This window comes from Monodon monoceros, unplaced genomic scaffold, assembly GCF_005190385.1.
Source record: "Monodon monoceros isolate NGI ecotype Baffin Bay Population unplaced genomic scaffold, NGI_Narwhal_1 Super_Scaffold_18, whole genome shotgun sequence".
NCBI classification, from domain to species: domain Eukaryota; kingdom Metazoa; phylum Chordata; class Mammalia; order Artiodactyla; family Monodontidae; genus Monodon; species Monodon monoceros.
In genome coordinates, this window is record NW_021703774.1 from 124,939,342 (window position 1) to 125,083,520 (window position 144,179).

The 144,179-nt window shown below is 37.0% G+C and overlaps 1 protein-coding gene across 6 annotated transcripts; it reads right to left on the minus strand.

Moving 5' to 3' along the window:
* Positions 1–33,368: 33,368 nt before the first annotated feature.
* LEPR (leptin receptor) lies at positions 33,369–108,644 on the minus strand. 6 transcript variants are annotated; one of them, XM_029228444.1, is made up of 18 exons: positions 107,965–108,644; positions 103,142–103,471; positions 100,656–100,779; positions 85,511–85,719; positions 81,466–81,611; positions 79,522–79,666; positions 75,289–75,579; positions 75,012–75,129; positions 70,784–70,983; positions 68,227–68,375; positions 67,041–67,200; positions 66,841–66,923; positions 63,554–63,770; positions 62,559–62,741; positions 61,076–61,171; positions 59,589–59,691; positions 58,624–58,699; positions 33,369–34,716 (listed from the first exon to the last, which is right to left on the minus strand). In XM_029228444.1, the coding sequence occupies exons 1-18, from the start codon at positions 108,002–108,004 to the stop codon at positions 33,889–33,891; spliced, it is 3,498 nt and encodes a 1,165-aa protein (XP_029084277.1). In that variant the 5' UTR covers positions 108,005–108,644; the 3' UTR covers positions 33,369–33,888. The 6 variants fall into 6 exon arrangements, with proteins under 6 accessions (XP_029084277.1, XP_029084276.1, XP_029084278.1 ...); XM_029228443.1 differs by lacking the exon at positions 107,965–108,644 and adding an exon at positions 103,925–104,170 and having other exon boundaries at positions 33,889–34,716; XM_029228449.1 differs by lacking the exon at positions 33,369–34,716 and adding an exon at positions 35,483–37,746 and having other exon boundaries at positions 107,965–108,642.
* Positions 108,645–144,179: the final 35,535 nt, after the last annotated feature.

Consider the following 144,179-nt stretch of genomic DNA (forward strand, 5'->3'; position numbering starts at 1 on the left):
GGGTTACAACCCAGCAGCTGCTGGCACCCAAGGGGCCTTGGAAAGGCTGGAGCCAACTGTCCATGACTCTCGAGAAACATGGACAACAGGAGAAGTCAACTTTCTCCTTCTTTCACTCTCCAGCGCTTTCTAGTGCCTCCTATTGGCAAAACTGAATAGAGAAGCAGCTGGCATCCTAAACTGTTTTAGTCATGCTAAACCTGCCATGTACTTGCCATGTACTCTTCCAATTCCACTCATCTGTGCGTCTGTTGCCTCTGCCTGAAATGTCCACCGATTCCCCAGCCCCTTTATCTACTCCAAGTCGGTGAGCTAATTCCCATTCCTTACCTGTCCCCAGCCTGACACTCTCCAGCTTGGACTCCTGAAGAGCCTTGGGCATCCCTTATTACACTGTGGCTTCTTCTCTAACAGGACTTGGGGCTGCTGGTGGACATGCACTGTGTCTCACTTGTGTCCACAGCCCCAGGGGCCATTAGCGTGCCCGGAACATAATCGTCAAATCTGGCTGTTGACTAAGAAGTTACAAGGAGGGGAGTAGAGATGATAAGCCTGAGATTGGATTGTGGAGGGGCTTATATGCCCAGCTTTGGAATTCAGACTTTATTTGGTCAGTACTGGGTGTCGACTGAAAAAAAATACACAACCTAAAAGTTGAGAATTATATTTTCTTTGGCGGACTTGCTGAGGACTTAAGCCTGGAAGCTTCTCAGATAGTTCTGAGGGACTGCTCTAAAGAGGTAAGAGAGGAGCCAGGATATATAGGAGTTTCTGCCAAAAAAAAAGGAACATAAAAGACTACTGGTGGGTGTGTGGTGGTGGTGGTGGTATGAACTGGGAGACTGGGATTGACATGTATACACTAATATGTATAAACTAGATAACTAATGAGAAGCTGCTGTATAAAAAAAATAATAAGATTCAAAAAAAAATGACTACCGATAATTAAATAAAACATGTCAAGTTAATGAATTTAGCGCTTTTCTATGTATGGGAGGATGCAGGAGCCTGGGCTCACTGCTTTTCTTCATCCTGAATCCCCTCAGAGTGCACAGTCTGGGGCAGCTGCCATGGCTGATGGCTTGATGGCCGCAACATCCTTTTCTTCACTGATAAGGCAGGCGACATTCTTAGTCCACACTGGGTAACTTGAGAATGTTTTTGACAGCATGGCGAAAACTGACCCTCCTCGTAGTTAGACGGACTGGACCAAGGCAGACTGGGAGCGTGAAACCTCTTAGGAAACCAGTGGTATGGGGTGAGCAAGGACAATGGAATGGAGGAAGGAAAGCACAGTGGGAAGGAGAGAAGATACAAATATCCTGGAGAAAGAATCTTCAACGCTGAATACTTGTTTACATGGGGAGAAGAGGCAAACTCCCAGACTTTATGCGTAGGTTTCTTGAAGGGTGATGGCCCCATTTTCAGAAAGGCGAAGAGGAGAAAAAACGAGTTCATTGGGAGTGAGGAGAAGCTGGGTCCAATTTCACTCATGTGGTATTTCGGTTGCTAATGGGGATAGCCTCGATTTTAGCCTCTCTCAGCTCATGCTAAATTGTATAGGTTCATAAGTCTTAGACTTTGATATTCACAAACATCTCCAATGGTAAAAAAGTCCTTGTGGTTCCCTCCCTCTCTCCCTTGACTTAATACTGAATGATCAATGTCTGTCTCTAGCCACTTGTTTGTGAACATTTCCCCAGGCGATGGAAAGAGATGTCATAGTGAGGATGGGACGATTACCATTAGCAGGGAGGGTTAGGGACAGAGGAAGTCGCAGGAGATCATGGGTGAAGCAGGAATGAAAACAGGTGGGGACACAAGGCAGTGCCAGGTCTCTGGACTCCAGGGCCAGCAGCATGCCATCCAAGCCAAGCTAGTGGTGGCATAAAAGAGGCTGCATAACTGTCTACCATCTTCAAATTGCTGATGTGAGTGAGCTGCAATAGAATTGCCTTTTCTTTTCTTTTCTTTTTTTCTTTTGGCCTCCGTGCAGCTTGTGGCATCTCAGTTCCTGGACCAGGAATTGAACCCAGGCCACAGCAGTGTAAGCCTGGAATCCTAACCACTAGGCCACCAGGGAACTCCCCAGAATTCCCTTTTCTTTTCTGCTTTCCCTTCTCCAGCCTGGGAGACCTCTATCCATCCTATCCACAGCAAAAATTCCCAAGTGCCAGGTCTCTGATTAAGAAATATTGGGGGGGTTTTTTAGGTTAAAAAATATTTCACCAGTAATAAATATTCACTTTAGGGGGGAAAAAAAACACCTAGAAAATGCAGTAAGGGAAAATAATAATCTCATCACCTTGTCTTCTCAGATAAGTACTGTTGATATTTTGTCTTTTATCGGAAATTTATATTATTTGTATATATGTGAATATATGCATTCACACATTATTTCTTAATGTTTCCCCCAGATTTTAGGTGGAAAAAAATAATGGTCAGTCTTCTGAAGTCACTAATGGATGTTTTTCAGTCCTACTGCACAATCTGGAGTCTGAGTCCCCTGCTGACCTCAAAAGTCCACCTAGCTAAAGCCCTGGCATAACCAGGTCAGCTGCCTGCCAACTCTGCAGTGGTGCACACACCCCAAATGAGGAGGGTCTCTCTTGCATAAGTCCATAACAGATTTTTTCAGCTAGGGAATCCTAAATGCCAGCAAGAAGTCTCCAAATTCTTGGGACTATTTCAGGCTTTAAGTGTGCTCCAAATGGGAGGACTACAAGGGCCAAGCATTTCCTTTGGGGCGGGGGATAGTTGGGGAGGACGGAGAGAAGAATGAAGAACTCTCATTTGGAAAACGCCCACTATGCGCCAGTCAGGCACTGCTGAGTGAACCATTATTTATATGAAAGGTTCAGGGGACGCAGGGGAGAGGCCTCTGTCGGCATCCTGTTTTTGAAGGCCGGCCGGAACGTCAGACTCTGGGGAGAAGTCCTTCACTCTGAATTTTTCAGAAACACCTGAAAAATAGAGACAAGCCAAGGATTTCAAAACCAGCCCCTTAAGAACAACTGCAGGTGACGCTGTAGTCACTCTGTAGGGCTGGACTGGTAATGACAGCTTCACATGCGAAGCTTCCCATAGATGACCAGAAGGTGGTAGCAGAGCACAACTCAAATCAGGAGGGCTGTGGGCAAGATCTGGGAAAGAGAAGTTGGAACCATTATGCTTTTTTAAAAATTTATTTATTGATGGATGCTCTTTTCACCTCATGTATAACTTTTTTTTTTTTTTTTTTTTTGCGGTACGCGGGCCTCTCACTGTTGTGGCCTCTCCCGTTGCGGAGCACAGGCTCCGGACGCACAGGCTCAGCGGCCATGGCTCATGGGCCCAGCCGCTCCACGGCATGTGGGATCCTCCCGGACCGGGGCACGAACCCGTGTTCCCTGCATTGGCAGGCGGACTCTCAACCACTGCGCCACCAGGGAAGCCCTGTGGGAAAATTTTTTACAACAAATTCAATGTCTTTAATATATAGAACTGGTCAGGTTAACTATTCCTTTTCGACTAAGCTTTAGTAGTTTGTGTTTTTCAAGGAATTGGTAAAATTTATGTAAGTTGTTGTACTCTCTAAATTTTTATTGAGTTGTGCCACTCTGAGCTATTAAACGGAGAGCACAATGGGCAGAAAATAACACCTAGAAAAAGACTGACTTTGAAAAGCGCCTGGCTTGAAATGTGGTGAGGAGCCTGGTGACGCTGAGATTATGGTTGGGCTTCTAGCAACTCAATATGTATTTACTCGGGAGAAAAACAAATGATGGGTGTACTTTATTTCAGGCACTGTTCTAGGCATTAAGGGTATAAAATTGAAAAAACAATTCCATGCCCTTTGAAACTTATAAGATTATATTTTAATGAAATATATAGGCTATAAAAAATAAGTTATTAATATAACTTTAAAGAATGGTTTTATTTTTTTAAAAAAAGAGAAGAATGACTTGAAAAGGCACACCTTAGCTAGTTTGGTTTTGGATGGTCTCTCTAAGGTGAGGCAATCAATTTGAGCAGAGATCTGCCTGAAGTGAGGCAGTGACCCACAAACAGACTGGAGCATTTCAGGTTCACAGGTCCTAAGTGAGAACCAGGGTGTCAGTGTTCTGACAGTCTGACTCTCAATATGTTCTTATCCAGGTTAATTTATCTGACCTCTTGACAAGGATCTTTGTGGGTCCTCCTTATTTGTGTTTTTCTTTAGCTTTCTTTAGGAAGAGCAGAAAAATACACATGCAGCCCATTTTAACATATATTACTGCCATGTTGGAAGAAATGTAACGTTTGTTTCTACAAAGACACTAACTTATGAATTTCCATTTCTTTTCTGCTGAGAGGATACAAACATTTCTCTGCCTTTCCTCTGCCTTGCGCCCCTCTTTTCCACACTTCTCTTTGCCGCAGAAGGCTGACCTGTATGAACTGCGGCAACAGGGCTCCAAGCCCTCTTTCTCAGGTTGGGTTTGGCTGGTTGAAGCTCTGAGAGGAAACTGGAGGGAGGTGAGGAGAGCAGTGTTGACGTGGTTATTCCCTGGATCTCTCACTGAGGGGAGTTGCAAGGCCTCCAGTTTTCTGTGTCCCTCAGCCAACCCCACTGCTCCTCTCAATGTGGCTGGTTCTTTCTCTCTCTGTCTCTCTCTCTCATGTTCTCGGGTGGGAGCTCCATGCCCTCATCTCTTGGGACCCAGGACAGTAACAGTTTTGTTATTTTCATAGCATCCTTTTGAAAAAGGAGACCAAAGTCTTAGAGAAATAGGTGGGTTGGAATGGATATGTGATGGGCGACCTGCTCAGGATCTCTTATCACACCCTCCTCAGAGGACTTGAGGACCCACCCTTCACTAACCAAGTCCTTGTGAAGAGGCACCTGCATCTTGAAGAGCTTGGTGGTGACTCCTCTGGGACTGGAAATGACCATGCAGTATGATGCTGTGGAATTGGGTTCCTGGCTTCAATGGGAAAAATAGATATGGGTGTGGTAGAGGCCAGGAGATGGCACTTAAGAAAAGCAAGTCTTCCCTGGTGGCGCAGTGGTTGAGAGTCCACCTGCCCGATGCAAGGGAGATGGGTTCGTGCCCCAGTCTGGGAAGATCCCACATGCCGCGAAGCAGCTGGGCCCGTGAGCCATGGCCACTGAGCCTGCGTGTCCGGAGCCTGTGCTCCTCAACGGGAGAGGCCACAACAGTGAGAGGCCCGCGTAACGCAAAAAAAAAAGAAAAGCAATAAAGTGGCACAAATGCTACTGTAAGCCACCGGACAGAGAGTTAATCTGAGTATTTAACAGTAGCCTTAAACTAGAAAATGAAGAAAGAAGATAGCTAGGAAAATAAAGAACAAAAGAATGAAGATTTAAGCATGACAATCTATGTCTTGTTCATTGAATCTGGAGAAAAAGATTTATATATTTCATGCAGTCATCTGCATGTTTGAAGGTTTGAGGGTCTAGGGTGAGACCTGTCATCTTAAAGGAGACCATAGGTTTCCAGAAGATTCCCAAGAATCCCCAGCTTGAGGTCTGGTAGGAAGCACCACAGTTGCAGCTGTCATGGTGGCAGTTAGCTCTACAATTGTCCTCCTGAGTGGAGCAGCTCCAAGGCCTTCCACTTGGCCTTTCCCACCATAATAGCTCTCACTCCTTGGGTCGGAGAACAAACATGGTGATTCTGACAGTTACAAAGAAAGTCTAGGCCCACTCCATAATCTGAGACTGGGAAAAGAAATAACGTAAATATGAGGCTCAGGCCAAGACTCCCCCATCACTGATCTCCATAAACTCTAATCCGTGGAACACTGTGATGTTTCTGATCTCTGGGAATCAGTGTAAATTCACAGAGAGTATCTAATAACATTTGGAAGATCTGGGTATTTACCTGTCTGCAGTGTACCGTTAACTTAGTAAATGGCTGCAGCTTCTCTTTGTCAAGGGTCTTTGGTTCTATAAACTGGCTTAATTCTGGTAAAAGGCCGTGAATCTCCACTATGGGTCCCCATGTCTTCTCAGCAAACCCCCAAAGTTTCATCCTATATATGTCAAGCAACATCTTACTAGGCTGCCCATCCATTTCATTTCTAGAGACTGTTATCAGTTAGCCATCACCACAGATCCTTGTGGTTAAAACAATCCTGCAATTCTGCTTTCCCTATCAAATTAGTAGGTCTGACATCACAGAAGAGGAAAGAATGTTCTTTGGTTAAAAGTCTGAAGGTAAACCCAGTCATGGTCTTGAACATGAGAAATATCTGAGGTTTGTTAGGGATACCCACCATTTGAGTTTGTTCATTTCAAGGGAGAGCTTGGGAATTTGTGGTAAGGTTTAAGGTTTACATTGTAGTGCCTATGGATATAAAAAATTTGCAAGGTAATGCTTTAATATTATATGCAGAAATTTCTCCTTGTGAGTTAGTCAGCATTTGTATTATTGTTTAATTCAGTCAGTTTACCCATATGCTTACCAATTTGTTTGCTGAAGAATACATCTTGTATCTCACTCTGTCCTTCTGAATTCCATTTCTTTCTCTTTTTTTTATATACATTTATTTATTTATTTACTTTTAGCTGCGTTGGGTGTTCATTGGTGCGCACAGGCTTTCTCCAGTTGCCGCGAGCGGGGGGTGCTCTTGGTTGCGGTGCACGGGCTTCTCATTGCGGTGGCTTCCCCCGTTGAGGAGCACAGGCTCTAGTCACACGGGCTTCAGTAATTGTGGCTTGCGGGTTCAGTAGTTGTGGCTTGCGAGCTCTAGACCACAGGCTCAGCAGTTGTGGCACACGGGCTTAGTTGCTCCACGGCATGTGGGATCTTCCCGGACCAGGGCTCGAACTCACTGCGCCACCAGGGAAGCCCCATTTCTTTCTTATCAATGTTATTGGGTGGCTCTTTTAGCAAAGATCTGTCAGTGGTAAACTCTAGGTGCTCTGTTCTTTTCTCTCATGACTTCACAGATATTATTCTATTTTGGTTCCCACTGTTGCTTTTGAGAAGTCTATTTAAAGTTTAATTGTTCTTCCTTCATAGATTGTCATTTTTTTCTCTGGTTTCTTTTAGTATCTTTTCTTTGTGTTCATGGTTTGGAAGTTTCATCATATGTCTGGGTATGGATATAGTTTTATTTACAATTTGGCCCTGTGATTCCTGGGTTTTAAGATTCATGTTTTTCTCTAATTCTGAGCCATTGTCTGTCAGACAACTCTGAATAGTACTGTTCTTTTATTCTCTTCATTATCTCTTCCTAGAATTCCTATTACACACCTTTTCTCTTCACCCCCATATCTTTTAACTTCTCTTTCCTATATTCTTTTTCTTTATTTTTAGAGGCAGCATTCTGGGTAAAGGCATGAGCGTTATCTCCTAGCTCACTAAATCTCTCTTTGATTGTGTTTATTCTGTTGTTGAATTTTCCCTTACTTTTAAAATTGTAATGACTATTGTTTTACTTTCTGGAAGTTAATTTGGTTCTTTTTAGAATCCACATGTTTGATTAGTAATAATGATTTTCTGTGTCACTTTCCATTTTTTATTTTATATCTTTAGCTATTATCAGCACGCTAATTTTAAAGTTCTTATGTATCTAACCTGGTTTTCATTGGGTATGATAACTTATTCCCATAGTGCATGGTTTATTCTTTTGATTGTGAGCTTCTCTTTAGTGAAAGTTATCTGTGGGAATCAGGTGTAGCTCAGTTGAAGGCAATTGCTCCTGCTGTGTACCTTAGATTTACCAGTGGCAGTCACTACTTTTTAATTTCAATAACTATATATTTTATTTCTGTAAGTTGTACTTGTGTGTTCTTCAGATCTGCCTGATCTTTGTTAATATCTCTTTCTTATCTCATATATTTTATTCCTTTGTTACTTCAATTAAGTTACTCTCATCCATCTTAGAGTCTGATAATTCCAATTTCTTAAATTCTTGAAGGGTCTTATTGTGATGTTTTTCTTCTCTCTCTTATTCATGGATGGTTGTGTCCTCATGTGTTTCATATTTTTGGACTGTGAGTTCATGTTTGGCTGATTTAAATCTATGTAATCCTGTGGAGTCTGGATTGAAGATGTATCCCTCTAGAGTAGTTTTGAATTTGCTTTTGGCAAAAGCTGTAAGGATATTACACAGGACCACATGTATATTAACATCTTGACTTGTTAGTTATAGACGTTGCAAAGGGTGTAAATTTATTTCCCAAACTTTTGCCAGGACAGAACTCTGGTTATAAATTCTCAGGGAAGATTTTCTTCCTACTCATATCCCAGGACAAAATAGACAAGGTTACTGTTATTCCCCCTTGCTAATAGCAAAATGTTATCTAATATTTTCACTGGTGGTGAAGTTCTTCAAGGAACCTGATCTTAGTTCTAAATCTGTGTCTCCCCAAGACTTGACATCTCATTTGCCCCTAAGATGCTACTAAAACATCAAACTCCTGTGTTAGACCAGCAAACAGTGCAGAGAATCAGCAGCAGCAGTTCAGGTGCTTACGGTTCAGTTCCTATTTGTTTTAAGCCCACAAAATTATGTCTTCATTTTTGTGGGATTATCTAAGCATTTAAAAAGATTTTATCATAATTAATGAGTATTTCTAGTTTTTTTTAATAAGAAGAATGTTTAACTTATTTAACTTACTCTAATGCTGGGAGAAGAGACCTCCTTCTGCATTATTTAGAATATAATTCTAATATTAACCCTCTAAGCTACGGCTCTTTGTACACAGCACTTTATCACCACCAGCAAAGCATGGCTCTTTTAAATGAAGTTCTGGCTTTCCAGACTCTTGTTTTGTCCATAGTCTTAAAAGAGTATTATTTTGGCCACAGTCTTAAAAATTTTATTTGGAAAGTCAAAGCTGAAAAGTGACCTCTTTGAGCTGTATATATCTTCCCCATTCCCTGGACTAATGAACTTTAGCCCATGACTTAGTGTTAATAGGAACATGGCTGTGGAATAAGGAAGTCAGGAAATTACTGGGAAGAAAAAGTATGTCAGGTAATAGTTCACAATATACTGGCTAATAAGGCTTATCTTTTCCAGTATCTTCTTTTTTAAATATGGTTCTCTTTCTTTCAACATTTTATTATAAAAATTTCAAATAGAAAGTTAAAAGAATGATATAATGCACACCTACAAATCTATACAATCATTTGAAAGTAAGTTGTAGACATTTTGTACCTCACCTAAGAGTAAAGACATTTTCCTACATAACCTAAGAACGTTGAACAATAATTTCCAGATACCATCTAATTTCCAGTCCATTTGTAAATGTCCAAGTGTGTATTATAGCTTTCCCCACACCCTTAGCAGTTTTAGATAAAGAGAACACTCTTGGTTGATATTGGATGTTTTTAGTATGCCAAAGCTTTGGAAGAAGGGGATGCTTATTTCATTATTTGTACAAAAAGCCCTTGAAAAGAAGGATATAATCTAAATAAATATTCTTCATTTTCCAGTATGTGAGGATATTGGAGCTGCAAGAGTCACTTTATCAACCTCAGTTTTTCAGATCTAATATAAATCTCCCAAACTCAACAAATTTTTATATGCTATAATGTTTCCTATTTAGAATGTTAGTTGGTTCCAACTACACATAAACTTTTTAATCCTTGCAGAACAGATATTATTACAGAAGATGAATAGTTATACTTTCTATTTAGGCTTTCAAAAACTACCTGTGATAGTCACCTTAGGACTGAGGGCGTGAGCACTGAGTCTACCTCTCTTTGTTTCCCAGCCATGATTCATGAATATGCACCTAGCTAGCCAGCTCCTAAGGTAGCCACAAGGGGTATAAGTGAGTTGGTCTAGAAAGCTGATGCATACCCTAGCTGTAATAAAGCAGACAACACAAATATACAAAAACACCATCTTGGCCTGATTCACATCAAGCCATTCAGAGCTACAGTTTAGCTCCAGCTAACATTTTGCCATTACTATAAAGCCAATGGCTTCATTTTTCAATTTGTAAATTCCCTGGCATATGCCTCCCAGTGCTTAAGATGCTAGTCTTTAACTGGGTAAGATTTCAAAGGTAATGATCATAATATGTTAGCTATTTAATATAGGATTAACATTACATGTCTGTAAGGAATTTTTATTTTTAGCTGTTAAGTGTGCATATTTCTGATGAAGTTAAGGCTGATATGGCTGACCTGCATTTCTATACTTCCAGGTACTACACAGCATGAATCTCCTCCTTCCCAGCCTGATTTTTCTCTCTAAATATTCTCTCTCTTGTGCTATGCTATACTCTCCATGGCCAAAACACCTGCTAATCCCCTTACTCTCCAGCAGGCTTGGCCTACACATCTGGTGGAGCTATTGAATCTATCTGCAAATCTCAGCTGGGAGAAGTTTCTCTGCTCAGTCTTCATGACCAGAGCACGCAGGGCATATAGGCTTGTACCAGAAAATGCTGAGAACATATTGCTGAAGTTACTGAAAGGGGAATTTGAGGCAGTCAATTTGATACAAGGACTCTAATGGGTCAGTTGCCCTGGAGAAAATGATGAACACTTCTCACTTCAAGTGCCCTCTACTGCAGATCCAGTACCTCAGAGCTGAGAAAGTATAGCTGCCTCCTGTGCACCTCTCATCCACTTCACCAGGCTTTCATTTCCTTTCGTCATTTTCCTATTTAAATGACCTCATTTGTTAGATACAATCATCCTTTCCTCTGATGTTTCGATGATATTAAGAAGCATAAAAATGTGATAATTCTATGTGGCACAGAGGGCTTTAGAGCACACAGCACTCAAAGTGACCTTCTACTTTTAAGCTTCCTCCCAACTCTACCCCAGGGAAGAAACAACAGGTAATTCTTTCCACACTGATACCCAACAACTGTATCAGCGGTGGGTGCATGACTAAAGGCGACATGCATCCAAGCAGATAGAACTGCCTAATAGGAGTGCTGGAAATTAGTGAAACAAATCAAACTATCTCCCTCTGTTATTCAGAGAGTAGAATACAGAGAAGACCTTGAATCTACACATATTCAGAAAAAGAGATGCCTGAAAGACAACCTGCCCTGGAGTTGGGACAGAGATCATGAAATTAGCACCTCCTGGAGCTGCCTCGGTCGCTGACAAGCTTCCGGTTCCGGTTCCAGTGCCAGCTCCAATCTTAATCTGAAGTAGTTGGCCGGATAGGTGGGGGCTCATGGATCATCACAGGGAAATCAAAAGGGGCAGACTAAGAGCCCAGGGGCTCAGTACTAAGGTAACTAAGAATGTAATTTTTCAAAATTAAATCTAAAGTATCTCCATTCATTCAAATAATATCAGTTCTGCAAAGATGAAAGATTTTACATACAGTTGGAGCCAACCAAAGTAGTAAGTAGGAAAGATTCTTGCATATAAAAACTTCTTGAGTTTGGGAGATTTACATTAGGTCTGAAATAGTAAGGTTGATAAAGTGATTCTTTTGTAGCTCCATTATTCCCAGAATAATTGGGAAACATACCATAGAAGATCTATCTGGCTAAGGTTATTTCCTAAAAATAAACACTTATTTCCTTAAATTCTCCTAACTATTCTTTTAAATCAAAGAGCTTATCTCACTCAGAGATATATAACACCTTTAAGTAATTAGATAAGGTCCAAGACTAAATAAAGTATTACATAAAGCAGAAGTGGGGATTCTGCTTTAAACAGGAGGGTAGACTAGAGATTCTCAAACAAATAGACATCCCACCGCAAAACACTTAATGCTGGACAAAAAGTTAATGAAATCCTCAAGGTCTAAAAACTTGACAAGGGAGCTGAAACAAGAAAGATAAAATCAAAATTCAGATATTAAATTTAGCAAATAAAAATATAGAACATCCAGTTAAATTTGAATTTTAGGTGAAAAAAAATTATTTCATGGGACATGCTTGTACTAAAAAATTATCCATTGTTCATCCTAAATTCATATATAACCGAGTGACCTGTATTTTATCTGACAACACTGTCCCAGGATCAAATGGTTACTGCTTATATGCTACTGGGCTGAGGCTTTGTATTTGCAAACAGTGGGGGCTAAACCTGGGAGCTTCACACAAAGCTAGGACCCTCTTTCTGTCCAAGGGAAACAATAGGGAAATATGTCTGTCTCTCCTATATCTCTGATTAGAAAAAAAAAAACATAGCCCTAGTAAGCCTCCCCATGAGAACATGGACTGGAATTCAATTTGTATTTACAGTTTGGTGGGTGAAATTAAAGTTCTAAAAGCTTGGTAGAGCCCCTGACTCAGAAGACGATGCAAATTCACTCTGAGGGAAAGCATATTTAACTCAGATCTCTTATCGTTTCCAAAAATGAAGTTCAATCAAAAATGATTCCACAGGGCTTCCCTGGTGGCGTAGTGGTTGAGAGTCCACCTGCCGATGCAGGGGACACAGGTTCGTGCCCCGGTCCGGGAGGATCCCACGTGCCACGGAGCGGCTGGGCCCGTGAGCCATGGCCACTGGGCCTGTGCGTCCGGAGCCTGTGCTCCGCAATGGGAGAGGCCACAGCAGTGAGAGGCCCGTGTACCGCAAAAAAAAAAAAAAAAAAGATTCCACAATTTTAAAAAACATGCAACAGTAAACAAGCCACTATGAGTTAGAGTTAACAGAAATAACAATAGATTTAGATGACCTAGGACTCCAAATATTGACATTATCAGCTACCGAATATAAGGTAATTACTAATAAGCTATGTTAAAAATAGATATTGAGATTTTTAAAATAAGCATAAAACAAGATACAATAAAAATGCCTAGAAGATTTGAAGAAGGATTCCTCAAGTTAAAAACTAATGTCATTGAAATTTAAAATTCAATAAATATTTGATACAATAAGGCTAGGCTACTCTAACAAAAAGATGCAACAATAATTCAGTGCCATAAAGGAGACTAAAGTTTACTTTCCTCCCACATAATAGTCTGAGGGAATATTCAAGGTAAATGTTGAGCCTCTATTTCATTTGGCCATTCAGGGATACACTATCCTCCAGGTCCCTGTTTTCATCTATAGTTGGGGTAGTGAGTTGTAATGGGTTCCAGATAGCTAGAATGGAGAAGAGAGAATGGAGGAGTTATGAATAGGCCTTACATTTCCATCCTGGAAGTGGTATACTTCTATTCTGTTCATGTTTTATTGACAAGAACTTAGACCTAAGTGTGCTCCTTGGTAATTCCTCCTCTCACCCCTCCCCAACCCACTGACCCCAGGCATACGTTGTCCTACTTTCTGTAACCATAATTTACTTTGAATTTTCCAGAATTTTAAATAAATAAAATTATATGGTATATACCCTTTTTTGTTTTGGTGGTGGTGGTGGTGGTGTTGGGGTCTGGTTTTTTTCACTCAATAAAAGTATGTTAAGATTCATCCATGTTAGGATGCGAATAGAGATCATCATACAAAGTGAAGTAAGTCAGAAAGAGAAGACAAATACCATATGATACACTTATATGTGGAACCTAAAACATGACACAAAAGAACCTATCTACAAAACAGAAATAGAATCACAGACATAGAGAACAGACTTATGGTTGCAAAGGGGGAGGGAGTTGGGGGAGGGATGGAATGATATGTTGGGGTTAGCAGATATAAGCTGTTATGTATGGAATGGATAAACAGCAAGGTCCTACTGTATAGCACAGGGAACTATATTCAGTATCCTATGACAAACCATAATGGAAAAGAATATTTTTAAAAAGAATGTATATATATATATATATATATATATATATATATATATATATATAACTGAATCACTTTGCTGTACAGCAGAAATTAACACAATAGTAAATCAACTATACTTCAATAAAAAAAGATATATCCATGTTACTGTATATATTACAGACATTGGTATATATTAAAAACGTTGGTGCACAAATCTTTGTATGAACATGTGCTTTTATTTCTCTGGGTGAAATGGCTGGATCATATGTGAGGTGTATATAACATTTTAAGAATGTTAAAGCAACCTTGCAGGTTTGGAATAAATCTCACTTGGATATGGTATATAATTCCTTTATATATTGTTGAAATAACTAGGTAAAATTTTATTAGAAATTTTTGAATTTACATTCAGGAAGGATGTTATTCTGTAGTTTTATTTAGTCATAAGGTCTTTTTCTTGATTTTGACATCAGGAAAAACTGGTTTTATTTCTTGTGTGAGTAGGGAAAAAAGTCCCTCTACTTTCATTTTTCCTGAAGAATTTCTGTAGAATTAGTATTATTTATTCCTTAAATATTTAGTAGGATTTACTGGTGAAGTTAAGTGGGCCAGGAATTCTCTTTGTGTGAAGATTTTTAACTACAAATTTAATTTCTTTAATAGTTATTACGATGTTTAAATTATCTACTTCTACTTGAGGGATCTTTGGTAGTTTGGGTCATTCAAGGAATTTGTCCATATCATCTAAGTATTGATTTTACTAAGAAAAGAATGTTTATAATCATTGTTTTCTGCTTAGGTCTTTATTACTTTTTTGCCTTAAAATCTACTGTATCTGATATTATTATAGGCACTTCAGCTTTCTTCTAATTAGTGTTAGCATCATATAACTTGTTTCATCATTTTACTTTTAGCTTATTTGTGTCTTTATGTTTAAAATAGGTTGCTATGATCAGGGTAGCTCTTACATATTTCATCTTGATAAAAGAAACTACCAGAAGAAACCTACTGAAAATATTATATTTAACAGTAAATTGTTGAAAGATCCCCCAGGTATTGGTAATGAGATAAAGATGCTTCTTCTCACCACTTCTATTCAACATTATAACGGAGGAGCTAGCCAGTGAAATAAAACAAGAAAAAGAAATAAATGGATTAAGAATGTATGAGAACAGGGCTTCGCTGGTGGTGCAGTGGTTAAGAATCCACCTGCCAATGCAGGAGACATAGGTTCAAGCCCTGGTCCAGGAAGATCCCACATGCTGCAGAGCAACTAAGCCTGTGCTCCACAACTACTGAGCCTGCACTCTAGAGCCCACAAACCACAACTGCAGAGCCTACATGCCACATCTACTGAAGCCAACACACCTAGAGCCCATGATCCACAACAAGAGAAGCCACTGCAATGAGAAGCCTCTGCACCACAACAAAGAGTAGCTCCCACTCACTGCAAATAGGGAAAGCCCACATGCAGCAATGAAGACCCAACACAGCCAAAAATAAATAAATAAAATTTAAAAAAAGAATGTATGAGAACAAATAAAACTGTCACTATTCACAAATTAAGTCATTGTGGATGTAGAAAACCCAAAAGGATCTACAGACCTTTTATTAATTATAATTAATCAATATATTTATAAACACTATAAGGTTTGTATACAAAACCAAATGTATTCCTATATACTGACAATACTAATAGGAAATAAATATTTTAAAATTATATCACTTATAATAGCATCAAAAAACCATCCAATATCTAGTAATAAATCTAAGAAAATTATATATGAACCTCCACACTGAAAAAAAAAACATTATTTAGTCAAATTAAAGAAAATCTATATGAATGAAGAGCTATACCATGTTCATGCATTGGAATATCTGATACTTTTTCTTTTTTTTTTTTTTTTTGCAGTACGCGGGCCTCTCACTGTTGTGGCCTCTCCCATTGCGGAGCACAGGCTCCAGACACGCAGGCTCAGCGGCCATGGCTCACGGGCCCAGCCGCTCCGCAGCATGTGGAATCTTCCCAGACCGGGGCATGAACACATGTCCCTTGCATCGGCAGGCAGACTCTCAACCACTGCACCACCAGGGAAGCCCTGAATATCTGATACTTTTGAAATATAAAGTCAAGGAAATTCCCCTCAAAATTTTTGACCCACTGATTTGGGAAATTAACCAGTTGATTACAGTAAGTCCCCTACATACGAACAAGTTCCATAGTGAGAGCACGTTTGTAGTCCAATTTGTTTGTTAAGTCCAACAAAGTTAGCCTAGGTACCCAACTAACACAATCAGCTATATAGTACCATACTATAATAGGTTTATAATACTTTTCACACAAATAATACATTAAAAAAACAAACACAAAAAATAAAGAAAACAGTTTTAATCTTACAGTACAGTACCTTGAAAAGTACAGTAGTGCAGTACAACAGCCGGCATACAGGGGCTGCCATCGAGTGAACAGGCAAGAAGAGTTACTGACTGGAGGAGGAAGAGGAGGTGGGAGATGGTGGAGCTGAAGGATCATCAGCAATAGGAGACGGAGGGCAAGCTTCAAGTTCACTCACGCCTGATGTTGATGGAACGCATGTTTGCATCTTTGAAAGTTCACAACTTGAATATTCGTAGGTAGGGGACCTACTGTATAGGATTTGTATGGAAATATAAAGGACCAAGATCAGTCAATGCAATCTGAGAAAGAACAAAGCTGAGGGACTTATATTATCAGATATCAAGATTTATGGTAAAGCTACAGTCATGAAACAATATGGATACTGGCACAAGGGCAGACAGAAAATAATGGAACAGAATGGTGTCCAGATACAAGCCCACACATAATATGTTTAAGACAAAGTGATACTATAATTCAGTGAGGGAGATGATAGTTTCTTCAATAAATGGACCTGAGTCTATTATACCATGGGAAAAAAATAGAGAATTGTGGTAAGCAGAGTACTAAGAATGGTCTCCCATGATTTCTACCCCCTGGTATCCATGCCTTTGTAAATTCCCTTCCCCTTGACTGTTGGCAGGACCTGTAACTTGCTTTTAATCAATAGAATATGGCAAAGGTTAAGGGATTTTTTTTTAGAGGTTATTGAGTTCTCTAATCAGTGGACTTTAAATTAACCAAAGGGCAGATAATCCTGAGTGGGCCTCACCTAACCAAGAGAGCCCTTTACAATAGGATCTAGGGGTGAGCAACCCAAACAAGCCAAATATCCCCCTCTCCCTAGCTGACTTTGAAGAAACAAGCTGCCATGATTCAAAGCTGCAAGAAAATTAATGCTGCTGTCATATTAGCTTGGAAGAGGACATTGAACCTCAGATGAGCCCCTAGCCGAGTTTACACCTTGATTGTAGCTTTCTGAGTGGAAGACCCAGCTAAGCAATTTCAAGGACTGCTGACTCATGGAAACTATGAGATAATAAAATATGTGTTGTTTTAAGCTACTATATTTATGGTGATTTGTACACAGCAATAAAAAACTAATACAGAGGATCTTAACTGATACCATACAAAAAAAACAAACAAGAAAAACCAAAAAAAAAAAAAACTAACTCTAGATGGATTGTGAAAATAAGTAGAAGAATATATTGATGATCCTAGGATAGGTTAAAAGTTCTTAAACAGAACTCCAAAAATGCTAACTATTGAGAAAAATAATAAATTGTACTATATTACAATTATGTTTGCAAATTCACATATGTGACAAAAGATTCACATCCAGAATATATTTTAAAAATTTTACAAATCAATTGAAAACAAAAGCAAATGACCAAGTAAAAGAAATAGGAAGAAGACTTAGTCAAATACTTTTAAAAAGCAGATTATCTGAATGACCAAAACATAAGAAACGATGCTTAATCTCATTTCTCAACAGAGAAATGCAAAACATTGGTCTACCATACTATTACACATTCACCCAGATGCCTGAAATAAACAGACAATTGCCATCATCTAATGAGATATCATAGAAGCCTGGATTAGAATGGTGGTAGAGGGACTTGAAAACCATTACAGATTCAAAAATATTCCCTGATAGCCTTCCCATGAATTCACAGTGCCTTGAAATATCAGACTTTGAGGCTGTAGACAAAATATTTAGTAAAGAGATTTTCATAAAGATAGGCCATCAATATTCATTTAATGTACTCTGGTGTCTTGTTTTATAAGTATATCATTTTGCTTTAAAATATATACATACAAAACTACCTCTATTTATACACACACACACACACACACACACACACTTCTCTCTGTCATGTACCCCAGTGTGTTGTCAAAATAGTCTGTGTGAAATTGCAAGCAATTCTCAACCCATCTGAGACTCTTAAGACTAAATATTCTGCTTATGTTTTGCTGGGCCACACAAGTAGTATGAATTTTGACCCCAAATCCACGTGATGGGAAATCTGAGGACAGAAATCTGAGGGGGACGGAAACCTGAGGTAGGAACACTCAGAGCAGCTTTTCTTTTTCCTTTTCTTTTTTCGACTCAGTCCTGAGCAATGGCTGAGATAAAAACGTAAACCCCACCATTTTTCTCTGCTGAGCACGATTTTATCCTGTTCACCTCTGAGGTCCTCAACTCATGGGAAGGTCTCCCCACTCTTTCTCTCCCTAGATGTCGCCCTCTCAAAACTAGGTTAAAGGTCATGGAAATCAGTTGACTCCAAAGTTAGCATACTCCTGGGATTTTCTTACTTTCTCTTCAGTGTAACCATACATTAAAATGATGGGGTTTTTTGTTTGTTTGTTTTGTTTGTTCGTTTGTTTTGTTTTGTTTTGTTTTGCTTTGTTGCGGTACGCAGGCCTCTCACTGTTGTGGCCTCTCCCGTTGCGGAGCACAGGCTCCGGACGCGCAGGCTCAGCGGCCATGGCTTACGGGCCTAGCCGCTCCGCAGCACGTGGGATCTTCCCGGACCGGGGCACGAACCCGTGTCCCCTGCATCGGCAGGCAGACTCTCAACCACTGCACCACCAGGGAAGCCCTAAAATGATGTTTTAATCTAGCATTTTTTTTTAGCTATGCTATATTGGGAGAGATTTCTCTGGACATCTAGTTTACTGTATTGATGAATAAAGAGAGCTTTTATGTCATTTTTGAGAAGGAGATACATATATACAAATAATAGTAATTTGCTAATAGACAGTTGTTTCCAGGTGATAAAACAAGAAAATTAAAGCAATATCTTGATGTTCTTTAAAGTGTTCCATGATTTCCAAATATTCTACACCTGAAAAAATTTGATAAAAACTGAGATAAAAGAGAAAAAAGCAATGGTAACAATTATTGTCAACAAGGTTAGTTCTTTACAGTATGAACATATACTCTGTTGTTGAAACTGATACATGTATAAGATTGAAAGGCGTCTCATATATACATAAAGGGAGAGTAGGCCAGGAACAGTGAGATGGATAATCACCTTATTTATGACTCCACATCTAAAGCACAAAGTTTAGAGCACCTATCACATTTCTATTCTCTAGTATCAAAGGTGAATTTGGGGAAGAGTTTAATATTATAGATATGAATTATTTGTCTTTATTATTTAGGAAGATAAAAGTAATATTTTGCTCTCAACATTTAAAAATTGACAGATAATCTTGGGCAACTAAATACTGTAGTGATGACATTTTTCAGTATTTTTATCTTAACTCTGAATGAAATACCAAAAGAATTTTTTTTTATAAAAATTTAATTAAACTACAATTGGTCTAGAAAGATATCAGTGAGGTATAATGAGCAGAGCTGAGGGATCCAACCATCCAGATATTAAAATATTGAGTAACTGGTGATAATTAATAAACTTAGTAGTAGAGGAAAATAGATTGAATAATCAATAAAAAAGAATAGAGAGCCCGGAAATAAAAATATACTTGAGGATTAGTAGGTGATAAATGTGGCATTTTATGTGAGTGAAAAAAAGTTTTTTTTCCCAGAAACAAATTGTGTTGGGACAACTGATTAGCCACTTGGAAAACATAAAAGCTAAATCATTATTCCACTCCTTATTATTCCACTCCTTATGTCAAAATTAATTCCAAATAAATGAAAAATATTAACCCCAAAATAACAGCATAAATATAAGAAAAATTAATTATCAATGAAGTGTTAGAATTTGGTATACTTTTCTAAGTATGATGCAAAACCCAGAAGGAATGAAGGAAAAGTTGAAAAATGTAAGGATGCAAAATGTATGAATGGAATAATACTATAAAGTCAAAATATAAGTGAAAAACTGTAACAAATGTTTCAATATATGAGAGAAAAGGAACAGCTTTTTAATAAAAGAATTATTGCATACTTCTAGTAGTAGCCATGGCAGAGTCTTATCAGATTTACTCTCCCATAAACAACTATAAAACTTAACACAACTGCTTTCTGGCATTAGACAGAAGCTATCACAAGGAGATGAGGGAAGGAAGCACATGGAGAAACCCCATATTTAACATAGCTTTCTCCCTTGTTCTCTAAGCACAAGAAAATTAGGCCCAGAAGAGAGCATCAGTGTTTCTGGGAGTGTCAAAGTTTGAGTGGTAAGGCAGTTGGTATTTAGAGGGCAAGATACTCAGTAGGAACAAGTTGTTAAGAATCTTCAAAACTCCACATAAGGTGCAGTTCCTTGGGTCCTTGGCCAGATTCTAAGCTGTGTATTTACTGGGTGAAACTCTAATATCCCTAGTAGAAAAGAGCTGCTTGTGAATTAAGAGCTGATTACTAATAATTGCACAATATTGGGGAAAGTTTAGAATTTCATCCCAGCCATAATGAAAAGACATTGAACAACACCCAGGAGATTTAGTTGTAACTCTAGAAAGGTCATACCTAGGAATAATAGTAAAGACTAAAACCTAGGATGGGACAAAACTGAAATAGACCCTCCTCAAGTAGCCTAAAACAAATGTAAATAGGATCCAAGTGATCCATAAATTCTTTAACTGCCAAAAAGAATGAAACTCAACATTTGGAGGGAAAAGATAACACAATCCAGAGCCCCTACAGCATATTATTCATAATATCCAGCATACAAACAAAAATTACTACATATGTGAAAAAAAAACAGGAAATCAGGAGATAAACCAATTAATGGAAGCAGGCTCAGAAATTCACACATTGAAGTTAGAGAAACATGTCAAAATAATTATAATTAACAAAAAGGAAATAGAAGAAAATATGGATAAAGTAGAGGAAAAGTGTAACATTTCAAGAGACTATTAAAAGCTATAAGAAAGAATTAAAAGAACTAGAACACATTGGATAGTTTTAACTACACAGTGTTCATAGAAATGACATTAAGTAGTGACCTCAAAGACAGATCAAGAAAAAATAAACAAAACCAAGAATAAGGACAAAAAAAGATTGGGAAAGAAATAGACATGTGGACCTAGACCAGAATAACTAACATGTGACTCAAGAGTTTCAGAAGGGGGCACAACTAAGGCACCTACCAGGCACCAGTGGGGGGACCACAGACACCTAATGGGACGGGAGGAACCCCCAGTGACCAGGTAGGACGTGGGGCATGGGGGGAGTGAAGGGAGCGGAGAAGTGGAGGGGGGATGGGGCTGGTGCCCCTGAGGGGCGGCGGGGGGGGGGGAAGGGATCCCACAGAAGGGGGAAATTGGGGAACCATTGGGAGGGTAGAGGATCAAAAGAGAGTGTGGCCAAGTTTCCCCTGCCCACTTGGGCCCCCAGGAACCTGCTGAGATGCCAGGCCTGATCCTCTGCCCACCAAGACCCGCTCCAGCCACGTGCATCCTGAGGGAGTGGGAGGGAGGGAAGGGGGAGCAAAAGTAAAGGCCAGACCTCTGGGACTGACACCCCTGAGGGGTGGCTGGGGGCGGGGAGGAGTTCCTACACCCAGTGGGATGCACCCACAGTTTGGGGTCCAGCGGCGATGAGGGAGACCCTGGGGGAGACGGTGGGGGAGTGGTGCGAAGGGAACACGGCCAGTGCTTTCCCTGTCCACTTAAGCACTGGGGAGGCTGTTGGGCTCCTGGGCCTAATCCTCTGCCCTCGGAGTCTCCCTCCTGCTGCGCAGAACCCAAGCCTCACCCCTACACCCCCACCCAGAGCCCTACCTCTACACTCGGAGACCCCCTTCAATGTGCTGGGCCTAAATCCCAACCACACACCCTCACTCAGGGCCTTACCTCCAAACTCAGGAACTCCACACTCCAGAGGCCCTCCTTTCTACATGCTGCATCTCCCCTTCCGTGCAGGTCCTAAGTAGAGGCCCCACCCCACACTTGAACATCACCCTGCCTAGGCCCCGCCTCAAGCTCAAATGTCACCCTTCCACCCACCTAGGCCCCTTCCCACCCTAAACCGTGCCCCACCTAAGTCCCACACCTGCCTAAACTCTGCTACCATAGACAAGGCTTTTTTTTCTTTCTTTCTTCCTCTTTTAGATTGGGGTTCTGTTTTACCTTGTTGATTCATTGTTGTTGATTCTTTTATATGGTTATTTTTCCTAATAAATCTTTATTTTTCTAATTTTATTTTATTCTTAATACTTTGTTATTGTTCTCTCCTTTTGGCTTGTTACCCTCCCTCCTTTTATTTTTTTCCTTTTTTCTTTTTTCTGTTGTGGTTTTATTTGACCTTGTTGCAGTTGTTTCAATTATAGTTTTATTTTACCTAATATTTTTTTATCTTTCTAATTTTATTTTGTTTTTTATTCTTTGATATTGTACTGCTCCTTTTTTTCTTTCTTTCTTTTTTACCGTGCCATGAAGCTTGTGGGATATTGGTTCCCAGGCTGGAGGTTGGGCCCGAGCTCCTGTGGTGGGAGCTCCAAATCTAAACCGCCTGACTAACAGAGAACCTCAGACCCCAGGGAATATTAATTGAAGTTAGGCCTCCTGGAGGTCCTCACCTGGCTGTATGCAACTGCATTCAAACTCCAGTGCTGGACGTCTCAGCCCAAACAACCACTAAGATAAGAATATAGCACCACCCATCAAAATAAATAAATAAATAAATGGCAAAAAATATGTTACAGATGAAGGAGCAACATAAAAACCTACAAGACCAAATAAATGAAGACAAAATAGGCAACCTACCTGAAAAAGAATTCAGAGTAATGACAGTAAAGATGATCCAAAATCTCAGAAACAGAACGGAGAAAATACAAGCAACATTTAACAAGTATCTAGAAGAACTAAAGAGCAAACAAACAGGGATGAACAACACAATTACTGAAATTAAAAATACTCTAGAAGGAATGAGTAGCAGAATAACTGAGGCAGAAGAATGGATAAGTGAGTTGGAAGATAAAATGGTGGAAATAACTACTGCAGAGCAGAACAAAGAAAACAGAATGAAAAGAATTGAGGACAGTCTTAGAGACATCTGGGACAACATTAAATGCACCAATATTTGAATTATAGGGGTCCCAGGAGAAGAAGAGAAAAAGAAAGGGTGTGAGAAAATATTTGAAGAGATTATAGTCAAAAACTTCCCTAACATGGGAAAGGATATAGTCAATCAAGTCCAGGAAGCACAGAGAGTACCATTCAGGAAAAACCTAAAGAGAAACAGGCCAAGACACATATTAATCAAGCTATCAAAAATTAAATACAAAGAAAAAATATTAAAAGCAGCAAGGAAAAGCAACAAATAACATACAAGGGAATCCCCTTAAGGTTAGCAGCTGATCTTTCAGTAGAAACTCTGCAAGCCAGAGGGGAGTAGCAGGACATATTTAAAGTGATGAAAGGGAAAAATCTACAACCAAGATTGCTCTACCCAGCAAGGATCTCATACAGATTCAATGGAGAAATTAAAACCTTTACAGACAAGCAAAAGTTAAGAGAATTCAGCACCACCAGCTTTACAACAAATGCTAAAGGAACTTCTCTAGACAGGAAACACAAGAGAAGGAAAAGACCTACAAAAACAAACCCCAAACAATTAAGAAAATGGTAATAGGAGCATAAAAATTGATAATTACCTTAAATGTAAATGGATTAAATGCTCCAACCAAAAGACATAGACTGCCTGAATGGATACAAAAACAAGACCCATATATATGCTATCTACAAGAGACCCACTTGAGACTTAGGGACACATACAGACTGAAAGTGAGGGGATGGAAAAAGATATTCCATGCAAATGGAAACCAAAAGAAAGCTGGAGTAGCAATTCTCATATCAGACAAAATAGACTACAAAACAAAGAGTATTACAAGAGACAGAGAAGGACACTACATAACAATCAAGGGATCAATCCAAGAAGAAGATATAACAATTGTAAATATTTATGCACCCCACATAGGAGCACCTCAATACATAAGGCAAATGCTGACAGCCACAAAAGGGGAAATCAACAGTAACACAATAATACTAAGGGACTTTAACACACAACTTTCACCAATGGACAGATCACCCAAAATGAAAATAAATAAGAAACACAAGCTTTAAATGATATATTAAACAAGATGGATTTGAATGATATTTATAGGACATTTCATCCAAAAATAACAGAATACACTTTCTGCTCAAGTGCTCATGTAACATTCTCTGGGATAGACCATATCTGGGTCAGAAATCAAGCTTTGGTAAATTTAAGAAAATTGAAATCATATCAAATATCTTTTCTGACCACAATGCTATGAGACTAGATATCAATTACAGGAAAAGAACTGTAAAAAATACAAACACGTGGCAGCTAAACAATACATTACTAAATAACCAAGATCATGGAAGAAATCAAAGAGGAAATAAAAAAATACCTGGAAAAAAATGACAATGAAAACATGACGACTCAAAACCTATGGGATGCAGCAAAAGCAGTTCTAAGACAGGAGTTTATAGCAATACAATCCTACCTCAAGAAAAAAGAAAAATCTCAAACAACCTAACCTTACACCTAAAGCAATTATAAAAAGAAGAAAAAAAAAACCCAAAGATAGCAGAAGGAAAGAAATCATAAAGTTCTGATCAGAAATAAATGAAAAAGAAACGAAGGAAACAACAGAAAAGATCAATAAAACTAAAAGCTGCTCCTTTGAGAAGATAAACAAAATTGATAAACCACTAGCCAGACTCATCAAGAAAAATAGGGAGAAGACTCAAATCAACAGAACTAAAAATGAAAAAGGAGTAACAATTGACACTGCAGAAATACAAAGGATCATGAGAGATTACTACAAGCAACTATATGCCAATAAAATGGACATCCTAGAAGAAATGGACAAATTCTTAGAAAAGGACAAGCTTCCAAGCCTGAATCAGGAAGAAATAGAAAATATAAACAAACCAATCACAGGCACTGAAATTGAACCTGTGATTAAAAATCTTCCAAAAAACAAAAGCCCAGGACCAGATGTCTTCACAGGCGAATTCGATCAAGCATTTAGAGAAGGGCTAACTTCTCACACTCTTCCAAAATATAGCAGAGGGAGGAACACTCCCAAAGTCATTCTGCGAGGCCACCATCTAAAACCAAACAAAGATGTCACAAAAAAAGAAAACTATAGGCCAATATCTCTGATGAACATAGATGCAAAAATCCTCAAGAAAATACTAGCAAACAGAATCCAACAGCACATTAAAAGGATCATACACCATGATCAAGTGGGGTTTATCCCAGGAATGCAAGGATTCTTCAATACATGCAAAGGAATCAATGTGATACACCATATTAACAAATTGAAGGAGAAAAACCATATGATCATCTCAATAGATGTAGAAAAAGCTTTTGACAAAATTCAACACCCATTTATGATAAAAACTTTCCAGAAAGTAGGCAGAGAGGGAACCTACCTCAGCATAATAAAGGCCATATATGACAAACCCACAGCCAACATCATCCTTAAAGGTGAAAAACTGAAACCATTTCCTCTAAGATCAGGAACAAGAAAAGGTTACCCACTCTCACCACTATCATTCAACATAGTTTTGGAAGTTTTGGCCATAGCAATCGGACAAGTAAAAGAAATCAAAGGAATCCAAATCAGAAAAGAAGTAAAGCTGTCACTGTTTGCAGATGACAAGATACTATACATAGAGAACCCTAACAATGCTACCAGAAAACTACTAGAGCTAATCAGTGAATTTGGTAGACTAGCAGGATATAAAATTAATGCACAGAAATCTCTTGCATTCCTATACACTAATTATGAAAAATCTGAAAGAGAAATTAAGGAAACACTCACATTTGCCATTGCAACAAAAGAATAAAATACCTAGGAATAAACCTACCTACGGAGAAAAAAAACCTGTATGCATAAAACTATAGGACACCGATGAAAGAAATTAAAGATGATACAAACAGATGGGGAGATATACCATGTTCTTGGATTGGAAAAATCAACATTGTGCAAATGACTATACTACCTAAAGCAATCTACAGATTCAGTGCAATCCCTATCAAACTACCAATGGCATTTTTCACAGAACTAGAACAAAAAATTGCACAATTTGTATGGAAACCCCAAAGACCCCGAACAGCCAAAACAATCTTGCGAAGTAAAAATGGAGCTGGACGAATCAGGCTCCCTGGCTTCAGACTATACTACAATACTACAGTAATCAGGACAGTAAGGTCCTGGCACAAAACCAGAAATATAGATCAATGGAACAGGATAGAAAGTCCAGAGATAAACCCATGCACATACAGTCACCTTATTTTTTGATAAAGGAGGCGAAAAGTATACAATGGAGAAAAGACACCCTCTTCAATAAGTGGTGCTGGGAAAACGGGACAGCTATACGTAAAAGAATGAAATCAGAACACTTCCTAACACCATACACAGAAATAAACTCAAAATGGATTAAAGACCTAAATGTAAGGCCAGACAGTATGAAACTCTTAGAGGAAAACATAGGCAGAACGCTCTATGACATAAATAACAGCAAGATCCTTTTTGACCCACCTCCTAGAGAAATGGAAATAAAAACAAAAATACACAAATGGGACCTAGTGAAACTTAAAAGCTTTTGCACAGCAAAGGAAACCATAAGCAAGATGAAAAGACAACCCTCAGAATGGGAGAAAATGTTTGCAAATGAAGACACTGACAAAGGATTAATCACCAACATATACAAGCAGCTCATGAAGCTCGATGTCAAAAAAACAAATAACCCAATCCAAAAATAGGCAGAAGACCTAAATAGACATTTCTCCTAAGAAGCTATACAGACTGCCAACAAACACGTGAAAAGTTGCTCAACATCACTAATCATGAGAGAAATGCAAATCAAAATTACAATGAGGTATCATCCCACACCAGTCAGAAGGGCTATCATCAAAAAATCTACAAACGATAAATGCTGGCGAGGGTGTGGAGAAAAGGGAACCCTCTTGCACTGTTGGTGGGAATGTAAATTGATACAGCCACTATGAAGAACAGCATGGAGGTTCCTTAAAAACTAAAAATAGAACTACCATACAACCCAGCAATCCCACTACTGGGCATATACCCTGAGAAAACCATAATTCAAAAAGAGTCATGTACCACAGTATTCACTGCAGCACTATTTACAATCGCCAGGACATGGAAGCAACCTAAGTGTCTGTCAATAGATGAATGGATAAAGAAGATGTGGCACATATATACAATGGAATATTACTCAGCCATAAAAAGAAACGAAATTGAGTTATTTGTAGTGAGGTGGATGGACCTAGAGTCTGTCTTACAGAGTGAAGTAAGTCAGAAAGAGAAAAACAAATACTGTATGTTAACACATATATATGGAATCTAAAAACAAAATTGTTCTGATGAACCTAGGGGCACGACAGGAATAAAGCCGCAGACATAGAGAATGGACTTGAGGATGCAGGGAGTTGGAAGGGTAAACTGGGACAAAGTGAGAGAGTAACATTGACATATATATACTATGAAATGTAAAATAGATAACTAGTGGGTGGCAGCTGCATAGCACAGGGAGATCAGCTCGGAGCCTTGCGACCACCTAGAGGGGTGGGATTAGGAGTGTTGGAGGGAGACTCAAGAGGGAGGGGATATGGGGATATACATATGCATATAGCTGATTCACTTTGTTATACAGAAACTAACACAACATTATAAAGCAATTATACTCCAATAAAGATGTTAAAAAACAAGTTTCACAAGGGAAGGGTAAATAAAATGGGACAACATTGACATGTGAAGAAATAATGGCTGAGAATTTTCAAGTCTAATAAAACCTATTGGTGGTCAAATAAAAGAAGCTCAATGAATACCAATCTGGACAAGTAAAAAAGAAAGCACACCTAGACTTATAATAGTCAAACAACTAAAAACAAAAGATAAAGGGGAAAATCTTAAAAACAAATAAACAACGAGAAATTACCTTAAGGAAACAACAATTAAAATGACGGCTAACTTCTCAACAGTAACCATGGATACCAGACACTGGAAGACAATAAAAAGACAACTTACAAAGATGGAAAATAACTGCAAACTTAGAGTTCAATATTGAGCAAAAATATCTATCAAAATTGAAGATAAAATATAGATGTTCCCAAACAAAGCCTGAAAGAATTTGTCACGGTTGATCCACAGTACAAGAAAGTTCTTTAGGATGAAGGGAAATTATACCAGATGGAAGCACAAAGATGCAAGAAGTAATAAACAAACAGTACAAAAGGGAAATTTGAAAGACTCGGTACTGCCTAAAGCAGCAATGTAACAATATTTTAGATGTTTATGAAATACACAGAAATAGGAGAGGGATTCGTTAAATGTCTCTCAAAATTATTACATATTAGAGAAGTGCAAAATAAACTCTAAGAAACCCTTACACAACCATCAGACTGACTAAAATTCAAAAGGCTGACAGTATCAATGTTGATTAGGAATTGGTATATAAAGCAACAGAACTCTTCTACCTTACTGACAGCAGTGTAAATTAGTATGTATTTACATATGTATTTGGCAGTATGTATCTATTAAAGCTAAACTAAAACCTATCCGGTGATTCAGTGATTTTACTCAGATATGAAGTATGTAAAAATTCATTAAGCTTACACTGAAGACTTGTGTACTTTACAGTACATAAGTCATATCTTAATTAAGAAAACTTAGATCACATATATGAAAAATAATGATAAGAAAGCAATAAAATTATAATAGCCCAGTAGAAAATTAGGCAAAGAATAGGAAGGTAGAGAAAAACAAATGGCTTATAAACATGAAAATATGCTCAACTTCATTCATCAAGTTAAAATTAAAATAGCAAAAAGATACTTTAGACAATTTCAGTTGGTTTCTTACACTTGTAAGTTTCTTACACTTTCTTACACAAGAGTCCTGACAAGTAGATTTGTACAAGTATGCCAAGACATAATTATGTATGAGAATGCTCACTTCAGTATTGTCCATAAAAATAAAAGATTAGAAACAACCTAAATGTTCACCAAGTTTGAATCATTTACATAAATCATTGTACTTTGATATAGTGGAATAACTATGTAACCATTAAAATAATAAAGTAGGTATATTTGAGTTTCTATGGAAATATCACTAAGATATATTAAGGGAAAAGGGTAATATTATAACAGCAAGCAGAATATGATCCCAACTATATAAAAACTTTAAATGTATGTGGTATAATAATAACAGGTTATTTTTAGGGAATAGGAACTAAAGATTGAGAGTGGAGGGAGACAACAATTTTTATTTTGTATTTCCATGTACTATCTGAAATTTTTTATGTTCATTTCATTTACATTTTAAAACTAAGCAAGGAGAACATATCTGAATCCTAGCCCAAATACTAGCCCCCAAACTCAAATTGCTAGAAAACTAAGTGATGAAACAAATGTTCACAAATGACTGTAAATCAAGATTTCCAAAGGAAGTGAAGAATCGAACTACAGAGCTCTTGATGTTTAAAATGAATAATTTTTCATTGCAAGTGGCTGTAATGCCAGCAAGTATTTGGTGTGGGTGATATATTGAGAATACAGAGAGAATAACAGTAAAGAGAGACAGCTGGATCTAAAATGTTTACAAATCCCTTCCAAAGGCAAGGCATGTTTGTAACAATTTTAAAAACACAAATGCTAACAATGGGTAAAAATAATATGGTAACTATTCACATAAAATACAAGGATTATTTCATATTTTCCAAATCTTTGCTGAAAGCAGTAATCATACAAACATAAAATAATCCTGAAATAACTTAAATTCATAAAAATTTTACTTGGACTTTCCATTTCTCATATTTGATCTCATATCAATTCCAACATTGCTTATGATTTATAATGATAAAAATTTCACAGTCATAATTTACACATCTTTCTTTATGACTTTAGGGACAAAAAAGGAGAATTAGGATAATTAAACTTTATAAAACAATTAGTGATGCATGTCTCAGCACTTATGTTTATAACGTTTATTAACATACCAGTTGTGACTAAAGAGAAAGTGTTATCTGCATGCCAAATACTTAATGACAAGTTTAAAAAGTACAGTATCTACAATATAAGTATTTCACTACAAAATTAAATATCTTCCAATTTTATTCTCAGTTCAGACTTTTTGAGTGGACATGTTGTTTAAAATATCCTGTCAAAGATCCTTACAAAATTGAATTTTGCCATACATTTTACGTATAATTAATTTTGAAAAATAGACAGCAATTTTCCACAATAAATATTGATTAACTTTGTATAAAAATATTTCATTCAATATAAAAACCCATGAAAACAATTTCTTAATGTTCATACAAATGCAAGTAACAATATTTCAGTTCTAAAGCAGTCTGTTGTATTCTAAGCTGCTCTCCCAACATCATGATGAGGTACAGGAACACTTTCCAGCTTTAAACAATTGTTCAAGAAGGAGTAAAACTACTCACTTACCCAGTTTCTTTTTATAAACAGTTCTTCACATTTTTGGCAACTATGTTTAAATTTTTTTCTCAAATGTGGCTTCTTTTAATCATAATAGAGTGGACAATTTTAATTTTGTGTTTTAAAATTGAGAATGTGTTTTCTCAATAGTAAATACTTTAGAAGAGTCTGTAACTATCAAGATGACCCTTGGAAGATGAAAAGTAGAACACATTTCTTTTAAAAACTACAGGAAATAATTTAGAGAGAGGTTTTTTTTCAGCCAAGTCTACGTGACATATGGTTGCAGTATGTCTTGATTCATTTAGCACGTCGTCCAAGCCCACGGGAGACCCGTGGGCACAACTCTTACAGCCTAATCTTTATATTGTGCCAATGAAAGTAGCTTTGGAATCTGGTATCAATTTGTGGAGGAAGTTTATCTTCTCTCAACTTATGAGTAGTTAAAATGGATATTCCTAAGAGAATATGACCATATGTTTGATATATGGAAAATGGGAGTCGGTTTTATTGGAAATGGATGAGAGGAGGTAGAAGAATGTCATGCTTAGGGTCATAAAACCTTATTATAGGTCCAGGATCACCCACTGGTTTGGGACTTTCATCCAGGTCTTTTTACTACTCGAGACTAGGTTTAAAAATAAAAGACTATCTGTTCCTATTCCTCTTGTCACTATGTAACTCATCTCTAAATGGGAACACAGGGCTCCAATAGGAGGCCCCTCGTCTTCTTTCTTCTTCTTTGTTCTTGGGGGCTTTAACATAGGACATCTATAATCTCATTAACCCTGACAAATGATTTATCTTCAAACAATCTGTTTAAACTTGAAGCCATAGCTCAAATTATTAATTTCTGAGTTTATTTTCATGAAGCTCAGATTTAGAGAGACTGATTCACAGCTTGTGTTGCAATTTTAGGCCTTTAAATGAAATACTCAAAATTCCAGATTTATCCTAAGTTTAAAAGTCCAAACCTATATTTCAGCTCCCCTCTCCCTTAAAATTTTTTTTTACAGAATCTCTGCAGAGAAATGGAGAATATCTAACCAAACTGAAGTACAAAACATTCTAAATTTTCATCTAAATGGTAATTTTCATAAAGACCCAATAATATACAGTAATACATACAGTGAAATGAACTTTTGAAAGTGAAAATCAGAGCCCTAGCACACTGACAGTAAATATGATCTAAATTTATATATACCAATAGGCCAGACTGCACCACTTCAACCTGCTCTATGAAAAGAAAGTCCCTTGGAATTTCAATTTCTGAAATGTTTTTGTTTGTTTTGGTAACTGAAGCTGCACCAGAATGGTATCAGTGATCTCAGGTTTAAGGTGCTGTCACAAAATTCCTTTAACTCAGACCTGCAACACTACGGTGGTCCTGGGATGTCTGAATTCACTACAGAGTACACACAGCATGGCAAAACCTTGGGCTGACTGGAACATTTATCAGTTTCTCTTCCCTGTTGTTCTGGGTCCCACACCACAGGAGAATGGGAGGATGTCATATCTCAGAGGACTTGCTGAGTGTTTAATCTCTAATTATATGCAGAATGGGGCAAAATGTAATTTTCTATCTATGTATATTCTGTGAGCAGTATTAAAAACAATGGTTAATTTTACTAAAATTTCAATACATGTAATAATTCTGTTTCTGAAACTATAAATCACTGAAAAATCATTGAAAAAATTTTTTTCTCTCTTTATCTTTGTATAGAACTAATTATTCAGTGAGTTGATATGGGTCCTCTACCTTTCTCTTGTAAGAGAGTCACTGGTTGAGTGTGTGAGATCCTGAGATATCTCAACAATACTTGTGTCATGAAACAGCTTTATTGATTTCTAGTTGGCAAATGATCATGAAAGGTGTGAAAAAATATCTATCAATTGGGGTCTGAACAGCTCATTTCATATGGTCACAACTGGAATAGAGAAAGGGGGAGGATTTTATTTATGGTAATAGTAAATCAGTGGAATCCTCTCTCAGTCTGTTTAACAACTCATAGGAATATTTTTGAGGACTGAAGTATTTATTTTGACGATACTGATAATCTTGAAATTCTTATTGCCATTGAGCAACTATCTCTGCAGGTTTCTTAATTTAGTTTGTTGTTCAATGTGATGTCTGGGTTTTCTTGCCGTACCAAGAACTGAAATAAACAATAAACATTAAAGTCTCTAAAGGCAAAGACAACATCTGTGTAATTCTCACTTAATTTTCAGCCAGTGTTATATTTCTACTTAATAAATTTTATTTGATTACAAGTCAGTTTTTTTTAATGGATGATAATGTAAGGTATGGGTTAAAAACATAATCACTAGCATTCAAAAGATCCAGGTTTATATATGGATTCCACTAACTCTGTGACCTTGGGCAAATTACTTAATCTTCTAATCTTTAAAAGGAATGTAATAGTAGTACATGTCTCATACAATTATTTCAATAATTAATTGAGCTAAAGTATGGAAAATATTAGCACAGTGGTTGATTTATATACAGGAAGAATGCTCGGTAAGTGAGGAAAAAAACAACGTACATGCAAGTGGGAATGGGGAAGATGATTCCAGAGTGATACACAGTAACATTTAGCAATCTAACTGTAGCAGCAAGTGAGCATTTCAACATCCTTTATAGAGAAGAGGTGAAGCAGACATTATGTTTTCACAAGGGCTTGTGTTCTCATCAAAATACTTGTTGTGGGATTCACCATTCTAACAGGTAGTTTCATTCTATGGTACAGATCTTAGATTTGATACATGAACATTTGTTTCTTGTATATCTTCACAAGTATACCCCCTAGACCAGGGCTAAATCATCTATCTGCAACATTCAGTTGAGTGCCTACCACAGAGTAAGTACTCAGGGAAAGTATGTTAAATCGAAACATCTTCAAATCACACAGTCTAGTAGCACAAAATACAAATACATTGCACACTTTTTAAAATGCACAAGGATGCCTATTAGGTATAATTGTGTGTATGTGTAAATTAGTGCACAGAAAAGACAACTCAAGGTAAAATAACCACACCCTTGAAAATAGTTACATTTCACAAGTGTTAGTGTGAAGTGTTCTTTCAGATGTGAGTGTAATTCAGATGACTAGCTCTTTCCACATGGGTTCGATGTTCAAAGAAAATAGTACTGTTGGGTTTATGGCTAGCTAGACACAAGCCACTGGAGACCTTCCCAAGGTGCTGATTAATCATTAGAAGAGTTGGTCTACACTGCTAGGCTCTTGAAGGCTTTCTCACATTTTTTGTCTATATTATTGAGTGAGGACAAACAGATACCATTAGTTTTGAAACAATCATTTTCAAATTTGCCTCTGACAGTTTTCTTTTCTCTCCCCTAACCAACACTAGAGTGGAATATATTACCCTTCATATGACTCATTACATCATAAATCTGAGATGTGTCTGGAATGAAATTAGACAGTTAGGTCACACACCTTGTTTTCCACTATTTTCTGAGTCTGAGTAGAACAAGTCTGAAATTGAGGTATGTAAGATACAAAAGTCTTCTGATCAGAAGTTCCTAAATTGAAGTTATTTTCTACAAGGTGTGAGCAACTGTCCTGGAGGATTCTGATGTCGGTGAATAAACAGTGGGATGGGAATGGGGACAACACTCTCGACTCATCAGTCAAAAGCACATCACTCTCTCTCTTTTTGATTGAAGTGACTCCTAAATAATAGACAGACCTTTCGTCATTATTTTCTTCAGGGAAATTTCCCTCGAGTTTCAAAAGTTCATCCAATCCTCCTGAGAATGGAAGGTGTGGTGAAATTATATTGGGATGCTGATCTGATAATATAAAAAATGCCTGGGTTTCTATCTCCCATGAGTTATTAGAGAAAGAATCCTTAGGTAGAGAATTGTTGCTAGAGAAGCATTTGCTGACTGCGCTATTTACAAGCCTTTGCTCTTCCTCAGTTTCACCTGATTTAGAGTTGCTGAGCAGGGTGGCATATTTAACAGAGGGTTGTCGCCTACTTTCCTCCTCACAGGTTATCTCTGTGCTCTCAACCTCAGAGAAGTGAGCACTGTTGCATTGGTCACTAATACAAATAGAACCCTTTTCAAGATCCCGAGTCATCAAAAGTAGAGAGACTGTAGTTGGTGGTACCATCTCATCTTTATTTTTCCATGATGTATCAACACTGATATCTTCTGAAATGGTTTCAGGCTCCAAAAGAAGAGGACCAAATGTCACTGATTCTGTATGCTTGATAAAAAGATGCTCAAATGTTTCTGGCTAAAAGAAAAGACACATTTTAATACTCAATTGTATTAATTTTTTTTCTTTTTGCTTCACTGTGATATCATGGAAGAAATAGAAGTGTGCAAGGTTAATACTAAAGGACATAAGTCAAGCACAAATTAACTGGTTTTGGTCTGAAATAAACAGACCAAAAATCATAAGGGAGAGGCAGTATAAGATAGTGTTTAAAAGTGGGATGAGACAGGTGTGAGTCATTCTGTTTCTATGACCACGGACAAGTACATCAACCTCTCTGCCTTTCAGTTTCCTCATCTGTAAAATTGTGTTCAATATTTACTTCATGGTGTTGTGCAAGGAATAAATTAGATAGTGTCTGAAAGTGCTTAGCTCTCAATAAAGATTGGTTACTGTAATTAGAAAGTGCTATCTTCAGAAGAATTCCTAATATTTTATAGCAAATTACACTTCCATGAACTAAAAAATTTAACCCAAGTTTAAAAAGTAAATTGATATAAAATTGAATGAGCAAAACAACTTGTCCAAAGATAGCTAAAATAAGTACTCCATGACATAAGATATGATATGAAGGTAAACTATATGTGGCCTTATCTGCCTTACATCATACTAAAAATCTGTTTATGACTATCAGAAAGTAAGAACTAAGAATATCTGTTTGTGAAAACAATGAAGGTGAAAGAGATGATCACAGCCTTTTAAATTACCATTCCTTATAAATAACTTCATATAAAAATACAAACTATAGGACATGTGGAATGAAGACAAAGATGCAAAACAAATGCACATCATATTTTTTATAAGAACAGTGGTTACATCACAACAAAAAATTCTGCCAAGCAGCTACAAGTGAGAATCTGTGCGTAAAAAAAGCTCAACTCATACAATGTAAACACGTTGGAAAAATAAATGCAAAATAAAAAATACTGTAGACACATCACATTAAAAAATTAACACAACTAAATGAAGTGCTACAGAAAATGTGCTCAATTTTTGTTACACATATAATTAAACTTTTGAATTTTACAATTTTTAAACTAATAGAATGAATTCAGATTTATTGCTTGAAATAACAATATAACCAACTATTCTTCATAATGGCAAATATATTCCATATAAAAACACAATTCATTTAACATAGTTTTGAACTCTTAAATGAAATATATTGGTGATTATAGCCATAAAAGAATAAATATATGAAACACCAAATATAATGGAACAGACTTATACAGATATTAAAATACTGCATAATAACAAATACTATATTAACACAACCTTTTCTCTTATTCTATGAACATAGTATGTGAAGAGAAAACTGTTCCTGTGCCTATTTTCTTTCTGACAGAAATCTATTAGATTTATAATTTCCTTCAAATATTTTCTTGCTTATTTTGTGTTTCCTAATGTTATGACTATATATGTATAGAATTTCTTAAAATTTAAAGTAACCTAGAAATTAAGATCTCCAAATAAAGGAATGTCATGCTATCAACATGAAAACAAAAAATACAAATAGCACATAGCATACAGTCAAACTCACAGCTGTTCTTCAAATGACGTGTTTGGCATATTTCATGCCCTCTAAAACTTCATAATTGGTAACTAATTATTATGTCAAATAATCTACATGTCTTCAAATGCATTTGATGAAAGATTTCACTAATAATTAAGAAATCACATATCCATATATTATTAAAGTATATTTTATAAATGGGTCACAAACATTTATTAAAAGTATGTTTATTAAAAAATCATTTCAATCACCATATGCATCTAACTTTTCAAGATTTTAGAACAGTCTGGAAGCACATTGAATATGTATTCAGCTGGTAAGAATTAAAGAATATCCTTTCATATTTTCACACTTCAATTTTACATTACAATGATGTCTATTAAAAGTCAGTGAAGGGGGAAAGGACACATTCTTCCTGATTGTTTGGGGTTTTTTTTAGATTCAAATCAAACTATGAATGAAATCTAAATGTAAGTAATATATATGTAGCCTAAATCTGAGTTATTTGGGTTCATCAAACAGAGGCTTTGGTTTATTCTGAATGTGAGCAATATACCACACAAGTTAAATTCATAGAAATAGCAGGTGGTCTTTTTTTCAGGTAGAAAAGTCCTATGTTTGCCTTGGACTAGTTCTAAAAACTCCAGAGAGTCTCCTTTTTTGCATCACTGCCCACTTACCTGACTGCCAGAAGCTTTGGGTGGTTCAGTGCAAATAAATTAAATTTAGTAAAGAATTTCATGAGGAGGTTGAATTGGAGGCTGATGTGTTTTCTGATCTGGTCAATCTGACCTGGATATGTCAGGTCATCCTGGTACAAACTGTAACTTCTACTGGCCTTTGACCAGAACAAACTGTCTTTCTTTGAACTGAAATGGAAGTTAGCACTTAAGCCATTTTTAAGGCTATTGAAAATGAAAATTCCCATATTGATCAAAGTTAGATATACATAAAAGCTATCAATATAAGACATTCAAAAGAATACCCAAATGGGTCAGTTTATAGGCTGAAGTGTCTAAAAGAATATAAAATGGAAAATTTTGGACATAAAATATGAACTAAATATTTTGACTGCATTCTATATTTAGAGCCATTGTATTTGCAAAGCTATGTGTCAGAAGTTGCAGTTTTCACCTAGTCACAGCATAGTCTACTATATATTTGATGATGTCTAATAAATCTGTGGTAAGAGCAACAGTCATAATTCTTTAATGTTTTATGACCAAATGACAAATCAAAAGCTAGATATCATAAATATTACTTTTTAAACTTTAGATGACTTGAAAAGTAATCATACATCCAAACTGAATTAGACTCAGACGTATACCTTGACCCCAAATTTACCCAACTATTTTAAGTTCTAAATCAACATAATCCACCATATTTCAGTTCTCAATAGTTCCACCAAAATTTTTTAGATTGTCTCCCCTTCTTCAAAATGTAAAAATCTTCTAATACTCTATAGAATGTTGGGAAGTTGGTAGATTGGGTTCATCTGTAGTGATCATGATTAGACTTCAAAGAATGTCCATTCTCTGTTCAGATAAAATAAAACAAAATAAGAAAGAAAAATAAAAAAATCACTCAGAAAGCAAAAGATAAAAGATTTCAAAAAGATGTTCTGTCAAGCATGAGTTCTGGATTATAAATTCTTGTGTTATACTACAGTAATGCATGTTTTTAGGAAAAGATAAAATTCTGAATTAAGGTGGCCTCTTGCATTTTCTTAATGCATGCCCTAATATCACACTCTAAGGACAGCCTTAATGATCCCAGAAAAGGAAAAACTATAGAGGAATAACAGAATAAGTAGAATGAGGAAAAACAAAGAGCTGCAAAAATAAAAAGGAAGTAGAGGAACAGCACTATTAAAGAGTTTGGAAGAAGAAAGAGTAAAAGAGTGTATCTCTGAAAACAAATATTTAAAAATTAAAAGAAAGAAGAGTTGAAATAGTGAAGAATAGAATGACAGAATCATTATCATGATTTTTTTAATCTAGAGAAATGTTCTAAGAAATCATCTGGTCCACATTTCTCCCTTTTTATAGACAAAGCAATCAAGGCTTAAAGTTGCACAGCTAATTACAGCAGAGTGAGGCCCCTGACTTTTTTTCTACTCCAACAAGCTTTCTATAATACAATGGAAGATGAAAAGATATTCCAAACACAAGTAGGGAGGAAAACATGTTGTTTTGTTTTTTCTATTTGTTGTCATAGATTTGAGCTGATTAAATTCATCCTCTCTTCTGGTTCCTTATAACCCAAGGGCATATATATAGATATTAAGAAGAACAAGAAAACTGAAGTCATATTTTAGGGAAGTGAAATATATACTTCTAAGCCCAGTCATGTGCCCTTCTAGAAAGAACTTTTTACTCAAAGCTGCACCAGCTCTTCTACACTTCTATAAAGCCATTCTAGCAATTTCAGGGATGCTCTGCCTCAGATCCATGAGAATGGTGTTCTGGGAGCTTGTGGGTTGCTGAGCTTCTTATTTGGAGAGCTAGAACAGGCTGAGGAATCTAGGATGGTCTTTGAACCACAAGAAAAAAATCCATTTGTTTTTAGATTTAACACTCTAAAGTAGGGTGTTAAGTGGAGTACACTCTTATGGAAATAGTCATAAATGTAGACAACAAAGGAGCAGGGATAGACTCTCCCCACCTCAAATATAGATGGCTTGGATTTAGAGGAAGAAAGTAATATTTTAGGCAAAAATGCTAAAGAAAAAGGTAAAACAAAAACAAATTGGCTACAGTCTTTTAAACACTGTGAAATATGAATTAGAAGAAAAGCAAGGTTATTGACTCACTGCAATACATTTTCCTACAATAAGAATTCAACCTTTGTTTAAAATTTTTATTTTTATCCTCTTTAAGAACTTTTTAAGAGATTCTGATTTTTTCATTTATTTTATTGAAGTATAATTGATTTACAAGGTTGTTAAAGATTCTGATTTCTAAAGTATCATGAGAAATGGTGTAGAGAAGTATTCTGGTTCAAGCTGGCAGTTTGAGCATGTATATTTCTCTCTTATCTCTGTAGAGACTCTGTTAGGATGAAAGTACATGAATAAATCAAATATATACCCACAACAAAGAAGATAGTCTGAGAAGGTTAAGAGGTTATGAGATTTTGAATTTCTAAAAGATGGAAAACCGAAGGAGATGAACAAAGGAAGCTGCGGACCAGAATACCTCCAGAGTGGGCTATAGCTGAAAAAAGACAGTTTGCCCTGTTGAATACAGTGGAGATGGGAGGGAGGGCAGTGGGGGGGGGGTGAAAAAATGGAAGGTAAAAACACAGGAAGAAATTAGACCTTTGGCTGAAAACTGGAAACTCTGCATATGAATGGGGCTCTTCTAACTCTGCTGCACATGGAAGAGCCTTCATACTCTCCACACCCAAATTGAGGTTTTATTCTCAAAAGTAATTAAGAAATTATCTGGGGAGGAGACCTTCAAGATGGCAGAAGAGTAAGATGTGGAGATCACCTTCCTCCCCACAAATACATCAGAAATACATCTACATGTGGAACAACTCCTACAGAACACCTATTGAGTGCTGGCAGAAGACCTCAGACTTCCCAAAAGGCAAGAAACTCCCCACGTACCGGGGTAGGGCAAAAGAAAAAAGAAAAAAGCAGACAAAAGGATAGGGACGGGACCTGCACCAGTGGGAGGGAGCTGTGAAGGGGGAAAGTTTTCCACACACTAGAAGCCCCTTCACTGGCGGAGACAGGGGCGGGGGTGGCAGGGGGAAGCTTCAGAGCCATGGAGGAGAGTGCAGCAACAGGGATGCGGAGGGCAAAGCAGAGAGATTCCCGCACAGAGGATCGGTGCCGACCAGCACTCACCAGCCCGAGAGGCTTGTCTGCTCACCCGCCGGGGCAGATGGGGGCTGGAAGGTTAGGCTCGAGCTTCGGAGGTCGGATACCAGGGAAAGGACTGGGGTTGGCGGCGTGAACACAGCCTGAAGGGGGCTAGTGCGCCACAGCTAGCTGGGAGGAAGTACAGGAAAAAGTCTGGACCTGCCGAAGAGGCAAGAGACCATAGTTTCAGGGTGCACGAGGAGAGGGGATTCAGAGGACCGCCTAAACGAGCTCCAGAGACGGGCTCGAGCTGCGGCTATCAGCGCAGACTCCAGAGACGGGCATGAGACGATAAGACTGCTGCTGCAGCCACCAAGAAGCCTGTGTGCAAGCACAGGTCACTATCCACACCTCCCCTCCGGGGAGCCTGTGCAGCCCGCTACTGCCAGGGTCCCGTGATCCAGGGACAACTTCCCCGCCAGAACACACGGCACGCCTCAGGCTAGGGCAATGCCATGTCAGTCTCTGTGGCCGCAGGCTTGCCCCCCATTCCGTACCTCTCCCTCCCCCAATCCTGAGTGAGCCAGAGCCCCCGAATCAGCTGCTCCTTTAACCCGGTCCTGTCTGAGCGAAGAACACACGCCCTCAGGCGACCTACATGCAGGGGCGAGGCCAAATCCAAAGCTGAACCCCAGGAGCTGTGCGAACAAAAAACAGAAAGGGAAATCTCTCCCCAGCCTCAGGAGTAGTAGATTAAATCTCCACAATCAACTTGATGTACCCTGCATCTGTGGAATACCTGAATAGACAATGAATCACCCCAAAATTGAGGCAGTGGATTTTGGGAGCAACTGTAGATTTGGGGTTTGCTTTCTGCATCTAATTTGTTTCTGCTTTTATATTTAACTTTGTGTAGTATTTCGAATTTATTATCATTGGTAGATTTCTTTATTGATTTGGTTGCTCTCTCCCTCCTTTTTTTTTATATAGTTTATATATATTTTTTCCTTTTTCTCTGTTTGTGACTGTGTATGTGTATGCTTCTTTGTGTGATTTTGTCTGTATATCTTTGCTTTTACCATTTGTCCTAGGGTTCGGCCCGTTTTTGGTTTTTTTTTTTTTTTTAAGTATAGATTTTAGCACTTGTTATAATTGGTGGATTGGTTTTTTGGTTTGGTTGCTCTCTTCTCTTTTTTTTTCTCTTTTTTAAATTATTTTTTAATTTTTTTATTTTAATAATTATTTTTTATTTTAATAACTTTATTTTCTTTCTTTCTTTTTTTCTCCCTTTTCTTCTGAGCCATGAGGCTGACAGGGTCTTGGTGCTCTGGCCGGGTGACAGGCCTGTGCCTCTGAGGTGGGAGAGACGAGTTCAGGACATTGGTCCACCAGAGACCTCCTGGCTCCACGTAATATCAAATGACGAAAGCTCTCCCAGAGATCTCTATCTAAACGTTAAGACCCAGCCCCACTCAACGACCAGCAAGCTACAGTGCTGCACACCATATGCCAAACAACTAGCAAGACAGGAACACAATCCCACCCATTATCAGAGAGGCTGCCTAAAATCATAATAAGGGCACAGACACCCCAAAACACAGCACTAGACACGGAACTGCCCACCAGAAAGACAAGATCCAGCCTCATCCACCAGAACACAGGCACTAGTTCCCTCCACCAGGAAGCCTACACAACCCACTGAACCAACCTTAGCCACTGGGGGCAGACACCAAAAACAACGGGAACTACGAACCTGCAGCCTGTGAAAAGGAGATGCCAAACATAGTAAGTTAAGCAAAATGAGAAGACAGAGAAATACACAGCAGATGAAGGAGCAACGTAAAAACCCACCAGACCAAAGAAGTGTAGAGGAAATAGGTAGTCTACCTGAAAAATAATTCAGAGTAATGATAGTAAAGATGAACCAAAATCTTGGATATAGAATAAAGAAAATACAAGAAACATTTAACAAGGACCTAGAAGAACTAAAGAGCAAACAAACAATGATGACCAACACAATAAATGAAAATAAAATTCTCTAGAAGGAATCAATAGCACAATAACTGAGGCAAAAGAACAGATAAGTGACCTGGAAGATAAAATAGTGGAAATAGCTACTGCAGAGCAGAATAAAGAAAACAGAATGAAATGAATTGAGGACAGTCTTAGAGACCTCTGGGACAACACTAAATGCACCAATATTCAAATTATAGGGGTGCCAGAAGAAGAAGAGAAAAAGAAAGGAACTGAGAAAATATTTGAAGAAATTATAGTTGAAAACTTCCCTAATATGGGAAAAGAAATAGTTAATCCAGTCCAGGAAGCACAGAGAATCCCATAAAGGATAAATGCAAGGAGAAAAACACCAAGACACTTATTAATCAAACTATCAAAAATTAAATACAAAGAAAAAATATTAAAAGCAACAAGGGAAAAACAACAAATAACATACAAGGGAATCCCCATAAGGCTAACAACTGAACTTTCAGCAGAAACTCTGCAAGCCAGAAGGGAGTGGCAGGACATATTTAAAATGATGAAAGGGAAAAACCTACAACCAAGATTACTCTACCCAGCAAGGATCTCATTCAGATACAGCAGAGAAATTAAAACCTTTACAGACAAGCAAAAGCTAAGAGAATTCAGCACCACCAAACCAGCTTTACAACAAATGCTAAAGGAACTTCTCTAGACAGGAAACACAAGAGAAGGAAAAGACCTACAAAAACAAACCCCAAACAATTAAGAAAATGGTAATAGGAACATACATATTGATAATTACCTTAAATGTAAATGGATTAAATGCTCCAACCAAAAGACATAGACTGGCTGAATGGATACAGAAACAGGACCCATATATATGCTGTCTAAAAGAGACCCACTGCAGGCCTAAGGACACATACAGACTGAAAGTGAGGGGATGGAAAAAGATATTCCATGCAAATGGAAATCAAAAGAAAGCTGGAGTAGCAATTCGCATATCAAACAAATAGACTTTAAAAGAAAGACTATTACAAGAGACAAAGAAGGACACCACATAATGATCAAGGGATCGATCCAAGAAGAAGATATAAAAATTGTAAATATTTATGCACCCCACATAGGAGCACCTCAATACATAAGGCAAATACTAACAGCCATAAAAGGGGAAATCAACAGTAACACATTCATAGTAGGGGACTTTAACACCCCACTTTCACCAATGGACAGATCATCCAAAATGAAAATAAATAAGGAAACATGAGCTTTAAATGATACATTAAACAAGATGGACTTAATTGATATTTATAGGACATTCCATCCCAAAACAACAGAATACACTTTCTTCTCAAGTGCTCATGGAACATTCTCCAGGATAGATGATATCTTGGGTCACAAATCAAGCCTTGGTAAATTTAAGAAAATTGAAATCATATCAAGTATCTTTTCCAACCACAATGCTATGAGACTAGATATCAATTACAGGAAAAAAATCCATACAAAATACAAAAACATGGAGGGGAAACAATACACTTCTAAATAACCAAGAGATCACTGAAGAAATCAAAGAGAAAATCAAAAAATACCTAGAAACAGATGACAATGAAAACAGGATGACCCAAAACCTATGTGATGCAGCAAAAACAGTTCTAACAGGGAAGTTTGTAGCAATACAACCCTACCTCAAGAAACAACAAACATCTCAAATAAACAACCTAACCTTACACCTAAGAGAAAGAAGAACAAAAAACCCCCAAAGTTAGCAGAAGGAAAGAAATCATAAACATCAGATCTGAAATAAATGAAAAAGAAATGAAGGAAACAATAGCAAAGATCAATGAAACTAAAAGCTGGTTCTTTGAGAAGATAAACAAAATTGATAAACCATTAGCCAGACGCATCGAGAAAAAAAGGGAGAAGACTCAAGTCAACAGAATTAGAAATGAAAAAGGAGAAATAACAACCAACACTGCAGAAACACAAAGGATTATGAGAGATTACTACAAGCAACTATATGCCAATAAAATGGACAACCTGGAAGAAATGGACAAATTCTTAGAAATGCACAACCTGCCAAGACTGAATCAGGAAGAAATCGAAAACATAAACAGACCAATCACAAGCACTGAAATTGAGACTGTGATTAAAAATCTTCCAACAAACAAAAGCCCAGGACCAGATGGCTTCACAGGCGAATTCTATCAAACATTTAGAGAAGAGCTAACACTAAACCTTCTCAAATTCTTCCGAAATAGAGCAGAGGAAGGAACAATCCAAAACTCATTCGACGAGGCCACCATCACCCTGATACCAAAACCAGACAAAGATGTCACAAAGAAAGAAAACTATAGGTCAATATCACTGATGAACATAGATGCAAAATCCTCAACAAAATACTAGTAAAGAGAATCCAACAGCACATTAAAAGGATCATACACCATGATCAAGTGGGGTTTATCCCAGGAATGCAAGGTTTCTTCAATATATGCAAATCAATCAATGTGATAAACCATATTAACAAATTGAAGGAGAAAAACCATATGATCATCTCAATAGATGCAGAGAAAGCTTTTGACAAAATTCAACACCGATTTATGATAAAAACTCTCCAGAAAGTAGGCATGCAGGGAACTTACCTCAACATAATAAAGGCCATATATGACAAACCCACAGCCAACATCATTCTCAATGGTGAAAAACTGAAACCATTTCCTCTAAGATCAGGAACAAGACAAGGCTGTCCACTCTCACCACTATTATTCAACATAGTTTTGGAAGTTTTAGCTACAGCAATCAGACAAGAAAAAGAAATAAAGGAATCCAAATCGGAAAAGAAGAAGTGAAACAGTCACTGTTTGCAGATAACATGATACTATACATAGAGAATCCTAAAGATGTTACTAGAAAACTACCAGATCTAATCAATGAATTTGGTAAAGTAGCAGGATACAAAATTAATGCACAGAAATCTCTTGCATTCCTATACACTAATTATGAAAAATCTGAAACAGAAATTAAGCAAACACTCACATTTACCATTGCTACAAAAAGAACAAAATATCTAGGAATAAACTTACCTAAGGAGACAAAAGATCAGTATGCAGAAAACTCTAAGACACTGATGAAAGAAATTAAAGATGATACAAACAGATGGAGAGATATACCATGTTCTTGGATTGGAAGAATCAACATTGTGAAAACGACTCTACTATCCAAAGCAATCTACAGATTCAATGCAATCCCTATCAAACTACCAATGGCATTTTTCAATGAACTAGAACAAAAAATTTCACAATTTGTTTGGAAACACAAAAGACCCCGAATAGCCAAAGCAATCTTGAGAAAGAAAAACGGAGCTGGAGGAATCAGGCTCCCTGACTTCAGACTGTACTACAAAGCTACACTAATCAAGACAGTATGGTACTGGCACAAAGACATAAAGATAGATCAGTGGAACAGGATAGAAAGCCCATAGATAAACCCACGCACATATGGTCACCTTATCTTTGATAAAGGAGGCAGGAATGTACAGTGGAGAAAGGACAGCCTCTTCAATAAGTGGTGCTGGGAAAACTGGACAGCTACATGTAAAAGAATGAAATTAGAACACTCCCTAACACCATACACAAAATCAACACAAAATGGATTAAAGACCTAAATGTAAGGCCAGACACTATCAAACTCTTAGAGGAAAACACAGGCAGAACACTCTATGACATAAATCATAGCAAGATCCAATGGACTAAATGCTCCCACCAAAAGACACAGATTGGCTGAATGGATACAAAAACAAGACCGATATATATGCTGTCTAAAAGAGACCCACTTCAGAACTAAGGACACATACACACTGAAAATAAGGGGATGGAAAAAGATATTCCATGCAAATGGAAACCAAAAGAAAGCTGGAGTAGCAATTCTCATATCATACAAAACAGACTTTAAAATAAAGACTATTAGAAGAGACAAAGAAGGACACCACATAATGATCAAGGGATTGATCCAAGAAGAAGATATAACGATTGTAAATATTTATGTACCCAACATAGGAGCACCTCAATACATAAGGCAAATACTAACAGCCATAAAAGGGGAAATCGACAGTAACACATTCATAGTAGGGGACTTTAACACCCCACTTTCACCAATGCACAGATCATCCAAAATGAAAATAAATAAGGAAACATGAGCTTTAAATGATACATTAAACAAGATGGACTTAATTGATATTTATACGACATTCCATCCAAAAACAGCAGAATACACTTTCTTCTCAAGTGCTCATGGAACACTCTCCAGGATAGATGATATCTTGGGTCACAAATCAAGCCTTGGCAAATTTAAGAAAACTGAAATTGTACCAAGTATCTTTTCTGACCACAATGCCATAAGACTAGATATCAATTACAGGAAAAGATGTGTAAAATATACAAACACATGGAGGCTAAACAATACACTACTTAATAACGAAGTGATCACTGCAGAAATCAAAGAGGAAATTAAAAAAATACCTAGAAACAAATGACAATGGAGACACAATGACCCAAAACCTATGGGATGCAGCAAAAGCAGTTCTAAGAGGGAAGTTTATAGCAATACAAGCCCACCTTAAGAAACAGGAAACATCTCGAATAAACAACCTAACCTTGCACCTCAAGCAATTAGAGAAAGAAGAACAAAAAAACCCCAAACTTAGAAGAAGGAAAGAAATCATAAAAATCAGATCAGAAATAAATGAAAAAGAAATGAAGGAAACAACAGCAAAGATCAATAAAGCTAAAAGCTGGTTCTTTGAGAAGATAAACAAAATAGATAAACCATTAGCCAGACTCATCAAGAAAAAAAGGGAGAAAACTCAAATCAACAGAATTAGAAATGAAAAAGGAGAAGTAACAACTGACACTGCAGAAATACAAAAGATCATGAGAGATTACTACAAGCAACTCTATGTCAATAAAATGGACAACCTGGAAGAAATGGACAAATTCTTAGAAATGCACAACCTGCCAAGACTGAATCAGGAAGAAATAGAAAATATGAACAGACCAATCACAAGCACTGAAATTGAAACTGTGATTAAAAATCTTCCAACAAACAAAAGCACAGGACCAGATGGCTTTACAGGCGAATTCTATCAAACATTTAGAGAAGAGCTAACACCTAGCCTTCTCAAACTCTTCCAAAATATAGCAGAGGGAGTAACACTCCCAAATTCATTCTATGAGGCCACCATCACCTAGATACCAAAACCAGACAAGGCTGTCACAAAGAAAGAAAACTACAGGCCAATATCACTGATGAACATAGATGCAAAAATCCTCAACAAAATATTAGCAAACAGAATCCAACAGCACATTAAAAGGATCATACACCATGATCAAGTGGGGTTTATGCCAGGAATGCAAGGATTCTTCAATATACACAAATCAATCAATGTGATAAACTATATTAACAAATTGAAGGAGAAAAACCATATGATCATCTCAATAGATGCAGAGAAAGCTTTTGACAAAATTCAACACCCATTTATGATAAAAACCCTCCAGAAAGTAGGCATAGAGGGAGCTTTCCTCAACATAATAAAGGCCATATATGACAAGCCCACAGCCAACATCATCCTCAATGGTGAAAAACTGAAAGCATTTCCACTAAGATCAGTAACAAGACAAGGTTGCCCACTCTCACCACTCTTATTCAATATAGTTTTGGAAGTTTTAGTCACAGCAATCAGAGAAGAAAAGGAAATAAAAGGAATCCAAATTGGAAAAGAAGAAGTAAAGCTGTCACTGTTTGCAGATAACATGATACTATACATAGAGAATCCTAAATATGCTACCAGAAAACTACTAGAGCTAATCAATGAATTTGGTTAATTTGCAGGATACAAAATTAATGCACAGAAATCTCTTGCATTCCTATACACTAATGATGAAAAATCTGAAAGTGAAAACAAGAAAAGACTCCCATTTACCACTGCAACAAAAAGAATAAAATATCTAGGAATAAACCTACCTAAGGAGACAAAAGACCTGTATGCAGAAAGTTATAAGACACTGATGAAAGAAATTAAAGATGATACAAATAGATGGAGAGATATACCATGTTCTTGGATTGGAAGAATCAACAATGTGAAAATGACTCTACTACCCAAAGCAATCTACAGATTCAATGCAATCCCTATCAAACTACCAATGGCATTTTTCAATGAACTAGAACAAAAAATTTCACAATTTGTATGGAAACACAAAAGACCCCGAATAGCCAAAGCAATCTTGGGAAAGAAAAACGGGGCTGGAGGAATCAGGCTCCCTGACTTCAGACTATACTACAAAGCTACAGTAATCAAGACAATATGGTACTGGCACAAAAACAGAAAGATCAATGGAACAGGATAGAAATTCCAGAGATAAACCCATGCACGTATGGTCACCTTATCTTTGATAAAGGAGGCAGGAATGTACAGTGGAGAAAGGACAGCCTCTTTAATAACTGGTGCCTGGAAAACTGGATAGGTACATGTAAAAGTATGAGATTAGATCACTCCCTAACACCATACACAAAAATAAGCTCAAAATGGATTAAAGACCTAAATGTAGGGCCAGAAACTATCAAACTCTTAGAAGAAAACATAGGCAGAACACTCTATGACAAATCACAGCAAGATCCTTTTTGACCAGCCTCCTCGAGAAATGGAAATAAAAACAAAAACAAATGGGACCTAATGAAACTTCAAAGCTTTTGCACAACAAAGGAAACCATAAATAAGACCAAAAGACAACCCTCAGAATGGGAGAAAATATTTGCAAATGAAGCAACTGACAAAGGATTAATTTCCAAAATTTAGATGCAGCTCATGAAGCTCAATATCAAAAAAACAAACAACCCAATCCAAAAATGGGCAGAAGACCTAAATAGACATTTCTCCAAAGAAGATATACAGACTGCCAACAAACACATGAAAGAATGCTCAACATCACTAATCATTAGGGAAATGCAAATCAAAACTACAATGAGATATCATCTCACACCAGTCATAATGGCCATCATCAAAAAATCTGGAAACAATAAATGCTGGAGAGGGTGTGGAGAAAAGGGAACACTCCTGCACTGCTGGTGGGAATGTGAATTGGTATAGCCACTATGGAGAACAGTATGGAGGTTCCTTAAAAAACTACAAATAGAACTACCATATAACCCAGCAATCCCTGGGTTACATGGTAGTTCACTACTGGGCATATACCCTGAGAAAACCATAATTCAAAAAGAGTCATGTACCAAAATGTTCATTGCAGCTCTATTTACAATAGCCCGGAGATGGAAACAACCTAAGTGTCCATCATCGGATGAATGGATAAAGAAGATGTGGCACATATATACAATGGAATATTACTCAGCCATAAAAAGAAACGAAATTGAGCTATTTGTAATGAGGTGGATAGACCTAGAGTCTGTCATGCAGAGTGAAGTAAGTCAGAAAGAGAAAGACAAATACTGTATGCTAACACATATATATGGAATTTAAGAAAAAAAAAAGTCATGAAGAACCTAGGGGTAAGACAGGAATAAAGACACAGACCTACTGGAGAACGGACTTGAGGATATGGGGAGGGGGAAGGGTAAGGTGTGACAAAGCGAGAGAGAGGCATGGACATATATACACTACCAAACGTAAGGTAGACAGCTACTGGGAAGCAGCCGTATAGCACAGGGATATCAGCTTGGTGCTTTGTGACCACCTTGAAGGGTGGGATAGGGAGGGTGGGAGGGAGGAACATTCAAGAGGGAAGAGATATGGGAACATATGTATATGTATAACTGATTCACTTTGTTATAAAGCAGAAACTAACACACCATTGTAAAGCAATTATACCCCAATAAAGATGTTAAAAAAAAGCACACCATAAACAAGACCAAAAGACAACCCTCAGAATGGGAGAAAATATTTGCAAATGAATCAACGGACAAAGGATTATTCTCCAAAATTTACAAGCAGCCCATGCAGCTCAATTTCAAAAAAACACACAACCCAATCCAAAAATGGGCAGAAGACCTAAACAGACATTTCTCCAAAGAAGATATACAGACTGCTAACAAACACATGAAAGAATGCTCAACATCACTAATGAGAGAAATGCAAATCAAAACTACCATGAGGTATCACCTCACACCAGTCAGAATGGCCATCATCAAAAAATCTACAAACAATAAATGCTGGAGAGGGTTTGGAGAAAAGGGAACCCTCTTGCACTGTTGGTGGGAATGTAAATTGATATAGCCACTATGGAGAACAGTATGGAGGTTCCTTAAAAAACTAAAAAGAGAACTACCATACGAACCAGCAATTCCACTACGGGGCATATACCCTGCGAAAACCATAATTCAAAAAGAGTCATGTACCACAATGTTCATTGCAGCTCTATTCACAATCACCAGGACATGGAAGCAACCTAAGTGTCCATTGACAGATGAATGGATAAAGATGTGGCACATATATACAATGGAATATTACTCAGCCATAAAAAGAAACAAAATTGATTTATTTGTAGTGAAGTGGATGGACCTATATAGTCATATACAGTGAAGTGAGTCAGAAAGAGATAAACAAATACCGTATGTTAACAATATATATGGAATTAAATAAAAAATAAATAAGGTTCTGAAGAACCTAGGGGCAGGACAAGCATAACGACCCAGATGTAGAGAATGGACTTGAGGACACAGGGAGGGGGAAGGATAAGCTGGGACAAAGTCAGAGATTGGCATGGACATATATACACTACGAAATGTAAAATAGACAGCGAGTGGGAGGCGGCCGCATGGCACAGCGAGATCAGCTTGTTGCTTTGTGACTGCCTGGAGGGGTGGGATAGGGAGCTTTGGGGGGAGACACAGGAAGGGGGAGATATGGGGATGTGTGTGTATGTATAGCTGATTCACTTTGCTGTAAGGCAGAAACTAGAACACCATTTTAAAGCAATTATACTCCAATAAAGATGTTAAATAAATAAATACCAAAAAAAAAAAAAAAAGGACATTATCTGGGGAGGAATCTAGCAGCTGTGAGGTACTGGTGTCTATGACCATATCTCTCCTCATCTAGCCAGTGCCCTGTCCACCCATTTAGGCCAACAATCCCTGCTTATGTGCATCATGCTTTCCCAGTCAGCCTATTATTTTATTCTTAAACATGAAAGAAAAACAAAGGGTTTCTAGATATATGGGGAAATTGGGAGATTAAAAAAAAATAAAGCCAAGATAAATAGGAGGAGAACATGATCCTAGCAGAAACAGAGAATTCAGGGAATAAAAGAAAAGAGAATTTCTAAAACAAACAATGATCCTCTAAATTTGTATTTCTAGTAAGGCTTAAGAAAATATTGCATGCATAAAACCAGAACAGAATAAAATGAAAATGAATATTTGGAAATTTACAAATATAAATAGCAAATAAATGTTTAATAGAAGCACTGAAAAAACAGGGTACGGCAAGGTCTCAAACGTGAAACAAACATATTAGAGAAGTGATAAGAAATATAGAAGATCTATGCAGAGGGTTCAACATCCATCTAATACAGATTCTAGAAAGAGATCCAAAAAAATAAGAGGAGAGGAAGTTATCAAAGAAATAATGTAATTGCTTAGAGTTGACAGGAGACATGGAATCAAAAGTGTCTTCAAATGAGGACAAAGTTACATGAAAAAGAACCCCCCTAAACAGATTTAGACCTATCTCTAAAATTTTAGAACATCAGTAATGGGGAGGATATTTTACAAGTCACAAATCTGCAAGTAACCAGTGAGGAGTAAAAATCAGAATGGCATCTGACTTCTCAGAAGTGATACTGATGCTAAATGATAAGGCAGGAATTGTCTCAAAGTTTTATTGGAAAGGCTCGTCGACCTGGAAATTGATATTCCACCAAACTATCAAGCGAGGAAGGCACAATAAAAAGAATTTCAGGCATGCACAGATTCCGACTTACACAATATTTCCTGGCAGGTCATATAAGGAATTAGTTAATCAATAAGGAGGAAGGGAAAAATATCTAGAAAACAGTATCCGTTAGAAACCAGCTAAGGGAAAATTCAGAGTGATGGCTTGCAGCAATTTTAGAAAAGGCCTAATCCAGATTGCAGCAGGAGGATAAAGGGTTTCCTGGACAGGGTGCCCTGGGAACAGGTCTCAGTGAAGAAGCTTATATAATAGCAGCACACAGAAGGTTAAAAAAATTTTTTTTAAAAGAAGCAATTTGAAACTCCAGAAAAAGCAAAACAAACACAAAACAAAACATAAAAACTAAAAATGAAGCCAAGTAAAATTTGGCACAATTTAAATCAACAGGGTGGAATGTTTCTAAAATTTTTTTGAAAAACATTCTCCTGTGACACTGGAACCACCAAAAAGTGTGGTAATATAATCACATATTACTTGCTTCTGCAAGGAACAATATTTACATACTCATAAAAATGCAAATGCAGTTTACTGGGTTTTTTATTTTTTAAAATGAACCCATAGCACAGAACATATTATCAACCCTGACTTAAGTAAAAGTGTAAAGTTACAGTTGACAGAGATTGGGAAGTGGAGGGAGAAATGGAGGGAAGGGTAAGAGTGCTAATGTCTTTATTTTATTAAAAAGAAAAAATGGGGGAAGGGGAGCTCCAAGAAACAGTCTCTATTTCGTTGAACAAGAAATGGAGTTTAAGAAGATTCTTCTGAGGTTGCAGAGTGATTACTGAAGGAATTGAAAAAAGTGACAAACTATATATGGTAGCAGCATGGGGAAAGAAGGGGAGAAAAAGTATGTGTATAAGTAAATCCTCATTATAGCCAGAAATCAGTAAATAATGTCTACATTTCATAATGCCATAAGCATATTATTTTTAGAAATATAAAGGTGACCTGCCAGAAAAATTAAAAGCAATCCAGTTTAAAGTAATGGCACTCGGGAAGCAAGACTAAAGGTAGAGAAGGGTGCAGAAGAGACTATACTGTCCAATAAATGTTTTCCCATACTATTTCACTATTAAACCATGCACACTAGGCATACCGTAATGCAAAATGATTTTTTAAAATAATGGGACATATCAAGGCATATACTCCCAGAGAACAAAGAGACATATACAACCATGTGTCCTGTAGCATTGTTTATAATAAATAGAAAAGAGTTTTCTATCCATCAGCAGGGGAATGGATATATGAATTGTGGTATATATTCATAGGATGAAATATTATGGATCAAATTATTAAACTAAATGAAATATATCAACAAGAAGATATCTCAAAAAGAATGCTGAAAAAAAAGAATGCTGAGAAAATAATAATTTTTGAATGATATGGGAGATGTATTAATATTAACAATAACCAAATGTATTATTGTTCATCGGTCATGGATACATACATGCAGATGTAAGAAAAAAGGTGTTGTATAAAAGCATGAACTAGACAAATACATACTATATTCTTGAAAGTGGGTGCCCTAGGAAGGGAAGGAGAGACTAAAACTAGTAAGGGCAACAAGCAGGACAAACTTTATCTATAATTTTTATTAATAAAAATATACGAGGCAAATAGAAAATTTTAAGATATTGTGTTAGTACACAGACGTTTTTATATTACTCCATTTTATGTACTTATATTGTCTTAAAATAATTTTAAAGGGTAAAAGGAAATGGAACATACAAAAGAAAGAAAATCAAGGGGAAATTATGTGAGAGAATTTTCATCACATATGGTATCATCCTATACCGACGTTGTTTTAAACAAATGTGGGTTTTTGGGAAATACCTCAGAATACTGGTTTTTTTCATCTTTGATTTGAATACTTACAGGTTTAGTATGGATTTTGATTTACTATAAAGGGAAGGAGAATGATAGCTTAAAAAGTGGAAGAAATTAATTTTAGGGGACATTTTAGAAATCAGGTTTATTGTCTAGAAATTACAGGTACAGATAAAAATCAATGTTCAAAAAGATCCGAATTTAAAGAACAAATTAAGGGAAATAGTTTATACAAAAATTATTACCTCCTTTTAAACAATACTGTATTTGAATTGTTTTTAAAAACAATGGGCTCCCATAGTCCGTTTGCTTTGCAATGCGTTGTGGGGTTTTTGTGTTTCCTTTTGTTTTAGAATTGGAAATCTCAAATTTTGCTTATCCATTTCATCATTTGATGGATATTTGGGTTGTTTCCATGTTTTGACCATTATGAACACTGTTGCTATGAACATTCATATACAAGCTTCTGTGTAGATATATGACTTCATTTCTATTGGATATATACCTAGCAGTGGATTGTTGGGTCATATGGTAATTCTATGTTTAACTGTTGGAGAACTGTCAGACTATTTTCCAAAAGCGCTGCACCATTTTCACATTCCCATCAGCAGTGCAGGAGAGTTACAATTTCTCCACATTCTCACCAACACTCATTATCTGTCATTTTAATTATAGCCATCCTAGCTAGTGTAAAGTGCTACCTTGTGTTTTTGGTTTGCATTCCCCTAATCGCTAATGACGTTGAGCATATATATATTCATTTGTGCTTATGGCTATTGGTACATCTTCTTTGCAGAAATGTCTATTCAGCTCCTTTGCCAATTTTTTTGTGTGTTGATATGCGTAACATAAAATTTACCATTTCAACTATTTTTAAGTGTACAATTTAGGGGCATTAGTACATTAAGCAATACATTGTTAATATGGAATCGATGGCTAGGGTATCAATTTGAGTCCAATGGACCTGAGGTTAACCAAGATTTTCACACCTACAGGCTGGATGATCAAGACAAGCTACAGAACCACTCTGTGCCTCAGTTTTGTCATCAGAAAATATAAGGCTACTAGGTCTACGAGATAATTAAATAAAATAATATGAATATGAAAGTATGGAGCAGATAGTAAATTTGTCTTGTCCTCTTTAGAAATATAATGTGAATTATACTATATTATTTTTCCCTAAAAAAATATATTTTAGTTATTTAGGAGATTAAAGTAGAAGATGAAATTTTAAGAAATTATTGAATTTTAGAAGATTAGATTTTTATCATTAGTAAAACCTTTGAAATTATATTCTTCTTTACTCTTCAAATATCCCCAAAACTGATTTATTCCTAATTGTGTACCTGTTAAACCCTAGTAATAAACTAAGCATCTTGAGGGCTAGTTATGCTTAAAGAATATCTTAACAAGATTATGAAGTCTAACACTGGCAAAAGTAAAAAAAAAAAAAAAAAAATCAGTCTTACAAATAAGGACATTCACACCTACTGTATTTAAAAAATTCTTCACACTTCCTCAGTTTACCAGAACCTGGGGAAATGTGATGATATTTCCGTCTATTGTATGTCTGCCAGATGATCTGCTGTGGCATTACACTCCTCCTCTGGGAGCTCAGCAGGGTAGCGCATAGGCTAAAAACAGTCACTGACTGAACAGACATCCACCAAGTGGTTCCTTTGTGTCGGGCATTTTCTGGAAAAGGGAAAAGCCATTTGGTGCAGGTTCAAACTGCATTTTGCTTAGGTGGGCCTAATCATTTCCCTGCCCTGGTAAACACTTAGAAACCATTTTCCTGGTGGTTCATAGAGGAGATTTCAGAGCTTAACATATTGAAGACAGAACAGAGTGTTTGAGCTTCTCTGAAAGAGACAGTAAGGTGGTTATTCCCTACATTTATATGTACTGACATGGTGAAGCTTTTAATTTTTTATTTAGATAGGTATTTAGATTTTTTAGACAAAACTCCTCTCACATTAAAAGAAGAAAAAACCCCAATATTTAAGAAAAATAATCTCCTTACTCTTTGTCTTTTAATCTCCCTGCTTTCAGCTTGCAAATGTGCTAAGGTACTTCTTACCACAGGGCTTTGTATTCACCAGCGGACTTGCTGGGCTCTACCCTCCACCACAAATCTTAGTTAATGACTGCTCATTTTCCAGATCTCAGCTCACCCCCATCCCACACACGACACTCAGCACACTGGGCCCTTTCTTTCACAACACGTAGTTTATCATTATTAGTGTCTGTAATATTATCATAATATATATTACATATAACATATATAATGTATATTATTTGTTATTTCAGTTATAAATTGATTAATGCTTATCTTCCCCATAGACTGCACACTCCAAGAGTTCCTGTTTTCTGACCATTTTAACCCTAAGGCCTAGCACAGTGACTGGCATAGGATAACTATTCAATAAATACCCCTTGAATGAATGGATGGAATGAATTAATGAATTTTAAAATAAATAAACCATTTTAGAGAGAGAAAAGAAAAGTTTTTTCTATTCTGCTTTTAACCAAGTCACTCCTCTATGACCTCACTGTCTTACTGCCTAGATGGTAAGGAAAATCTCTTACAAATTGTTTTCCCAGAGCCTAGCAACATCATAGACTTACATGTAAATACTTATTCTCATTTTGTGCTCGCTGAATGAATGACAAACAAATACATATGGCTGAAATATCACTATCACTACAATAAACGTCACTGTAAGAATTCATAACAGAAGAGAAAGAAGAGGAATAAATACTTTACTAATTGAAAAAACCATCAGCTCTGCTTTAATGAAAGGAGACTCCGTGTCTTACAGTGAGTAAGGGCATAGCTGAGAAGTGTATGGGTGCGGGGCTCGTTAGATTCAGGCTAAGGGAAGTTTCTATAACGAGAATGACCATATGTAAAACTACACTGCTACCATGTCTGAAGATATGGCACTGTCTCTTCCACTGAAAGATTACAATTTAAATGTCTGCATTATTTTGCCCACATTATTATATATCTGTTCACTAATTCATCCATCGGTAAACTGTAGAGCAGTGTTTTCTAACTGCAAATCATATCTGTTAGTATGTGAATGAATGTAGAGGGTTGTAACCAGTATTTTTGAAATGAAACATAATTTTGAAAACAGAGGGCGTTGCAAATAGTAAAACTGTTTTGAGCATCTTTTGTTTCAGTTTTGCATATTACCTACATCTACTCATTTACTAGGTTGCAAGGTAAAGCATTTTTCTCACTGTGGGTCATGGTCAAAAAAAAAAAAAAAAAATCGAAAGCCAGAGAGAACACTTACTAATAGAACAGGCTCCAAAGTCAGACAAATTAGAAAACTAAGCCAGACTCTAAAACAAGTTACCTAACCATTATAAGCTTTAGGTTTTTTTCTTCTATAAAATGGAGATTATAATACTTATCCCACAGGGTAACTGAAAGAATAACATAAAACATGTAAATATGTAAAATAATGATAACTAATACTTGTTGAGACAATATTATGTTAGAAGTACTATCTTCTTTAGTCCCCCAAACAACCCAATGAGGTAAGTTCTATTAAACCTCATTTTACAGGAGAGGAAACAGAGATACTGAGAATTGAAGTAAAAATCTTAATAAGTGTAAGAATGTGTATCTCAGTGATTTGCACATAAATAAATGGACATTATTATAAGATATCAGCAAGTCATTAATAAATCCTGACCCTAGTACTTTGCCTTTAGCAGGAGAAGCTCAACAATAGTTGTGATTGGTAAAACACAGCCCTTGAACTCGGAACACTCTTCACAATAAAAAATAAAATGCTCCAGGAACTTAAAGGGGGCAGAAATTCTTCTGAACTACATTTGTTCACAAAAGGCTTGGGGAAAGAAGAGCTTAGAGCAAGGTCTTCATTGACGTGGAAGGGTCTGTAGAGGTGAGGAGAATAGTGCAGGCATGACTAAGGCCCACGGACAGAAAAAATGAAATCTGTAGGTTGATAACAGATTGTAGAGAGAAGTCATTGAGTACTTGATCTTGTAACTAAAAGAAAACCACTGAAGACTGGTAACAGTGACTAATGATGACACAATTATTGAGACTGCATAATAACCTCCATATGATTATTGTTCAAAACAGCGTGAAGATATTTTGCCATGAAAATTGAATTCTATTTTCCCAATTTTATGGGTGGAAAACCAACCTTGCTTCAAGGGAAATTATGGGAATTAATGATACATTTGTTAAACTCTAGGGTTTTCTGAGAAATTCTATTATAAAGTGCAAATTATTTTATTAGAGTTGACTAATTGTTCCATAAAGTAGCTTGAAAGGAACTATCTTCATAAGTGTAAGTTTCATTATGATAATTGCATTTTTCAGATTGCAGTATTTGAGGAAAGGATTATTTATGTAGTTTTTAATTGATTTAAGTAATTATGGAGATAATTACAAGGGTTAAAAAATATTGATTCCAGCCTTTTCCTAAGGACAATCAATTATACCAAAAAAGTATACACAAATATTTGTTCTCCACCAGATTTGACTCTAATATTCTAATATTTATTTTATTATATACTGTGACACAGAAGAAAGATATGTATTTGTTAACTCAGATGATAAACTACCTATTGAATTTTTTTTTGTCCTGGTTTCAAATCCCTGCATCTTGCTATTCTTGAAAACAAATAACAGATTAAATAGACTCATATTAAGATGAATTGAATAAAATAAGATTTAAACCTTATCCTTAAAATGTTTTAAACCTTAAAAATGTTTGAAGCTCTAGAAGGCATATAGCATCTAAAATGCGATCTTATATATTCTGGGGTTTAAAAAACTGAAAAAGGGACCTTCTGAAAATTAAGTCCTTGTGCCCAGGAACAATTCTTGGGGTTTGGAACATCTTCCCAAAACAGCTTTTTCATCCTACAAAAGATAAATAAGGCATTAGAAGTAAAGAAAAACATGCACATTGAAAATGTTAACAGGTAATAAATATACAAACTAGAAATTTATCTACCAGACTGGTTATGCCTCAGTAGGATCAGATTCACTTTCACATGCTCTACCATGAAGATCTCCACCAACTTTCTGTCTAGACCAAAGTCGATCACTATAATAAACATAGCCAACTCTTATTAAAAACTGTTTGCCAGGCACTGTGCTAAATGCTTTGCACAGGTTTTTCTCAGAGAAAATTAAATATTAAATATGGCCATCAACTGAGTTTCAGAAACAATTCTACTGGATATGGCCCGATCAGCTCACTTGACTGAAAGGTAAACTCAGATTGTAAAATCACTTTTCCCTCTTCACTGCTAGAAGACAACATTTTCTGTAGAGATTTGGCATGTGTGAAATAACCTCAATGGTCCGCACCTCTCAGCACAGAGTAATGGGGCACCCAAAGAACCATCCAAGAAATTCAAGGCCATTTGCCAAACCAAACAGAATGGAGCCACTCAGCGCTGACGTTTAAAAAGCAGAATGCCTACTGACCATAAGTGAACTTGACGGCTTCAGATAAATCTTCACCACTAAAGGTTCTCAACCTAGATTGTACAACTTTGAAAGCCATTCTTCTCACCTCTAAGAACATACTGCCTAGGATTTCCTATTATAAGCTTGTTATTTTCCTGAGGCTTATGTGTACTAGCAAAACCGAGTGTGGTTTCCTGAAATCAGGTTTTTTCTTTTTACGCCATCTCATTGCCATCAAATACATATAAAAATATTTAGAACACTTCAGTGTTTCTGATTTGGATCTAAAATCAAGGTTTAAATATGTTCAAGATTTTAACACCAAGTACAATACCTTTGGTGTGATATTAACAATGTTCCAAGCAATAAGATGGAAGAGGAAATAATTATTGGCACAATTACATATAGACCTGCATCATGCTGGTGTTTTTCATCATCTGAAAAAGAAAAAATTCACACAACTCTGAAGCTTGAGGAAATAACATCTTTCTGAATCAGAAATTATAATAGACTTTTTTTCTGATTTCAACATAAATCTGAATGACCTTTAAAGATATAAAAATCAGAAAGAGGAAGATAAAAGTATAGCTTTGATCACATTAATAAAATTATTATTTTGGTCAGAATTATGCTTCTTGTAATTTAGCAAAACATTTTTTCAAAAGTATTTATTTGCCAGCTCTCTCCATCTGGTCACTTTTAGATTATATGAGTCCAAGTGTCAATAAAAGTTGTTATGATGACTCTTTGTTTCAGCACCTGCTTTTAGAGAAGGCAACCTACAACACCCACCAACCTCTATCTTGCTCACTCCAGACACATTGACCTCCTTACTGTTTCTTGAACCACAAAGCACTCTCACTCTTCAGGGCCTTTGCACTTGCTATCCCCTTGCTGAAATGCTCTTCCCCTTTGTTCTTGCAGGGCTTTACCCAAATATCACCTTCACAGAGAAAAAGACCGTTTTGGGCCATCCTTACTAAAGCACCACATTTTAACTCTATCCCTTCATTTTATTTTGCTTCATGCACTTATTTCTATCTGACATTATATTATACATGATTTGTTTATTGTCTGTCATTCTTATTAGAGTACTGGAGTTTAAGCTCCATTTAGGGCACAGACTTATGTTCACTGTTCAATCCCCAGTGCTTAGAACAGTGTTCAGTGTATATTTGTTGAAAAATACATGAATGAAGCTTTATAATTATTTTAATTCTAAAACCAGGTGAAATGTTTCTCTCTTGAAACCTCATTACTGGGTTGCTTGGACTTGAAGACAACCTGAAAAGTAATAGCAGAATCAAAATGTTCCCACTTCAAGTACAGTAAGGTGAATCAGAAATATAAGACACCCTGTGAACTTTTTTCTATAATTATTGCTACAGTTTTATTTTTAGAAAAAGATTTCCTTTAGAAGATCATTAAAATTTAAAGACTCATAAATATGAGTCAAAACATATTGTTTGGGGTAGGTGTATTTATATTAATTGTACAGAAAATTAATATTTTTCCAATTAATCTTTATGATGATGTATTTTATTGTATAGCTGGATACTTCCCTTTATTTTGTTTCCATCAACTTTTAGACTGAAATTTTTACTTACCAATACAAAAGTACAATACCACTCCTGATTATTCTTCTTACCACCACCATGGAACCATGTACCCTTACTTCAGTCACCCATGAGGCATCTACATAAGACTCTGGGCTATTCCATGATTCCATCAGAAAGAAAATAATCAGATGGCAGCATTACTGCTAGCTAAGGAGGAAACCACAAATCTGTGTAAAAAGAAACTAAAAGTAAACATTTTTACCTTGGGTGAAACTATCAATTATCTTCGGTTTCCCCACTCCCTCCATAAATATTGGGTAAAGACTGAACTGATACTTCTCAATGGGGATAAAATGATCTGAGGAGAAAAAAATATTTTAAAGAGTCATTCCCACTGAATTAATATAAATGAGTGAAATCTATGTAAAAAAAATGTTAAGTGACTCTTATATTTCCATGGATGTAAAATTGATGACTTATGGGTTGAAACTGATAATTAGGGAGTTTCAAAGACAATCTAAGCACTACCAATTCTACTGTAATGACAATAATTTCACAAATAATGTTTTAAAATCTTACCCAAAGATAGAAGATTGCAATTTTTCAAAGGCATGTTCCAGTGATAGCCGGCTTGCTCAAGTTCAGGGTGTAGGAGTTGTTTTATTTCCCTTTCCAGGACAATACACTCTACCTCCTAAGACCAAAGCCAGCAATATTCCCTTTTCATAAGAATTTAGTTTACTTAGCCTCCCCATTCAAAGCAGCTGGGAGACTAAAGTCTCATGAAATTCCATGCAGAGAAGATGGGAGTGGGGACCAGGAATTACCTTATCTATCCAGGCGTCTAGATCTATGGAGGATGATCACCTTCATAGCAAAGCTCAAAATGGATCTATCAGTGATTTATCATTTTTACAAATGCTAATAAGATATAAATATTATTCCACAAGAGATAAATCTCTTTGAAGCACAGAGGGTAACCACCTAGACAACAGTATAGTAATGAACTGGATTTAGTTCTCTATCAATAATTTGTTTCTATCTACCTTGATGCTAAATTCTAGGGTCTTTGCAACGAAATAGAAGTATGTGCCTTTGGGATGATGTTGTAAATAAGAACATGGCAATGCTTAGCTTCCCTGCTTAAACCTTACTCAGACTTGGAGACTCTGTATTGTGCACTAATATTTTGTATTTTAATCACCTTGTGGGGTAACTGGTCTACTTTGGGAATAGTATGCTGGCTTGTGATCCTCAGACCTTCAGCCTGGCCCTCCCACTCACTGCTAGTGACATCATAAGTTGGCACACAATTTGGGAAAACAATTTGTCAGTAGATATCAAAAGCCATTAAAATGGTTTTAAAAGAAGGTTAAGCTGGAAGCAACATAAATGTTCTCAAATAAATAAATGGTTTATGTAGATTCTGGAATAAAATGCTCCACAATCATTTAAAAAATAGTTATAAGGATTGTGAACAATATAGAAACATGCTTGTGATAGATCAAAGGAACAAACCATAAGAAAAGTGGTAGATGATATGATTACAACTACATAAAATATTTAAATGGAAAAGGATCCAATGAAATAGAATTAAATGTTTGTAACAGGATGACAGTTTAGGCAGCAAGATCTACCATCTATATTTTTGAAGTTTTCATTAACTGACTATCTTATTTGAATTAATAATCTGTAGCGTCATACTAATCCATAGGAGAAACTTAATCAAAGTACAGTAAGCTTACCGTGGACATAATACTTCTTAACAGAGGAAGGGATTCTAAGCCATTTAATTTCATTGTCTTCATGAAGAATTTTCCACTCAAGAATAAAATACATCAGATTGTAATCACTGGGTGATAGCATCCAGGAAAGAATTACACAACTGCTGTTTAAAGGATATGCACTGAGTGACTGCACGATATTTACTGTGGGGAAAACAAGGAAATTTATTTTTAAATTCAAAATTAATGAAGATCTCCTAATTGCCTTTAGGAACATATAGCCTACGGAGAAGGAAGAGAAAGCAGACATTTATACAAATAAATAAAGCAGACATTTATACATGGCAATTATTTTTGTATCACAAGAGTCATATAAGCAGAGAGGTGTGGGAATATATGCTATGAGGAGAAATAAGATTCTACCTAAAATCCAAAAAAGAGATTTCTGGATATGGTCAAAAGGTGTTCTCTACTGTAATACTGTACAAGCCTATTAATCATTCTAATTCCCTCTAAATCTTCTCTCCCGCTGATGGAGTCAGTGCTTTCAAAGCACAAATCTGATCATTTTAACACCCTCTCCACAGAGTCCCACTTAAAAGCCTCCGGACTTCCGCACGTGAGAACAAAATTCCTATCATGCCTACAATTCCCTGAGGGCCATACCTCAGAGCCTCTGTCCGCCTTTCTGGATTTTTTTGCACCAGCGCCAACCAGGTCTTCCTTCATATCCTCTCCTGGACTACGGGACTTTTGGTCAGATTTTTCCTCTCGCGGGAGCACTTCCCCCAACCTTCTGGGGAAGTTTAATTCCTCTACTGTATCCTCAAGAAAGCTTCTCTGACACTCAATACCAGGTTAGGCTCTTATTTTCTTTTCTTTTATAAAATTATACTCTTTTCCTGGGAACACTCGTCTCAGTTTGTAAATAGGCATTAACTTGCATGATTATTTGATTAATGTTTGTCTCATCTATTGGACTCTGTGAAAGCAAAGTGAGGTGTACCTTTTCTTACCTTTGCTCATGGGCCATGAGAATGTTAAATTAAAATTTGCAGAAGAAGCACCAATTGAATTGACAGCCAGAACGGTAACAGAGTGTGCTTGCTCTGTCCAAAGGAAAGTGAATTTAGTGTGATTTCCTACATCTTCTGACCATGTTCCATTGCGGGAAGTATGATGTTTCACCACATATCTTCTCACACTGCACAATGAGTCATTTTTCATCAGGGGCTGCGGTAAACATAAAAATTGATTAGCTCAAGGGCTACAGTGCTTTTTATACTGACTGAGCTCACGGAACTCCTATTAAACATTTCCCATTGGTAAGCAGGGGCCAGGCCAGAGCAAGCACTGCTGAATTCAAGGCTGAGGTATGGGGCTCTGACCACAGTCTCCCTGAAGCCATCTGGGTGGCTATGGAGCATGGGAAACTTATCTCCCCCCCCCCTTTTTTTTTTTTAAGACTCAAAGACTAAATCATTTGAAGATAATGAAGTATGGATACTCTACCTGGGAGTTTCCAGGAAACTCTACCTGGGAGTTTCACTCTAATTCTAGAGAAAAGAAAGACTGAAAGAGAGTTGAGAGTTTCTTCATCTAAAAAGCAAAAAAGGAATAACCCTCTGTTTTCATAAAGCAACAACTAGAGAGAGTTGAAAAGATATTAATCATCACTTCTATTAATCCTGGTGAGACTGGTCACTCATTTTTTTTTCTTCCCTTGATATGCTGCCCCTTCCAGTAACAGAGGCTATCAGGACAGTGTACATGGAACCCCAGAATTTGTGCCTTTAGTTAAAAAAAAATCATACCAGGTCACTGATGATTCAGTGTAAAATATATAATTAGTCCAATTGTATTCATCCATTCTACAGAATATAACAATATATCCCACTTCCCCCATCACCTTCACCTGTTTCAGGTAAGATTTAAGTGCTACCAATCCCTCGTAAACCCTTAGAAAGCTTAACTCTATACAATAGACTAGAACAGTGCTTCCCAATTTTTGTCACTGAGATTCTTCTAAGTCAGAAATTGAGAAACATAAATACAAACAAACATAAATATGTCCCTGCAGGGCATGGAAGAACCTGGGTAGGTGGTGAGTAAGATTTTAGCAGCCTCTGCAATAAATGTCTGAAAAATCATGCAAATTTTGCATTTTGTTTTTTAAAAAAATCTATGTCAGTTTTCATATACAAATATTTACTTTCGTAACCATCAAGTAAAATTGATGATAAAGTCCTTACTTTCTAGTCCTACAAGCTGCTCTAGGCTCATCTTGTGTTATTTCCTGCCCCAGCCCTATAACCCAGCATTTTTTTCACAGAGCCCTAGTTCCTTTTATTGGAGAATAGTATTAGAAACAAATCTGGGAATACTCCTTACTACCAGAATATGGATTTCTCAGCTTACAGATCAAGGAAATACATCTGTGTATACTGCATCTGTATACACACATATCTATGAAAATTTCTAAATGAATCCATCTGTACCCATATTAAGCTAAACATGAGTTCATGCTGATGTCTCCAACCCTAATCCATTACCACATGGATCATTCTGATCTTCTCCTTGCTTGTCTGTAACCAATTCGACAGTGAGAAACCTGGGTCCTTCCTACCATCCATCATCCAATGCTTAATTGTTCAATTCCAGTTTGCATATCTAATGATACAAGAATTGTTAACCCATACCTCGTGAGAGAAATGACTTTATCAGCTAGGACACAGTGGTTATGTACAGTTTCTTTTGCCTATAGTCTTAAGAATCTACTCATTAACAAGGTTACCTAGGCCTGAACCTTTTTCTCCCAACTCCTTCAGTAAGACTGTTCCATACACTTGTAATACAGTTAGTTTCTCTTACTGCAGTCTGGATTCCATCCTGGGATTCTCCAACCTCCTAATGATTTATCTTTAATTTGTATACACTAAGGTTTTTTCTTTGTGGTATAAGGTTTTATGAGTTTTGGCAAATGCATAATGCTATGTACTCACCAGGACAATATTATACAGAATAGTTTCACCATCATAAAAAATCCCCTGTTCTTCACCCATTCAAACCTTTCCCCATCAACCAAACCCCTGGAAACCATTGATCTTTTTGCCATCTCTACAGTTATGCCTTTTCTTGAATGTCCTGTAAGTGGAATCATAATGTAGCCCTTTAGGCAGCCTTCTAGCTCTTAACAACATTCATTTAAGAGTCATCCATATCTTTTTGTGGCTTTAGAGCAGTTTCTTTTTATCGCTGAATAATATTCCATTGTATGAAAGTACCAAAGTTTTTTGTAAGAAGCTACCAAGCTATATTCCAAAGTGGCTATACCATTTTCCATTCCCACCAGCAGAGAATAAAAGTTCCTGTTGCTTTGCATGCTAGCCAGCAATTTATTGTCAGTTTTTTTGGATTTTAACCATTCTAATAAGTGTGTAGTGGTATCTCATTGTTGTTCTAATATGTATTTCCCTAATGACAAATGATGTTTGCTATGGATTGAATGTTTGTGTCTCCCTAAAATTCGGACTAAAAAAAATACATTCACTTGGGATAGAAATCAATTCATTTGGGGGAGAGAACGCTTTGAAAATTTCTAAGCTGTATACTCATTGTTTTTGGAAATATCCATCGTGTATCTGCCATCATACAAAAAGAATAATCGGGCTTCCCTGGTGGCGCAGTGGTTGAGAGTCCGCCTGCCGATGCAGGGGACACGGGTTCGTGCCCCGGTCCGGGAGGATCCCACGTGCCGCGGAGCGGCTGGGCCCGTGAGCCGTGGCCGCTGAGCCTGCGCGTCCGGAGCCTGTGCTCCGCAACGGGAGAGTCCACAACAGTGAGAGGCCCGCGTACCGCAAAAAAAAAAAAAAAAAGAATAATTTAAATGCCCTTGAGATATGTAGGGAAGGCCACGTTTACTCTGTTTAGAATTAAATACAAATGGAACTTTTGGACTTGAAGGAACACTAGATATCATCCAGTCCAATCTTATGTTGACACAGATGAGGAAACTGAGGTTGAAGGGTCTAAGTGACCTTGTCAAAATAGCACTGATTAACTATACTATGTTAAGCCAAGAATAGAATTAAAGTCTCCAAACTCCAGGCCAGTGCTCCCTCCATTCCACACCTTGGCTCTCTGTAATCACTTCTCCAAATTGAAATAAACTTGGGATTGCAGAGACTAAAAATGATAGAATTATTAAGTAAGTCTTTTTTACAATGAAGTCTTTTTTACAATGAAACAAATCTTTCAAGAGTATAGAAGTAAAATTTAAGAATAACATAGAAATCAGGAATACCTTCCAAAGCAAAGTGACATTTCTCTCTTTTTTAGTGTTGTCTTCATTAATTATTCTCCAAAATTCAGGTCCTCTGATAGGAACTGCAAAATAACAAGGAGCCCAAGTTGTACATGTGTTCTGGGAAGGATTACTTTTCGGTCACATTGGAAGCACATACTTGTGCATTTTTAAGACATGCTCACAAAATCTTTGCAAACCTTTTATATCCGTGACAATTGTGTAGGCTGGAGTACTCCAATTACTCCAATATCCCAGTCCATCTAGCCTCTTACAGCGCACCTGGACAGCATAGACTGCACACAGGTCTGGCACCGGGAAACTGGCAGATTTTAATTTTGCATCATACACCTCAAATACCTGTAAAATAAGTCAAACTATTAGATTGATCATTACTAACACCTATGTAGCTAAAGGGCCCTGAAGTACATTTTATTTTAAACCCTAACACTATTCCAAAATTAAGAGAGAACTGACTGTGTTTTCTGGCTTTATAAATACTCTTATTAGGCTTGAATCATGAGCTCCTTCAAGTTAAGGATTGCCTCAGTCGTCTTGTTATTTCCATCTCGTGACAAGATTTGGACTGGCCCACTTGCAACCTCACTTCCCAATCACTCTTTTACCCTATTACTAATCTCCGTCCACTAATCCTCTATACACAAAGACGTTTAAGAATTTTAACCTAGTGGTTAGATAGGGCCTGCTGCAGAGAATCTCTGATAGTCAGTCTCCTCAATAAGCAAGTAAACTGTCACATTTATTACAGCTGAACTCATTGTGATCTAATTCTCTTCTAGGGTTCCTGCTATTTCTAGGTCTTTGCAGGCTGCCATCAGAAAACTGACACAGGAAGACATCATATGCACACTTGCCACTATGGGTGTGATTCTGGTTGTTTGATAAAAGCAGCTTCTTCCAAAATGTGTCCCATTGAACATGTGTGTACTAAAGAACATTGTTAAAGGGAAAAAGATTCCTTGGTAAAATGAGTTTGAGAAACATAGGATGAAATAAAGTCACAAATGTTTCTTAAATTCAGGACTTCTCTAAACCTTTAATATGTAATATACCATGATTCTACACTAGGGACATATGGTGATTCAGGGTTTCTTAAACTTTATTAAGCCATGTGATCTTTCTTCAAGAAACATTGTATGGGATCAATGTACTACAAAACACATTTTGGGAAATGATAAATAGCAGGAAATTTCATTTCTTAAAAGGGTTAGAATTAGATCAATCTATTTAATAAAAAGAGCTATGGAATACAGGAGGATGTACTTTTATGCCAATAAAATAAACCTTATGCAATAAACTTCTTAAACAGTTATAAGAAATAATATTTAGTGAGGCAAGCTGAAGAAATTTCCAGGTAAAAGGTACCTTCCATTGTACTTTTTTTCCACTTAAACCATAGCGAATCTGGAACTGAAGATTATTCTCTGGAAAGACTGGCTTCTCCCAAGATATTTTCAATAATCCAATTTTTACAGTAATTTCTGCTTTCACACTAGATGGAGGCAGTGGTTTCACTAGAAAATTTTTTTAAAGTATTATATACCAGTAATTTAAACAGTAACAATATTTTTAAAATGTTATTATGATGTTATAATCTTCCATATCTTCTATTTGTAAAGTAACATTTCTTTCTCAAAACCTTCTCCTTCATTATCTCATTTGATCCCCTACAACTTTATGTGATACATAAGAAAGGGATTATCTCTATTTTGAAAATAGAGAGGTTGACTGAAAAAAGATCAGTGCATCGTCCATGTCACTCTGCACGTTAACTGTAAGACCCGATTAGAAATGGAACCATTGGCTCTGCATGCAAAAGATACCATACTGATCATATGAGGAATATCAGTAGCAAACTCTGCTCTATACAGAGCTTTCATTAAAAGCAAAAAACTATACACCGCATTCATTTCCACATGTGTGATTTTCAAAATCTTCTACTGTCTGTTGTTAGGTATTTCTAGGTCAAGGTCAGAGGAAGTCTTGCAGAGTAAAGCCTTGGTTCTCTACAATCTGAGGAAAATAAGCTTTTTAAAGGGTAGAAATAGAGGCAAAGATGAACAGAACAGCAAGGGCTTTAAAAAATAATAAAAGGCAACATGCAAACTCAACGTATTTGGGAACTAACATCTCACAGCTCAAGCACGACAGTGTGAACCTCTGAAGCTACAGACTTCATCAACAATACTTCTTTAGACTACTGATGACCAAAACACCTAAACTTTTTAATTACTATACAGTATCTCATGCTTATTCAATTCCTCATGTGCCAAGAAGACGTTCTTCACCAACCAATAAGATGACATATATTTCATCTCTTGAAAAGATAATTCCTCTTCAGGAAAGGAAGTATGAGCATTCAAGAGACCCCAACACATTAAAGCTGTGATTGCACTTGACGGAATCATATAGCTATCACATGTATATATTCCATGAATATCTAGTTTATAGAAAGAATGCTTTGAAGTACAGTGGTTTATGTGATCCCCACAATACCCACATTAGGGAGGTAAAAGGAGCTTTCCACATTCTATAGGTGACAAAATAGTCACGGAGCACTTAAGTGACCAGCCCACGTTTACAAAGCTAGTAATAAGTGGAGCTGGCATTTGGATTCCAAAGTTGAATTTTCACATTGTTTTCTAGTACTAGGTAGGCAATATAAGTGCAATTTAAATGCCTTATGTTAGTACTGAAAAGAATAACATCAAAAATTGTTCAGATATCAAACTGAATCCATGTTGCAGTTGTCATATAATACATGTGAGGGTATATCTGTGTATGTCTGTAGGGTAGGGAGGTAGGACAGTTCCTTGCTATCTTAGGATATTTAGTACCAGAGAAGTATTGCTTACAGTAAACTCACTTAAAATGGAACCAAACTAAATAGGAAGGGGCGGTGAGAGGGCAGATCAATTAACTGGGACTTCATATTGAAAAAATTTTTTTAATTATGACAACTTTATGCTATATTTAACAAAATATAGATTTGAATTCAGATGTGTACTAATTATTTGAAAATACAATGGATCAAATGTTAATTTTTGGTACAATTCCCCAACAAAATATTATATAGCATCAAAAGATACTCTTCTACATTTGCTGCAAAATCATAAATGGATCATTTCCCAAAGATTTCACAGTGGGGCTTCCCTGGTGGCGCAGTGGTTGAGAGTCCGCCTGCCGATGCAGGGGACACGGGTTCGTGCCCTGGTCCGGGAAGATCCCACATGCTGCAGAGCAGCTGAGCCCGTGAGCCACGGCCGTTGAGCCTGTGCATCCGGAGCCTGTGCTCCGCAACGGGAGAGGCCACAACAGTGAGAGGCCCGCGTACCGCAAAAAAAAAAAAAAAGATTTCACAGTGATACTTAGAGTAACATATCAAAATCTCCAAGGGGTCTCTTATTCCTTTGAAATCAAAATATCCTTTTAAAAGAATGTTTAAAATGTTGTAATGGATGTCATCATCCTTGTCTATTTTCTCTTTATTTCACTTGAGTTATTGTGAATCCTTCTGCTTCCTACCCAGCCTTACAAATTAAAGCCTTGAGCTATGACTACTCAGATTACAAAAACCGTCAGAATATCCAAATTAAACTTTTAGATTAAAAGCATCAAATGTTTTCATAAGTACATTGGGAAAAAAACATAAAATAGTGCATTATTTAGAATAATATTACTACTAAATTTATACCCAGTGATCAATTCATCAAATTATATGCTGAAAATCTTCCTATTATTGATTTAAAATAAAGCCAAAAGTATAAAACTTTCTAAGGCTAACTGTCTTTTCAATTCCACTGTAAGTAGGAAAAAAAATTTTTTAATCTAGTGTGATCAGAAAATTTAACAGTTACCCTGAACCAACCTGAATCCAAATATGCTAATAAAAATGAAGACATACATATAGTTTTTGACATACCCACGGAATCAGGAATGACACATGTTGGTGGAGAGTCCAGTGAACCCAAGGAGTGATTAATTCTAATCCACATTGTATAGCCAGATAATAGAAAGATTGGCTGAAATAGGCATTCATAAAAACCATCTCTCTGCAAGTGGCAATCTTTGGGTTCAGATATGGGATGAATAGATGGAACGTCAGAACAGTAAAGGCTGCTCCTTAAAAGATACAAAAACAATCAATAAATATACAACACTGATGAAAGCAATATTTGAGCATTCTGCTTTGTTGTTTAAAATAGACAGTTTTTGCTCCATCTAAAAGTAGTTGTTCTTATTAGAAAGGCATTTTTGAATTCTCAGCTATATCACAATCTTTCCATGAAAAGAGAAAATAACCCTTCTTAAATATTTCACTAGACAGTAAGTGGGTATGCAAATGAAATAAATGGCAATGTTCTAACAGAGAGGTAGGGATCCAATTGGAGACAGAACTTACAACACTTTGGAAGCTACACTAATATTATACTGAAGTGATCGAATTTTTAAAATAAAAATCACAAGTGGTAATGGGGAATTCCTGATATGGAAAGGAAGATAAATTCCTTGCACTTTAAATTCCACAAAACAAATTGAAAACATAATGATAGTAGATTGTAGCTTAATTGACATTGTCCTAATCTTTTCTAGTTCAAAGCAATATAATTAAAATAATATCAATTATTGACTTCTATATGGATCATATAGTCAGGTATATCACTTATTTTCTCAGAGAAGAAAATTAAGAAAATATTTTTTTATCACTACATCCCAATCAACACTCCACCTCAGAGAATACAAAGCATTTCTCCTCTTCTTTGCAATAGCCCTTCTGCCATTATTTGCTTTAAATATGGTATTTAAGTGGCTAAAGTAGCAGTTACTGTTTCCATAAGAATGGGAGTAAGGAGGTTACAAGAAAATGAAAAATCTATATCTTTCTGTCTTTCATTTTCCATTTTTTGTGACTCCTTTTTCTTCCTATTTCCTCAAAATTACAACTGTTTGTGTGTGTGTGTGTGTGTGTGTGTGTGTGTGTGTGTGTGAATCAGTGTGGTGGATGGGGTTAAATGAGGAAGAGGGATGAAGAGTCATCTGTGCATAAAAAATAAGAACCCTGACCTTGTACAGAAGCACACTAATAGTCCACTTGGAATCCAAAGGTTAGCATCATTATCGTCACGACAGATATAACCATTTATTGAATGTTTACCAGCAGAAATCATATCACTTAACTCTAATTAAATAAAGTGTCATTAATTCTCACAGAAACCCTGCAAGTCCTATTATTCATTCCATTTTACAGACAAGGAAATTGAGGCCTTAGAGAGGTTAAAAAAACTTGAACACATATATTCAGCTAGTTTCATGGTTCTTCTATAAATATTAGGAAGATAAATGAGTCCAAATGCTTATGGAATAGTTGTCCACAAACACCATTTTTTTTTCCTGTTTTTTTTTTTTTTTTAAACATCTTTATTGGGGTATAATTGCTTTACAATGGTGTGTTAGTTTCTGCTTTATTACAAAGTGAATCAGTTATACATATACATATGTCCCCATATCTCTTCCCTCTTGCGTCTCCCTCCCTCCCACTCTCCCTATCCCACCCCTCCAGGCTGTCACAAAGCACCGAGCTAATATCCCTGTGCCTTGCGGCTGCTTCCCCCTAGCTATCTACCTCACTACGTTTGTTAGTGTGTATATGTCCATGACTCTCTCTCGCCCTGTCAAAGCTCACCCCTCCCCCTCCCCATATCCTCAAGTCCGTTCTCCAGTAGGTCTGCGTCTTTATTCCTGTCTTACCCCTAGGTTCTTCATGACATTTTTTTTCCCCTTAAATTCCATATATATGTGTTAGCATACAGTATTTGTCTTTTTCTTTCTGACTTACTTCACTCTGTATGACAGACTCTAGGTCTATCCACCTCATTACAAATAGCTCAATTTCATTTCTTTTTAAGGCTGAGTAATATTCCATTGTATATATGTGCCACATTTTCTTTATCCATTCATCCGATGATGGGCGCTTAGGTTGTTTCCATCTCCGGGCTATTGTAAATAGAGCTGCAATGAACATTTTGGTACATGACTCTTTTTGAATTTTGGTTTTCTCAGGGTATATGCCCAGTAGTGGGATTGCTGGGTCATATGGTAATTCTATTTGTAGTTTTTTAAGGAACCTCCATACTGTTCTCCATAGTGGCTGAACCAATTCACATTCCCACCAGCAGTGCAAGAGTGTTCCCTTTTCTCCACACCCTCTCCAGCATTTATTGTTTCTAGATTTTTTGATGATGGCCATTCTGACTGGTGTGAGATGATATCTCATTGTAGTTTTGATTTGCATTTCTCTAATGATTAATGATGTTGAGCATTCTTTCATGTGTTTGTTGGCATTCTGTATATCTTCTTTGGAGAAATGTCTATTTAGGTCTTCTGCCCATTTTTGGATTGGGTTGTTTGTTTTTTTGATATTGAGCTTCATGAGCTGCTTCTAAATTTTGGAGATTAATCCTTTGTCAGTTGCTTCATTTGCAAATATTTTCTCCCATTCTGAGGGCTGTCTTTTGGTCTTGATTATGGTTTCCTTTGCTGTGCAAAAGCTTTGAAGTTTCATTAGGTCCCATTTGTTTATTTTTGTTTTTATTTCCATTACTCTAGGAGGTGGGTCAGAAAGGATCTTGCTGTGATTTATGTCATAGAGTGTTCTGCCTATGTTTTCCTCTAAGAGTTTTATAGTTTCTGGCCTTACATTTAGGTCTTTAATCCATTTTGAGCTTATTTTTGTGTATGGTGTTAGGGAGTGATCTAATCTCATACTTTTACATGTACCTGTCCAGTTTTCCCAGCACCATTTATTGAAGAGGCTGTCCTTTCTCCACTGTACATTCCTGCCACCTTTATCAAAGATAAGGTGTCCATATCACAAACACCATTTTTAATGTGAAAATGCCACGGAAAGAAAGTAAAGACAGATTACAAAAGTAAAATGGTATGCCATGAATATTCTATTGATTTTAAAGTTCTCATATCAGGTAAGATGAAGACAGCTATTATTCCCATGTGAGAAACAAAGAAATTGCCTCATTTTTTTCTAATATTACTTAAGAATAGACTGGGAGCGTTAGGAATAGGAATCAGAACACAGTATTTGAGGAAATGGATTTGTTTTTCAAGCAGAAATTTTAGATTTTAAGAATAAATGAGCACAAGCTATACAAATTGAAAGTCCCAGTACAAACTGAGACAGGGTGTTTAAGAGTAGTACACACACTTGAAAACTACTAAAGAATGTTATAAAAATTGTCCTAATCAAGAGTGTTATTATTTTAGATAAAGGTCTCTGTAGAGAGAAGAATACTATAGGAAGACGATGACTTGAATTCTTTTCAAATCAGAGAATGGTAAAAAAAAAAAAAAAAAAAAAAAAAAGCCACGCAAATTACTCTTTACTAGAATTGTTTAATCCTTATTAAGTAAACAAAGTTATAGTTACCAAAGGGGAAAGGGCGGGGAGGGAGGGATAATTTAGGAGTTTGGGATTAACAGATACACAGTATTATATATATAATAAATAAACAACAAGGATTTACTATATAGCACAGAGAATTATATTCAGTATCTTATAATAACCTATAATGAAAAGAATTTGAAAAAGAATAGATACATATATATATATAACTGAATCACTTTGCTGTACACCTGAAACTAACATAACATTGTAAATCAACTATATTTCAATTAAAAAATAATAATAATCTTACCTATTTCTAAAGACCATTCATATTATCTCTTACAATATCTGTACCACTACCTCCAACCTTTTTCTAAAACATTAATCTTCAGCAAATGATATGAGGCTTCTATAATCCTTGATATTCTCCTCTAGCTAATTCTCCAAGTCAAATTAAAATGTATAGACATTAAGTTTTTGGATTTCATTTACTAACTAAAATGCAACTGTGGAGAATTAACTGATCATCAGAAAAAAATAATCTGAAGCAAAAACAAATTACAATCTTTTTGTGTGTGAATTTTTTCAAGAATCACCAATTTATTTAACCCTCTAAAAATTTCCTAATTAAGAATATTCTACCTTCCTCTTTTGGGAATAAATCTACAAGACTACTGCTATGGTGATATTCTACAGGAGATGTTTATCTCACCATATCCACAGAAAAATAAAACAGCAAAAATATACATACCTCTGATACCTCAACTGCAAAGTGCTTCCCACAAGTGATTGGATTGCACTGGGTGACCATCTGCAAGTCATTTTAGTTAAGTACCCATCAGTTTCACATGATATATTGATATTGACATCTATTTAAAACACATTAAAATATTACTATAAAGCAAAAGCACCAAAACATTTTTAATGAAAATAAAATTTCCTTAACATCTTCAATGGGACTCTAAGATAGAGTCCATAATAAAAATGTATCTCATGGAATAAAATGAAGAAAATCCCGGAATTCTTACCAATCACATATAACTCAGCATAGCGATGGTGGCACTCATGCTCATTGCAGCAGTACACTGCGTCATAGGTGAACTTTCCTCGGGGTTTGGTTGCATTCAAATTAGGAAAAGTAACTTTGCTAACATGGTCACCCACAACATCATACTGGCTTTGGGGAATTTTCTCAGCTAAATTCATCCACCAAACAATCTTTTTTGAGGAAACTATCTTGTTTTCATTTTTATAGATGCAGTGAAAAGAAACGTTAGACCCAACGGTTGTCAGAATTTTAGGTGGAAAGTATATGACATCTGTAATGGGGAAAAAAAAGGTAGGATGTTAGATGAAGACAGAAAACATCACGAAAGCAACTGATACCATGTAAAAAAGATTCACAAGGCATTCAGGATCATACTGCCCAAAATAACATGAGTGCGCTGAGAGACTGCAGAACTGTAGCTGCCTGTTCGTGTACAGTTAGTAAGTGTCCCAAGCATTCCCATTCCCAAGTGACTTGAGCCTCCATAAATGTCCTCAGTATTTTCTAAACACAGAGACTTATGCATTATAAAATATGTTTTAGACAGTAATTGTCACTTGCTAACTGATAGGCAGGAAATTAATGAAAATGAAATGTAGTCTAATTCCACAATGGTATGTCTTCCATCAGACTCTGCTTTCAGAATCAGTGAACCTTAGCGCAAGTTCTTAAGTCAAATCCCTACAAAACAAAATCCTGAAGAATAAATGGTGATAGCCACTGTCTCGTTTGGATACATGAAAATTTCAAGTAAGCAGGTAGAGAAATAAGCTTTAAATAAGAAAACTTGTTAGGAAATGTAAAATCAATGATGCACCAGTAAACAAAGCAGGCAAAACTGTAAATACTGTTCTGTAGTATCATTTTAAGTTATTTAGTGCCAGTACCCTGTGGTTGAGGACAAGGGGAATCAGTATTTTTCTAAAATATCATTTTTAATGCCTATACACTATTCCATACTACTCTTTCAGTCTCCTATTGTTGGAAACATAGTTTGTCTCTATGTTTTACTAGAAACAATAAAAATAAATGAATGTTTACATAGGACAGAATTATTTCAGCCATAGTGTATTACAAAAACAGGGTATTTCAGTTGTACAATTTAAGGTAAGCTATTTTCTGCTGATAGAATATGAATATCTGTTTTCATACATATTTGGATTACCCTCAAAACAAGTCCAAAAAAACCTTGACTAGTTTTTATTATTTTTCTCTTTTCAGTAATAGCATGCTAAACTCCAATGCCTTTATATTTATAATCCATATAAGATATTTGCATCTTGTATGTCTACAGTCAAGCATAAACAGGAAAAAATTTATTTCTTTATTGTAAAATAAGGAAACAATAATGATTTTCTTCTCATGACCAAGTATCAATACCTTTACAGGATCTACATTAATAAATTTTATTAAAAAAGGAAATTCTATTGATAAATATTAGTGAATTACTCAAAAGAACATAAATCATGGATCAAAACATTTTAGATAAGTTATTTTAAAATGTGTTATCATAGCTCCAGAAAATAGCTTTTTTTTTAATTCTTGGAGAAGATTACCTATCTTTCTTTAAGGACAAAATATTTTCTTTAACCTGGTGTAAGAGCTGCACAGGAAGTGTACAAATTATCTAATATCTGTTTCTCCTCTTCTTTCACAGCAACAAGAATGCAGCTAATAAAGGTACTACAAGAATTCAGCAATTCTAAAGTTGCTTTTAGTATGTAAATTGCAATATTCTTGTACTTTATAAGTTCTGGGAAGGTCCTGAGTTTTCCTCTAAAAGCCCAAGATCTCCCAACAGCTATAGAGAAAGAACCTATCCAATTCATTTTAAAAGAATCCATAAGATGCGACTTCCTTGGCGGTCCAGTGGTTAAGACTCCACACTTCCAATGCAGGGGGCGCGGGTTCCATCCCTGGTTGGGGAACTAAGGTCCCACATGGCGGGTGGCCAAAAAAACAAACTAATTTTTTTTAAAAAAAGACATAAGACCTACAAAATTAGAAAATAAAGGGATTCATACCCCATTTAAAAATAAATAAAAGAATCCATAAAAATTCCTTGACTAGGAATAGTCAATGCTTCATTAACTGTGAACTTGGTAGGTTCACTTTTAATATATTAATGAATAAAAAGTAGTAGTTACAAAGGTACTGAGAATTAGCATTCTGTCTGCAGTAATACATCCAGTAACCTCTGGTTTTTTTTTTAAAAAACAAACCCAAACTGTTTGAAAATGATAAGGTGGGTGTGCTAACTCATTCGAAACAAATTAACACCTCAATCTTACAGAATGTTTCTGTTTGGTGGATGCCGTTACAGCACCTATTAGTGAACAATGGAGGTGAATCTAATAATATTAGGTAACTAGACTTAAGGGAGAAGGATTCAAATCCCTTTACACAAGAACAGGAAGTCCCCGAGTTTGGAGACATACTTTGCTGTTGCACACCTTTCAGGGAATAAACCTCAAGTGTGGTCAGCACTGTGAAGTGCAGACATTGCAGCCAACGTAACTCAGCAAACCTAAACCTAAAAAAACTAAGCAGCACTAAAACCTCATTTACCAGGAATCATGAAGGAAATGAGGTGTTCCACTAAAATGCTCTATGTAATTAAGCTTACTGCTTACTAGCTTTAAGAATCAATTTTATTTTTTATTTATTTATTTTTTTTTGCGGTACGCGGGCCTCTCACTGTTGTGGCCTCTCCCGCTGTGGAGCACAGGCTCCGGATGCACAGGCCCTGTGGCCATGGCTTACGGGCCCAGCCGCTCCGCGGCATGTGGGATCCTCCCGGACCGGGGCACGAACCCGTGTCCCCTGCATCAGCAGGCGGACTCTCAACCACTGCGCCCTAAGAATCAATTTTTAGTGCCACCAGAAATCTTGCATAATTATACATTTATGCACTTAATTGTTTTACTAGTGGTTACAAACATGAACTTTGGAATTAGGCTACTTTCTAACTGCCTTAACTTTTACAAGTTATTTAACCCTATCTAACTCTCAATTTGTCTATGAAACAGGAATAACAGTACCTATCTCACAGGGCTGTTGAAAGGATAAAATGATAGTACGTGCAAAGCACTAAGAACAGTGCCTAAACACAGGAGGCACCCTATAATTGTCAATCTTATTATTATTAATCAATAAGGAATTATCAATCTACTTCTACCTTTTATTTGTGATTTAATACGCATTACATCATTACAGTAGACAATACTGTGATAGAGAAATGTGCTTGGGAGATACTAAAATGTATAAGATTTTCTCCCCACTCTTGGTGTCCTAGTCTACTTTCTATTTGGCAAGTTTCTGTCTTTCCCTTAATAATCGCATGGTACCACTTAGTGGCATAGGAGCTATCCAAGTTTGTTAAATTAGTAAGCTTAACTTTACACTCATTGCTAAATCAACAAATTCTGCCCTTTGGAGCAGCCGTTTGCTCACTGTCTGGATTTATTTCTCACTTATTTTCAGGTTTTTCTGTTTGGGATGTCTACAGTCACTAGAGGGACACACCTGTGTTGAATAAGTAAAAGGCTAGCTGTTAATGGTAATATTGTTGGATATTGCACAAGTTAAATGTGTTGAATATCTGCTGAGTGTTTTACATGGTACTTGCTATCTCCATATATCCATAATCAACCTGAGTGAGTTTGAGTAGGAATAATTTTTGCACATTTGACAGATCAGACAACTAGTCAAAGGACCATGAACTGCCTTCCTATAGTCACAACCTGGTTTGTGCCAGGGCTAGCACCATTAGACTCCTGGACCTCTATGTAAAATATTGCACCTCAACTCCACGAGGAAGCTGTGAATAAACTGCAGTTTTTCTGATGTTAAAGATACCTTTAAAAATATGAAAACTGGGGCTTTCTTGGTGGCACAGTGGTGAGAGTCCGCCTGCCGATGCAGGGGACATGGGTTTATGCCCCGCTCCGGGAAGATCCTACATGCCACGGAGCGGCTGGGCCCGTGAGCCATGGCCGCTGAGCCTGTGCGTCCGGAGCCTGTGCTCCGCAACGGGAGAGGCCACAACAGTGAGAGGCCCGCGTACCACAAAAAAAAAAAAAGAAAAAAAAAGTTAATATGGTGTTCCTCCTTTAGGTTTACTGCCACAAAATTTAAGATGCATATAATATGCCAAAGGCAAATTCAAGAACCATATTCCCCTGTCAGTAGAAGTGACTCTTATAAAACCTACCTTGTGTGGTAAAGGTAAGGGGGGTGCTCCAGTCACTCCAGATTCCTGGGCCATCCAGTCTCTTGCTCCTCACCTGAACCTCATACGAAGACCCAGGAAGCACACTGTCTACTAGCAGAGATGTAGCTGAGACAGTCTCATCAGCCTGTTAAATATTATTTGAAAACAGCAGAGCATCAGGTCGGTGTGGAACCTTTACCAAAACTGATCACAAGCAGGTCTCGACTAATCTCAAAGAATTAAAATCTTACAGAGTAGTTAGCTGGCCACAGTGGAATTTAAAAGAAATCAATAACCCAATAACAAATGTTTGACTGACAACAGTCAATAAAATTTTAAATAGCCTGTAAGTCCAAGGCAAAAAGTCACAATGATAATCAGCATTTAACTGAATGATAATGAATGTTGACCTCTCAGAATTTGAGAGATACAGCTAAAGTCAGTGGGAAGCTTCAAGCCTCTGCTGACATCTGTAACACACACGGTAGGAGATGATGCACAGGGGGGGACAGAGAACTATAAGCATTCCTAGAGCAAAGTGTCACAGAAGGAGGGCATGAATAATTTTAAGGACCCAAGGCTGATGATCAGCTATAGTGAATCAAAATATCTAAGAGACCTAACTGCATGAAACAACCAATGATGTACTCCAAAGATACTGAACTCCCTGGCTCATTAAGACTGGAGCACTGCAGACTAAAAATGGCGAAAAGCACCAGAAATGCATTAAACAATTTCAGATCACCTGTAGTTAAAATCCTATTATCTCCATTTTACAGATAAGAAAGCTAAAGCCCAGAGAAGCCTCAACTGCTTTTTCCATACATGACACTGGATTCTCATTCTGTTCTTTATGAATATAAAGTCTTAAAAAATTAGCCCAGATCTAAAAAGACAGGTTTTTACCTCTAAATTAGATAACAATTAGTTTCACAAATTACAGTGCCGAAGTCTTTGCATGGCCCACAAGGCTTTTTATGACCCCCTCCTCCCCTCCCCCTCTTTGATCATCCACTAATACTACTGCCCTCACTCACCACCCTGGCCTCCAGCTTCTCATCCAGCTTAGGGCCTCTGAATTGCTATTTTCCCTATTTAGACTCCAATTCTCCCAGATATCTACATCACCACTTCCTTCAAATCCCTGCTCAAATATCACCTTCTCAAGGAGAGCTTCCCCTACCTCCATTTAATATTTCAACCCACCCTCTCCCGCTAGCATTCCCAAGCTCCCCTCATCCTGTTCTACTACACAATGGATCCTGAGTTCTTGGCACCTAGTAGGCGCTCAATACTTACTGAAAGAATGAAAAAAGGATTTGACACACTATACATGTTTGTACTGCATGTAAAGAAATACATTGAGCAATAAGAAAAAATAAGGATGACATGTAAAATCAGAAACCAGAGAAGGTCTTTACGTGAAAATATTATAGTTATGAATTCAATAATTCTGTATCTGAACTTCTTGTAGCCATTAGTTGTGCGTGTGTGTGTGTGGTGTTAATGAGAGGGAGAGGGAGAAGGAGAGTGAGAGGAAGGGTGAGAAGAAGAGAGAGAGAGAGAGAGAGAGAGAGAGACAGAGAATTAATTTAATATACATAAACTTTTGGAAAAGAAATTTTTCCTCGCAGTAAATTCTGGGAGGAATTTGTCATGCTCCTCAAAATATAACATGGATCTACATGTAAGACATATTGAATAACATCAAACAATTTTTCTAAAATCATTTTATGGAAGATGCAGAAATGCTGTATATATGCTCATTTCTTATGCTGCTCTTGAATGAAAGCCAATGGTATGACATTAAATTATGACTGATTCTGCTCCAGAAGCAGTATGCACATTTGGTATGCAGAGGTGTTCTGTATGGGATTGGGAGGGGGTCTCACCTTTCCTTAATTGCTTCTCAACTTTTCATTTTATTTACTAAAATATACTTACTTTTCTCATATTTTTTGTAGAATTCTCTGAATATTTCACTTGATATTGAAGTTGAAATGGTACCAATGCTGGGCTGGACCAAGAAATCTTTAAATTACCAGTATCTGTGATTTTCATACACAAACCTAATGGTGGATCAGGCTTCACTTAAGAAAAAAAAAAGAACACTTTTAAGTCATGTCATTTTCATGATAATCATAAAGTGAGGTCAAAATGAGTTTTTAGCATATCCTATTCTTTCAACTAAAATATCTTTATTCAAAGGCTACTTACAGAACCAAAATATTGGTTCTACTCCTGTACCTTACTATAGCAATCCATGTATCTTCATTTCCTTTTCCCTACATGGTAAAAACTATAAACCAGTAAATGATGTTATTTTGATAAATGTGAATGCCTGCTGTAAAAAAGCCTGCCTTACTTTATTTAACCTAGCTTTTGCTATGCTTATTTGAATCCTCCCCTGACAAAACCCACTGTTTTAGCAAATGACAAGTGGAAAAAGTATATTACAGAGCACTATTTGGAAAACGCATATAACTTTTGCATGCAAAAATCAATGCACATATTCATGCAAATTCATGTAAATATGCATGCAAATTCAGTATATTTATTACTTTTAAAATACAACAAATCCAGATATACCCATTCAAATAGCCCAAACCATGCACAGTTTACACGCAGTAAACACAGCATTAGCAGGCCCTGGCTTGTCACCAGAAATGGGGATGGAGTTTCTTATCCTAATGGGGTATTTAACTCAGTTTATAATTTCTGAGTTCATGTGTATATGTGTTTTTATGTACGCCTATGCATTTGTGTATATTCATACATGGAGATTTGTGTGTGTGTGGCTTTAAACATAGAATATAACCTTTAAATCATTTGTAGAAACAACGCAAACATCTTACAATAAAGGACTGATTGAATAAATAATGATTCATCCCTTTAAGGGAAATCTATACAGCCTTTAAAAATCATATTAGAGAATAATATTGAAAATGTTTAATACTGTTAGTTTTAAAAGTTTATTAAACAACATCTGTACTTGGATTCCTGATTTATTAAAATTTATAAATTAAAGGATATTTGTAAATACATATTAAAATAGAAATAAATGCCAAAATAGTAGATAATAAATGAATAAAATAATTTTCCTTCTTTGTGCATCTCTATGCTTTCAAGATTTTTGTGATTAACAGGGATTATTCATGAACACAGAAATCACCATTACATTGAAATATTTACTGACTTTTATTTTCAAGAAATAAAATGGCACATTCTTTACACATTCCATATTTTCATGAATTTAGTCATAGTTTTTTTTCTTTCCTTGAGTCAAAATTAATGAAGTTTTTACTTTCTGTGACATATTACAAATTTTAGTTACTTTAAAGCAGGTATATCTAAACCGTAAAGTCCAGAAACAACAGGTGAAATTCACTGAGTTCTCGTGACCAATAAGACAGAAAACAAAGACACCAAACAGAAGTGAAATCATAAAATTATAAACTATTTTACATTTCCTATTTGCATACATATATGTCTTCATATTAGAAATCTAAAAATAAATCTTTCCCTGGACCCCCTATGTACTCAGTCCCAGACCTCATCTACCTGCTTCTTTCAGAGGAAAATTCCTCCAAAGAGCTGGCATACTCACTTTCTCCACTTTGCATCCCATTTTCCTGAGCAACCTATTCTGATCAGGTCTTTCTTCTCACTAGTCCACTGAAACTACTCTTGCCAAGGTCACTACACTTTGCCAAATCCAATGTCAACTGTCTGATTCATTTTACTCCATCTCTCAGCAGTATTCCTACTGCTTGTTCCGTGAGTAGCTGAAATACTTTTTTCACTTGGCTTCCAGGCCACCACACTCCTTTACTCCTCTTTTCTCTCTGATCATCCCTCAGTCTTTCTCTCACTGAACTCTAAATATGTGATCTCATACAATCCCATAAACATCTGTATGCTACAGACTCCCAAATATATATCTCCCCTGAACTCCAGGCTCATATATCCAACTACATACTCAACATCTCTTCGGTTTCTAATAAGCATCTCAAACATAGTATGTCACACACCTAATCGTCTCTAATATCCCCATCTCAGCATCTGGTACCACTATTCTGGTACCACCCAGGTCCAAGCCTAACTATTATCCTTGATTCCTCTCTGTCCTTCACACTCCATACCCAATCCACTAGAACATTCAGTCAGCACCATCTCCTAAATAGATCCCAAGCCTGATCATTTCTTTACTTCTCCACTGCAACAACCCTAAGCCAACAGCTTCCTATATGATTCCTCTGCTTCTACTCTTGCAACTATCCTTCCTTCCTTCCTCATCAATTTCCTTCTTCACATGCAGCATAAATTTTAAACATATGCATGCGTACACACGCACACATGCACACACACACACACCCTTGATCATATCACTCTCCTGGTTCAAATGCCTCCATTGCAATTAGAATAAAATCCAAAAGTTGTAACCCTGGTTTATGGTATGACCTGGACCCAGATGACTCTCTAACCGCATCTCTAAATATTCTCCTACTTCATTCATTCCATGCAAAAGAGTCTTGTACTTGGTTCTTCCAACTTCCAAGCTCATTCCATCCCAGGAATTTTATGAGTGCTATTCTTCCTGCTTGGAGCACCTTTTGTTTTCGCATGGCTATCTCTTTTCTTTCAGCTTAAATGCTATCTTCTAAAAGAGGACATCTATAACTGAAATAACAGCCCCTACACCTGACATTCTCCATCACACAACTTCTCTTATTTCTTTTATAGCACTTTTAAAAATATTATCACATATATCCCAATACGAGGCAAGATTTTTTCCCCAAAATTATCCGAAATAAGACAAAATCATTTTTAAGGTTCTTATAAAGTCTATCGCAGCAACTTCTCTTAACTACTTTACTTTTAAAAACAATTTAATTCAATGCTGGCTCTAAATATTTCTAAAAATCACCTGATAGAACTGGTTTTAAAAACAGAAAATGATGATACTTTATAGATTTTGTATTTTTCCCTGTGGTATAACGTCATGACTGAATTCCTTGTATATCATTGTAATTACATTGTGGAGATCACAAATATATCCCTAGAGGACAAGTTATTTTAAAGTCCTAATGTTAAATATGATGTCATATGCAGATTCAAAAAGTGCTATTTCCTCAGTAACTTAGACAGAAGTGAAGGTAAAGCAGTGTGGGAAAGTGTGTCAGATACTTGGAAAAGTGGCTCTAGTGATGTCAAAAACAATGATGCAGAGATGCATATAAAGCGTTTGTATACAATCGTTTTAGGAAATGTAAATGTAAAATAGTAGCACCGTTAAATTATGTATCATAGGTAATATATAATTTAATATACACATACAAAACTGAGTTAATAGTTTGTTAACATTCGCCTATATTATTCACACTGAATAACTCAATACACTGAATATATGTAATTATACATTCCAGTTGATCAAATAAATTTGGGGAATCTTTGCACTGAAAATATGGGTCTTTGCCTATTATTTGAGTTTTTCTTAAGGTCAGATTTGTACAGCAAATTATTTGTTTATGTTTTTACTGTTTCTCTCTGCCCACTACTGTCTGCCCCTGTTCTGTGAGGTATTCACCATTGTTTCCCCAGCTCCTAGGCCAGTGGCTGACACCCATGAGCCTCTAAGGAATGCTTACTGAAGGCATAAATTCAGGTAAAAACAAGCTTTCAATTATTTTCAGAAATAGTTATCCGAGATGTGAAAAAGTAATAACCAAGCAATAAATATTCATTAGACGGATCCAGGATTTAAAGAAATCAAACTGTTTTCAAAAAGAATTTAAGTTACAATTGCAGAGATATCTATACTGCTGTTAAATCATTCCAGAAGCTGCTTTTAATACTCCCTAGAACTACACTTACCATCTTTAGAGTGTTGGGCAAAGCAAGATAAGCTAGTGAAAAACTTCGTAAGCAATCTTCAACCTGTTTGTATGACTGATGTTGATATCTAGTATCTTTTTTATGCACAACTTACCAACATTAATGGGCTGAACTGACATTGGAGGTGAGTGAAAAATTACTCCACCAGATGTGATTTTCAAATACATAAGAAGGGTGTAATTGATTTTGACTGTTGGCACGGGCACATGACATTCACAACATTCATGAACACTGCAGTTGCACTGAACAATCTGAAAACTGCTTTTCTGGGGGAGCAGAGGTGACTCTTCTAATACTTCAAGCCTATATGGAAAAAGAAGAGCTAAGTATTAACACAGATGTGAAAGCACTGGATATATTTAAAATGTAGGACACAATATCCAAATTGAGGGCAGCTATTCTGCACACTCACCTTAAAGAGCATCTGGGGAAAAAAGATACATTATAACAAGGATACAAAGACAAGGGTTAAAGCAGGTTAGCTATCAGAAATAATATAAACAATGGGCTTCGCTGGTGGCGCAGTGGTTGAGAGTCCGCCTGCCAATGCAGGGGACACGGGTTTGTGCCCCGGTCCGGGAGGATCCCACGTGCCGCGGAGCGGCTGGGCCCGTGAGCCATGGCCTCTGGGCCTGCGCGTCCGGAGCCTGTGCTCCGCAGCGGGAGAGGCCACAACAGTGAGAGGCCCGCGTACCGCAGAAAAATAAATAAATAAATAAAATAAACAAGAAGACAGTGAAGTACTGAAAGGAAAGAAAAATTGTGATCCTAAATCCTATATGCAGTAAAAATATCTTTCAAAATAAACATGCGATAAAGGCTTTTTCAGACATGCCAAAATGGAAATAACTCATTATCATCAGACCTGCATTATAAAAAATGCTAAAGGAAGTCCTTCAGGCAAAAAGAAAATGTTAGTAGATAGAAGTCTGGTTCCACATAAAGAAATGAAATTTAACTAAAAGGGTATATATTTATTGACTGATTAAAGCAAAAATAATAACCATGTAGTGTTGGGTTTATAACATAGGTAGAAGTAAAATGTATGACATTAGTACCAAACTTGGGGAAGGGGGAGATCTGTAAGTACACAGTTGTAATGTTCTTCTACTATACACGAAGTGGTGTCATAGCAGCTAGAGGTATAATATCAGTTCGACTATAATAAGTCAAAGACCTATATTCTAAATCGTAAAGCCACCACTAAAGTAATAAAACAAGAAGTTACAGCTAATAAGCTACGATAATCAGCCATTGGAGTATGAGTGTAAAGATAGGAAAATAGATTAATGGAACAGAAGAGAGACCAGCACCTATATGTACAATCAATTTTCTACAAAGGTACAAGCAGTTCTGTGGAGAAAAAGTAATCTTTTCAATAAATTGTGCTGGAACAGTGGGATATCTACATGCTCCCCACCCCAAAAAGCAACTTTAATCCATACCCCCCATCAGATCTAAAAATTAATTCAAAATGGATCATCAATCCAAATGTCAAGTCTAAAGCTATGAATCTTTTAGAAGAAAATATGGGAAAAAATTTTTGTGGCCTTGGTTTAGATAAGAATTTCTTAGATGAAACACAAAAGCATGATCCACAAAAGAACAAATTGATATTGTTATAAAGTAGAAACTAACACACCACTGTAAAGCAATTATACTCCAATAAAGATGTTAAAAAAGAAAAAGAACAAATTGATAATTGGACTTCTATCAAGATTGAAAACTTCTGTTCTTCAAAAGACACTGTGAAAGATAAAAAATAACAAAAGACAAGTCATAGACTGAGAGAATACATTTGCCAGTCATCTCTCTAATAAAGGACTTGAAGCCAGAAGATATAAAGAACTTTCATAACTCAATAATAATATTAAAAAATCCAATTAAAAATAGGCCAAAATGTCAATAGTCACTTCTCCACAGAATACATAGAATGAAAAGAAACATGTGAAAAGAAGCCCCAAATCACTAGTTATTCAGGAAATGCAAATTAAAACCCCAATGAAATACTACTATCCACATATTAGAATGGTCAAAATTGAAAAGATTCATCATATCACATATTGAAGAGGTATGCAGGAACTGGAACTCTAATACACTGCTGGTAGGAATGTAAAATGATACAACTTTGGAAAACAGTTTTGCAATTTCTTAAGTTGTTAAACATACACCTACTATATAATTTACATATTCCATTCCCAGGTATTCATCCAGGAGAAGTAAAAGCATATATCCTTACAGAGATATGTACACAAACAAGTACAGAGAATTGTAGCAGCTTTCTTTGTAAGAGTCAGAACCTGTAAACAACTCATTTATCAATCAATAGGTGAGTAGACAAACAAACTGTGGTATATTCATATAATGGAATGCTACTCAGCAATGAAAAGGAATGGACTGACAGTAGATTCACACAGCATTAATGAATCTCAAAATAATCATGCCATGTGAAAGCAAGACAAAAGTTCTGTAGGAATGCATTTATATAAAATTCTAGAAAATGCAAAGAAACCTTTGGTTACAGAAAGGGTCAGATCAGTCATTGCCTGGGGACAGTGGGGGATGGGAGGTGGGGCTGGTGGTAGGGTACCACAGGTAGGAGTAGAGGGTGGGATTACAAAGGGGCAAGAAGAAATTTTGTGATTGACAATAGATTCATTTTCTTTATTATGGTGAAGACTTTATGAGTGGTTTCATATATCAAAACTTATAAGTTTACACTAAATATGTACAGTTTATTTTATATTCTTATATGTCAGAAAAGCTGTTTACAAAAAAAAGGAAATCTAGGGAAAAGTTTTTAAGCAATACTTTGCCTATCACTGTAAACCTACAAATGAATGGGTTAACTTTAAAAAATAACTGTAATTATCTTATAGGGTTACCCAACTCAAGGCATAGAGAATACAGCCTGCAACCAAGACACAGACAGTTGCTATTTCTGATTTTTTCGTGTTTGTTTTTTTAATCTGCCTCATCCCATGGAGAGTCTAAGCCTTGGTATAAATGAGAAGTCTTTAGGGTGGAAGTTCATGGCAGGGGCGGGGGGTATCCATGCCTCATATTCCCTGTCTTGCTTGAGCTACCCCCATTCTGTCCATAAACACCTGCTGCCTCGTATCCAAGCCACTGCACGCTTTTTAAAGAACCTGGGGACAGGGAGAGAGTATTAATATTTAGGCATGATCACTGCCTTCAGAAAAGACCTCAGTCCTTTTGGAGGAAAAAGCTGTAAGAGATAAATATACTAACTAAAAATTCAACGTGGAGAAAGTGTTGCTTTAGAAACTGTGCTAATTAGCCTATACATGAGTATTCAGATATAAACACATGAGAGAAACGGACCCTAACCTTTCCATACACACCCCACGAATTATTAAGTGTTTTGAATTATGATAGATTTTTCAAGTTTCCTGAGCTAGACTTTAGTATTCCTTTAGTCCTAAAAAAGAAACATCAATCAGGAAACAACATTTACAAGACATTTTGATGTGCAAAGCAATATCCTGGGCACTGTGGAAGGGATACTGTTATTGTAAGAAGCACACTAAATTAACATTGAGACCTAAATTAGGTTTTTCTGTTTGCTTATGAACCATAAGACCATAGACAAGTAAGTTCATCTTTGTGAGCCTTGGTCTCCTTAAACAGTAATACAGAGAAAATGCCTGAACCATCTGTCTTTATTAAGTTTTTGTGAATATAAAAGACAATTACATAAAAGTTTTTTTTTTTTTTTTTGCAGTACACGGGCCTCTCACTGTTGTGGCCTCACCCGTTGCGGAGCACAGGCTCCGGACGCGCAGGCTCAGCGGCCATGGCCCACGGGCCCAGCCGCTCCGCGGCACGTGGGATCCTCCCAGACCGGGGCATGAACCTGCGTCCCCCGCATCGGCAGGTGGACTCTAAACCACTGCACCACCAGGGAAGCCCCATAAAAGTATTTTTAAAAACTTTAAAGGGCTATACACCCATGAAATTCCATTTTGAATTGGAGGTGGTATGACTTAGCACTTTCAACTTTATCTAAATCTTTAAACAAATCCAATGAAATGTTTTTAAAAATATCACACCATGGCTTTTATGTGTTTTTCAAATATTAAAATAAAAGCTTTTATCAGAAGAGTATGGAACAAATTAAATGAATTGTGGTTATTTATGTCAGAAATATGCTTGCAGCTTGTATTATGCTTTGACTGAAGAACTCCCAAATTTTAAGCCACAAATAGAACTGAACAGAAAACAAGACACATATACTCCAGTAATATTTTTTAAAGGATAGGAAATTCTGGTGAGATTTTTCTTTTTTAAAACAAAAAGAAGAGTTAGAATTACACTGTCTTACTTTACACGGTCTCACCAATGCCATCTTTTTCTAAATACAGTGGACATTTGTAGAATACGGCTGATTACCAATGAAATTAACTCTGTGGTTTCTCTACCACTTCACTGTTGTGTTCTATTTAATCAATCTATTTTCATTTTCTTTACAATTTAAATATATGCAAATATATATATTCATAATAATGACTATATACAATGATTATATATTATATAGTATGTATATATACAACATATATTGTAGTATTTCATAATTGGTGTTTTTTTTAAAAAAAAACAAAACTCCATTCAGTAATTTCCCAAACCACTCCAACAGATAACCCCATCATGAAAGTCTAAGAATGAACCTAAACCTAGTTTTCAAATGCTCTAAACAGGGGTGAGAAACCTGCAGCCGAAATAACACCCGTTTTTAGAAGGACTTCTTACATTAACCAATGGTTTAAAACAATACAAAGAAAAGAGGAAGAATATTCCATGATTCACGTAAATTATATGAAATTCAAATTTCAGTGTCCATAAACACAGTCGTGCTCATTCATTTACATATTAATTGTGACTACAAGGTTGTGATAGAGACAGTACGGTGGGCAAAGTCTAAAATATTTACTCTCTAGACTTTTAAGAAAAAAATTTTTAATCCCAGCTATAGGCCAAAAACATTTTGTACTCCCTACAGGTGGGTATTTGATGGGCAAAAGACACAAAAATAAGGAAACCACATTAAATATATCATCAAATTTCATTACATAACATATTTGCAATGTACACAAAACACCTTGAGGATCACTAATTCAATTTTTCAAACCACCTTATTAGTTCCCTTATGAGGGAACTAATAACACCTACTTTACAAGTAAAAAACTGAGCTCAAAGAGAACGTAGACCTGGAATTCATCTTAAGTCTCATACTTCCATGTTCAGTGCTTGTTTCATCACACCCAAGCTGTCTTATCATTACAAGCTGTCTTATTACAAGACAAGTTTCACTTTTACCATTGTCATTTTATTTAGGGGATTGATAAAGACTTTAATGGCCACAACTAAAGAATAATTATAATCTGAATTATGTTAATATTTCGATAAATCAGAACATTAGAGAATTACAGAATCATTTCAAATCATTTTTTCCTTGAGGAAAACATTAGATATTTCTCATATTTATGACAGCAGAAGTTTTTCCAAGTTTGTGTGAAACCTGTAATACACCAGCCTTGTTACTTGCCAAAGTCAGCATAAGAACTTCTATTACCTTCCAAAAGATTTTTTAAAGTTTTAAGTATTTATGAACATCAGGGGCTTCCCTGGTGGTGCAGTGGGTGAGAGTCCACCTGCCGATGCAGGGGACACGGGTTCATGCCCCGGTCCGGTAAGATCCCACATGCCGTGGAGCGGCTGGGCCCGTGAGCCATGGCCGCTGAGCCTGCGCATCCGGAGCCTGTGCTCCGCAACGGGAGAGGCCACAACAGTGAGAGACCCGTGTACCGCAAAAAAAAAGAAAGTTTTAAGTATTTATGAACATCAAATGATACTTTAAAATTTTGATAATGCTACTTTTAAACCATCAAAATTTTAAAGTAGTATAAGTTAAAATGGTGATCAAATTTTTAAAATAAGAACGAGATACACTGGCTTAAAATAACCAAAACTTAAGAATTTCTGAAATTCTTGAAAAATGTTTACGCAGCAAAATATTTTACGCGTTGCCAACACACACACACACAAATTCAGTGTCACTATTTATTTAATTTCTCTATATGTGAGTAAACTTTACTTGCAAGTGAAAAAAATGGTCAAATAAATTTTAAATTTGGCTTCTTTGCAAATTTCACAATTTTGGCAATATTTCCACTCAAAAATTAGATATATAATTAGTACTGAAATTTCATCTTTTAGCCACAAATGGTTTATAGAAAGCACATTCTATCATCTGACCTTTGATCAAATTACTTGTTCCCCTCAAATTTTTCTATGAATATATTAATGTTTCTCTAAGCAAAGATCTATACTAAATTATTACAGGAATAACACCAAATGAGTGTTCTTGATTGTGACATAAACTGAGAGCAAAACATAGTGGGCAAACCAATAAACATGAATTGGAAAATTTAGCATTAGCTTTGTGTATAATTTAATCAAGTCGCATTTTAAATCTCAGACTGGTAACCTATACAAATGTTACTCCCCAAAATCTAGTTTACCAATCCCAAGTAATTTCAAAGAACAGGTTAGTGTCCCAGACTAGACTCATCACAATAGATTCCTGGACCCTCCATGGAGAATTCAGTAGGTCTGGGGCCAAGGAATCTGTTTTTAATAAGTGTCATAGACCAGCGGTTCTCAAAGTATGGTCCCCAAGCCAGTAACATCAGCATCATCTGGAAATTGATAGAAATGCAAATCCAGTCCAGACCTCATGAATTAGGCCCAGGTGAGAAGTTGACTTAGATGTATTTCATCAAGGAGACAAATTTAAGAAGCATTCTGTAAAACACAAAGTACTCATCAGATGTACAATATCACCAAACAAATGGAAAATCAACAAGGATGAGAGGGAGGAAGAAAAAAAAAAGAAAATAAAAAAGGAATGCAAACGAAAACAAATAGACCTAAATGTACATCAAGTTAACAATACAACCACCTGAGGCAGAAGGGGAGGGGATATCCTAATTAACTTCAGAACACAGAATTTTAGCAAAGGCAAAATGAGTCTAAACAAACATTGCACTCTAGTTACCCTATTTGTTTTCTATGGTGGTATGGCTTAGCTATTCCAAAACTACTTTGTGTGTATTCTAGGACTGAGCAACTAGGTAATATATTGTTGGAAAGGGAAGCAAGATTTCTCACTGCTAGAAAAAGGAGTTACAAAAAAAAAGAAAGAAAAGAAAAGCTAGGATAGATCCTGTGGTTTTGAACTAGAACAAGAGACATTAGTATTGCCAGAACAAAATCCAACATTCTTTGGGTTTTAATATGCTTTTAATATGTGTATATACAGAGAGATATAAAAATATAGACTTGTGAGTATTATATATACACATTATGTGTGTACTGTGTGTATGTATACATATAACTATGTAGCTGAGTGGGCCTAGAAACAATACCACCCAAGTAACAGTGAGCATCTAGCCCCCCGATACCACTTTGTAAACATCGTTCTCCAACAGAAAGGAATCAGGGCTCCTTGGAAAAATGGCTGATACCAGTGTCAGAGCAGGAAAAGTATAAAATCAACCTGAAACATCTTGTAGTGCTAGAAAGTAAGGAGTCCTATTTTAAAAAAAAAAAAAAAGATCTAACACATCAAAAGGACACAGAGGCCAGTTTACATAAGCACCCACTGCCAAATATGGGACAGTGTGAGCAATAAAATAAATAATGATAGTAACTAAATATAGCTCACAAAATAAAATAATAATCCATGAGTCCATCTTGATAGGAAGGAAGAAAGGAAGGAAGGAAGGGAGGGAGCGAGGGAGGAGGAAAAAAGGAGGGGGAAGGAAAGAAAAAAGGTAAGAGAGAAAGAATGGAAAGTGTACTTCTCACAGAGCCTAGCACTGTGGCCTGCACACACTGTTTCTTAATTAAATAACACTATGCCTAAAATGTCCCAATTAACATTGAGCACGTTTGTTTACAAATAATGCATCTTTCTTCTCTAAAAATTTCAGTTGTTCTTTTTTATATTGTCAATTTCTCTCCTCATTATGTTCATGTTTTCCTTTATATCCTTGAGCATGTGGAGCATGCTAAAACTAACTGTCTGCTAATTCTATTATCTCTGCCATTTCTGGGTCTGCTTCTATTGTCTATTTTTTCTTTTGGGGTTATATTTTCCTCTTCCTTCATATATGTACCATTTTTTACTGGATGCCAGACATTGTGAATATTACAATTGAGTGTTGGATTATGTTGTTTTGCCTTAAAGAATGTTGGATTTTGTTCTGGCAATCAGCTAAGTTACTTGGGTGACTTAAGTGTGAACCTTTTAAGCTTCTTTTAAGCTTTTTTGGGGGGAGTATAGAATAGCCTTGACTCTAGGGCTAATCTGGCCCCACTTTTAAAGTGTGGCTATTATGGGGTTTCTACTGAATGTCAGTGATATTCAACAAGGTCTCTCCAAGTCTCCCTGTTGGAAACTTTCATTATTCCTGGCCCTGTGTGACCTCTGGGAATTGCTTAGATTACAGCTCCTGGTAGTTGTTCTCTTCCTAGAAGTTTTCTTGCCCAAGATCATAGACAGATGGGTATTCAGCCAAAGAATCGAGGGGACCCCAGTGCTAACTCCTGTGTACCTCCCTGCTTCAGGTACCCTGCCCTATGAATCAAGCCCCCTTTTACCCTCTGAACTCTTCTCTCTGTCTCCTCAATTCAGCAATATTGCTGGGCTCTGCTTGAGTTCCCCAGCCTTGTGCCATGTCCTGGAAATTGCCTCCAGCCTGGAAAACCTGAGTAAAATAGAACTTACTTTGTTTCCTCCTCTCAGGAATCACGTTCTGTTCTGCCTTTGTCCAATATCTGAAAATAGATGTTTTCTACTTTTATAGACTTTTCTAGTTGTTTATGACAGAAGAGTAATCCTAGAACTTATTATTCCCTCATGGCCAGAAGTCACTTTTGCTGACTTTTTATATTAACTTCTGAAGACATGTATTCACATAGTTCAAAACTTGGTTTTCTTTAAAGGGAGTAGTGAAATGGGGTGATGACTTGATGGAAATGTGTGATCGAGGAAATCTATGTTTTAAGTGGGAGTTACTGCAGCATGTGTATCGGCTGAGAGGAAAACTTGACGATGCAGGAGAGAGAGGGGATAATTGCCAGAACAAAGTCCTTGAGTGACAACAGGGGATGGGACTCAAAACACAGAAGAAAGTGTTCATTTTATATTGGAACCCAGAGAATTCACCAGCAACTAAAGAAAACAAGGAAACTGCATAGGCACTGACATGAGCAGGCTGGTAGATTTTGGTGAGAAAAGCAAAAACCTGAACCCGCCCCCTCCACCTCCTGCTTTCCCAGTGAAAATCAAAAACAAGGTCATCAGCGGGTCTCTCTGGCTCTCTCTAAGGGAAGCCAGCTGCCATGTTGTAAGGTGCTCTATGGAGAATACACAGGACAAAGAACTGAAGAAGGCCTCCAGTCACAGCCTGGGAGGAACTAAGGCTTTCTGTCTAGTGGCCCATGAGGAATTTGGAAGCCTAGGGAGTGAGCTTGGAAACAGATCCTCCTGAAGTTGAGCCTTGAAATAACTGCACTCCTACCTGACATCTGCATTGCAACCTTGTGAAAGACCTTAAGGCAGATGTCCCAGCTAAGCTGCACCTAGATTCCTGACCCACAGAAACTGTGAAATGATGAATAACTGTTGTTTTAAGCCACTAAATTTTTGGTAATTTATCATATGGCATAGATAGCCAAGGAAGATATTGGTACCTGGAAGTGGGATGCTGCTATAACAAATACCTAAAAATGTGGGTGTGGCTTTGGAGCTAGGTGATGGACACAGGCTGGAAGTATTTGAAGAGGCATGATGGAGAAAGCCTAAAACACCTTGAACAGGCTGTTAGTAGAAATCTACAGTTTGAGGACACTGCCAGCGAGGACACAAAAAGAAGTGAGGAACATGATATTGGAAACTGGAGGAAAGGGAATCTTTCTTACATAGTGGTCGAAAGCTAAGTAACACATCGGCAGTTCTGTGGACAGTGTAGAATGTGCCTACTGATCTGGTGATCTATTTCAGGAGATCTCCAAACAAGTGCTGAAAATGCCTCTTGGTTCCTTACTGTTTCAAGAGGAGAGATATTCATTGACAAAAGGGCTGTTAAACAAAGGAACTAGGACTTGAAAGTTGTAAAATTCCCAGCCTCTCCAGATGGCTAAGGATGTTTGAAATGGCTTCTAAGCAAAGAGAAGAGCTTATTTCTAAGAGACCTACGGGCTTTTATCTAACGGAGTGAACCCCAGTAAGATTCCCAGGAGGCTGTGTGATCTTGTGAGAGAATTACAGTAGCAGAAACACTGCTAGCTTAGACTGAAGGAGTACAAAATGACACAAAGCCACTGGATTCCCCAAATTGTGCCAACCGGAAGCATGCTGAGAAAACTACTCAGCTGCAGAGATGTGTAACTTTTCATAAAAAAAATGGAAGGCGAATCAGAGGGCAGAACCAAGGGCCCAGAGGGCAGAGCCAAGGGGCATGGAGATTTACTCCTGAGGCTGAGGTGACAGAGGGACTAGGCCTGACATGACGGGTAGGGGGAGAGATGGTCAAAGAGTGGGATCCTTGAAACTGAGATTAGAGAAAGAGCAAGCTTATCTGCTAATGACAAGATCCATGAGAATGGGTAAGCTAGGTTGGATGAAAAAGAGAAGAGTAAAAGTAAAGCTTTCAAGAAATTGAAGATCATCCAGATTGATGCTGAAATCACCAAGAATGCTGACAAGAGTGACAGTGAAGAGACAAAGTAAACTAGGTGTTAGCAGTTACAAAAGTCCAAACTCCCTGGACAACCCTTGCTTATTCATCCACCTTGATTTCTCATCATTCCCCAGCTTCCCAACCACAGAACTTTTCAAGTCCTCAAATGTCTATATGTGACTGTGTTCCTTTGCAAATGCTCTTCACTCTCTCTGGCTCATTCTTCTCTGCCCCCTTATAATCTAGGCAGATACTTCTAGCATATGTTTCTCAAAGTCCCCATATTTATTACATCACAGCATTTTCAGACTTTATTATGTTCTTTGTCTTTACTATCAGCTCCAAGAAGGCAAGGGTTGAGTCTGAGCTGTTTAACACTGTTCCCTACACTCAGCTCAGTGTCTGATGTACACATAGGCACCTCACAAAGGAAGAAGAGGATTTCCTTCCTAGGTCTAAGAGAAAATTCAAAAATAACACATTTGTACGGTATCTCTCCTTCAGTTTCTCGGACAAACATTAATATCTGACCTTAAACAATGCTTTCCCTTAAGGGACATATTTATAGGGCTTTAAGTCCCTTAAAAACATTAGGTTTTAGTTCCTTTTAAATACATACTTATTTACACATGGAAGCATTTGAAAGACTTCTCTCATGAATTCTCTAATGTCTTGGGGAGGTGATTTTGATGAAAACTTTTCTATAGTAACCATCCTTATGGATTTCCTCTTCCACAGAGGTTTCATTTGTTATATGGGCCAGCTCTTCCTCCTGATCTGAAGAGTCTTATTTAAATTTTTGGAGATATATTGCCCAAAGATGCACACAAAAATAGAATTCAAGGTGGAAATAGTACGTGACAATTGGTAAAACTAACCAAATCATACAATGGAGAGAACAATTAAAGTGGCAAGAAAAAAAGAAGAAAAGAAAATGCTTCTCAAATTGCATGCAATTAGGTTTTCCTGTATTAATATTTTTTAGAAACCTGAGTTCAAATAAAAGCAGGTCAAAAGAATCTACTAAATTCATCATGTGAGCAAGTTGAAAAATCTATTTAGTTTATCATAATTTTCTCATTTTTCTGGGTCTTACCATTTAGATGAACAGACCAATGACTACTTAGCTGACTGAAGTTCAAATTCGCAGCTGTAGCTAACTTACTATGCAATTTTGTAATGTTCTGACATATTCATATATAATATCTTTTTCAGAAAATGCAGACCTCAGACATAACTATGGCCTATACATTATAAAAATTATAAAATATAAATCCTGTCACAGAGCTTTAAAACTGAGCACATTACCCTATAGCCCACGGATAATATTTGAAATTCTCTTGAATAGGCACCTAGTGAGATTTTAATCATCACCCAAAGTATTCAGGTCATCACAAAAATGTACTACATTGCAAAGGAATTCTTTTCTCTGAGCTAAAATCTGTCTTGGTTAATAAAGCAGGAAACTTTCTGCCCAGACGTCAAATATATCCTCATCCACCACAGTGCTTCCTTTCTTCTCTCAATACGTTTTAAGACCAACCCTTCATCTGTGCTCTTTTTCTGGAACTTGCCTATTGAACCATTCACTCTCTGTCATGTATCTTCAATGGGTCCCCTTCTACCACATCTTCAATTTTTCTCTCCCTGCTGGGTCATTTTCTATAGACTAGAAACAAGCTCATTCTTTCCCATCCTTTACATGTTCACCTTTGGCCGTGCATTTGCCCATTACTCCTCTACCTTCTCACTTTACTACTTCAGCAGGCTTCTTGGGCCTCTAGAGATTTATAGCCCAGTCATTCTGTTGTGGACATTTATCCACCTGGCTGCCCAGGATCTGCCTGGGAAATCTACTCTTCTGTTAGGCTGAAACACTAGCAGCTACGGCACGTTCTCACCAATCAGATACTCCCATTCAAGACACTGGCCCTAATGAGAATTGCACTCATTAAAGCAGCAGGGGCTAGCAGGGGCTTCTAGATTCATCTAGTGACCAGTATTAGAGGTGGAAATCATCACAGAGACACTCAATGACCAGATGTGACAGCAGGGGCACCCTATCTGGGCTACTCCTGTGGGGTGACTTTAAGAATTAGTCCAGGGAATTTCCTGGAGGTCCAATGGTTAGGACTCAGCACTTTCACTGCTGGAGGCCCGGGTTCAATCCCTTGGTGGGGAACTAAGATTCCACAAGCCTTGCAGCGAGGTCAAAAAAAAATTAGTCCAGCAGTCTAACATAAGTTATAAATATTAACTACAGTCTGATAATCAGTACATAATGAGGATGGTAGCAGCTATGCAAATTTTCTTCTAAAATTTGTCTTATTTACCTTTACACCAGAAATTTTCAAATTTTAGTTCCATCAGATTCATCTAAAGGGCTTGATAAAATACAGATTGATGGGCCTCACCCCCAAAATTTCTGATTCTAGTTCTGGGACAGAGTTATCAAATTTAAATTTCTAAAATATTTCCAGGTGATGTTGATATGCTTCTCAATGCTACCTGCCCACATATTTTTGTTATTAGCTCTTATTCATTCCTGAAGTTTCAACTTAGCTATCTCCTTCCTTGGGAAACCTTCACTCCTCTTGCCACCAGTGCTCTAGACATCCCCACATAAGGCTCTCACACCAGTCTTGTGCTCCCACACCTTCATGTGCCTACCAAGTGCACATCAGTAACCACTAAAACTGAAGCCCTATTTTGATACATATTTGTACATATCTGTCCCAACCACTAGCCTGTGAGTGGCTCAAGAGCAGAGATCATAACTATTCTTTTTTTAAAAAAATATAAGACGGGCTTCCCTGGTGGGGCAGCAGTTGAGAGTCCGCCTGCCGATGCAGGGGACACGGGTTCGTGCCCTGGTCCGGGAAGATCCCACATGCCACAGAAGAGCGGCTGGGCCCGTGGGCCATGGCCGCTGAGCCTGTGCGTCCGGAGCCTGTTGCTCTGCAATGGGAGAGGCCACAACAGTGAGAGGCCCGCGTACCGAAAAATAAATAAATAAAAATAATAAAAAATATATATGTAAGACAAAATATATTTTTAAAACTAAAGGCAAGATACAAAACAAAGAAGAATGTTGTATAAAGGTTAATGGGAAAATACATCAAGAAGATGTAACAACTAAGAACATAGATCCACCCAACAATATAGTCTAAAAATACATAGAACAACATACGGCAAAACAGTGAGAATAAATACATAAATCAACCATTGCAGTTATTTTAAAAAGTTGATGTAAAATACACATCTAGTGGGGCTTCCCTGGTGGCGCAGTGGTTGAGAATCTGCCTGCCAATGCAGGGGACACGGGTTCGAGCCCTGGTCTGGGAGGATCCCACATACTGCGGAGCAACTGGGCCTGTGAGCCACAATTACTGAGCCTGCGCGTCTGGAGCCTGTGCTCCGCAACAAGAGAGGCAGTGACAGTGAGAGGTCCGTGCACCGCGATGAAGAGTGGCCCCCGCTTGCCATAACTAGAGAAAGCCCTCGCACAGAAACGAAGACCCAACACAGCCAAAAATAAATAAATAAATTGATTTTAAAAATACACATTTAGTAAAGTCTATGAATACATCTTTTTCTTGACACCTTTGTTTCTTTAAAATTTTTTTACCGTGGTAAAATATACATAACGTAACATTTACCATTTTAAGTGTACAGTTCATGATACTAAGTACATTCACACTGTTGGGTAACAATCCCTACCATTCAACTTCAGAACTTTTTTCATCTCCCCAAACTGAAACTCTGAACCCATTTAAACAAGAACTCTTCATTACCCCTCCCCTAGTCCCTGGTAGCCATCATTCTACTTTCTGTCTCTATTCATCTTTATATGGACAGTTTCTAGCACACTGCCCCTTAATTATATGACCTCAATAACTGCAGAACTGAGGGAGGTGAGTGACATTCTTCTTAAGCATCAAATAAAAGAACAAATGAGAATGAATTTTAAAGAGTTAAAATTCAAATAGAAATGATATGTATTATCACCGGAATTATTATTATTGAATGACATATTAGCTGTTAGAATCATAAGTGTATGGCTGTTTGAAACCACCATCATGGCTCTCTACCTAGCACAAATAAATAAAAAGCACTTACATTTTAAGATAATAAAAAGATCAAATATGAGAGAAAAATCCACCAGAAAAATAAATAAACTATTTTCCCTTCTCCACTCAAATATCTAACACTACTGAAATGAGTTCACACTTTTTTGAGAATATATGCCCATCCATATCTGCAATGCTTTGCTACCTGAACCAACATGAGGAGAAAAGAGGAAACCTAATGGAGAAGATGGTTGTATAAAAAGTACAGAAATGTACATTGATATAAAAGGAAATGCGGAGATAGAAGAGCTTTCATAATCTACTTCTGCATATGGAAACTCTTGCATTTCAAAAAAACTTGTGTCATGGAAATGTCCAAATTTATTTATTTGGTACTTACAGAAGATATAAAAGATGGACCTTAAGATCATAATTCTTGAAAGGACTCTTAAATAATGACTCCATATAACAGATGAATAATTTCAAGTCCTCTTTCATCCAGCACTGTATGTTCCAGTTTGCACCTGAATTAAAAATAAACTAAATTAAACCCGAGAAAAACATTCTGAACAACTCAGTGAAAGAGAAGAGCTAAATTAAATTTACCAGTGTTCTGATACAACTTTCACTGCCCATTCTGAAAGAAAAAGAACAGGCTCTAACTGATCGTATGTGTTTGCCCATTTAGTCCCTTTGGCCTTCAGTTTCCTTTTTCACAAAGTAAGATAATTAAATTCAATTATTGTTTCTCAAACATTTTTAAAATCCTGAACCACTTAAGTAGGACAGAAGACCCCAAAACTCACCTAGCTCAGTTCATCCTCACTTTCCAAGAGACGAGAGAACATGAAATATCAAGGTACAAGCAAATTTGGGGCAGTATTTAAGTGTCTGCTTTAGCAATAAAGCATGGTGATTCACATTGGAACTAAGATGCACATCTTAAATTTTTTTTTTTTTTTTTTTTCGATACCCGGGCCTCTCACTGTTGTGGCCTCTCCCGTTGCGGAGCACAGGCTCCGGATGCGCAGGCTCAGCGGCCATGGCTCACGGGCCCAGCCGCTCCACGGCATGTGGGATCTTCCCAGACCGGGGCACGAACCCGTGTCCGCTGCATCGGCAGGCGGACCCTCAACCACTGCGCCACCAGGGAAGCCCTTAAATTCCTGTTATTGTAATATTACAGACCCCACATACAACTTATATGAGTATATTTCACTGTACACTGAAAAACTCACCTGACAATGATAAACTATTAGTGATTTGTAATTTAGAGAGCAAGAATAGCAATAGTTGAAAATCATGACTAACTTAAGACAACACTAATACTTATCTTTAAGCGCCACTAACATATTTCCCCATTTGAAGGATTTCTAGCTAGTAGGGATTTTGCATAGGTTGAGTCCTATGAAGTAAACAGCCCATATGGCAGAATATAAATGGAAATCCTGAATAACCACCACTTAACCTAGTAATTTTAGTTACAAAAACTTAAACTCATTTAATAATAATGAATTATTAGCCTTTATATATATACGTAAAATTAAAATCTGCATCAAAATCATTTCACTTGATAATCGAAAAAAGTCCTAACATTTTTTGATCATTTTACAGCTCATCACAGGGACCCTAACATTTTAAGTTCATTCTTAATATATTTAATAATCATTGGAATGGCTAAGTTAAGTTCCCTTACAAATTAAAGAACTGTGTCATTTAAAATTAACTTAAATGCTTATAGAGTCAGTTGGAGACACTGGGAGTTATCTAACTTGCTTTAAAACTCTGATTTTAGGGGCTTCCCTGGTGGCGCAGTGGTTGAGAGCCCGCCTACCGATGCAGGGGACACGTGTTCGTGCCCCGGTCCGGGAGGATACCACATGCCGTGGAGCGGCTGGGCCCGTGAGCCATGGCCGCCGGGCCTGCGCGTCCGGAAACTGTGCTCCGCAGCGGGAGGGGCCACAACAGTGAGAGGCCCGCGTACCGAAAAAAAAAAAAAAAAAAAACAAAACTCTGATTTTATTGCACAGTTATGCTTTATCCTTACTCCTAACCTGATTTCAACAAACTGAGTGTTTCTTCCATCTAATCAGTGCTGCTTTGGCCCTCCAAGGGACATCTGGCAAAGTCTAGAGATATGTTTTGATTGTCACAACTGGGGAGTGAGTGTTAACAGACATTAAGTGGGCAGAAGGCAGGGATGCTTCGAACATCCCACAATGCACAGAACAGTCCCCCATAACCAAGAATTATCTGGCCCACAATGTCAATAATTTTGAGGTTGAGAAATTCTGACTAACCCTACATAGGAGTGTTATATTATGTACGTCTTTATTTTCATACTGTAGGTCTCTACAGTGTTAAGTCAATTGTCTCTGCTCTATTTAGCTTTTCCAGAGGCTTGGAGATAATTTTGTTGTTTAGATTTCCACATGCAGAATTATTAACAACATGAGCTACATTTAGTATGCATTATACTTAAACAACAAAAAAAACCTTGATTTGGTTTTTTTGATCTCTCCTTGGTTACGGAGAGATTCCTTGCTTGCTTTAACTAACTCAACAGTATTATCTGCCATTTGATATTTTATCTACTTAACAAAAATTAGTTGTACTTTTTCTATTTTAAAGCCAATTTAGAAGACTACAAGAAATGTATGCTAAGGTTAAAAAGTTCCCTCATTACATTTTTATTTTATTTTTAGGGGATAGAAAATAACTGGGGACTTATTAGTTTGGTCCTAATTTTATTACTAATATAAAATAATAATGTGTGCTCAGAATCACATCCATAAGACATCTATTTCACACAGGTTTCAGAGAATAGAACCATTTTGTTCAATACAGTTAAGTAAGAGGTAATGTTTGGAACATTAAAATACTTACCTATTTGTTGAAAAACTAAAGAATTTACTGTTGAAACAAATGCCTTCCCTTCAATGTTGTCTGCATGTACAGAGCAGTTTTTATCTTCCTCGCTCCAAAAGCAACAGTGGAAAGTTGTTCTGGATGATAAGTTAGATAAGTAGGTACCACTTGAATTAAGTTTAGTTTCAACAAGTGCCTCATAATGTCCACTCAAATTTGAAGTGTTCTTTGAGATTCCAGCAGGCAAGAGGAAGTCATATGTTGTATTTCGTGGCATGCAAGACAACTTAAATTTCCAGGGAGTAATTGGATATGCCAAGTTAAATGCAGTTATCACATAAATAAATTCTGTTAGGACATTTAAAAGACACACAGAAAAGCAATTAATCATTTTGACTAGACATAAATAGGAAGTATCTAAGATTAAGCCATGTAGTGCTCAATAGTAATTACTTAACTTTCTAAGTGTTCAATCAGTGCCTAATCCATAGCTCTGTGCTTCCACTGAACAAAGTGTTACACTTAAGAGGGTGCATTTATTTATAGAGGTAACTTCACTCGTTAGCACCCCTTTTTTGGAAATTCACAATTCATTTTCCTCATTAATCTAACATCTCATAATTATATTTTAATGATAGGAAATTATAGCTAAATATTCCAATTTCCTTTTCTAAAAAATAAATTATTCTAATGAACTTCTAGCATAAATGGTAAGTATCTGGATGTGCAATTATATAAGCAAACATTAACGTGCTGTTTTAATATTTCTTAATGAGAATAACACGGAAATGTTAACACTACTTTCACTGAGTGCTTTTAGAAAGGGTTTGTCTTCAACATCAGGACAGCTGGATGATTTCCTGAATCTGCCCATGGTTCTCCAGATATATGACATCATATAAGACATGTCCTTAATGCATTCTCCAATAACTGATGCACAATGACAGACTTCTTACAGGAAACGTCCACTGCTGATTAAAGACAATTTATCACTTTTTAGACACATAAAATTAAGAACAATTTTATAATCCTGTACCCCCCGCAAAAATCCTCAGAAGTGATACTTGTATTTTAATGAGTAGTTGTTTGATAATAAAATAATGAATTCTCCATAACTCTTTCTTTTATAAGCTACCCTAACGATCCAACAGCTGTGTTTCCTCATATACAAAGTAATGAAGAATGAAAATTCTAAGAATTTTTCATGGATTTGTATAGAATGAGACTTTTGAAGGATTATGGTAAATGTAAAAATGTAAGAAAATAGAAATTTTTTTAAAAATTCACAAAAGTATTGTTCTAAATTACAAAAGTAATACATGTAAAAATATTCAAATACACAAGTAATGACTGTTAACAATTTGGTTTCTAGAACTTTCTATTAATGTTAATTAATATAAACATGTATCAGATGCAAAATTTAAGGCAAAAATGATTAACACGACTAGTATTATTTTTCCCACACTGATAACAATTAGGTATTATAACATCACCAAAAGTGAATCCTCACTGCAACTATGTTCCTTTGGACTTCAATCCTTCTAACATTTATTTCTGAAATTAGAACTCACTAAAAAGAGAACTGGGTATTTCTTTCATTTTACAAAACCATGAATATGTATTGGTACTAATTAAAAGCATTATATTTTATAGCTGCACATGGAAGATTTGGTTGGCTGAATTGAAATTAGCCTAAAATCCTCAAAGAACTATTTAAAACTTAAAATGTAATAATGAATGTCTTAGACATAGTAACTACTGAATCAGTTTAATTAAAAGATGATTCTATTTTGTTTACATGCTTCCTTTGCAAATGATATTTCTTTCCCTCCAAAGAGGGAAATATATATTCACCTGGAGGCATATGTTATCATATGACATCTGTTATCATCCTATCATATGTTATACATGGCCCCAGACCTCTTCCAATTCACAAAGCTTGACCAAACCACAAACCTTTTGGAAAGCCAATGTGAAACATTAGCATGGAGCCTAATAAAAATTAGATAGAGAATGTAAGAGAGAATGTTACCACTCTTTGATAGCCCCCTGTGGTCTAGTTTTTCTGAAATCTGTAACAGTAGAATTATCCTGGATATTTTCAGTAAATATATATATGGCTAAAATGACAAAGAACAGTATATATAACAAGGAAAGCTCCAAGAGCATTTTTAAAGATTGGAAGTTTGGGATTGACATGTACACACTGCTATATTTAAAACAGATAACCAACAAGGACCTACTGTACAGCACAGGGAACTCTGCTCAATACTCTGAAATAATCTAAATGGAAAAAGAATTTGAAAAAGAATAGATACATGTATATGTATAACTGAATCTCTTTGCTGTACACCTGAAACTAACACATCATTGTTAATAAACTATACTCCAATATAAAATAAAAATTAAAAACAAAAAGATTAGAGTAGCCAAAAAGATGCCCAGAACTAGCTGACACACAGGTAATCATTGCCAGAGAAAACAGGTTTTGTTAAAGATAGCTTGACTTTAATTTCCAAAACTTGGAACACAGTCTAAATAAATGATTTGAGTTAAAAAAAAATCAAAATATCTCTAGAATGCTGTAAGAAACAACTGAGAATAGTACAATGCGGAGGTTAAGGGCACTGACCCTCTGAGCAGTGGAAAATTTGCATATAACTTATAGTTGGCCCTCCCTATACACGGTTCCTCTGTATACACAGTTCTTCTGCATCTGCAGATTCAACTAACCTTGGATCGTGCAGTACTGCAGTACTTACTATTGAAAAAAATCTGAGTATAAGTGGACCTGCGAAAACCCATGCTCTTCGAGGGTCAACTATATACTCAAAAGTCACTGGCATTGTGTGACTACTTTCCAACAGAAGCCTGCTATGCTTCACAGAAATTTAAAACACAAGATTCTAAAAAAAATGTCTATTAAGCTTTCTCTCGAGGATATTCGAGAGATAGGAATAGGTAGGAGGAAGACTAGTATACATTTAATTTTTGAAAGCATTCTTCTGGTGATAGTCAAGGTGGGAATTCCCAAGGTATACACCATCCCTTGATAATATCCCCTTATAACATTATCTTGTCATTGTTTACTAGAGTCATAATGGGGAATACCATTTAAAATGACATTTCCTTTGCATTTTAGAACAAATCTGTTATTCTGTATGGTAGCCATTTATTTTAAATATTATCACCAAGTAAACTGCTCCTGGATACAGACAATTAAAGTTTTGACTATCATCTGATATATGTATTCATAATTTAAAAATGCTACATTTGCTAAAGAAAATTAAAATATTTAAATGTCATGATATCTTGTTTCCAAGTATGTATAAGGGTGTTAATGTGTATGTATAAATATTCTGAACTGTAAAAGAAAACCAAGTTAGAAAATAAATGATGGGCAAGGAGAAAAAATTTGCAAAACATAATAAATTCTTAGGGCTTGTGATGGTTAATGCTATGTGTCAACTTCACTAGGCCCACAGGGTGCTCAGACATTTGGTCAAATGTTAATCTGAGTGTGTCTGTGAGGCTGTTCCTGGATGAACCAGTAGACTGAGTAAAGCAGATGCCATTCCTGATGTGGGTGGGCCTCATCCAATCAATTGAAGACCTAAATAGAACAAAAATGACTGGGTAAGAGGGAACTCCTCCTGTTTGACAGGCTTGAACTGGGACGTCAGTCTTTTCCTTCCTTTGGACTCAAACTGAAGCTTTACTCTTCCTGGGTCTCAAACCTGCCATTGTTTGGACAGGAACTAACAACATCAGCTCTCCTGGGTCTCCAGCTTGCCAACTGCAAATCTTGGGACTTCTCAGCCTCCATAATCATGTGAGCCAATTCCTTATAATAAACCTCATCCTAGATATATATAAATCCTATTGTTCCTGCTTCTCTGGAGAACCTTGAATAATACAGAGCTAAATATCTACATTTTAGAAATTTCTAAAAATCAATTGAGACAAATAAAATCCAACAACAAAATAGTCAAAGTATGTGAATTAGAAAATCACATAAAAAAATAGAAATGGTCACTAAACAGTACTCAATCTCACAAATAACCAAATAAATAAAATTAAAGTGAGATGTTGTATTTTGCTTTGACAGGGCAAAAAGGTAAAAGAATGATAACATGCATCTTTGGCAGGAATACAATGGAATACCACTCATATACTCATGTTGGGACTGCAAAAGGCACAGAGCTTTGTGGAGAAGATTTCACAGTATCTATCAAATTCAAACATGTGCTTACTACTCAACACAGAAATTCCTCGTTAGGAATTAATCTATAGAAATACTCTTCTAAATACACAAAGATATATGTATACGAATTTCAATGTAGCATTATCTGTTATGGAAAAAGAATTGTCTATCAATGGGAATTGTTCAACTAAATTTATAATTTAAGGTACATTCATACAGTTCATTGTCATGCAACCATTAAACAAATAAGTAAATCAGTAAACACTGGCAAAATAGTTGTCATGATAAATTGAAAAGCTGTTAAGTGGAAAAAAGAAATATGCAGAATGTATAGACCAGTTCTATTTTTGCAACTAGAGATATGTGTGTGTGTGTGTGTGTGTGTACTAGAGATATGAATGTGTGTGTGTGTGTGTGTGTGTTATGTTCCTGGGAGGATACACATCACATTGTTCCCAGGAGGTTGGGAAGAGTTTTCATTTTCACACTTATACGTTTGTTTGGTTTGCATTTTTAACCATGAGCAAGAGAATTCCTAACTGGAAACGGGAAATTTGATTAGCCATTAAAGGAAACAGCATCTCTAAGGGCAAAATCTCTACCTCATATATGGATATTTAAAAAGCAAATAACTTACCCCAATGTAAAAAAGCCACACAGAATTTTTGACAACTCATCTTACTTCAGAGAAGTGCGCCTGAAAAACAGTAAATCTAAAACAAATACACACGCACATAAAAAAACTGACATATACACAAGCCGTCTGTGGAAAAATATAAAAGGAAAAGGATTATAATTAAGAATTCTTTAAATTGTAATCCTCTACAATACTCTGGATCAGTATCAGTGTTTAACGTTAACGTAAAACTGTAAGTTATAGATTCATTCCTATGCACATACTATTTTACATAGTTAAAATATAAGTGATACATTCACACATGGCTTAATAAAAAAAAAAAAATGGCAAGTTCCTTTATGACATGACAAACCAGGACAGGTATCACAGATGAGATTGAATTTTTAACTAAAGAAAAGTGCTCACAATGTTAATTAAATATGTACAGCTGATCTAACATTATAAGTATCACACTCTTCATTTTTTGTGTGTGCTCAGTTCTTAAATTTCTCTTATTTCCTAAAGCCTTTATCTTCACTATGATACCACAAAGCCAAATGATTATAGCATAGGTAATGCACTGCACATTTATTTCCAATAAAGATGAGGAAATTTTCCCATATGCTTTTAGAAACCCCCATTCATTTGCAAATGAGGTAATATTCATTCACATTGGCGAGTTATCAGTAATTGAAGGAAAGTCTGATGGCTTCATATATGCAGATGACAGGGATGACTTCAGAGACAAACTTTCCCATGAGTTCTATTCAATTTGAATATATTATGAATAAGATTATTTGTACTACTATGTTAACATATTGGACTTAGATTTGTAAGGAAACACTAAAGGCTTTTGATGTCCGAGTCTTTTTCATTATCTCATATTTGGAATTCAGTTCACTATATGAAAATTAATCTGAGGTAAAACACCCTGAATTAAGCGTCAGGAATGTTGGGTGCCAATCAAGGCTCTGACTAATCAGCTATAGGACTTGGGACGTCACCACTCTAGACCGCAGGTTCCTCATCTACAAATCAGACTGAAGGACGATCTCTACAATCCCTTTCAGAGCTGCCTATGATTTCTGGGGAGACTTTGGTTTAAAACAGTAATCACAGCTTGAGCACAAAGAATATTATAAAGTATTGAGTGAGAAACATGTCTCATAAGTCATATTTGAGAACTGGTAGCATGTGATGAGCAAACAGAAAAACGTGTTTGTTTAGTTCACAACTTACATGACTCTTAGGAAGAAGATGGATGAGTATGACCACTTTGTAGTCTCATAAATTTGTTTGTCAGACTGAGTTTTTCACCAGAATTTTGGTTCTTTACACACTTGACATCAGAATGTATCTTTACGGTTTCTAGAAACCGGTTCAGTGTGCAATCTTAATTATCTAATGGTATTAAAGGTGTGCAAAGTCCTCCCAGGTTTTTTATGCTATCTGTTTCTGATACAGCATTGTCTCATAAAACAAACCCAAGGTCCATTGCATAATCAGGATGTGTCATAAATGCAACATATCACTAGACTAAGTGTTTCGACTGAAGTGACTAATGACTAAGTAATTCAGTCCAACAACTGATTTGACTCACTGTTAACTCAACTGTTCTACTGAGTCAAGTGGATCAACAATACATCACATCGTTCTTCCTTACATAAGACAACCGTTCTTTTATTTAATGTCCCAGGCGAAACACAAACTCCTCTTAGGTTTGAATTCTTGCAATCAGGTTTCACTCTTCTCTAACAGAGTAACAATCACAAGCGTAAAGAGGGCATAGCCATAACACTGAAGAGACTGTGAAAGGTGATATTTAGATAGACACAAAGAAAGAAATATTTATATCCACCCTAAATTGTACCAGAAAGGAATATACGAGGAGGTTTATAAAAACGTAAATAATAGGGAAAAAAATGACATATCTTAAAACTGTGAGGAAAAAAATCAAGCAAAGGGAAAAATTAATGGTAAGATGACCAAAATGAGTATAATATACAAAACGCCATTAATTGAAATTCACTTCCTACAGATGAGCTTTTAATTTGTTTTAAGTTTTTTTTTAAATTCAGAGAAAAAGTGAAACCAACAGTTTAGGGGGAAAGTACGAATAATCTAGGAAAATAATCTAACACTAAGAACAGAAAGAAATTTTGCCTGAGTAACTTCATAAGATAACAAGTAACATCCTCATAGGTATCCTAACAGCACCGAGTTTCACGGGAAGTTCAAAATTCAATCATTTCTCTCTCCCTCCACTGCCAAAACTCTGCTCCAGGCACGATCATCTCTTCCCCGGACAATCAGAAGGGCCTCCTAACTGGTCTGCTGGCTGCAGCCCTCGCTCCCCAATTAAGTCTGTTTCCAATGCAGCAGCCAGAATGGTCTTGGTAACATATGGGTCAGCCCATGTCTCTTTTACAAAACACTGCAGCGCTCACCTTTTCACTCAGAGTAAAAGTCCCAGTCCTGTGCAACACTACAAGGTCCTGGATCTCTAGTGCCCCTCTGATCTCATCAACTGCTGCTCTCCCCTTTGCTCGAGTCACCTTCTCAGAGGAGCCTTCCCTGAACAGCCTACCTAAAATTCCAACACCTTCCCCACCCCGTCATGTCATATCTGCTGTTCTGTTTACTTTTTTTCTCCTTATTACTTAACACTATCTAACATGAATATGGTTCATTATTTTTCTTGCTTATTTTCTAACTCCTCCTGCTAGAATGTAAACTCCTCTAGACCAAGGGATTTTTTGACTGTGTCCTTTTCATGATATCCTTCCCACATAGAAGCCTGCCTCTCATACAGAAGATGCTCCATATGTAGTAACTGAATGAATGAGTGAAGAAATAAATAAATGAGTGTCAAGATAAGACTCTTTCTTGAAATATCCTTCGAAATAGGCTGGTGGTATCACACCAAGACAAAATTGAATAAAAGCAATCTTTAAAAGAGGCATTCTAATATCATCCAGATACAGCTCTTTGAGAAACTGTCATAATATAAGAGAGAATTTCAGAATGGTGATTCCTAACTACTTTTGGATCATTGACCTTGTTGAGAATTTGGTGAGAGCAATGTACCAACTGGCAGGAGGAGGCACATATACCTAAAATTAGGGCTATAATTTCAAGGGGTTAATAAACTCTCTGAAATTTATCCAAAGCTCCCAGATTAAGAATTCCTAATGTAGGTAAGTGAAGTGCACACCCCTCCATAATTATAGCCCCATGAATTGAGTCATTGATAGACATCAAGTTATGAGGAGCTTGAGATAATACAGCCTAGCATTTCTCCTGGAATGTAATCATTCTACGTTGATAGTTAAAAAGAGTAATGTGTCTTATCTGAAATATCTGAAGAAATCTTTAGTAAACTATACAAAGATTCACCCATAGTCTGATCTAAACGACACATCCATTATATCTGGATGTACAGGCACTAATTCAATTTGCATAATATACCAAACATAGTAAAGCATATTAAACATATCACTAACTCTTCAGTTATTACTAAACTTAAAACAAAAGGAAAAATTAAAATCTGTACTCTACATAAATTATTTTATCAGACTTTAATATCTATTGTAGAGAATTTTTGTGTGATTTTTATGTATCAAATTCTACTTATATATAAACAGAATAGTCTCAATTAGTGTTTGAATGAATCGCTGGGCAGAAAAGAAATTAACTACAACTTTCTCCAATGATCTCAAAAAGTCTCTAGATTTGTAGAAAATTTTACGAGTAAGAAAAGCAATTCTGGCAATACTGTTGTTTTGATGAACAAACTCAATGAGCTCCATCTGCCACTAATTTTTGTTTACTTTCTGCTAGAGAAGCAGCCATGTATCTTTCACCTAAATAACAACATTTAAGCATTTTATTTAAATATAAATGAAAAAAACTCTTAGAGTGTCAAAATTTAGCAAATATACCCTGGTCTATTTCTATTAACCTCATTATTTTAAGTATGTTTACTTTTATTTCTTCACTTAGGAAGGAAATTGGTCATGTTATTCCCATTAAGTAGCTGTTATAGACTTAAATTAGTTTTTTAATTAAACAATAAATTTCTTCCTTCATCCTGGTATAAGCATTTGTCCCTTTGAAAACATAATTTCGAGTTTAATTCCTGATATGACTCTGTGTGTTCTTGTTGCAAATTGATTCCTTGAAATTAGAGTAATAAGCTCTGATTTATTAACCTAGGTACCAAAGTCAACACAGCTGAGTCAAAATAGGCATCTTACCAATATACGAAGTAACTTAAAATCTGTACATAAATCAACTCATTTAAATATTAGTTGAATACTTGGTAAAATGTAAGTTATTACATGGGGTGCTACATATACAGAAATTAAGAAGAAATCATCATTTACTTTAAGAAATAATATTTTTTAATTTTTATTTTATACTGACATTATTTTATTATTTTACATGTCAAAGTACTATAATTCCAGTATGAATAAAGTGCCATGGGACTTCAGATTCAAGATGGCAAACTAAACAAATTGATCTTCTTTTCCTCCTGAGATGCCTTTAGAATTATAGTAAAGTCAATCCACTTAGAACGAGAGAATGACGGGGCCAGCAGCAAAAAAGAGATTTAAACAAACTTCTGGAAGATGAAACAAAGACTAACAAAGTAGAATGAAGGAAGGAACTACCTAGGACATTTGGGTAAGGCTCTGTCATCAATGAGGAAACAAACTTGCTTGGGAGAACCCTGGATGTTGGATAGTTTGGTCTCTATATGTAATGTTTGACTTTTTTATCCCCTCATAAACAGCAAAATCTAGCTCCCTGTAACTGTCAGTGGAGTGGTTTACAAACAACCAAAATCAACTCTGCCTAGTTTAAGTAGTGCCAACTGAAAATTGTCACTTGCCATCTGGAATGAAGTCATTAGCCACTGTAGTCGCTGACCTTCAACACACCCTGAAGTGAGTTCAGGGTGGAGATCAGGAATGAGGCACTCTGTGCTCTGGGAAAACCTGGCAGAACAGGCCTTCAGATAGTTAGATATTTTCAGAAGACTTTATGAGCCCAATTTCTTGCATCTTCTCACATCTAGAAAAGCACAGTCACTAACTGAGACATCTGATCCTCGTGACTAGCAGCTACCCTCTGCCAAAATGTGTGCTTGATTGCACGTACCCCCTTCACCAAAATCACATATATACTGCCCCCCCACACCTCTTCAGAGCAGTTTCTTAGAGCTGTCTGAGAGGCTCTCTCCCGGGCTATAGTCCTCATTTTGCCCCAAATAAAACTTAACTTACAACTCTCATATTGTGCATTTTTTTTAGTCAACAGTAGAAAAGGAACTTACTAAATATTACTGGGTACGTCACAGAACCTCAGCGAGGACCAGAGAACCCAGCCAGTAAAGCACACAGTCAAGAACCATACCCAACATCTAATGTAGAATTGCTCTAGAAAACACAGCCCTGACACCACAACAGGACACTGTATGTTATGACTGAAACCATAGTGCCTACTACCTCTGAGTTCTTCTGAGCTCATCTGCCCCTTCATGTCCCACACTTCTCAACTAAAATCTGGCATGAATGCCTCTAAGTGGTAAAACCTAATTCACAATCTACCTTCAGACAGCCAGAAAACTTGGTAAAATATGGATCTATAATGTGGGGAATTCCCCAAAGACAAGCAAAGTATTCAAAGGTGTCAAATGGCCAAAGAGAATAAATAATTGTCCTTTATACTCCTATATGATAAAGGGGGGGAAATACAAGTTATCTGAGGAGAACTTGGGCTTCTAGTATAGGCTTGGCACAAACATGGTAAAGACCTTACACATCCTGATACTTAAGGGGATAAGCCTTCAGCATAAATGGCAGCTCCTTACTCAAGGGCCTAAAATGAAGCCTGTCAGATGGCAAACAATGCCCATACACACAGAATTCACATTCTTATTTCTTCACGTAAAGCCACCCTGAATGGAGACATGAGCTAAGACATGAAAAAAGTCTTCAGTATAATGGAAAAATTTTGTATAAAGAAAGATAGAAAAAAGAAAACCTACCACAGGGGACACAGAGAAAAATCAGAGGAAAAAAAAGTAGCTTTAACAAATGCTAAAGAGGACGTGTCAAAAGACTTTGCACCCATAAACTCAAAGACTGTTCTGACAAAGGAATATCAGAGGAAGAAATAGCTTTGGGGAAAAAAAAAGGAAGAGTTACGAAAAAGTTTTTCCAATGGAAAGGTTAGAAAACACATTTGCATAATTAATTCCTCCCCAAGGTGGGGGGAGGGGAATAAAGTCAAGTGATTCATATCCAACCAATAGCATTTACAGAAAAAAAGAATAAAGAGAAAATGATCAGCGAAATAATATAAGAAAATTTCCCAGGGCTGATAAGAGACATAAGTCTTCAAACTGAAAAAAAAAAAAATTCTACCAACTTCCAAGAAAGAGGAATGGAAAAAAAATCCATTCCTAAGCATACCATTAAGAAATTGCAGAAGAGCAAAGAAGAAGAGAAGATAGGAAGAGTTTCCAGAGAGAAAAAAAATACTAAAGGAATGGTAAACAGAATTAAAACAAATGTTTCATCTCAAAACACTGAATTCTAGAAAACAATCCAGTAATGGCTGATGGAAAATTATTTATAGTTTAAAATTCTATTAGCCAATCAAGCAAGTATCAGAGCAAAACAAATATATTTTCAATAGTGCAATGATTTAGAAAATTTATATCCCGTGAATCTCTTTCTCAGAGGTAATTTTATGACGTATTCCAGCAAAATGAGGAATAAACCAAGAAAGAGGGATTCAGGGACTCAGGATACAGGAAAGCTTGACTACGACCCAGTTGATGACTCTGCAGACTTGAGAATGAACTGTCCAGATAGTAGATGGGGTACAGATGACCACTGAAAGGAAATGGCCAAGAAAAAGGTGAGGACAGAAGGCAACTTAATGCATAATATGATTCTGAAGCTGCAAAAATTTGAAAATAAAACAAACAAAAAACCAGAATAACATGAGGGAAAAAAGGAAGCCTTAGTTCAAAATTGAAGCCACTAGTCCAAATAAGAATACGCATTCAATAAGCTTCAAAAAGAAGAATGAAATGGATTCCAAAAAATAAAGGGAATGAGGAAAAAACTTAAAGTTAAAGACATAATGAACAAGGCTCACATATCTTCTCCCAATAAGAAAAAATTCAGCTAATTGGGAAAAGCCTTATTAAAAAGTCCTGATCTAAATATGAATTGAAATAAAATATGGCACAATTTTGAGCAAATGCTGAAATTAAAAAATCCATTTGAAAGAAGAAAGAATCCCCTTAACCTTGATTCTAGGAACATTCTCCTTTGGGTGGCTGAGAAGTCATATTGAACGAAATAATCCTAGAACTCTTCCTAGTTCTGCAATGAGTAATACTTAAAAAGTCACAATAACATTAATGTTGCTATTTATTCATTTTTCAACTTTTTGGCCTAACCAATAGACAAAGATGAAAAATTTAATTGCAAATATTAAGCATAAAATATTATCAATATTCTCACCGTACAGCTGTCAAAATTGGAGTCGTATAATTATAAAAGGAGAGATGGTGAGAAGGCAAAGGGTGAAATATCCCAACCTCATAAAGTAGGGAGTCAAGAGAAACCATCTGTACTGAATGGAACAAGAAATGGTCATGGAATTATAAACGGAACCAATAAAAGAGGTCAGAAAATTAATATAATTATATGTAGAAGAGGGTCAGAGAAAGAAGGTGAAATTAGTAAGCTAAATTCTTTCCTACTATGGTACCTGTTTAAAGTTGATAAATGAAAATAAAAGGAAAAAAAGTCAATATAAGCATATTATTTAGCCCTACAGAGGTAGCCAATGGAGGAAACAAACCCAGAAATGATTAAAGTTAGTTGTTCTCAAAGTCAGGAATAAAAAAGTGAAGCGAGTGGGGTAAGGGACCACTCACTGTGTTTTATTACAGTAGGTTTTTGTAACCATGTGCATGGATTCTTTTCATGCAAAATTATTATTTTGTCCTTTTAATTAAATTAAGTGCTAATGGATTTCAAAGAAAGTAGCTACTAACAAAGTCCTAGGAGCTAATTAAAGGTTCACAGAAATGACATATTAGTTGAACTCCAAGAAGTACAATACAAAGGGAGAGAGTAGTATTGTATTTTCTCTATTCTAAGATTCACAATATTTTAACACCTCTGACACCAGGATCCTTGTTAAAATTGATGTCATCTTACAACCACTGATGGCCTGGTAGCACCTGTGACCTCATTGTCATTGATTGCATACACAGAAACCTGGGGTGCTTTTCTAATGACAGACAGGACAATTTTAATCCATCAATATTTCAGTTAACAAACTACTGAAAGACCATTTGAGGAAGGAAGGAATATGAGCCCTGTGTGCTATCTGAAAACCTTCTGTGGACATCTTTTGCTAAGATCAATATAGAGCCAGCATAAAATTTGCAAAATGAACCAACTTAAAAGAAATTCTCGGAGATTGGTTCAAGATGGCAGAGTAGAAGGATGTGCTCTCACTCCCTCCTGCGAGAACACCAGAATCACAACTAACTGCTGAAAATCATCAACAGGAAGACACTGGAACTCACCAAAAAAGATACCCCACATCCAAAGACAAAGGAGAAGCCATAATGAGACAGTAGGAGGGGCACAATCACAATAAAATCAAATCTCATAACTGCTGGGTGGGTGATTCACAAACTGGAGAACACTTATACCACAGAAGTCCACCCACTGGAGTGAAGGATCTGAGCCTCAAGTCAGGCTTCCGAACCTGGGGGTCCGGCAACGGAGGGGGAATTCCAAGAGAATCAGACTTTGAAGGCTAGCGGGATTTGATTGCAGGACTTCGACAGGACTGGGGGGAACAGAGACTCCACTCTTGGAGGGCACACACAAAGTAGTGTGCACATCAGGACCTAGGGGAAGGATCAGTGACCCCATAGGAGACTGAACCAGACCTACCTGCTAGTGTTGGAGGGTCTCCTGCAGAGGCAGGGGGTGGCTCTGTCTCACCGTGAGGACAAGGACACTGGCAACAGAAGTTCTGGGAAGTACTCCTTGGCGGAAGCCCTCTCAGAGTCAGCAATTAGCCCCACCAAAGAGCCCGGGTAGGCTACAGTGTTGGGTCGCCTCAGGCCAAACAACCAACAGGGAGGGAACCCAGCCCCACCCATCAGCAGTCAAGTGGATTAAAGTTTTACTGAGCTCTGCTCACCAGAGCAACAGCCAGCTCTACCCAGCACCACTCCCTCCCATCAGGAAACTTGCACAAGCCCCGTAAATAGCCTCATCCACCAGAGGGCAGAGAGCAGAAGCAAGAAGAACTACAATCATGCAGCCTGTGGAACAAAAACCACATTCACAGAAAGATAGACAAGATGAAAAGGCAGAGGGCTATGTAACAGACGGAGGAACAAGATAAAACCCCATAAAAACAACTAAATGAAGTGGAGACAGGCAACCTACCAGAAAAAGAATTCAGAATAATGATAGTGAAGATGATCCAGGACCTCAGAAACAGAATGGAGGCAAAGATCGAGAAGATGCAAGAAATGTTTAACAAAGACTATAAGAATTAAAGAACAAACAAACAGAGATGAACAATACAATAACTGAAATGAAAACTACACTAGAAGGAATCAATAGTAGAAAAACTGAGGCAGAAGAAAGGATAAGTGACCTGGAGGACAGAATGGTGGAATTCACTGCTGCGGAACAGAATAAAGAAAAAGGAATGAAAAGAAATGAAGATAGCCTAAGAGACCTCTGGGATAACATTAAATGCAACAACATTCACATTATAGGGGTCCCAGAAGGAGAAGAGAGAGAGAAAGGACCGGAGAAAATATTTAAAGAGATTAGAGTCGAAAACTTCCCTAACATGGGAAAGGAAATAGCCACCCAAGTCTAGGAAGAGCAGAGAGTCCCATACAGGATAAGCCCAAGGAGAAGCAAGCCGAGACACACAGTAATCAAATTGGCAAAAATTAAAGCCAATGAAAAATTATTGAAAGCAACAAGGAAAAAACAACAAATAACATACAAGGGAACTCCCATAAGGTTAATAGCTGATTTCTCAGCAGAAACTCTACAAGCCAGAAGGGGGTAACATGATATACTTAAAGTGATGAAAGGGAAGAACCTACAACCAAGATTACTCTACCCGGCAAGGATCTCATTCAGATTCCATGAAGAAGTCAAAAGCTTTACAGACAAGCAAAAGCTAAGAGAATTCAGCACCACCAAACCAGCTCTACAACAAATGCTAAAGGAACTTCTCTAAATGGGAAACACAAGAGAAGAAAAGGACCTACAAAAACAAACCCAAAACAATTAACAAAATGGTCATAAGAACATACATTTTGATAATTAAACGTGAATGGATTAAATGCTCCAACCAAAAGGCACAGGCTTGCTGAATGGATACAAAAACAAGACTCATATATATGCTGTCTACAAGAGACCCACTTCAGACCTAGGGAAACATACAGACTGAAAGTGAAGGGATAAAAAAGATATTCCATGCAAATGGAAATCAAAATAAAGCTGGAGTAGCAATTCTCCTATCAGACAAAATGGACTTTAAAACAAAGACTATTACAAGAGACAAGGAAGGACGCTACATAATGATCAAGGGATCAATCCAAGAAGAAGATATAACAATTATAAATATATATGCACCCAACATAGGAGCACCTCAATACATAAGGCAACTGCTAACAGCTATAAAAGAGGAAATCGACACTAACACAATAACAGTGGGGGAATTTAACATCTCACTTACACCAATGGATGGATCATCCAAACAGAAAATTAATAAGGAAACACAAGCTTTAAATGACACAATAGACCAGATAGATTTAATTGATATTTATAGGACATTCCATCCAAAACCAGCAGATTACACTTTCTTCTCAAGTGCGCACGGAACATTCTCCAGGACAGATCACATCTTGGGTCACAAAGAAGCCTCAGTAAATTTAAGAAAATTGAAATCATATCAAGCATCTTTTCTGACCACAATGCTATGAGATTAGAAATGAATTACAGGGAAAAAAACATAAAAAATACAAACACATGGAGGCTAAACAACGCGTTACTAAATAACCAAGAGATCACTGAAGAAATCAAAAAGGATATCAAAAAATACCTAGAGACAAATGACAATGAAAACACAATGATCCAAAACCTATGGGATGCAGCAAAAGAAGTTCTAAGAACAAAGTTTATAGCTATACAAGCCTGCTTCAAGAAACAAGAAAAATCTCTCAAATAAACAATCTAACCTTACATCTAAAGGAACTAGAGAAAGAACAAACAAAACCCTAAGATAGCAGAAGGAAAGAAATCATAAAGATCAGAGCAGAAATAAATGAAATAGAAACAAAGAAAACAATAGCAAAGATCAAAAAAACTAAAAACTGGTTCTTTGAGAAGATAAACAAAATCGACAAACCATTAGCAAGACTCATCAAGAAAAACAGGGAGAGGACTAAAATCAGTAAAATTAGAAATAAAAAAGGAGAAGTTACGGGGCTTCCCTGGTGGCGCAGTGGTTGAAAGTCCGCCTGCTGATGCAGGGGACACGGGTTCGTGCCCTGGTCCGGGAAGATCCCACATGCTGGGGAGTGGCTGGGCCCATGAGCCATGGCCGCTTGAGCCTGCACATCCAGAGCCTGTGCTCTGCAACGGGAGAGGCCACAACAGTGAGAGGCCTGCGTACCACAAAAAAAAAATACAGTGAAAAAAAAAAAAGAAGACATTACAAAGGACACCACAGAAATACAAAGCATCTCAAGAGACTACTACAAGCAACTCTATGCCAATAAACTGGACAACCTGGAAGAAATGGACAAATTCTTAGAAAGGTATAACCTTCCAAGACTGAACCAGGAAGGAGTAGAAAATATGAACAGACCAATCACAAGTAATGAAATTGAAACTGTGATTAAAAATATTCCAACAAACAAAAGTCCAGGAACAGAGGGCTTCACAGGTGAATTCTATCAAACATTTAGAGAAGAGCTAACACCCATCCTTCCCAAACTCTTCCAAAAATTGCAGAGGAAGGAACACTCCCAAACTCATTCTATGAGGCCACCATCACCCTGATACCAAAACCAAACAAAGATACTACAAAAAAAGAAAATTACAGACGAATATCACTGATGAATATAGATGCAAAAATCCTCAACAAAATACTAGCAAACAGAATCCAACAACATATTAAAAGGATCATACAGCATGATCAAGTGGGACTTAACCCAGGGATGCAAGTATTCTTCAATATACACAAATCAATCAATGTGATACACCATATTAACAAATTGAAGATGAAAAACCATATGATCCTCTCAATAGATGCAAAAAAGCTTTTGACAAAATTCAACACCCATTTGTGATAAAAACTCTCCAGAAAGTAGACATAGAGGGAACCTACCTCAACATAACAAAGGGCATATATGACAAACCCACAGCAAACATCATTCTCAATGGTGAAACACTGTAAGCATTTCCTCTAAGTTCAGGAACAAGACAAGGATATCCACTCTCACCACTATTATTCAACATAGTTTTGGAAGTCCTAGCCACGGCAATCAGAGAAGAAAAAGAAATAAAAGGAATACAAATTGGAAAAGAAGAGGTAACGCTGTCACTGTTGGCATTTGACATGATACTATACATAGAGAATCCTAAAGATGCCACCAGGAAACTACTAAAGCTAATCAATGAATTTGGTAAAGTTTCAGGATACAAAATTAATGCAAAGAAATCTCTTGCATTCCTATATACTAATGATGAAAAATCTGAAAGAGAAATTAAGGAAACACTCCCATTTACTGCTGCAACAAAAAGAATAAAATACCTAGGAATAAACCTACCTAGGGAGACAAAAGACCTATATGCAGAAAACTACAAGACACTGATGAAAGAAATTAAAGATGATACCAACAGATGGAGAGATATACCATGTTCTTGGACTGGAAGAATCAACATTGTGAAAATGACTATACTACCCAAAGCAATCTACAGATTCAATGCAATCCCTATCAAATTACCAATGGCATTTTTTACAGAACTAGAACAAAAAATCTTAAAATTTGTATGGAGACCTAAAAGACCCCGAATAGCCAAAGCAGTCTTGAGGGAAAAAAACGGAGCTGGAGCAATCAGACTCCCTGACTTCAGACTATACTACAAAGCTACAATCACAAAGACAATATGGTACTGGCACAAAATATAGATCAATGGAACAAGATAGAAAGCCCAGAGATAAACCCACACACCTACAGTCAACTAGTCGATGACAAAGGAGGCAAGGATACACAATGGAGAAAAGACAGTCTCTTCAATAAGTGCTGTTGGGAAAACTGGACAGCTACATGTAAAAGAATGAGGGCTTCCCTGGTGGCGCAGTGGTTGGGAGTCCGCCTGCCGATGCAGGGGAGGCGGGTTCGTGCCCCAGTCCGGGAGGATCCCACGTGCCGCAGAGCGGCTGGGCCCGTGAGCCATGGCCGCTGGGCCTGCGCATCCAGAGCCTGTGCTCTGCAACGGGAGAGGCCACAGCAGTGAGAGGCCCACATACCGCAAAAAAAAAAAAAATGAAATTAGAACACTCCTAACACCATACACAAAAATAAATTCAAAATGGATTAGAGACCTAAATGTAAGACCAGACACTATAAAACTTTTAGTGGAAAACAGGAAGAACAAGCTTTGACATAAATCACAGCAAGATCTTTTTTGTCCCACCTCCTAGAGTAATGGAAATAAAAACAAAAATAAACAAATGGGACCTAATGAAACTTCAAACCTTTTGCACAGCAAAGGAAACCATAAACAAGATGAAAAGACAACCCTCAGAATGGGAGAAAATATTTGCAAATGAATCAACGGACAAAGGATTAACCTCCAAAATTTACAAGCAGCTCATGCAACTCAATATCAAAAAAACAAACAACCCAATCCAAAAATGGGCAGAAGACCTAAATAGACATTTCCAAAGAAGATATACAGATTGCCAAAAAACACATGAAAGAATGCTCAGCATCACTAATCATGAGAGAAATGCAAATCAAAACTACAATGAGGTATCACCTCACACCAGTCAGAGTGGCCATCATCAAAAAATCTACAAACAATAAATGCTGGGAGGGTGTGGAGAAAAGGGAACCCTCTTGCACTGTTGGTGGGAATGTAAATTGATACAGCCACTATGGAGAACAGTATGGAGGTTCCTTAAAAAACTAAAAATAGAACTACCATATGACCCAGCAATCCCACTACTGGGCATATACCCTGAGAAAACCATAATTCAAAAAGAGTCACGTACCACAATGTTCACTGCAGCTCTATTTACAATCGCCAGGACATGGAAGCAACCTAAGTGTCTGTCAACAGATGAATGGATAAAGAAGATGTGGTACATATATACACTGGAATATTACTCAGCCATAAAAAGGAACGTAATTGGGTCATTTGTAGAGACGTGGATGGATCTAGATGTCATACAGAGTGAAGTAAGTCAGAAAGAGAAAAACAAATATCATATATTAATGCATATATATGGAACCTAGAAAAATGGTACAGATGAACTGGTTTATAGGGCAGAAATTGAGACACAGATGTAGAGCACAAATGTATGGACACCAAGGGGGGAAAGCGGTGGGGGGTGGGGGTGGGGGTGGGATGAATTGGGAGATTTGGATTGACATGTATAGACTGATGTGTATACAATGGATGACTAATAAGAACCTGCTGTATAAAAAAATAATTAAAACAAAATTCAAAAAACAAAAAAATAAGAGCTCACAAACAGCATTCCCCTGGGCCACAGTCCCCCTCTCCCAAGGGAACAGATGGAAAAAAAAAAAAAAAAGAAAATCTCAGAAACCATAGTGAAGCATTCTTTTTTGAAGTGCTATATAACAAATAGTCTTGATAACCCAGAGTATGATACCATTTGGGAAAATACTGACAACAACAACACTGAGTTGCAAAATGATTCAGAAAAACCGGATTCTGAATAAGAAAACGAATTCCTTAATGGATTTCTTTGACTTTTACTTTCCTTATGAGAGTGATATGATTTAAACAAAAATCTTTACCTAAGTAATTCTAAAAGAGCTCTTTCAGTAGATATAAAACAAAAATTCTAAACAATGAGAAAGCATTGTAAAATAAATAGGCGGAGCTTTTTCTTTCTTAGCAGTGCAAAAGCAGTGGTGTATCTTAAAAATCCACAATGTCTTAAAGAATTACAACTAACTGGAAAGAGTGGTAACTAGGAGGAATCAGAGGTTACTTTTAATTGGGATAAATCATAACAGATTTCAGAGAGGAGTGAGGATTTAACTGCCTCTTGAAGAATGGGGAGGAATGTGAAGCATATCGTAAGTATTATTTTAAAAGGTTTTCTTACAGAACTTTTTCTTCTCTCAGATCAGACCTGTAACCAGCAGTGTTACCACAAGACACCCAGGTCACTAGAGAAATACTCAGCTACCTCCTGGGTAGGTCATGATCCTAGCAGATAACATCTTCATAATATAACAGCAACTACAATGATCAGGTGCTTATTATGTATGTTCCAGTATGTTTTCTCTCTGTTTATGCATAAACACATACACACACACACATATATGTGTGTGTATAATTTATTTTCTCTTTCATCTCCTACACACTGACCAGTTTGGTTCAGAAACTTTGTTGGTGCATACAGAAGTCTAATTATTTGATTATCTCATAGGTTTAGACACCCAAATAACACGTGCTAGTTAAAGTAAAATGAGAAAATATAATTCTGAGAAAAACTAAGTTGTCCTATGCCTTCACTAAACAGCTATTTGGTAACAGCTGTTCTTAAACATGAGTTCACATTTTAAAGCCTATTATAATACCATTATAGACGCCGCTGAGAATCCCTACTTGGCTCACATCTTTAGCTATTATCTAGTACAACTAGATAAAACATTTATACATTTCCATAAACATTATAGAAATTATTAGCCCAAGAGTCGAGTCGGTCAGTCAGTCCGTCAATCTGTCTGTCTCTCTTCCCCCCATTCCCTCCCTTCCTCCTTCTCTCTTTATCTTTCTCATTCACTGTTATACACACATATATATATACAGATTTGTAAGTCTGTACTGTTTCTGAATTTTCTCTCTAATTGGCAAAGGCTTAAAAATTAATATCAACATCACAATGCCCCTTTAGGGTGTCTCCATTTGGGTCATTTTTATTTGCTAGTCCATAGTACTCTAGTCTGATTTAAGTAGGTCCACAGGGTACCAGAAAATTTCATTAAAATAGTTCTCATATGCATGACTCTATCCTTTAAGACCATCCACGGACAATGGTTCCCACAGCTCTGTTCTCCACAGCTTTAACCCAGCCGACTGGACCACTTAAAGATGCTGATGCCAGGCAAAATTGAAAGTGGGCTGTATTCACTTTGGAGGACACTTTATTGGTACGATAAAATTGTATAAGTGGGAAGAATCTAGCCTATCAATTCTATGGAAGAATAAGAGACTTGCTGACTTTCATTCAGTGAGAATCAATATCCACAAAAATTTCACATAGCCTACCTTAGACATATTCAGTGTTCACATTCTGGAAAAGATTTTAGGGACTTCCCTTGTGGCCCAGTGGTTAAGGATCTGCCTTCCAGTGCAGGGGACGCAGGTTCAATCCCTGGTCGGGGAACTGGGATCCCACATGCCACGGGACAACTAAGCCTGTGCGCTGCAACTACTGAGACCAAGTGCTCTGGAGCCTGGGCACCACAACTAGAGAGAAGCCCACGCACCGCAACTAGAGAAGCCCACGCACTGCAACGAAAGATCCTGCATGCCGCAACAAAGACCTGATGCAGCCAAATAAATAAATAAATATTTTTTAAAAAAAGATTTTAAACTTCCAAGTTGATGGCACTTAAATTTGACAGGGATTTTTTACTACATAACCAGTATTTCTGTGTCTGATATTTCTTACAAACATCTACTAAATCTCACTTAAAAATATTACAATGGCATTAATCACATCTTTAAGCTTGGCACATCAGCAATGTGGATTGAAGGGTTACAAGAGTGGATATTTCTGGGTTTCATTTTAAAGCCAACAGGAAGCATGAGGATACTCATAAGTCAGAACTACTGAAAAAGGTTGTTAAACATATAAATACATATTTTAAAGTAGTATCCCTTTAATAAAACCCTACAAAAACAGAAATATAATTCGAGAATCACTCCAAATTAATGAAAGCATCCATTCAGCAGGAATACATAATAATTTTAAATGTGTACATGTAGTATAACCTCAAAATAACATATATTTATTATAATGTAGCTTTGAAATGTATATGGTGAAAATTCAGAGTACCACAAGGAAAAAGACAGATATCCACATATATGGTAGAAAATTTTAATACACTCTCCTAAAGAATGAATAGAACAGCAGACACAAATACATGAGGATATATGAGATTGAAATAATACTAACAAATGATACTGGAACAAAAACATTAACAAATTTGACATACATTGAACTCTGCTCCCCCAAACTGTAGACTGCATATTATTTTTAATCACCAGTGGGGCATTTACAAAAACTGACCATGTACAAAGCCATAAGGTAAGTTACAAACAAATCCAAAGGACTAAAATCATACAGACCACATTCTCTGTCCACGGTGTTTTTAAAACAGAAAAAATAGCAAAAATATAACTACACAAATGCCATATACTAGGACATTAAGAAAAAAAGTAAGCCACTGGGCAAAAGAGATATAATATATTTTAAACTGATGATAGTGAAAAAAGCATCTCAAAACTTAAATTATTTCATGCAGATAAAGCAGTACTGAGAGGAAATTCAAAGAAAGAAACATCATTCTTAATGTGACATGACTTCACCTGTGAGCACTTCAAATCAACATTATACCTGAGGTCCTAGGCAAGGCAGAAAGAGAAGTGGAAAAGGTTTAAGGAATATAAAGGAAGAAACAAAACTGTCATTATTCATGAATGACAGGAAAAGTGGAAAATCCCGAAGTATCTATATGTAAGCTGTTTAACTTAATTACAAAACTTAGCAAGATTGCTGGTGGAAAATATAACTACCTAAAACCAAGCATTTTAAACCCTTCCCAACTTATTATATGAAGCCAGTATTACTCTGATGCCAAAACCAGACAAAGACATCACAATAAAAGAAAACTACTGACCAAAATCCTTTATGAATATAGATGCAAAAATACTAGCAAACCAAATCCAGCAATGTATAAAAAGGATTATACACTATGACCAAATATGATTTACCTCAGGAATGCAAGTTTGATTTAAAATGTGAAAATCAATCAATCATAATAATAGAATAAAAGACATGACATGTCCATAGAAAAAGGGTTTGACAAATTCCAATGCCATTTCATGACAAAAACATTCAACTAGGAATAGAAGAGAACTTCTCCAACTTGATAAAGCTGCATATGAATAACCCATAGCTAACATCATACCTAATGGTGAAAGACTGGCTGCTCCCCTGCTAAGATCAGGAACAAGACAAAGTTATTCACCTGCACTTTCTATTCAACTAGAGGTTTTAGCCAGGGCAATTGAGCAAGAAAAAGAAATAGAAGGCATCCAGATTAGAAACAAAGAAGTAAAACTATCTCTATTCTCAGATGACATGATCTTGTATGTAGAAAATAATAAGGAATTCACAAAAACTATATTGCACCTAATAAGTAAGTTCTGCAAGGTTGCAGAATACAAGATCAATGTACACGAATCATTTCTATTTCTGTGTATGAGCAATGAACAATCTGAAATACAATTAAAACATAATTCCATTTCCTACAGTATCAGAAATAATAAAATACTCAGGAATATTTTCAACAAAAGAAATGCAATTATTTGTACACTGAATGCTATAAAACATCACTGAAAGAAATTAAAGAATACCTAAATAAATGGAAAAACATCCCACGTTCATAGACTGAAAAACAATTTTATTAAGATTGTAATATTTCCCAAATTGATTCAATGCAATCCCTTCAAATTTATAGCTACATTTTGTATATATATTGACAAGCTGATTCTAAATTCATATGTATTGATATATGCAAGGGAATAGCTAAAACAATATTGAAAAAGAAGAACAAATTTGGAGGATTCACTTCTGATTTCAAAACTTGCTTCAAAGCTACAGTAATCAAGACAGTGTGGTACCTGGTGTAAAGATAGAAGTATAGGTCATTGGAACAGAGCTGAGATTCCAGAAGTAAACCCTTACATTTTTGGCAAAATGATTTTTGACAAGACACTTAGATATGGGGAAAGAATGGTCTTTTCAACAAATGGTGGTGGGACAAGTAGATACCCAAATGTGAAAGAATGAAATTGGTCCTTTCCTTCATTCCATATATTCAAAGTAATCAAAAACCTAAACATAAAAGCTAAAACTCTAATATTCTTATAAGTAAAACATAGAAATGAAGCTCTGCAACCTTGAATTAGGTAATGGCTTCTCAGACTGAAATTAAGTATAACAATAGATAAATTAGACAAAGTTAAAACCCTTGGGCTTCAAAGGATACCATCAAAAAAGTGAGAAAACTCACAGAGTGGGAGAAAATATTTGAAATCCTATATCTTAAAAGCGATTGTACACTATATGAAGAACTCTCACAACACAACAATAAAAAGACAAACAATCCAATTAAAAATAAGCAAAGAACATTTCTCAGAAAAAAAGATATATAAATGGTCAATAAGCACATGAAAAGGTGGTCAATATCATCAGTCATCAGAAAATGCAAATCAAAACCATAATGAGTATCACTTCACATCCACTATGATAGCTTAATCAAGGTTCTGAACTGTAACTAATGTTGACAAGGAGGTGGAGAAATTGGAACCCTTGTACCTTGCTGGTGGGAATGTAAAAATGATGAAAACTGCTTTGGAAAATAGTTTGGCAGATTTTCAAATGTTAAACATAATGTTACATATGACTGAACAATTCTACTCCCAGGTATATACCCAAAAGAGATGAAAACATACATTCACACAAAAACTTGTATGCAAATGTTAGTAGCAGCACTATTCATAATAGCCAAAAAGTGAAAACTACCCAAATGTCCATCAACTAACGAATGAATGACCAAAATGTGATATATCCATATAAGGGAATATTATTTGGCCATAAAAAGAATGAAGTACTGATCCATGATACAGCATGGATAAACCTTAAAAACATGCTAAGTGAAAGAATCTGTTCACTAAAGTCCCCATGATTTTATTCGCCCAGAATGTCCAGAATAGGCAAATCCTTAGACACAGAAAGTACATCAGTGGTTTCCAGGGATCGGAAGAGGGGGCATGCGGAGTGAATGCTAAGGGGTATGGGGTTTCTTTTGGGAGTGACAAAAATGCTCTAAAATTAGATAGTGGTGATGGTTATATAACTCTGTTAACGTACTGAAAACCAGTGATTTGTACACTATAAAAGGATGAATTTTATGATATGTGAATTATAGTCCAATAAAGCTGTTATTTTTAAAATACTTTTAAAAGGTCAAGTTTATCTCTATATGGCAGTAACAGAAACACAATGAATTGTTTGAAAAGATTCATTTAAAATAACTTCAAAAATATGCAGTTCCTCTGACTAAATCAAACAAGAAGATGTTCAAGGACTCCTAAGGGAAAAATGAGACTATGTTTACATTTATCATATTAGAGAAGACCTAAATATATTGAGAGACAGTCATGGATTCTAGAACTGAATATTTACAAGGTATCAATTTCCTTTTAATTGTTTATAGACTCAAAACAATCTCAATAGAATCTCCATTAAATTCCTAACAAATTTTTTAGAACTTGACAAACTGATTGAAAAAATGTATATGGAAAGGTAAAGGGCCAAGGAATGCTATAGCACTCCTGAAAAAATTGCACCAAGTGGGAGGATTTACTCCTCTACCTACCAGATAGCAAGACAATTTAAACCTGTAGTAATTACAGAAAGAGGTCAAAGGAACAAATACAGAGCCCAAAAACAGACCCAACATATTATCAACTCTTGATATTTGAAAACAGTAAGTATTTGTTGTTTTAAGCCACTAAATTTGGGGGTAACTTGTTACACAGAAATGGATAACTAATACATTGCTGCTCACCAGTATTCTCAGATTTATTTTTTCTTTTAGAACAGAGGTTAACCTTCCCCACCTCCTTGAAGTTAGGCATACCATATGACTTCTTTTGCGTCTAAAGTATGAGTGTAAATCATTCATGTCACTTCCAGATGGAGGCATTTAAAGCTAGTTCATGATTACCCCCACTTTCTTTTCCCATACTATACCAACTGGGAAAGTCCTGTGTTCCAGATTGTACAGCTACAGAATGACGGAGGTTCCCTGAATTTAGACCTGACAATAGTTGCCCTGGAAAGTTGCCTTAATCCAGAGGAAACTTTTCTTGAATGAAAAATAAACCTTTATTGCATTAAGTCAATGAGATTTGGGGATAATCTGTTACCGCAGCATAACCTAGCCTATTTTTACAGATACTAGGCTCGATCTCACTAGTAATTGAGGAAACAAACAGTAATGATACAATACATACCTACCAGATGGGCAAAAATTAAAGGTCATGATAATACTAAATTTTGGCAGGGATGTAGAGGAATGAAAGTAGGAATATAAATTGGTGGAACCATGCTGGAAAAGTGTGGCATTATCTAATAAAGCTGATATCTGCAAGCCCTGTGCTCTAGTAATTTGACTAGCAGTTTTATACTCTAAAGAAACTCCTGCATCTAAGCACCAAGGCATCCGTAGAAGAAGAATCATAGGTGGTTTATTTATGGTAGTGAAAGAAAGAAAGGGACAGAAGGAGGGAGGGAGGAAGGAAGGGAGGGAGGGAGGAAGAAGGAAGAAAGGAAAAAGGGAGGGAGGGAAGGAGAGAAGGACAGAAATGACCCAAATATCCTTAAACAGAATGAGTAAAAAATAAAGGTATTATATTCATATAATAAAATATATCCAGCAATGAAAACAAACAAACAACATCCACTGTCAGCAACAGCATTCAATCATCAAAAAAAATTACTGAGCTCCCCTTATATGCTTGGCTCTATTTCAGGTACTAGGCTCTATTTTGGAGCAAAACAGGAAAAAAAAATCCACCCTCATGGAGTTTGCATTCTAACAGAAATGAGACAGGAAAAATGATTAAGTCATACAGTATTTTTAAAGGTAGTAAGTACATGCGGAAAAGCAAAGGAAAGGGGAAAGTGTTTTGCAAGGTAAGATGTACAATTTTAAATGTGATAATCAGAGTAGCCTTCATTGAAAAGGAGACAACTGAACAAAGATTTAAAAGAAGTGAAAGTAACAGAGTAAGTCCTGTGGTATCTGGGAGAAGAGCGTTCCAGCCAGAGCAAAGATGGTCCCCGATATACTCAAAGAATACCAAGGAGACCAGTGTAGCTGGAACTGAGTGAATGAGAAAAACAGCAAGAAATGAGATCAGATAGGTAAATGGGAGAGAAAAAAACACATAGCACCTTATAGGTAATTCTAAGGATTTGGGTCCTTTAAGACTTTACTCTGTATGAACTGGAAAGGCATTGGCGATTTTGGAGGAAAACAGTGACATGATCTGACATATGTTGCAAGAAAAGAGCTCTAATTGCAATTTTGAGACTGGATTATGGAGGGAAAAGAATGAAAATGGGGAGACCAGTTAGGAGGTTCTTGCAATAATCCACGTGGGAGATGGTGTCAGCTCAGACTAGGATGGCAGCCATGCAGGTGATGAAAGTAATTATATTCAGGAATTATTTTGAAGATAGAGCAAAGAGGACTTCCTGACACATGACATCTAAGGTATGAGGGAATGGGAGATATCAAAGATGACTCCAAGTTTTGGGGCATGAGCAATGTGAAGGATGAAGGTAGGGAAGGCTGCAGATAGAGTGGGCTTGGGCAAGATGAAGATTCCATTTGGAGCATGCTGAACTGGAGATGTCTACTGGACATTCAAATGGAAATGTTGAGCAGGCAGGTGGACATAGAGGTCTGAAGTTCAAGGAGATAACTCAAAGCTTGAGCTATCATTTTGGAGGCATCAGTGTACAAATATAGAGATTGCATGAAATAATCAAAGAGTGTAGAAAGGAATGAGCTCCCAAGGACCACAGCTTAAGATATTCTAAGGTTAAAACCTCTGAGAGCAGAAGAGAGATCAGCAAAGGGGACAGAAAGCAATGGCTAGTGAAGGAGGAAAAATCAAAAAGAGTACATGGTGTCCTGGAGGTCAACAAAGAAATATTACAAGGAGCAGAGAGTGATAACTGTGACAATGCTACCAACAGGTGAAGTAAGATCAAAGGTGACAACTGACTACTGGATTTGGGAGAGGTGACGTCACCAGTGACAGTGACAGGAATAGTTTTGGCAGAGTACTGAAAACAAAAGAGTGATAGAAATAGGTTTAAGAGAGAATGTGAAGAAATGAATCAATGATAGGGAATATAGACATCTCTTTTTAAAAGTTTATGCTTTCAAATGGAGAGGATATGGCTTAGTCTCATAAGCATAATGTTAAGCAAAAGAATCTATGAAAGAGTGCCTCCTATATTCATATAATTTTTTTAAGTAAAAGGAAAATTGTGATTAGGAAGGAACAAGCAAGAGGTTTCTGGGTATTGGCATGTTCTCTTACTTGTATGGTAAATAATGGTTATTTGCCTTGTAATTATCTGTTATAATGATTTGCTATATTATTTGTCAACCAGTACATTTGTTTTATGTACTCTTCTCCCTGTATATGTCATAGTTCAAAAAGTTTAAAGATTAATAAGATCATGTGTATGAAAAGACAACAGGTAATATCACTACGGAGTTAAGAGAAGTTTTAAAAAATATTTGAGGAGGAATATTTCAAATTATAAGCGACCAAATTTGAACTGAAACTCCAAAAGTTTATATGTACTAGGTCTGGCCAGGAGGCGAACACTTGTGCCTTTCTGATTTAATTAAAAGTGGAATTTGTAAATCACATAAAAATCTCAAAAGAATTAGTGCAGACTGTAAGCCCTTTTCTTCATTTTTAACTCCACAGGACATGTTTTTTAGTATGTGTTTGGCTCTCAGTAGGAAAAATGCAGTGCAATATCTGCCAAGGCAATTCTTTTCTTTTTCTGGATATTTTTTAAGTTTTATTTCTAAGACCCCCTTGGGATACTGCACTTCACAAACACAAACCTTTTCGTTATACAATAGTGATCTAACTGCGAAGACACACTGTTTTTTTCTCGGTAAGTTCATTACAAAAGAGGAATAGAGCGTCTGCCAACCATGATGGCTCTCCCAAGCCATGAATGAGTTGGACCATGTGCAGATCCATCCACTGTTTTCAGTTGTTTTCCAACAAGCGACTAGAAGCCGGGATATTTGAGTTCTACTACTCTCTGTTCATTCAACAACCAATTTCTTTAACATTCTGGGCATCTCTTTCAAAGGAGATGATCATCTACGTCACCACAGGCTATCATGGAAGACAAAGGCCTGAATAATTGATGATACTTCCAGTCCAAGGGTGAAAAGGCAATGAAAATAAATTTAAATGTGTTCATAAAAGAGTACTTCAAATCTATACCACTCTTCCAAATGGAATACAAAGCACATGCTAGGTGGGAACACATTGTTTTATTTTAGATCAAAGCCACCAGAAAGAGCCAGAGACACTTCTAAACCTATCCCAACTACTGATGACTAAGTCTCAAATAATTTTGAATTATAAGGAACAACAAAAGCTATTCTAACATTCTGTCTGCTAAAACAAGTCAACAGTTGTTTGTTGTTTTTTATCAAAAGGAAATAAAAATCTCGCTGACACTTTATAGTACACACTTCTTGTACAACTTTGTGTGTGTCTGTGTGTCAATTCCTAATTTCTGGTTTATCTATTTAGTTAACTCTGCTATTTTTCTAGGATTCATCCCAAGACAACTAAAATGCATTACTAAAATTGGCACCTCTGCTACTGAACTTAATTTCAGAGAGGCTCTAAAGTGGTCTGAAACCATTTTTTTAATATCCTGCACACAACTTCATGCTAAAAAGTAACACTGTTCAAGAGCAGAAATTGATAGGAAAGGTGCAATTTTTGTTTTCCTCCAAAACAACTTTTATTTCCTCCAAATATACAATACTGAAAGTGAATAAGTACTTATACTAAAGCCACATGTTTTTGTTGCAGTGTTGCAAATATTAACTTCAAGTTGAACATGATTCTTCAAGCTAGACTCAGAGATGATCTAAATATTTACATATAAACTACATATTTCTGAGCTCTTTTATAAGTGTTTTTCTCTTTAAGTTTTGGTTGGAAAACCCAAAAATCATAAGTCATAAATGCATATGAACAAAAATGCCAAGATCAGTATAGATTTTTAAAATTTCATGAAATTATGAATCTAGCAATGTTTGTAACATGTTAAAAAGTTAAAGAATTATAAATTTTCAAGTTGGGAAACATCTTAGATATTATTAAAAGGCCCTCAGAACTTGACAGATGAGGAAACTGAGGCCCAAAGAAATTAAACTAACCACAGCTGTCACCATAAATGGCAAATCATACCAAAACCCAGATGTTCTGACTCCAAGTCCAGAGCTCTGAAAGAGCTATTTGTTTCAACATACTTTAATACTTAAGGAAATGAAAGTTAACAGAGGACACTCCAGGCAGTCCCTCAATATAAGGAACTCCCTCAGGCTTACAAGAGCCAGTCTCCTCTTCTGCTTGCAAACCCAAGCCCTAGAAATAACACCCCCAAATTCCCACTTTCTCAAATGGCCTCATCCTACCTGGGGTTTCCAAAATGATTCCTCGGTTGGGTCTCTTTTTCACATCCCTACAAGTCCCTTTAAATAAATGCTTTGGTTCGGATTGGGTTTTGTTGTTTTTGTTTTGTTTTATTAATTTGCTTGGGGAGAGCCGGAGATGGTGGAAACAGAAGCTCCGGGCTAAACCATCCCTAGAGCACATTTTTTTTTCTTTTGTCATCCAAACCAACAAATCCTTCCTCCGGGCCCCAGGGCTTACTGGTTTCCGTCGCAGTCCCTTCAGTTTCCAAAGTAGGAAGGAGACCTGGAAAAGAAGTTGGCCAGGTGGCACGTCCTTTCTGGGGCGCCCGGAAGGTGCGCGCCCAGGCTGGGCTGGCTGCCCTCGGGCGCGCGCCCCGATGCGCCTTGCCCCGGGGGAACGAGAGCCCCCGCTGCCCCTCCCCCATGGCGCGGGCCCCTCCGGTGGCGCTGCCTGACCCGCCCCGGCCTCCCGGTCCCCACTTGGCCAGCGGGCTCCGGCCAGCCACGCGCGCCCCGGCGCCCGGCTCCTCGCGTGTCCGGGAGAGGGAAGAGGTGGCAGAAGCGGGTAGAGGAGAGAGAGAGTTGGGTCCCACCTCGAGGCCCGGGTCCCACCCAGGCGGAGGCAGAGATGGCGGCGGCGCGGGGGCTCGGCCGGCTGTAGGCTCTGCGGTGGGGCGGCTCCAAACTCCCTGCCGAAGGTGCCGGGCAGCTGTCAAGAGAGAGGAGGCAGCGGAGTGTGGAAGGAGGGGCTGAGGGGGAGCGGAGGGAGAGGCGGGAGTTGGGGGAGAGAAAGGAGGAAAGGTCGGGTCGCCGCCCGCGCGCCCCGCGCCCTCCGCCACCGCTCCCGGGGCGGCAGGAGTGGCCCCCGAGCCGTCAGGGCGGGCGTGCAGGTGACGGGGGCGGCGGCGGGGATGCGGCTGCGCGTGGCGGCGGACCTGGGGGAGGAAAAGCGAGGAGTCCGGGGAGAAGGACCCTGTGCCCGCAGGAAAGCCGAGACTCGAGGCGAACTCGGCAGAAAGGTGGCGCCGCTACCTTACCCAACTGTCAGCTACCGCGCGCCCACTCTGAGCCCGGGAGTCTCAGGCCCTGGACTGGGCCCTGGGGTTCCCTCTGTCCCTCCCACTTACAGACTAACAGGCCTCTGTGCATCAGGTGTGCAAAATGCTGCAATAAAGATTGTAAAAATCGGGAGGAGTGGGAAAGGAAAGCGAAATGGAGAAGACCAGAAGTAGTGAGGTAGTGAGTTTCCTGTCACTGAGAATGTTTCAGCCAAGCGTTTTGGTCGTATTTGTCAGGAAGTCATGATTCTTTTCAATCTTGAAATTCAATGGCGTTTGACGTAGTAAGTTAAAAAAAAAAAAAATCCGTCCTTGAACAGTCTGAGTCTGACCCCAAAGTAATAATCATTTTCTTGCTCTCCACTCAAAATGTTCACTCACTGATTTATTCATTAATACATTTTTGTTGAGGCCCTACTGAGTGCCACACAATATGCTAGGTGCAATTATTATGTTCCTTGAACTTGGAGTTATGACAAATAAGTATTCATATAATTACCAGTTGTGATGGATGATATGAAAGAAACCAACAGAGTGAGGAAGAAAGAATAAAGGGGAGTAGAGTACTCTGGATTGGGTGGATGGTTAATTTTCAACGGAACTTGCCTAACATCCTCATAGGAAGAAGCATCAGAGACACAGAAAGAACTTAGCCCAGAGACGGGTAGAGCCAGAAGCAATGTCTCCCTGCTCCCTGACCCAGACACTTGGCCAACCTGTGGAGCTTTGTAAACGGAACTTTTACCCCAGAGGAATATTGTCCCAGGGTCAGTGTCACTTTAATGGAGACAAATGTCTTCACTGGATGAAAATAAGAATTGGAGTAGAAATACTGACTTCCTCAAATTATTGTGAAATAAAACAACCCAAGAGAATCCTTAATTAGATAGTTGCTATGAACTAGCGTATGAGTTTTCTAGGGTTGCCTTAACAAATGACCACAGGCTCAGCAATTAATACAAGAGAAATATATTTGTTCACTATTCTGGAGGCCAGAAGTCCAAAGGCGAGATGTCGTCAGGTCCATAGACTTCCCCAAGGCCTAGGAGACAATCCTTCCTTGCCTCATTCAGCTTCTGGCGGCTCCAGGACTCCATCGGCTTATGGCTAAATCTCTCCAACCTCTGCCTCCATCTTCACATGGCCTTCCTCTCTGTGTCTGTGTCTTCTTCTCTTCTGTCTCCTTTAAAGACATTTGTCATTGGAATTGGAAACCATCCAGGTAATCCAGGGTGATCTCAGCTCGAAATCCTTACTAATTAAATCTGCAAAGACCCCTTTTCCAAATAAGGCCACATTCACAGATTCTAGAGTTTAGGATGTGGACATATTTTGGGAAGAAGCCACCATTCAACCCACTAAAGCTAGTAAACTAATAGGGGCCAAAATCATTGCCTGCTGTGGCATCAGGGGGCCATTCCAGGACCACTATTCAAAATTGTACTGATACTAAGCATAATTAATGATTTTATTGTGAACTAAAAATGTGTCATTAAACCTGGGCTTGTGAGGAGTAACTGTAATAAGGAAAAGAAGCACAGAGGCTCAAGCCTTTAATTCATATCTGAGTCATAGGAAATATTTGAAGGCCAAGCATAGCTTGCCAGAAGCTACCACTGTTAAATTAATACAGAAATACACTCCACATCCATATGTATGGATTTCTGATAGTATGATCTAATACTGAATGTCTGCTAGGCACCAGGCTCTGAGTCATGAGCTCCTATGCAGCTTACATTCTAGGTTATGGGACACATTTGAAACTCATTTCCTCTGGCACAGTGTCTGATGCATACCTGAAACTTGATAAAGAGTTATTGAATGAAGAGATGAGTACAAATAAATCACTATCAATCAACTAGGCAATTATCACCACACTGAAAAACATCTCCATAATAAGAAGATAAGATTCATTAGAGCAAAACAGATTAACACCGTGACTCATTCAGTATTTTCCTGAGTGAAGGAAAAATCCCTAAAAGGAAACCTTCGATTTAAAAAAGAAAATAATGAGATCACCTATCTTCTCTTTTTTAAAAAAATCAATATGTGCCTATTTACACAGATACAAATCCTGCTGGGAACAATCAATCATAACTGAAGTTATGGTTACTGAAAGTGAATAAAATATTTTGTCCAAGTATTTTGGTTGATAGTTTCAACTATTAATTTCATTATATTGATGCATTACTTCTTGAAACTCTTTACAAACAATGATTTCAATGACTCCACTCTCTCCTGGTTCACCTCTTTCCTCTTCGAGTTTCCTTCTTACTCTTCTACTCTTACAATTATAAACCATCAACCAATATGTTAATATCTACTAAACTGAGTCCCACTCATTGACTTACTTGGGTCATGAGCCCATCTCTGAATCAGTCACGGTGGCCAATAACTTCGAATATGATGACCGTACAGGTGTGAGTCACCTGTGCACTCCTGGAAAACAAGAAATGGGAAGAGAATTGATCTCACTCTAACCAAATAACTTACAGTGGGGGAAAAGTGGTACCTCAAAATAAAATTAGGGTGATCTTACTGAAGGAGCAGTGGGCAAAAAAGCACAGATACATGTCCACTAGAGTAGACACTCAAAAAGTTTTGCCGTGAACTGAACATAGTTTTAATTGAAACAGTTGGCACTTCACCCTTTTTATGGTGTTCTAAATGTTTCATAGAAAGTTATTTTTAAAGAAATGACAATTGTGACTATTGATTATGTGTCTGATTACCACACAAATCTTAAAATTCTACATTTACAAGGACTTTGAAAAATGCTTTTATATGCATTGGAGGCCATATAGTCAAGCACGTGGGCTCTGGAATCTGATTGCCTAAGTTTCTATGCACACATATTATGAGACATTGAATAAGTTCCTTACCCTCTTTCTGTCTCAGCTTCCTTTTTTGTAAAATGGAGATGATAATAACCACCTCTCTGAAATGTCATCAGAAGTAATGAGATAGCCACTATGCCTTTAGAATGGTACTTATTACCTAGTACTGTATTATGCTTGCTTGTTATTCATCTCATTTAGTCTTCAAACATCTCTGGAAAACATTTTGGTACATTGTTGTACGTTGATAATTTATTTTTCCCTTAATAGAGAATCAATATCTATTGTGTATCAGGTACAATTACCAAGATAAAGAGCATGTGTCCTTTATTCCCAAAAAGAGTAAAGTGAGGATTCCCAGAGTTCAACCAGGTTGGTATAGGGCACTCCATGCAGGGGAACAGAGTGTGGAAAGAAAGGCACAGAGGAGGAAAGGCATGGTACCTTAGGGAAATTCAAGCAGTATAGTGAGACCTCAGGGTATGTTCAGAAAAGTATACCTGGAAAAGTACTTAGAAGTCTAATAGGAAGAACTTTGAAGGTCATGTGGATTTTTAAGGTCATCTGGACTTTAACTGTTATGCATGATGAAATGTTGAAAACTTTTAGACTTAGGAATTATGTTTTCAGTTTTGTAGGAAGGAAAGCACATCCCGGGTGTGTTAAGTATGGCGGAAAAGGTAGAAGATAAGCCTAGAGCCAGGGATGACAGTGAAGAAACTAAGCCATTGCAGTAGACTAGTGCTTCTCAAACTTCAATGTACAACCGAGTCAAACCTGGGATATTTAAAACACAGACTGTACTGCAGGAGTGCTGGGGTGAGACCCTGGAGTCTATATTTCTAATAAGCGTCCAGGTGATGTCAGTACTGCTTGTCCCCAGTAGGACAACAGACTACTTAAATACCACCAATGCCATTGCCAACAAAAAGAAATTTATATGTAATGGACATCAAACTTTTAAATCCTCATGGAGAAATAATTGGCAGCTTATACAACTGCTAATTGAAGAACTATTACGTACAACAAGCTAATAAGGTAGAATTGTTTTATTTTGATCCTTAAAATATCTCTGAGAATAAATCCTTTTAAAGCATGAATATCCAAATGAAAATTACTAGGGTATATGTGTGTACAGTATATACAGTATACTGTAATGGTTTCTTTATGTGTCAACTTGGCAAGGCTACAGTCCCCAGTTATGCAATCAAACTCTAACATAGGTGTTGCTACGAAGATATTTTGTAGATGTGTTTAAAGTCCATAATCAGTTGACTTTAAGTAATACAGGTTACCTTAAATAATCAAGATGGGCCTGGTTCAGTCAGTTGAAAGGCCATAAAAGCAGAGCTGAGGCTTCCCTTTTGAAGAAAAACTTCCACCTGTAGACAGAAGCTTCAGACCATGACCAAGAGTTCTAGCTTGCTGTTCCTGGCAGTCTGCTCTATGAATTTTGGACTTGCCTAGGCAGGCCCTGCAACCACATGAGCTTTGCAATAAATATCTTACTATGTATCTTCTACTGTTTCTGCTTCTCTAGCTGAACCTTAACAAATTTTGGTAACTGGAAGCAGTGTGCTGCTATTAAAAAGACTGAAAATGTAGACATGGCTTTGGAATTGGGCAATGGGCAGAAACTGGAGGAATTTCGAGGAATATGATGGAAAAAACCTATCTTGCCTTAAAAAAGCTGTTAGTAGAAACATGAATGTTAACAACTCTGCTAGCGATAACTCAAAAGGAAGTGAGGAAAATGACAGAAAAAAACATATATCACCTTAGAGAGTACCTAAATCATCACTTATAGACTGTTGGCAGAAATATGGATGTTAAAGTGGCTGCTGGTGAAGATTAAGAAGGAAGTGAGGAACATGCAATTGGAAATTTGAAGAAAGGGGATCCTTTTTACACAGTGGCTGAAAGCTTAGCAGGATTGTGTCCTGCAGTTATGTGGAAAATAGAACTTGTATACAATGAGATTGGACATACAACTGAGGAGCTTTCCAAGCAAAGAGCTGCATATGCATCCTGACTTTTTCTTACTGCCTATAGTAAATTGCAGAAAGAGCTGAATTGAGAAAAGAACTCTTTTTTATTTTACTGAAGTATAGTTGATTTATAATGTGTTAATTTCTGCTGTACAGCAAAGTGATTCAGTTATACATTTATATACATTCTTTTTTTAACATTCTTTTCCATTATGGTTTACATTGGATAGTGACTATAGCTCTCTATGCTATAAAGTAGGACCTTGTTGTTTATCCATTCCATATATAATAGCTTACATCTACTAACGCCAACCTCCCACTCCATCCTCCCCCAATCCCCTCCCCATTGGTAACCACAAGAATGTTCTCTATGTCCGTGAGTCTGTTTCTGTTTCGTAAATAGGTTCATTTGTGTCATATTTTAGGTTCCACATATAAAGGATATCACATGGTATGTGTCTTTCTCTTTTTGACTTACTTCACTTAGTGTGATAATCTCTAGCTGCATCCATGTTGCTGCAAATGCATTACTTTGTTCTTTTTTATGGCTGGGTAGTATTCTGTTGTATATATGTACCACATCTTCTTTATCCATTCATCTGTTAATGGACATTAACATTGTTTCCATGTCTTGGCTCTTGTGAATAATGTTGCTATGAACATAGGGGTGCATGTATCTTTTTGGATTACAGTTTTGTCTGGATATATGCCCAGGAGTGGGATTGCTGGATTGTATGATAATTCCATTTTTAGTTTTCTGAGGAACCTCCTTACTGTTTTCCATAATGGCTGCACCAACTTACATTCCCACCAACAATGTAGGAGGTTCCCCTTTTCTCCACACCCTCTCCAGCATTTGCTATTTGTAGAGTTTTTAATGATAGCCATTCTGACCGGTGTGAGATAATACCTCACTGTAGTTTTGATCTGCATTTCTCTAATAATTAGTGATGTGGAGCATCTTTTCATGTGCCTCTTGGCCATTTGGGTTTCTTCTTTGAGAAATGTCTATTTAGGCCTTTTTCCCATTTTTTGATTGGGTTGTTTGTTTTCCTTTTTGTTGTTGAGTCGTATGAGCTGTTTGTATATTTTGGAAATTAGGCCCTTGTCAGTCACATTGCTTACAAATATTTTCTCCCAGTCTGTAGGTTGTCTTTTCATTTTGTTTATGGTTTCCTTTGCTGTGCAAAAGCTTTTAAGTTTGATTAGGTCCTGTTTGTTTATTTTTGTTTTTATTTCTATTGCCTTGGGAGACTGATCTAAGAAATCATTGGTACAATTTATGCCAGAGAATGTTTTGCCTGTGATCTCTTCTAGGAGTTTTATTGTGTCATGTCTTATGTTTAAGTCTTTAAGCCATTTTGAGTTTATTTCTGTGTATGGTGTGAGGGTGTGTTCTAACTTCATTGATTTACATGTGGCTGTCCAACTTGAGGAAAGAACTCAAACAAAAAGGAACCAGGGGGCTTCCCTGGTGGCACAGTGGTTGAGAGTCCACCTGCCGATGCAGGGGACACGGGTTCGTGCCTCGGTCCGGGAGGATCCCACATGTCGTGGAGCAGCTGGGCCCGTGAGCCGTGGCCACTGAGCCTGCACGTCCAGAGCCTGTGCTCCACAACGGGAGAGGCCACAACAGTGAGAGGCCCACCTATTGCAAAAAAAAAAAAAAAAAGGAACCAAGACTTGATTTGAGAAGCTCTCAGCTTATCCAGTTTCAAAAAAAAACACAAAAATTAAGAGATTCACTACCAGGAAAGCATTCTGCAGAGAAAAAGCCAAGAATGTGGCTGGTCAACCTTTGGCTAATACTTCAGAAAGATTAATAAATCAGAGTATTCAGTCCCACAAATCTCTCTGGAGAGATTGACTCATAGCTCCCCTCAAAGCTCCAATATAGAGATGGGATTATCTGGGGAACATCTATAGACAAGCCTCTGTTAGTGAATTCCTTTAACATATGCAGGAGACCTCATAGATTCTTGACAATTTTATACCAGTAGAAACACTGCCAGCTTGGAATTAAAGAGACAGCATACAAAATGGAAGAAAGCTGTTGGACCTCCAAATTACTACATTCAGGAAACAGGCTGATAAAACTACTCAGTTGCAAACACAGCTCATACAAAAATCCTGGAGCCCACCACAGACCTAATGAATAAAAGCCTCCAGAGATGGGGAAACAGAACTGTGTATTTTTTTTTAATACCTATTTATTTATTTTTGGCTGCATTGTGTCTTAGTTGCAGCACGTGGGATCTTCACTGTGGCCCAGGCCTCTCTCTAGTTGTGGCACATGGGCTTAATTGCCCTGCAGCATGTGGGATCTTAGCTCCCCGACCAGGGATCGACCCGCGTCCCCTGCGTTGGAAGGCAAATTCTTAACACTGGACCACTATGGAAGTATCCAGAACTCTGTATTTTAATAGGCATGCCAAATGAAACTAGAGAAAATTTGCTTTTGGAAGCAAGCAAGAATTACAATTTACCTCAAACACTGGAAAGACAATCATCAAAAGATGTGGTAGATTTTTCTGTATATAGCTCCTGTAAACCAAACTAAAATCAGTGAATAGAAAGCATAAGTAGCTAGATTTAAACCAAATCAAAGAAATAACTTTCTAGCTCTCACAGCCATTAGAAGTGATAATGGGCTTCCTGGTGAGTGCAGGCCAACAAACTGATCCAGAATCAAAGCTTGAGTATCAGGGTCTGGCCTTCTTGCTGTCTTCAACAAGAGGTACTGTTTGATCACATCTCAAGAAAGATCAACTTCAAGAATGGATGGGGAATGTGGTTTATTATGTTTATCTCTAGGCTGATTTTCCTAGTGATTTGTGAAGCTGTTTATAGAAGATGAGAAACTAAGGAGTCCAGGTTTCATAGTTATTTGTCTTAAGAATTTATTTTAGCTTATCAATTTCATGATATTTATTTCTGAAAACACTTTGACTGCAAATTTAGGGATTAAGAGGCAATGTCCCATGAGTGCTCTGATCTAAATACGCATGATTGGCCTGAAAATAGAGTTGTACTTATTTTGACTATTATTCCTACATAGAACAATTGTCATATGAATACTGAGAAATCACATTTTTCTTATGTGAGATACAGGTACATACGTATTCTGTAGGTAATGCTCAGTAAGTTAACTGCATAATATATATTTATCTTTCTCTTTTCAGTTGTAAACTGAGCTTAACAGGATGATAATGAAAGGAATAATAAAAACATCAAACATTCAAAGAAATTTTTTTCCACCATCCAGCTTTATTTTAGTGCTGGTTTTTGGTTCCCCGTGAATTGCATGAGTGATAGTCTTGGCCACCTGACTGGAGCCCCTTGAGGACTGGGCACTGTGGGCAGAATGCCTCTGAAAAGAGCTGAAGATAAGGAATCATGCTTATCTTTAACACCACCGGGGAAGGCCCAGGCTGAGGGCAAGGAGAGGTTCCAGTGCCACCTGGAACCTGGGAGAAAATAGGAGAGGCTTGGGCACAAACTCCTAGTGGCCCCTCAACCTGGTGAGACATTAAGCCCTTCATCACTAGATATTTTTAAATAGAGACTAAAAGACTGTCCATCAGAAATATTGTAAGACAACATTGGGTGGGAAAGAGGTTAGACTAGAGTGATGGTAATTAAGGCCCCCAGCACACCAAATAATCTATGATTTGGAGCTGCAACTTCAGAGTATTTATATGTAGAAGTTTTTGTGTATAAATGATGCTACATAATTTAAATGTTACCTACCACCCACAGTACAGTTGAATCACAAAGCATGAACAGTTTTTTCCCTCTGAAGGTGACGATTGCTTTACTTACTTTGCCAGCATCTGTTCTTCATTGTATCTAGGTCTATCCATTTATCTATCTATCTGTCTTATTTTCAATCCAGTTGGGGTAAATCAGTAAACCTAAAACAAAAAAATTAATTGATGCAGATTGTTTAAACACGCAGACGCAGGCTTTGACTTTAACCAGTTCAGCCAAGCATTCAAAGAACCACTAAGTAATTTGACAGCTTATTGATGTGTATGCATCATAAGTGGTTAACGAGCAATGAAAGAAAACACTTAAAAATTTAGAAAGGAAATTAAAGAACAAATGAGAGAGATCTAAATTTCCAAATATTTAATAACCAGGAGAATTAGTATCAACGGATAAGGTTTGGTTATCTCAAGTGCTAGCATTTTCCTTAAATGAAGGATATTCAAAATTCCCCTTACTAAAATGCTATCTTCAGGCAGAATTTATCCCAAATTCTCCAGGGCACATAGTTCCTGTAATACTCATTATGTAACACAATATTCTGTTCATATAGTTGTCCAAAAATGCTTTTTGAGTGAATGAAGCATTTCATGAAAGAGAGACAAAGGGAATAAATATATACAGAAAAAAGGAACACTTCACTGTTAAGTTGCAAATTATAAAA

Bases quoted from the DNA above. Each gene is read 5' to 3' on its own strand.
- LEPR (XM_029228443.1), bottom strand. From the start codon at position 104,030: ATGTCTTATATGATGTCATATATCTGGAGAACCATGGGCAGATTCAGG. The intron at 85,720-100,655 runs GTAAGTACCAAA...TTTTCCATATAG, and splicing joins GTCCATCTTTTATATCTTCT to GCTTGAAGTATTAGAAGAGT. The intron at 70,984-75,011 runs GTATGTATATTT...GTATCTTTTAAG, and splicing joins TTGCAGTTGAGGTATCAGAG to GAGCAGCCTTTACTGTTCTG.